The sequence below is a fragment of the Enoplosus armatus genome, chromosome 16, assembly GCF_043641665.1.
Source record: "Enoplosus armatus isolate fEnoArm2 chromosome 16, fEnoArm2.hap1, whole genome shotgun sequence".
Lineage (NCBI taxonomy): Eukaryota > Metazoa > Chordata > Actinopteri > Centrarchiformes > Enoplosidae > Enoplosus > Enoplosus armatus.
Window position 1 is genome coordinate 11,941,986 of NC_092195.1, and position 144,179 is coordinate 12,086,164.

Here is a 144,179-nt window from a genome sequence, read left to right on the forward strand (position 1 = left end):
CAGTGCAACATGAGTAGCTACTACATTTTTGTTGAATTTTCAGTAATGAAAATGTAAAAACCCATTTTTTTTTGTGAACATATCTTTTTTTTCCCTTTTCTTTAAAAAAGTAAAGCTAAACAAACAAAACTAGATTGGGGGGCAGTCGTTGGCTACTCAATATCTTCTTTCTTAGTGATATAAGCAGCACTTAAAATTTTTTTATACACGTTTACCAGAGCAACCCTGTAAGCGTCAAACTCACATGGATGAAGAAAGGGAAATGTAAGGCTTTTTCTTCATCAACCACTCTCCTCTGGAACTTTTTCTCTCTTCTCTATTCCTTCCTTTCTTTCTTTCTTCCTTAACCCCAGAAAAAGGCTCAAGTATTTAAAGAAATTTACAGGATTATGTACAAAAAAGTTGATGTTTTGTTTGTGTTGGACTTTTTCCTCTCTCTAAAAATCACGCATAATATATCTGGAAAAGGGAAAAAAAATGCGAAAAGCCAAAAAAAACAAAACAAAAAGGACAATAATAAAAAATTTAAAAAAAAAAACTCGGATTTGATATTTCACATTTTACACTCTTTGACTAGTGGCTCTACTTGAGATAACACATCAGATCAACAAAAGTAAAAAACACAAAATAATAATAATAATAATAATAATATAATATAATAATTAATGTTTACTGGTACAGATGAAACAAGAGGACTGGAAGAATGGAATGTTAACACGATTGCACATCTAGAACCAGAAAAGCCTGAAAGCCTTTCTGCCCTGTGGGGCGGGGGTGCGTGAACTAGCTGTTAGCCGATAGTAGGCGCAAACCCCCAGATTTTAAATTTTTGTGTTGTTATACAGTAATTATAACCAACAGCACCAATAAAATGGACCTCCTCGCTGAGTATCAGGCACCGTTTTCACTTGCTAGCGAAGGAAGGATCCCTCCATACTACCAGGAAGTGAGGTGAGGGGTGACCTTTCACAGGTCAAGCAGCTGTAGCTCTGCCCCCTCTCACATCCGTCAACGAACAGAAACATCCACAATGACAAAATAAAAATAAAATACACAGAAGACTTCTTGCAAAAAACCTAGCAAAAAACAAAGCTAAAATTCAAAATAGAGCTTGAAAAAACATAGCCAACCAACAATAAACCAACATCGTCTGTCTTTCAAGTTTTTACCTCGCGTCGCCAACCCCCCTTTTTAAAAATAAAAAAAAACAAAAAAACAATGCAGGAGCTGCATCAAGAAAGAATTAAAAAAGGACTCCTCTTCCTCAAACCAAGGATAGAGAGAAACTTTGGGTAACTACTTGATGTCATTTTCATTTCAGAAAACTGGGGAGAGAAAAAAAAAAGGCCGCCTTTTCATTTGTCCCATGTTCACAGTTGAGTGACGCATGATGAGAAGGGATGGGGGGGGGGGGGGGGGTTCCGTCTCAGGGACGAGGGCAGGAAAGAGTGATGCAAGACTATGGTAACAAATGTAACCCATTTTAGTGACGGGAGGGTGGGGGTGGAGGTAAAGGGTATAACTGTGCCCATCAAGTCTTCTTGTGAACGTTACACTTAATGCTTGTAATGTTGTAAAGGACGACTTAAAGAGGGACGTGGGGGATTCTAAAATCATCCAGAATAAAAACAAATTCTTCTTTCACACTAGTGCAAAAAAGACATCTTGCTTTTCTTTTTTTCCTTTTCTTTTTTTTTTTTATAAACAAGCCTGTCATACTAAGGGGGGAGGTGAGTATTTTTTTGGGGGGGCGGGGTGCTGAGGTCAGGTGAGGGGATTTTCAAAGCTCAAAAACAATCTTAGGAGGAGGGATTGATAGTGATCCTGCTTAATGTAAAGAAAAAAAACAACAGGTTTGGGAGGGCTCGGGGAGGGTCGGAGCAGGACGTGGGAACAGCACCGGGCGGTGGTGTCGAGGCGCCCCCCTCAGGACACAGCAGCGGCCTTGGGTATGTGGCTGGAGGACAGGCGTGCCAGGGACACCTCCACAGTGGCACGCTTCCGGGGGCCTCGCTTGGCCGGTGATGCTTTGGCTGGGCTTAAGCCGTGGCAGGGATCCCCTCCTCCGTTGACGACAACTCCACCTCCGCCTCCGTTCTTTAACATGGCCCGGCCACACACCTGGTTCACCAAACTGTTGATTTGCTCCTGATTGGAAGGCACAGAGAAAAAGTACAGATGAAAAACTGAACCTGAACTGAAGTTAAAGTTTTAATATTCTTTAATAAATATTCTTCTCTAAGATCATTTGTTCATATAACTTCACAAACACAGCAGGAGTTACAGCATTGACATAACAAAATACACTGTCATGCTGAATAATCTACTTCCTGGAGCAGTGTAAACCAAGCTGATGTCTCCCCCATCTGGACAGGGAGAGAACTGAACCACGGCAGAAACACACAGCGGCAGCTCACCTCATCGTATCGGTACATCATCTTAAGGCCTCTGCAGGACTTGTGCTTCTCCACATAGCGCAGGGCACACTCCAGACAAAAGACCACATTGTCAGTCTCCTGAACCACCTGCACAGAAACAGAGACATTAATGTAGAAACCAGACACTCAACACAGGATTCTCTTGTTACTGAGATGGTGGGAAAACTGATAAATCATTTAAATGTCTTCCTCTCCTACTGTATTATGCAGCTGGCAAGTTAGTAAGTTTGCATGTATTACAATATTATGGCATTGAATTTGATAACATTGTTATATCAAATTTCATCATTTGGGTTTATATTGAGCCATGAAAAGTTGTTGTAGTCTTGCCACTGTGCTAATAAATAAAATAAAATAAAATGAATGTTATGTATAGCAGGTAGCAAATAGTAAGTACAATATATAAGCTGTATGTTTCTGCAGGGAATAATGCAAAATTATACCTACAAACTGAAAGAATGATAACCACTCTTGCATGATTGATGATTTCATGAATAAATATTTCTGACTTCAAACTAGCACTGTAGCATTTTAGAAAATAAGTCCTCCATCTTATAACCAAGGTGTGTTCAACTCCTGTGCTCTCACCATGGACAGGTAGCAGAGATGCTGACAGATCTGGCAGCGTCTCTCTGAGGACTCCAGTGCCAGCCATTTCCCGCGGGGCTTCTTGCGTCCCTCACCGGGTCCCAGGCTGCTGTCATGGGTGCCGTAGCGGGCAGAGGAGAGCAAACCTGCCTTGTAAAGTTCCTGCCGTTGGCGCATCTCTATGTTCCTATTGGACAAGAACGCAGCTCATTAAGTTAAAGCCGGAAAACATTTACATCTGCTATCGTGTAAAAAGCTGTGCATAAACTGTGTCGTGGTGCATTAACTAAGTTTTTTATTGTTCTGGGAAAATACAGACAATCTTTATTTGCCCCTACCTGAGGTCTTTGAGTAGGGCGGAGATGGTGGTGAGGAGAAGGCCATTGTCCCTCTTGGATTCGGCTGTGGCGATCTGGTACAGTAGCTTCTCCATGGAGAAGGGTTTGGCTATACGACGACATTTCAGGTCCTGTACACAAATACGGAACAGATGATGTATTATGAATCTCATTAAATCAGTAACAAACTATTTTTTATGTGTTTCGTTGTCATTTTTTATGGTCTCAAAATCAAAAAAAGACAGCACTTCTTCCCCAACATCGGTCGTTTATTCAACCAGTTTTGTTTCCTTTTACACACATCCAAATACAGATATTTTAACTAGATGAAGAAAGAGTAAAGCAAGTTGACAGACATGCTCCAACAATGCTGATAATATCATGTATAAGAATGAAATTGTTTGCAGTGTAACCACAGACTGTACACAACATTAGTATGTAGTAAGTAAAAAATGTTCACCATTTGGAAGAAAATGTTTCAGGCAGTGCACCACAATACAGTACATTGTATGAATGCCATATTACCCTTGAGAGCAATCTTTGCTGTGGCTATGGATACGATGATATTGCTGAAGGTATACGCGGTTCCATCACCATAATGCCCATAATGATAGTAAGAAACATTTTCTTCTCTTCTATTACTGCTTTAATGAGATCCAATGGTCCGAAGGCTTGCTCATGATCACAAAAAAATCTAAATCCACCCTCCAGGGAGACTTACAGCTGCAATTACTCCTTAAAGTTCAGCACATTGGCTGATTAGAGAATCAAGCTCTAGGTTCTAAGTTCATTTATCCATTTGAGTTTCAATCAGCTCTACATAAATCAGAGCTTTAACTGCCACCGTCCACAGGGGGCCAGTGTTGTGAGGCGTTACAAAGCAGAAGCCAAATAAAAAAACATGTAAAATCTGGAATACACAGGCAAAATATTCATTCCAGCGACATTTTAGTTTTCATATTTATAGAAAACATTTTCATCCCTTATTGCACATTTTGTTTTCCACATATACACATGTGCCATTATTCATTTCACATGGCCCTTGTACTGATCTGCCCACCCAGATTCATATGCTGACCTTTGCGGCCTGATAACCCAGGTTCATCCAGTGCGGTGTGGCAAAGTGCACCGTCTCTGACACGCTGTAGCCACAGCACACCTTAGAGACAAAGGCTCCGGGGTAGCAGACCACAAACTGGCCGCTCCTCTGGACCGTACGGTAAACCTTGATGCCTTCACGGCAAAGCACCTCTGGAGAGATCTGGAAGATCAAGAACGAGGAGGGGGAGAGAAGGAAAAAGGGGTTACATTTCTGAAACTGTATATTTTCGGTAATGAACTGGCTTCACAAAGTATCATGACTGACCATGATGTTCTTCTCCAACATTTCTAGTCCTGGGGTGCCATTGGCCTGAAGCAGTGTATGGACCACCTTGTCCAGCTTAGCCTTCTCCTCAGCAGGGACAGAATACCTGTGGGAGGAACAGAGATATCAACACACATGGACATCAGTTGACTTTACCCCATTTGCAAACAGTCCACAGGGAGGAGACTATGCTCTCAGATTAGCTGTTTTTTTATTCATTGTTTCCTATTGGTTCTCCTCGCTGATTGCACATATGTTTAAACATTTACAAGGGAATTTGGGAGAGTGTTTTCAGTATGATCGTGTACACGTACGTGCATACTTACCAAATGCAATCAGCACCAGTGTGTAAGTAATCAATATATGGAAGGCGATTTTGGTCGCGAGACCAGCATGAGGTAGAAAAGACCATGCCAATGTTAAGCCAGGGAATTGTCACCCCTGGGGAGACAGAGGGGTTTAAAGAGAGAGAAACAAGAGTATAGGTTATTATTAACTGCACATTACGCAAACAATGACACATAATCTGTAGAGATACAGCAAAAAATTCATTAATGCTCTATATGTATGCATTTTCTGGAGCAATTTGCAATAATTGTGTTTCTTTGAGAGAACTGCCTTCACATGTACTTACCAGGCACAGCACCCAGATGCCTCAGAATGGATCCAGAGTTATTGGGGAGGACAGTGAGGTTCCATCCATGTCTGAAGAGAAGATGAGAGGAAATTGTCATTTCTGCATTTTCTTTCCAGGCATGCCAAAAAACACCAAGTGGTCTAGGCAGCTCAAGGGAGCCTCCATGGTCACTCTTGAGGAAGCAGACACTGCTACTCTTTGGGTTTCCCTGCCCAGATTCACCATCTGAGATTCATAACAGGGGCCATCCGGTCAACAGGTCAAGACAACAGTCTTGCAAAAGTGGCAGAATATTGTGTCCAAACTTTAAAGTGAGTGTGGTGTAAGCTCTATGAGCAACTTACTTTGAAAATGGCTCTGACTTTCCTGTGGGGAAACCACTGCCATGTGTACTGGTGTCCACCTTCCCACAATGCACCGCCACGTGGCTGTCTCTCTGCTCCACAATCCTCCAGTACTCTTGCTGCATGAGCGAAAAGGAATCAGTGGAAGAATGCATGAAACAGGGTACAAGTTTCAGGTGTGCTTCATAGTCAATTATGTCAGCTAACTGAAGAAATGCTGCTAGCTGAGGTCTGTGAGCAAACTCCCCTTTCAATGATTTTCTCATGGCTGAGGTTTTACATAAACATTTGATCAACAGCTCTAATGTTTCATCTGGCAGCGACAAAATGTTTCTTTCAGAAAAAAATAACAAATGTACTAAAAATAACGAGCCACTAGAAGCTATTGTAGACAATGCAGTTTACATTCAGTACAAGTTGTTTAATCAAGAGATGGCATGCTAACCTCAACGTCAGCAGCTCCTGGTTCCTTGTTAAAGCACATGGTCATGGTGTTCCGGGCTATCCTGAAGAAGTTAGTCAAAGACACCGATTTCCCCTGCAACAAAGAGGCATTAAACATGAGTCCCAGCATGCTAAAAGGAGTCTGAGGGGAACAAGAAAATATTTATGGTCTTCGGTCACGATAAAACAACTGTAGGGAATGTGAACCGAGATTGGAGCGAAAATAAAACATGAGCAAAGAAAATATTGCTGGATGTCAATGAACTGCAAGTTCTCCTCTTTCCCACCACAAGTTTGAGTCAAAAAGTCAACGGGAAAGGATTATGGTCAAAAGAATGCATGTAATGTATGTGCACAGATGTGTAAATGGGTTAGGTAAAATGTATCAATCTCTATAAGGTTGCAAGTCCCAGATACGTTTCCCCTGGACTTGACCCTGTCTCCCATGGACACTCCTGCTACAGAGAAGCTTTGAAGGTTACCATAAATCTGCTGGCCCCGGGCCTGGAGATGTATAGACCCTGCTGAAAGATGACCTTGCGGATTCCTTATGCTCACGGTGACAGTCTTTTTCTTTTTTCCCTCTTATTTGTCCATGTTTTCAAAAAGTGACGACCTTACAATCTCACTTCCTATTATTACAGTAGCTACAAGGTTGTGAAATAATGCAGTTACATAAAACAGCATAGTAGTGGCCTAGTAAGCACTGACAAGACGTTCTTTGGGCGAGTCGGTAGCAGCACTTATCCAAGCCTTTCCTGGTGTAATTAGAGTTAATTATACCCTTGACATGCACTTTGTTCTCTTGATAGAAAAAGTGAAATATAACCTCCTCCTGGGGGCCACTCGTGATGAAAAATGCATACAAATCTGAGCTGCAGAGAAAGTGATGGGTCATATTTAGACAAGCCTGTCCCGTCAGGATGGTGACAGCCATTCACATGTCACTACGTTGAATAGTACTTCCATAATTCAGAGGTCTATGGACTGGGCTGGGTCAAGTCTGTTGACAATATCTCAGTTCTTCACAGGGAGGTCATATAGAGGGGTTTAGAAGGGGGAAAAAAAATCAAATGGGATCCACATTTGAGATGGGCGGAGTATTACCCAGCATGAGAGTGAGTGTGAGAAAGAGGCAACACAGAACAAAGTTATCTTAATTACAGAAATAATTACTGCTTCATCACATCAAGATGCTGTGGCATGACAGAAAATGTGCACACAAGCTCTTGGAAAATAAATATTGTGTATCAACACAATAGTTTTTGTGAAAAACAAGTGTGGTTTTTTGTGTATGTGTGGAAATCCATATGTGGAAAACACAAAGAACTGCTAGCTGTTGCACTGATGTACGTGTTGGGGGTAGGGGGGCTTGGCAGAGGCACTGGCAAGAAGACCTGGCACGATAGAGAAAGAGAGGGTCGGCAAGAGGACTGCAGATTTGGGGAAATAGCTAAGAGCAAGGGCATGGGCTGAAGGAGAGAAGCTGTGGGGAGAGGGCTGGATTAAAGGAGTCGAGAGAGCTGGAGAAGGCGGGGTTTGAAGGGGGCGGGGCAGGGGTGAGGGGAAGGGCTGCTTTGGGGGCTGCCTTCTCTCTGACCTACATTTCAGCCAGCCAGAATCAACACAGCTGCCAGCAGGCTGGGGAGGTGGGAATACATCTAATGTGTGTGAATGCGCGCACACACACGCACACAAAAGCAAGACTACTGACCACCTTACACACACAGCTGAACAGAAATATTTAACAGAACCACAAGACGTGCAAGGCACAAAAACTGCTGCCCCTAGCTTGCACACTGAAACCCAGGTCTTCACAATACAGCCACATGACACATTCACATGTATTGCTGCATTTAAACAGGTGTATATCCTCTCATGTTTGCTTTGTGTCAGTTAACAGCGTGACAATGTTACCAAGAACACTGAATAACAATTTCAATATGCATTAACATCTTTGCAGTTCACACCACAGCAACATTCTCCCTGAAACAAACCCAGTCATAGAGTGTTGTGACAATTTATAGCACAGCTTAGCTCCATCTGAAGATAGGGTGCATGTTTCGCCACCTAAGAACTGACAGTGATATCGAAACGCTCAAATATTAGTGGTGATACTATGAAGGGTGTAGGCTGTTTACACCTCATGTGTGACATTAGTCTTGATTCAGATAGTAGTGAGATGGCAGACATCTGGCTGAGCAATAATGAGGCCTTTGAAGACTGCTCAGGCGAGCTACAAAAAGGTCTGACATTTTCCATATCAACAAGACAATGTGCATATCATTTTTTATTTTAATTAACACTGTGTTGATTGAAGGACTAAAACAAACTTGATTAAGGGGATTTGGTAGGTGTCTTCGTGTTGAGTAAAAAATGAAAACAAGGAAAACCACGATCAGGAGACGTGCTAGTTAGGAGACAACATCCAGAGATGTTTCTATGTTTTAGTGCTACTGCTGATGCAAAGATGTACTGTAAACTTCTCAGCAAACGCTGTAATGAACAACTGACCCTGAAACAGTAGTCAACAAGAGTTAACAGTTGTTAACAGCGCTTGATGAGCTCATGAAACCTCTTTTAGAAAGAAGAGAATAACTAAATGGAAAGATACACTTACATGCCTCCTGTCTGTATGCTTCAAATGTGTGGCATAAACAGCAAATGTCTTCTTCATCCTCACCTTGTTAATACATTTGTGCTGGTCACTGAGAACGCCCCTGTCCTCCTCGTCCTCCTGCTGCTGCTGCTGCTGCTGCTGCTGCTGCTGCTGCTGCTCCTCCCCGTGCTGCCTGTCCTCTTTGCCTTGTTTTTCCTGAGCGAAGAGCCGGCGCCGGCCCGCTTTGACCTGAGCCTCCAGCTCCTTCAGATGGTGATACACTCCATTGGTGCGGTGGTTCCCTGTCGCCCCTCCTACTATCCCACCTACTAGCCCATTCTTAGGCTCATAGCGTGGCAGCACCAGTGCACTAGGTGCTGAGGAGTCCGAGAGACCCTCCAGAGGGCCCCGGCGCGACTCCAGGTTCTTTTTCTCCTGCAGCACCTCGACCTGCAGTAGGAGGCGCTCCTCGGTGCTGAGTGAGTCATAGGAGAGAATGTACTGGAGGTAAGCCTCCTGCAGCTTGGCCAGCCGGTCCTGCGCTGACTTAGGGATGCGCAGAAGGTCGGCCAGCTTGGTCCACTTCTTCAGGTCCATCACCTGCTGCATGCCGCCCATGTCATTGATGAGCTGGAAAAAACGTGACAGGTCCACTTCACAGCCACCTGCGTGGAGCAGAGGGACAAAGAGAAGGTTAATTCAGAGAAATAATGAGGGGTGAGCTTAGTGTGGTTAAATATAAAAATGGTGACTCCATGTGTACATAAAGAAGTTGCCCGTTTTCACTTGTCACTTGTCTCAGGTTTTGAAAAAACACAGAAATCAGATCACAACAAGACGACTGCCATCTTGGAGCATCTGCTCCTTTGGCTGCCGTTTCGTCTAGCCCGGTTCATTTTATTTGAAACGGCCAATTGAGCCATCACCTTTTAAAATGATCTGAACCATCATTGTGCGAAACAGAGACACAAATTCTGTTAATGTAGAACTGATCTGCTGGGCACAGTAAAGGAAGTCATTTGGAACCAGGGTATCCTGGCTGGCTGAAGCCACTCCACTGTGGCTCACTGGCTGCCAGGTCTCTCTGGCTAACAGCCGCATACCAACTGTACTCACACTGGGCTAATCTGAATACAGCTGTATGCAAGAGCAAAAGAGCGTGCACAACACGAAATAGTCAAATACAATTCAATAACCATGTACTGTATGTGCATGCATGGGGTGAATACATACGCACATACAGAAAACTCACACACACAGTTTCTGTCTAAACTGGGTTGTTTAAAGGCTCATAAAATGCTGATGTCATTGTGAGAAATGGAAGGTGACGGGACAATCTGGGACAATATTGTTTTCGTGGCCCGTCAGGTCCCTCGCCAAGTTGTTCCACATTGTTATTGTCATCTATAAAACGGGAAGATAAAATCGGGCGAAATGCCACTGAAGCTTTCAGAGCACCACTGATACCAATGGAAATAGCAACATCTGTAATGCTTGCTTATTTGCTGCTTTTATCATGGCCTTACAAAAAAAACACAGCAGGACACTGAGAAGGTAAACGGCACTTTTTTGTACATTTCGTACATTATTTTCCATTAATGTACCGTATCTTGTTTATAACTTTCTTATATTTACATTCAACAGAAGCTGTGAAAGAAAAACAACCAAGTGTAGACAGGGCTGAGAGGAGGCCTCAGTTTGGAAGGGGGTGTTTGGGTTTAATTCACTCCTGTAAAATCGATGGCTCTGGTCCTCTGTAGCAGTGAGCAGGAAGAAACCTGTGGCCTATTGCTTGGTTAATTCAATCAATTCAGGAAGGAGTTTTGTAAACTAAATGGCCTTGTGTACAGTCACATACTCATAAATGTTGTTTGGCTCACTTACCAATGACAGGTGGCTCATCCATGGTAATGCCCTGAGATTTGAGGTGCTTGCGGATGCAGGCCAGCCGCTGCACGTTGGGGCCCCAGCGCCGGCCCAGCATGTGGACCCTCTGCACCTGTGTAACAAAACGCATCTCCTCGCTCAGCTTGCACTCTGGCCGCCAGTCTGGGGGCGGGACGACACGGCACATGCCAGCCTCCTCGGCCTGTTCCCTCACCGCATCCAAGTACACCAGAGGGTCCTGGAACTCCCTAGGCACTGGCCGAAAGACAGGGACTTCACCCAGCGCTGCCCAGCCCTCTGGCCTGCTCCGCTGGCGCTCCCACTCCTTCTCCTGCTCGCGTTCCTTCTGGCGCGCCATCTCTTTCTCATGCTCCCACTCCTTGTCACGGTCAGCGGTCCGCAATGCTGCTGGTTTGAGCTGTCCGGGGTTGTTGGTGGAAGTAAGCAGAGAGGAGGTGGTGGAGGAGGACACAGAGGTTTGTTGGGGGTCTGAGGTAGTGCTGGCACGACTGGGGTTCTGTGGGTGATTCTGGCCTGATGAGGGGGAGGAAGAGGAGGAGCTCCGACCATGAGACCTGCTCTGCTGCTGCTGTGCTTGTCGAATCAACATCAGCTTGCCAGCCGATGCTCGCTTGGGTCGCTGGTTCACCGGCTCTGCATTGGCTGCTGGTGTAGGAGGAGGGGTTTGTTGAGGAGAGGGAGTAGGAGGTGAAAGTGGGGTAACAGGTGGAGTTTGTTTAGGAGAAGGGGGTGTTTCTGATTCATGTCCATTAGAAAGTGGAGTGGTGGTCTGTGTGGCAGCTTTCTCTTGATTGGCCACCTTCTTGCTGCTGCTGCGTGTCTCCAGAGGCGTGGGTTGAAGCTTGGCCTTCTTGGCCTCAGTGCCAGTGGTTTTGGCTTTCTGCGCAACAACCCCTGTCCCCACTGAGTTGAGCACCACCTCCAGACGCCGCTTGGAGTTACGCAGTCCCTCTCGACCTTGGCACTCCCCCTGGCCCGGTTGGGACTGTCTCTGCTTGTCCTCCTTGGCCAGGGTGTTGTGCCGCTGCCCATTTAGCCTGCCGTTGAGGCGGGCGCCGGCAGCCACATTGTGCAGCCCATTGGATAGTAGCACCTGTTTGCGGGTTTTTGCATTGCTGTGGTGGGCTGGTGCCGCTGCTTTTCCTGAGTTGGCCAGCCCATTGCTGGCTGCTGGCTGGCTGTGCTGATTGTGATTGTTCGCTGACGATGGTGCCGAGGCGGCGCTGTTGTGTTTGTTGCTGCTGCTGAGTTTGGTTTTCTTGCCCAGTTCTTTCTGTTTGGCTTTGGTGTAGGTGACGTGGCCCTTGGACACGGTGGCTGTGTACTTCTTCACAGTTTTGGACGGCAGTCGGAAGTCGCGGCTCTTTTTGGCACCACCGACAGCTTGTGCCGAGCTCGCCCGCGTCAGCCCATTCACTTTAGAGACCTGAGATCATCAGAAAAAATAGATGGTACACATGAGATAAAAAGAATTGTATCACAATGCTGTTGATCAATCATGTAAATGAGGTAATAGGGGAATATCTTGAAAAGAGGGATCTTTGCTGGAAGGGAAAGGGGGTGGCATGCTGATAAAGCTTAAATCTCTGAAAGAATACTGTTTGATCACATCTCTGAATGTTGTACGCATGTATGTGAAAGTTAAAAATACCATTGCATCAAAGACAGCAAAAATGCAAAACATTTCCCCAAATGTACCCATAGAAATTCTTTGACCAGAAAGTACGACAAGACACATGCAGGGGCGTGGGCGCACCCACACTCCACAGTGAAGAGGCCACACATTCAGATGCTAGCACTGCAGTAACACATTTGGCCGGTCAGGCCAAAGCTATTTGTGGAAACCTACGCTATTCATTAGAGAAGCGATCAACTGTCTTGATTACTATACTTTCAAATGCAGTACACTTTTGTAAACTGCAGCTCAAACTGCTGTCAACACAAAGGCTGAGATTTAGAAAAGGATATGTGCAAACCAAAACCAAAACCACTACATCCCGAGATAAACAACAGTTTAGAATGGGTAGAAAAAAAAAAAGATGGTAGACATGAGAGGGAAAGCAGGGAAGGCTTCATGGTTTCTGCTAGCAGATGGCTGGACAGTATGAGGTAGGAGGTGGGGTCATTGGGATGGAATAAAAGCCCATCCGGGCACATAAAAACAGCCTTTTACTTGCTATGGGTTTCCTTAAACGCTATAATTCAATTTTTGTGCTATGAATAAAGGCCCTGCATGTGTGTTTATGTGAGAGAGATAGAGAAAGGGAGCGAGTGTGTATGTGCACATGAATGTGTGTGAAGTCTTTGAGGCACCCAGCTGTAGATCAGAGGTTTGGTACAGCGGTGTCTGGTTCCATGGCTGGCTCACTGGCTACAGCTGTGGGAGGAAACATGGTCACCCTGTCCCTCAGTGCAAAGTGCTTTACAGCTGGGCCAGTATGTTCAAATACATTGTGTAAAATTAAAGTGTCTATCGGACTCAGTCTAGCTATTTCCGTCTTTCACTCCATCATTTCATTCCCCTCATCTCCTTTCCTTTACTGTTTCCCCTGTACGCATTTCTAAGAATATCCTCTCTTCCTCGCCCGACCGTGTTAAGAGATCTTGCTAAGTTAAAGATCAGTATTTGGCAGCCAATATCTGAATAGACTGAGTCATGTTTCTGTAGTTGTATTAGCATAAAAGGGCTACTTTGTCCTGTTGTATTTGGTTACATTTTCTTTTATTTTCATACAGAGCAAACATGCTTTTCTTTACGTTTTTACTCTCAAATATCTAAACGATGCATGCAAAGTAGGGGTAGACATTGTCATTAGAAAACATAAAAATTAACATCTATAATCATGTCTCGCTGCCATCCATCTACAGTATCTGTGTCTCTCTGTCCAGACCAGCTGGAAGTGAACCATAGAAGAAAGAAAGGAGGAGAGATGGAGTTATCAATCACAGTCGGGGCGCCACAGGAGGGAGGTGACAGCCGGCCCATTGACAGGTTTGCCTTTGAAGGGCTCTTGTGTCACATTTGTGTGTGTATATGTGTGTGTGTGTGTGCGCATGTATTGTATTGTGTTCGTCTCAGGTGGCGGGGGGCCGACACAAAGACCAGGCCATTAAAAGATAAGGGGGGACTGAAACTTAACCCTGCCTCTGTCAATCACCCCCCCCCCCCCCCCCCCCCCCCAACACGCAGACATACACACACGCCTCCTTACAATGGAAAAACACAGGGTGACAAGGAGTGAGGGAGGAGAGAAGGGGTGTTGAGAAAGAGTGAGGAGAGGAAGGGAATGAAAGCAAGACTGAAAGAGAGAATTCAGCTACGATATGAGTGGATAAAAGAAGGCTGCACAGCAAGCACTGCGTAAAGAACACTACTGTTTTCACGTGATACATACTTCATGTCACATTATGAGCATTGTCACATTCATTGTGACTTTACTTGTTATTTAAGAATTGATTACAAATCTGACACATAATCTCACGAAGTTCAAACTGACTTATTTTTATTGTTATATTAGCAAACTCAGTACAAAGTTCAATGTGACAGTTTATTTAGTGTTACATTGATGCTGAAATAGTAACTAAGTTCTATATTTGTTCAGCCACAGTTTGCTGACAAAGCAGTGAATCTGAGAGACACACTGTCATGACAGCTTCCTGCCACAGGAGGGCTCAGCAGACCGGCTCACTTTCAGGGGGGGCTTGGCAAGTCTCCCTCACTTCTCTCTTTAATTATTTGGTCTGGTGGAAAAGGAGGATGGCAAGAGAGTGACGATGAGAGGAGAAAATACAAGCCAGGAGCTAGTACAGATACTTAGAAAGAAAGAAAAAAGAAAAGAGGTATGTAAAAAGGATATGGAAGTTCCCTCCTGCTAACAGCCACTGGCAGAGACATTTTGAACAGAAATGAGAAGGACGATGAGCAGAACAAGAAAGACAATGAAGCCAAAGGGAAAAAATAGCACACACACGCAGGCAGGCAGCCGGAGATTGTTCTGGAGTGTTCGGTCGCACATGAGCGGGGAAGGGGAGGGAAGGAGGAGGGAGAGGGAGGTGGGTCTAGATGACATCATGTGTTGCTATAGCCCAGCTGAGGCCTGGCAGGAAGATTTTTAACAGGCAACATCTGCAGGAGCCAGCCCTGGGAAGAAGGCGGGGGGGGAGACAGACAGCGAGAGAAGGCCAGCCAGAGGATGGAAGAAGACAGGAGAAAGTTTAACCCTTGAAAAACCCTGCTGACTAACAAAAGATGAGAGGAGATGTAGAAGAGGTTGGGCATGCAGCCCTATATGCAGGATTATTCTGTTCCTCAAACACTTTTACACACATTTTTAATCGCGTACGGTCAGATTTAAACTTATTTGTCAACCTGAGGTACCACTAGTGCTGAAAGGCACCTCCTTAAAAACTTAACTACACATCAGGGCAACAAAGATACCACGTGGGGACCACAAGAACTGTGTTTTGTCAGCTTTGGCTATTTTGTGTTTTCTCCAACATGAAATGACGACAAAAAGGGGCAAGTTGAGGAGATGCTCAGTAATGTTCTTTGTTTCCAGTGCAAACCTTCTCCTCACCATGATGGTCTCTTATGACCAGGAAATAATGTAAACACTATAACTTAAACTTATAATAGACGCAGCTTGATAGCATGCAACACATCCATCAAGTGTTACGGCGGTGCGATGACAATCAACGGGTTAAATCTTATGCTGAACTATAAATCAATTCCTATGCCGGAGTCATTTGCGGTGCGACTGCCGGAACACCTCGACGGCGAGGCATAAATCCGGCTTAAGCCTTCTTTCGCCTCTGCTGTCTTATTAGGGCGTGATGCGATGCGGCCCTGGGCAGGTTGACTTTTAAGCAGCTAGAGAAAGGTCACTACAGCCTGGCACTAATAACACACACAAAACCAAATCCCCTTTTATAACTAACAGGGAGAGATCTGCATGCAGCATCTTCAATGAGCATTTAATTCACATTGGTTTGTTGTCTAATGTTATTTTTCACGTTTTAGTATTATTAGGGGGGTTAATTGAGGAGGGCTGAGGACAAAGGACAAACAACTAAACAAGAAAGTGCAGAGTCCTTTTCAAATGATGCAGAGTTGGCTAAATGGTTTGGCCCTTGCACACCCCACCTGCGCTTGCTTCTGTGTGCAGCTGCTTTGCTGACATCCCCACTTTTGTTATTTAATTAAAATGGATAGAATCATATTGTTTTATAAAAAGGTCCTGTTACGGCGCATGTATTTTGTTGATACAAGCTGCTATTAAATTAGGGAGAACTGAATCATGGTGAATTGAATTATGATAATGCCTTTACCCTCCGGTTTTACACACACAACCCCTAGTTCGTTTTTACGGCTACATAATCACTTAACCTTTTATATGGCTTAGCCTGTATTTTCGCAGTTGGCCGTGTGTATAAATGTGCGTGCGTGTGTGTCTTGAACACACATGGTTAACGCACATACTGTTCATGCTAATTGAAGGGAGAGCGAGGAGGAGGGAAAAAAAAGCACTAATCCTTCCAAATGATTGGAGCCATGTTGTCAAGGGCAAGATCCGTCTGTTTGACACAGGAGCAGAGAGAGAGAGAGAGAGAGAGAGTGGAGTATGAAGAGAAAATGAGTGAAAGAGACTGAGAGAGCCGGAGATATAACGAGAGAAGAGAACAGGAGGAAAAACAAAACACACTGTATGAGAGGAGTCAAAAGAATAACACAGGGTGCCAACAGTGAATTGAGAAAGAAAGAGAGAGAGGAGGAAGAGAGAGAGGTGGAAAAGCCATACAGCAAAGACGAGTGAGTAAGGCTGAAGTTTGTCTTGGCAGGTGGTCACTCTCATTGCAATTAATTGTTGGTTTTACAATTCCAGCCACTTTAAAAAGAACCTTGAGCATATGCTCAAGTGTGCATCAGCAGCAGCAAAATATAAACAACAACAACAACAACAACTACAACACTGGATAGAGGTTGGCATTCAACAGGAAGGAACAGGCAGGGGAGGAAATGGAAAAGAAGAGAGAAAGGAAGCAAAGGGAGCAAAAGCAGGAGATATATCATAAGAGAGACAGAATGAAATGTGGTGCCTCAGCAGACAATTGCTTCTGACTAGCTGATGTGGTCATAAGAATGCCAGTTTCGTGACTAATGCCACCTCTACGCCATCTCTTCCGTCTACTTCTCCTCTTTCACTTCGTGGGGTTCCTTGAAACCTGCTTAGTGCCACAGAGAGAGAGGCAGGCTTTCACAGCCCCTAGCCAGCGCTACTAAATATAGCTACAGTCACGACAGGCCAAAACACAATCATTACTCTCCCAGACACAATGGATGAGAGGAGAGGAGAGGAGAGGAGAGAGGAAAGAGTAGAGGAGAGGACAGAGTAAAAGGAAGAGCAAGCAGAATGCAAGGCAACGGAGGAAAGCAGCAATAAAGAGAAAGTATAGAAGGGAGACAAGAAAGGCACAGGAGTAGTTAGGAGAAATCATTGACAGGAAGATAAAAAGAGGATGTGGCAGATGGGTAAATGAAAAGAAGAGCCAAGAGAGGGGAGGCTTTCAAATGGACATAATGGCCAAACAAGCATGCTGTACCTCGAGCCTGTTAATGCAGAATATTCCATCATATCTCCAGTTATAACATAGCTAATGCAAACCATTCACCTGCCATAGAAGTTTCCCTATAAGAGAATACTTTCCCTTCATGCTTCTGTCACATTTTCCAAGCTCTCCTGAGGAAGCTATAGAAATGCTTTCATCCTTTCCTTTTTCCTCTCTGTGTGATATTTAGCATGTAATGGTTTTTGTCATCCATTTGAAATTCTAACGCTGGGTGCTCCCGGCCATATAGTACCTGTTTGCGTAGCTCCTCAGCAGCTCTCCTCGGCGGCAGCCCGTTGGCGGAGCCTCGACCGCTGGCCATGGCCTGCTGCTCCCTCGCGTGCTCCCGTGCCTCCGCCCGCTCACTGCGCTCCCTCAGGAGGGGCGGAGGTGGAGGCGGAGGAGGTGGCAGTGGCGGGGCGGGCGCATCCCTGCCGTGAGTTCCCGCCTTGGGCCTCGGACTCTCCCTGGTCCCCGCTTTACCGTGGCTGTTGAACACTGGAGGGGAGAAAGAGAGCAATCAGATGTGCTGCTTTTGTGATTCTTAATTAATATGGGAGAGGAGGACATTAAACACAAGTTAAGATCTCTTATTAGCTTGAAGCGGCTACTCACATACATATACTTGTACAAGCTGTATCGTTGATTAAGCTAACTGATTTTAGTTGTCTGTCTGCTACCAGTATATGAAACTGGCATGTCTTCATATACTTTGTGAAGATCATGAAGAGACCTCTTAGTTTTAGGACTCTGAAGCAACAGGACAGACTCTGCAGTAACACTTCGCATGATTCACTGTTGAGATTTAGGAAGCTATATGGTTTATGTACACGTTATATGCTTTTCCAAGTTCTGCAACCTAGTAAACATTCCTAATGTGCACAAGAAGTAACAAGTAAATACATTTAAATAACCAATTAAGCCACTGTAAAGAAAACAAGACACTGTGGAAAGTTCCTATCAGTTAGCAAGTTATAAATACCCTTAGTAGGACATATGTTTTTTCAGGCTACAGTCTACCAATGTCAGTGCCAATATGTGGACATACTGAAAGTCTCAATACCCCCCCTGTAGTGCAGAATGGCATATAAACCCCTGGCACCAAACCACAAAATGGAAAAAGCCCACACAAACATTGGAGTGACAGGCTTTTGGCTGACATATAGGCCCCAATCAGTAAAATATGCATGATTTAAGGTGTGGATGAAGACGTCTTTATACTACATGTCAATGAACTTGTTCAAAATGGGCGTAGTACTACTACATCAACCTCTGGGGATGATGCTAAACGAGTCGAACAGGAACGGGGCAATTAACATACACTTTCAATAGCTCTCTCTTCAGCTTTTATGAGGCTCAATCTAAAGTTTCATGGTGTCTTAATATCAACAGGAAAAAGGCCATATGGAAAGAATGACAGGAGGGCCAAACACAAACACACAGAGCACTTACAGTACACATGCAACGCACAAAATACACAGCATGCTCTGAAAAGCAAGGAATGTGTTGTTAGACGATATGCATGCACGTTTTTGAGCATCAGCGCATCCTTCTGTCTGCAAAAGTGTGTACGTGTGTGTGTGTTGTACTGTATGTGTGTATCCACTCATAACCACAAAGTGAGCGTCTGCAGGTCTCTCGGGCCCCCGGCTCACTGAAAAATGAGAGAAATCCTGACATTTTGAGAAGTGAGCTAAGCAAGAAACTGAGCCCAATAAAAGTTGTTTAAATTAGCTATGTCAACATGGCACATGGCCGAGCCAGAGAGAGAAGTAGAGAGACGGAGCGCTGATGAATGGCCTACAATGTAGGGCCTTTCCTGTCTCTCTTTACCTCCCAGAATAAAATGTTTCTCTCTCCTTCATGAGTTCTATTTCTCCTTTTTCTCAGCTACACCCCCCCCCCCCCTCCTCCATCTCCTCCCCTCCTCCCCTCCCTCCCTCCCTCCCTAAGAGCCCATATAACCCGGCTCCTGCTGGAGAGTGGCCCAAGCGGCATATTAAAGTGTCACGTTTGACACCAATCTTAATACCGCAAAGTGTACTGAGGTGTGTGTGTGTGTGTGTGTGTGCCTGATACCCAACACAGCATAAACACTGTTTCAACACTGGAGCAATGACCCAGTCTTGACTGTGTGTGCACACCTATGTATGTAAACGTCTGTTTTGGTGTCCTTAACCCCCTCATCCCTATTGTCCCCTACAAAGTATATCTGCCTATTTCCCTCTTATCTATTTATTTAGCATATCACAGCGAAGGCGCCAAGCCTGCTTTGCAAACAGTGTTGGTATATGAGATAAGAAAGGAGACTAAGCTGTCCTCATGCACACAACAAGCCTGGATTTGTTCAAACAGGTTTCACTATCCTACTGTTTGTGCTCCTTCTACAGATATGAGCATATGTACAGTTCATGTTTCAAGCTGCAGCTACAGATGCTCCTGAAAGAATGAGAGCAAGGTATATGTATCCATGTTGGGGGGTAGACACTGTCAGTGAACTACACAAAGGCAGTGCACAGTTCTCCAAGAGTTCAGTGCAAGCAAATCTATGGACCTCTCTCCCTCTTTCTCTCTTAATCCCACCAGCCTCTCTCTCCTCCTCCACATCCCACTTGAGAGGATGACAGAGGAAAGAGCTGAGCAAAGCGTTCACCTTTTGAACCTTTCTGGCGGCAATTCTACAGACTAAAAGGGAGGGAGGGAGGGAGAGAGTCAGGGAGTGGGGCGAAAGGGAGGAACTATGAAATCCAGCCCTTGTTTCATGGGGAAACGCCTGGCCGGAAGGATTGTATGTCTCTGAAGTCTGCCAGGGAGGGAGGGCCTCCAGGTTAAAAGAAAGTCTGATTTTTCAAGTGAAAAAAATCTGCCTGTTCAGGAAGATTATTTGTTTCAAGGATTTTCTAGAATCAACTGTTATTTTTCTGGATAAAAAAAAAACACTTCACAAGACGAAGAGTTTTTGCATCATACTTGTTTTTACAGTCATCAGTGTTGGGATTGTGAGCAAGTCTGTTCTCATGGGCTCAACTGCATGCATGCAATTCCTAAATGTTGTGCACAAGTGTGTGTGTGTGTGTGTGTGTGTGTGTGTGTGTGTGTGTGTGTGTGTGTGTGTGTGTGTGTGTGTGTGTGTGAATTCATCCAAATGTCTATGTGCCCCAAGGGGTGTACGTATGCTGTCACTGCGTTGTGTGTGTGTGTGTGTGTGTGTGTGTGTGTGTGTGTGTCAAGGGCCCCGGCCAGCTGTTGCAGTGCATAAACACCTTGTTAGGGCTTAGCAAGCTAAGTGTTAATTGGGGTGGAAAGAGCCGATGTGCTGCTCTGCTATCCCATGTGACTTAGCCTGTCTCTGCAGAGGAACACAAGAGAGCAAACTTAGGAAATTGCTCACGTTCACACACAAACAGGGATACGCACACAAAACACACACAGAGAGACTCTGTCTTCTGTCCCATGACTCATTCTGTGCCCGTTTGGCCCAAATGTTTCTCTTTTGTCGTTGCATTTCACTGTCTCCCAGAAAAAATGGATCTTTCCATTCCTCTCTAGTTGTTCTGCTGGTGCATCATCCTTCACTAGCCTTCTTTCTCTCCCCTCACCTCTCACCCCCAGAGTGGCCCATCCTTTCCTCCTCTTCACTTGCTTTCATCCCCTACACACTCAGACAGTAAACACAGGATCTCTGTGACTCATAAAACCAATTGAAGACATTCTGTCTCTTCAAAGTGCCGCTATTCATGAGTGACTACATTTCCCATCAGGCTCTGGGAATATGTAGGAAAGGAGTTAACTCTATACTCTACGTCGGGGGGTGTGAAGACAAAAGAAGTGTGTTAGTAATGAAAACATGCTTATCCCCACGCTCTTACCATGCCCGTTGAGCGGCTGCCTGGTGGGGAGCTTGCCCTTGCGGGGTGTCGAGTGGCAGGAGGAGGAGGCTGAGGCTTGGCTGCTGCTTCCCCCACCATGAGAGTGGATCCCACCTCCGTTCCTCACCTCCTCCTCCTCCTCCTCATCCTCCTCCAGGTCCTCCTCCTCCTGAGAGCTTCCGAAGTAGGCCATGTTGCTGGGCAGGGCCGATGAACCTGAGTGCAGAGAGGTGGAGGAAAGGAGAAGAAAGGGACACGGAGAGGGAGATGAATAATAAAGAGGTAGGTTGGGGGAGGAGGGAAAGAAAGTAAAAGAGAAGGAGAAAAATTACTATTTGAAATAAGAAAAAGTCACTGGGGAAAAAAAACAATTTGGACACAATACACTTTTTTTGGAGACCACCAGCTGTCTGTGTGTGGAAAAAATGTCTTTTTTCATTCTAATATCTGACATTACAGATGAATCAACATCAATATGCAAGTGGTGAAATATTAATGTAAAAATAGAAGTTGCTCAAGCATTTGTGAAAAATGGTGATTGTGCTGCTGTTTTTTCATCTGTTATTATCCCAGTTGGTGGCCTATTGATGCTTTGTAAACTGCTCTGCACATAGCGGCTTCATTGTTACATTCACACACACACTCTCACACACACACACACACAAACATAATCAAGGACACACACACAGCACAATGTTCAAATGATTTGCAAAGCGATGACAGTTTTGCTTTACCAACATTTATACTGTGTCTGAATCAGACTAAACCTCTTCCAGATCACTTCTTAAATCTGACATCTGCATCTATGGATTTACTATTTATCTATAGACCTTGACCTTTGTTTCTGGAGTTTGTCCTGCAAATGTTTCTTTTTACAACGTTTTGCAAATGCCCGAGTAGTACTGGTGGTTGGAGCAATACAAATGGTATTACTATATGCAGTGCAGAAGGAACGGGAGGGGATGACTTGCAACATATAGTTGGAACTAAAGCCAGAGCACTGGGAGTATGTAACAGGCCCTCTTTCCACAGAGACTGTTGATGTTGACAGTTTTATTGAGACATATATACTGTACATGAGCTCAAATATCTAACTCTGTATAAGAGTTACTTTAGAAATCAAAAGAGTTGCCGCTGAGCTAATCCCAAATCTGTCGCTTTTACTCTTCCAAACAGGATTACTGTCAATCTCTCCCCCTACTGGAGAAGAAAAACTGATGCTCTCTCTCTTTCCTTCTTCTGTCACACTCAATCACTTTCATTGTCATCTCTGAGAAATCTAGCTCAATACGTGCTGGAAGGAGGTAAATGGTGTTTGGCAGTGGGTAGCCTATAATGTTACCTCAGTTAGCAGAATGTAGACACACACTCACTCTCATAAAAGGTCATAAAGCCCAAAGCTATGTTATTAAATCTCATAATGTTGCACTCGTAAATCAGTGTGCAAACAGCTGGTTCAGTCACACAGATGCAGGAATAAAAGCTAAGGCAGGCTTGTAGAGTGCTGCAGTAGTGACTGGCACTATAATGTTTGGACAGAAACATAAACATATATACAGAGGCACAGTTGTAAATCTTTTTTTTCCATTTTGCTGCATCATGCCTCCGTGTGTGCCCAGAAACATCATAAAAGATCTTTACAGCAATATGCTGATCTTTGCCACAAACAGACCTGTAGAACGCTTCATTGCTTGTGTGTGTGTTTGTTTGTTGGGATAGCTACTGGAGCCTTCCACCTCTCACCACCTTCTGTCCAAAGGCCTGCTCGACCTATGGAGGCCCTATCTATAACCTCAAGAGGACAACCAGCAAGACTGTTTGAGTCCATTTCTATTTGTACTGTTTGACTGTGTGTTTGTGATTGTTGATTTACAGTTAACAACATCCTCATAGCGTTGATTAAATGGCTGTTTATGAGTAGGAAACACTGAATTTTATGAATTTGTGTGTCCTTCATACATTGATTGCATAGCATGAGCTGTGGTTTTTATCACCCTTTTAAAAAGGGGCCACAGTGTTTAAAGGCATTAATGGGAAGCAATGTGTGATTATATATCAATTAAAATAATGTTAAGCCTCTGAAAAATGGACTGAATTTAACTAGCCTGCATTAGGCAATACATGGTCCTTAAAATCAGTGAATTAAGAATTAGCCAAGCCAATTATTTAATTAGCGCTCTTATTTTGGAGGGTGCTGCATATTTATCTTTGATTTTACACATTCAATACATTATTAAGTGGCTTAATAAAAAATATAGAGATGACACAAGCACGAGGACACCAAAATAATTCAATTTTCTAATAGACTTGCACAGGGGATATATCTTATACATATTAAAACAAGCCAGAAATTAGCAGCAAAACTTCACCACTACTTCACGAGGTCTCCAGTTGGACAGTTAATTAAAAGAGAGAGTTGATTAAAAGAGAATATGCTCAATCATTAGCTCATCAGTGAATAATGTAATGTAACCCTGCACTGAAGCTGCTATGGGCTGAATAGTTGTTTAGTAACCAGCCTTTTGTAACAGATTTAAAACTACAAGTGGACAATGGAGCACTAAACATTTGTGTGTAAGTGTGTATTTGAGAATACACCCTGACACCCTCACTAAGCCTGGGCTTTCCGAATGACAAATGAGAGGACATGGTATAAGGCTTAAGTGGTGCCCTGATACACTGCAGAATAAAATAAGAATAGAAGGTAAGAGTCCTTAAGGGAACCCTGTCCTTTCCCTACCAACAAACTGCCGTAAATCAACATCTTAAATTATGTTGATTTGATAAATTACTTCCTGCTTTTGTGATAAAAATAATAAGCACATTGAAATCATTATTCTAACTTTCCTTTCTTCGAACACAGATTAATTTTCATTTTGAAATGCACTAACAACTATTATTGGCCAGTTGGAGGGGGGGCTGTGGTTACCACATGTCACATCACATTTTGTTCGAAAGCTTAGTTTAAATTTCATACTCATATCAAAGCCTTTCCAAACCCTAAAAAAACAGAGCCTGGTAATAATAAGTCTTGTTGTGCCTTGGATCACACTTTTCACACAGCAGCTCTGCCAGTTTCTAATTATCTCCTCTGAGAGCTGGAGAGAAAATAAAATCTGTAGTGGCAGCAGATTCCCTAATCAGATAATATTGGAGTTTTACCTGCTCTCTTTAACTTCTAAAGGAGGTCTGTAGGGCAAAAAGTAGCTGCAACACCAGTGAAATGTGGCTTTTACGTAATCCACAGTGAACGACATGCTAAGGCCTGTGTCTTCTCACACCACGTCTGGTTAAAGATGCACTCATAACACATGCCTGGTGTGTTTATGTTGCGGTTTCTTGGCATAGAGGATCTGAAGTAGGATGCAGACAATTATATGTGGTTGAACCCATGTAGCAGTGCCACTTTGTAGCAAAGTACAATTTTCTGGCTTTTACCCAGTGGATCAGGCCTCTGAGGTTGGGTGACCGCAGCACACATACAAACCAGCAGATACAAAACGCCACACACATGCACCTAAAGACACACGCACACAAACACATCACACAGAGACCTCGTTTATCTTGGCCACAGAGCAAACGCTCCTCTCTCAGACCAAACAAACACGCCGAGGCAGCATACACACTGGCCCAATCAGCTTCTAATGACTTGCTTCATTAGCTAAATGGCTGTAATTTACTGCCCTGAACAGGGGTCAGAGGGCCAATGGCAAACAGACCAAAGGGGCAACCGGGGGAAGAAATGGAGGGAGGAGTGTGTGTTTGTTTGGGGGTGCAGGGAAGTGGAGACAAGTGAAAATGTTCAAATACATCAGAGGAAGTGTGTCTGTGTGTGTGTGTGTGTGTGTGTGTGTGTGTGTGTGTGTGTGTGCCTTTATAGGACTTATGGGAACCAGTTTAAGGTACCGTACAATAATTGTTGATATGGAGTAGAAACTGAAAGAGGAAGAGAGATGGAGCAAAGTGAGAAAGAAAACAAGAGACAGATGTATGTGTCGCCAGACGTCAGACCGATGTAACAATGGTACAACTGTATCCTCTAATATAATGTCCAAAATAAGACTTCAGTCTTTTTTGGATTTTGGAGTGAAGGAGACAGCCTGCCAAATGGATCTAGTGGTTCAACACTGACCAATGGCATCCTGACTACAGGAGCGGCTGCAATACCAGAGACCCCGAATCTCAGTTCCCAGAAATACACACATGAATACACAGACATACACACAAACATGGTGAAAAAACACAAGTCAGTCCTTCAAGATCTCCAACAGGGCTTGAGCCCAATCCCCCAATTACATCGGCTTTTCATCCACCTCATTCCGACCGCAGACAAATCATAATTAGGTCTGAACGAGTCTATTAGGATTGTCATTTTTAACGGGGCTCTTGGGCGGGGGGGGGGGGGGGGGGGGGCATAATTACAAACCCTCCTTTCTCTGTCTACCCTTCTTTTGTCCCCTTAACTGGAACTGAAACAATGAGGACAATTTAAATAGTCAATCAGGAGGGTTTAGCTGCCAGGGGGACATGTGGACGTGCTGACTTAAGACAAAGTGCCACATGTGTGCACAGGAAGTATGAGCGCTGTTTTTAAGGGAAGGTCAGAAAGGGAGACGAATCTAGGTTCTCTGGCAGGGAGAGGAAAAGTTATCTCCTACAGCTGGGCACTGCCAAAACTGTTCATCAGTCACTAGGGGAGAAACAGAGAGAGAGAGAAACTGAGAGGATTAGGGATTACGCCTCCAATTGACATTCCTTGATGTCAGCAAAACCATTAACCCCACAAACAGTGGCTCCGCTCTTGGAGGAGAATGCAGAATCAGTCGGTGTTGCAGCACTAACTTCTGCACAGCAACGTGAGTGACAAGAAAGTCACAACTGTACGCACACAGTTTCCAGGCTTTAATCAAATAGCAATCATACATTAGAGAGAGAGAAAAGTACCTCATCCCGGAGGGAAATTTAGTTGTCACAGCAGAAATGCACTTGAGAGACACACGAGTAGCTGTCGGACTTGAAATCTTATTCCCAGGAGTGAAAATGGGCTTCTAGTTAAGCAAGATTCTCAAACAATAAAAATATCATCAAACAAAATCAAATATAACTATCCAGCTACAAAGATAGAGGTCCCAAGCACATTTCCCAGGATTGGCAGTTTTTTCTTAAAAACCAGATGTGAAAAGTCCACGTTTGTCTCACGTGTAAATTGCATACTAGGAATCTGAGGTCTCTGGTTCACTAGGTCAGGGCTGGGAGGTTATGCAAGCAGAGCAGAGAAACTGCCCTCGCTGAACCTGAGAGTGAGAGAAGCACCACGCTGGGGCTGGCAGGCATGGAAGAAGGCCCAGAAGGCAAAGAGGTAAACACAGCAGTGGTGCACATATACACTGGCACACTGGAAAACTGGCACACAGACACATTACACACACACAAAAAAAATCACAGTCCTGGAAATGAGTCTTATGTAAGAGCCAAATTTCCAGGAGTGTGTATGCAAACGGTTATTAATTTACTCCCTTATCTATTCTTATCTCATCTATGTCAATGTGTATTCTCTACGTGTGTGTGTGTGTGTGTGTGTGTGTGTGTGTGTGTGTGTGTGTGTGTGTGTGTGTTTGTGCCCCACTGAGATCAAACTTCGGTGAATAACCTCTTTCCAAAAACAAAAGATTCCTGATATTTACGGTTTTTAAAGATGAATGTTTGCTCTAAAGGGTCAGAGAGCAACCAATACCACTCTTAAGTTGTGCAGTTTACATCCATGACAACAATCATTCCTGAAAGATTTATTATGTTATTTACTTAACTAGCGGGTATCTCAAGTTGAAATGAAACCCTTGGATGACTTGGTAAACCTGGAGCAGGCCAACATTGAGCACTTCGATCTGAATCTATTACACCACTTAATTCTACTCCTCTCAGTGCTGCCCCCACCCTGCCAACAGCAGCACTGCACCCTCTAGGTTACCAGAGGCAGACAGAGCCAGAGGCAGACTGTCTGGCTACCACCCAAATGGCTTTCTCCATGGATATAAACAGCCCAACTACAGGCCTGGACCACACATAAACACCATTCTGAGGACATAGGCAAGGACTGAGCACTCAGCTTGTGTGTGAGGGTGTGTGTGTGTGTGTGTGTGTGTGTGCGCATGTTTGCAGGAGAAAGAGATGAGCAATGAGATAAATACAGAATATAGGCCCTAGACAGTGTGGGTGGTGAGCATGCACGCTGTGCATCCTTCTATACAGTAGACAGAAATCTTGTTTTTCACTTCTCTGTCCGGTTACTCCCACGTTGCATCAGAATAATCGGGCACCCCTGCTCCCCCCTGGAGGAATTAAAAATAACTTTTCCTTGGATACAGCAACAACACCACCACCAGCAGCCAGCCAGTCATTATCATGGAGAAAAAAAAGCCCAAAAGAATAAGATGTCGTCAGTTACAAACTCTGATTGGATTCAAAGGTAACACGAGTAACATGCAGAATGATGGAAAACTTAGTTTGTGATTTCACAATAAGGAGCGACACAAGATCCCTGCTTTCACAATATTTGTTTCTTTTTGTGTTGCTCACTTTACAGCTTCAAATCCTTCATGTTTTAACTGCTTTTATGTAGCTGTCAGTTTGAGTGATGGATAGAAGCCTGTGGGGTGGATGTGTAATGTTTACCAGATAAGAAAAGCAAACACTGCAGTGGGTGTGTGGGGGTGTACAGGCGTGTGTTTACACATTGTGAACGTTTGACCCGGGACGAATCCCAGATATCACCACTGACAGGGTTTTAGGGTAGAAATGTTGCTAAATGCCCCCTCACAACTTCAAAAAGTAAGCCAAAATCAAATTGAAAAGATAGAGAATTAGGGAGATAATGGATATGAGATTTCCATAATAGAGCTAGAGATCCTGTCAGAGGCATTTTGGTGGCAGACATGAAGCAGCCTAATGTGTGTGGTGGTCAGATCACCAGAGAGACATGTATCAGAATCTTAAAGGGGATTGGGGGTTTCAGACAATATCAAAGAGTCCCTTTGAAAAGATTAACCAGGCTAACATGGTCGTCCTCGTGGGCTGTGTCTCGTCATATACCCTGGATGCTGCATGTGTGCAGATATACACACACACACAAACACGCACACACATGATGGCAGGGCACAAAGGAGATAAGCAGAACAGGCAACGTCAGTGGTGAGCATGGATTTGCACTCACACACACGCTTGAACACACACATCCCAACACAAACGCACAACCTCAAGGGCTCTGCTGACATTCTCCCATGTCCCTCTCTTGGTAAGGGTCCCTGCATATGGGTCATATGAGAGGCCAAGGGGAAAAACAGAGCAGAAGAAGCCCGCACAGGAAAATGTCATCCTTGCAGCATGGATACTAGACACACACACATACATACATACATACATACATACATACATACACATACACACACACACACACACACACACACACACAGAGAGAGAGCTAAACTGGGTCTATAAATACAGCGGTAAAGAAGGGAGCGGCAGAGTGGAAAAAGCCCAGTGGAAAACCATTCAATCGTTAGCTTAGCAGCCTAGCTCTAAAATTAGCCTCAGTAGCACAGTACAGCAGACCCTGCACACACACATACACACACAGAGACTAGAATTCGGCTTGCAAAGCACCATTCCTAACCTTAATTATAAAGAGAGAAAGCAGCACAACTGAGTCAGGACCAGCCACCTACACCTCATTAGTCTACCACTCAACATGTAAGGGTGGGGTTAGCTTAGCACCCAGAGCTCAGAATAATCTCAACTTCAAAGTATATGGGACATTATATCATTAGCCTATGTAACATCCTGGCCTATATATGCAAATCAAAGCCCCTCTCACCGAAGGCTTCAGTCAGTTTTAGCAACCTCCAATTATACGTTCTTGAATGAGCCCTGTGAGGTTAAAATGACATTCCATAATGGGAGTATTCTCGTCAGAATAGCAACGTATAGCCATCACGTCCCAACAGACTTGAATCTAAATTTGCCTCTCCTGAGTCTTTAGCCTACTTTGTGAGATGGGCAGAGGTTAATAATGATAACAGTAAATTAATCTGAGGAGAGGCATTTTGCCTTTCAAATGAGTTAAATCTGGTTGTGAGGACATGTTTAAGAAAAAGGTGAGTGGGATATTTAACAAAAAGGATAAAATCAAGATAGCAAAGAGAAGTCACGGCCAAGGTTGTTTGAGAAAATGGACTTAAAGTTTTTATTATTTAAGCTTTCAATGCATCACTCCTTCTCCTTTCATATTTCAAAAGAAAAAGGATGATTTAAGATGGACATGAATGTAAGGTAAAGCTTGTGATTTATTGAAGTGTGTAAGGGTCGTTGTCGTTGTCGGTCGTTGGGGGGGGGTTAGTTAACTTAAGTTACTGTGTACGGGTGTGTGATAGTGTCTTAGTGCTTGAGTTGAAACCAAATAGTTTTCCCTGTTAAGACACTCCCAATAAACAATGATGCTGTGTGAGGCACGGGAGAGCTGCAGACATACACACACACAAAAAAAAACCTCTGCTGCTAATTACTCTGCCATGGCTTTTATAGTTAATTTGACATCGAAGGTGCTAGTGTTTGTAGTGTAGGGCGTGTGACTGTGTGAATACTATATGCACTAACAGCTGCTGTGGTAGAAGGTGATGGGCAGGGTGTTAAAGAGACAGATACTTGTTGAAAGGTAGGAGGGGGGAGATGTGTAAGCTGATGAAACGCAGGATAATCTTAGCCCTGGGCGAGTACACAGTTATTTGTAGTATGGGTGTGTGGTTTTGAGTGTGTATGGAGTGGGTGGGGGGTGATCAGAACCTGACAAAACTTACTTTATGTGCTCTTGAATTGCTTAGGCATGCATCTTTATGTGCGTGTGCGTGTGTGTCTAAACTAAAGAGCAGAGCAAAGTGTTTAACCACAACTCAGGTTTCCCTTTAGACCTGTATATGAGACAATCCATCTCAGTCTGACAATACCAGCACTGAGCTGCACATACTCTATGACAGATCTTGGAAATGCTTGATCCTGATGTTTCGCAGTTATTGGGCGTGTTCATGAGTTTGCTATTAGAAGTGTACATAGTGCAGGCCTATCCAACGACAGCCAAACAGTAGAAAAATGTTATCCAGCCTCAGAAGTAATATGTAGTTTGGCTTTCTAGCAGAGACATGTGTCCTGGATATCCCGTATAAAAACCTCTAATATTGGAGCTAGACATATCTGCAGCTTTCTTGTTCAACAGCATCCCTCCACTTGTACCACTGGTTGTGGGTGTGCATGTAATTATGTCTCCATCTGCTCCACTCTGCTGTGTCTTACCTCTGAGGCAGAGGAAGGTGAGGAAGTCCTCTGTCTTGGGCTTGCGTCTGGACAGGTCCTGAATGGAGGAGGACAGGGATGAAGAGGAGAGTGATGAGAGGGACGAGGAGGGCACAGTGGCCAGGCTGGTGTTCAGGCTGCCTGGGTCGGCCACTTTGACGGGCGTGGTGCTGGGCGAGTTGGGCTGCGACTGGGCAAACTTCCTCTGGGCTTGGAGCCGAGGTCTGAGGGGGAGAAAACAAGAAGGAAACGAGAGAGTAAGTCACTGATATGTATTATTTAATTACAGTGGAGCACATCAGCGTCTTCTCCACAGCGACAAGGAGGCTGCCATGACTGCTTGAGATAATAGTTCATACAATTTATCAGATTTTATGTTCACATAGAAATAAGCACTACAGGACATTTATGCAAGACAAATCACATTCATTTCAAATATTAAAATATAATTATACATGCATAGAAAAAAAACATGAAAAACACATACACGTGCAAATGTAGTTACTGCAGACGGTTTGTTGTAAGAGGTATGTGGTGCTGATATCATTCATCTCTATACATCTCAGCAAAAGACAAAGCGGTCTGCAGCTGATTAAAATCACACTTTTGCTCTTTTGCATACATGCACAAACACATACACACTCTCTCATCTTTTGTATTACTATGGCCCGATGGCTATAGTCTCACTGTAGAGTGGATTGCTGAAACAATTACCCTGTAGTGAAGAATTGATCACCTTTGTGTGTGTGTGTGTGTGTGTGTGTGTGTGTGTGTGTGTGTGTGTGTGTGTGTGTGTGTGTGCGTGCGTGCGTGCGTGCGTGCGTGCGTATACGCACATTTGTTCAGTGAATGGGTGTGAGCCCATCATGATCACTTGGATGAGCAGGCACCCACACACACACTGATGTGGTCATTCAGTGAGTGTTGGGGTGCATGTAAATGTGTGTATTTACATGAGTACATTACACAAAATAATCTACATGTGTGTGGTCACAGCTACACACACACACACACACAAAGTAGTTCCTATTCAATTCCTGTTGAGAACTGAGTGAAAGATAATTAAGGCAGAACCAGTGGTGGCAGCTGATAATAACCAAATACACAGGAACCGTCTGCAAAAACAAGCACAAGCCGCCAGAGATCAACTTAAGTTTCTTCGTCTTTCTATCTTCCTCTTCCTTTTTTCTCTTTTACTTCTGTCTCTTTCTCACTTTCCACCATTTCATTTGCCCCCCCACCCCCTCTCAGTTGAGCTTACTTTCCTATGTGGTACACAAAACCTTTGAGATGTCTCTCTCATTTTTCTCTCTGCTTGTCTCTTTTCTCTCTTTATTTCTCAGTGTGTGTCAGTGGAGGCGAGGGAAGGAGGAGAATATTAAAGAAGTGGATGTCTGAGAGAAAGCGATGGACTTGTCACGCCGCCTCCCTCATACACAACACGCACACCCCTACACCTGGGTGTGGACACTCACACTCACACACTTAACATGTAGGCACATGCACACACACACAAACCATAAAAGTCCTAGACTGTCAGGGGCCACATGAACCAGCAAGTGGCCTCAATCGATTAGTGCTGCTGTGTGTGTGTGTGTGTGTGTGTGTGTGTGTGTGTGTGTGTGTGTGTGTGTGTGTGTGTTTGTGAGTGAGAGCGAGCTAGAAATGTTGAGGAGAAGTGATAGAAGCAATGTGATATCCTGGTATTATTTGTCAATTTGCTGCGGACCGGATTGAAGTAAGGGAAGATAGGATCATGTCTGGAGAACACCCACAATGCATTTGGCGCACTGAAAGGTGCAGGGTTCCGATTACACTTCAATCAGAGAACAGCGCGGCGTCAAAACGTGTCAATTTCCTGCCGTGACATGGGTGTAAGCTCAATATGTGAGAAATTGAGAGATGATTGCACGCGCATTGCCAAAGCGCTGCGTTTTGACGCAAAGGTGTGAGAAAACTAAACAAACAGCTGTTTGCACACGCCCAGTTCGTTTACAATCAAACACCAAGTAAACAAAAGCCTATGACTGTGATCGACTTGGCATTTTATAAGCTGGTATTCAATAGTACACAAAAGCGATCTGCATTTACACAAATCTAATTGGCTTTGATTCTGAATTTACAAAACGTCCATCATACTCATGAATTTAAGACATTTCCTCTCTGCACACCCAAAATGTCTCCAAACAAATGTGGCAGTGAAGAGTTTAATCACTAATTTTACTGAATACACTGTACTATAGAGCTGCCTTATTTCAACATTCAGCTAAAAGCTGGGTGCGTACAGGAGGTAATGTTTTCCCCTGGTATTACTGAACAAAGAACATGCCTATTCAATAGGCAAACAACACAATGGGGACAGGTGTCACTTCACACAAGGCTGTGATTTACTTGCAAAATAAGGAGAAAAAAAAGAGATAGGGCAAGAATGCGGCACATAGACGAAAGAATTGAGAAACTATCGAAGAAAGGAAGTGACAAAGAAAAAGAGAAAAAGATAAGGGAGGAGCTGAGTTTTCGCCAACCAGTTTAGATGTGATACAGTTGTATATGGTAGTAAATGAAGGAGAGAGGAAGGGACATAGACAAAGACAGACAAGTATATGGAGAAGGAAAAGGTCAGAAAAATGATCAAAAATTGAGGAAATGCAGTGAATGAATCAAAGAAAAAATCCAAACCATTCAAGGCCAGTTACAGAAGAAGAGTGTGATAAACAGCTCGAGAGAGTGTGAGAGGTAAAGCACAATCCTCTGTGTTTCACACATCCACATTGTGTCCGCTAGGCTGGTCTTCTGTTGCTGCCTGACTGGAGGGACTCAACGTGTACACACACACGCAAGGACACAAAAGACATGCTTATACCCTTGCCTACCCAACTTCAAGGTCTGCCCTCATGAAACATTTACCTGCTCAGCCTGCACACACACCAAAATAAAACTCTGCTTCGGTTGTGAGCACTAGGGATGGAGAGTGTGGGGCATACTGACAGAGACAAGTATGGAAAGAGATGAGGCCAAAGCCAGAGAGCGAGATGAAGTTATGGAGAGAGGGGAGAAAGGGCCGATGGGAGCGTGATGTGCAGAGGGAAGCTGGAAGCAGGGAGGTTTTTTCGACTGCTAGACTGGGTAAGATATAGTGTGAGAGAAGAAGACAAGTGAGGGAGAGGGGAAGGAAATGGAGAGAGAGAAGGGAAGACACAGTATACACAGAGATAATGCAATCATAGTTAGGTAACCTTAACCACAATCATGCCACTACATCCATTCTCTCACCCACCCTTCTCTTCTATTCAAAATTTGACTGAAGACAGAAAAGCTTGCAGAGTACATAGACTTAAATGGACCTTAAAGGACAACGGTTTGTTAAACACACAAAACTCCACACCACACTCTCCTTGTTCTTACCACACCTTCTTATCAATAGTCATTTTATATGCTTTCACATAGACGTTGCCATAGCCATGTGTGAACACCTGTATGTATGCATGGCTGTGTAACTGTTGCTGTGCTAATGCACGCTTCAAATGTGCAGCCACCCAAACCTGTCCCGCCATCCTATAAATTAAATCGTCTGCAGTCTAATATCGCAGAGGAGGGAGCTATGCAGACTAAGCTGTGCTATGAACACTTTCTAAATAGTAAGCGGAGGAGCAACTGAGCTCTCCATAAAAGCCTCTTTGGTAAGCTAAACCCTGGGTAGTTTTATAGCTGCAGCCTTAGATAAATAGGATTCTATTTAACTGTTTAAAAAGAGAGAGAGAGGGGGGAATAACTGACACACACACAAAGAAAAACAGGCAGTATGACAACAGAAATGAAGTACAGCAACTGTGCAAAAGAATGGGGACAGAGACAGATGAGCTAATAAAGCAATGTGCTTACTACATCCTGTCTAGACAGTCAACCAGAGGCTCTTTAGACGAGCCTCAGGTTTTCCTGGGACAATTCTCTGTTATCTGTTACCTATTAACTAACATGAGAGATAGGGAACCCCCCCTCCCCAACTTAAGTCTAACGATAACTGAAAGTACATTTCTGGTTACAGGTAATCTCTACTAATTGGACTAAATTCTCTTTAATGTACATTTCTCTATGCATTATCAGTTATCATCTTCTTTCTATTCTATTGGTATGCTGAAAGCAAAAGACACGGCTAATAAAAAGGTAATAAAACCCGATCTGCTTCACTGATGATGTGATAATGCATGGTTTGGCAGACAATCTACAGGCGGTGGAATGGATGAATAAAATCACCTTACACTACGAAAACTACAACTTCAGTAACAAGTAATTATTTCAAAGATGGCAGAAGGCTCTTGTCTTTGGAAGTAGTGCTCAGGTGGCAAAACAGAATTACTGTTATTATCACTATAAAAAAGTGTCCGGAAAATAGAGCATGAAAAAGTATTTATGGCAACAGTTATCTAACAAATTCATCCAGATTTCTCTGAAATTAAAGAATGTCCCCAAAGTTCTGCCTATATGTCAATGCCGAGCCACATCGCTTTAGGAGACAATGCATGAGGAAGGCTTTGGCGTAGCTGATACACACAGACACACAGACACACAGACACACACACTTTAGAGTCCCAAGGACCAGGTAAATATTGAGAAATCAGCATGGGAACAATTTGCAATGACATGACTGTTTTTGCAAGTGCAGCCACTGTGCTAACTGCCGAGTGGTAACATGAGCCTCTGATTTAGCCCTCAGTCTGCCCAGAGGAGGGCTGCCTGTGTGTGTGTGTGTGTGTGTGTGTGTGTGTGTGTGTGTGTGTGTGTGTGTGTGTGTATATGTGTGTGTGTGTGTGTGTGTGTGTGTGTGTGTGTGTGTGTGTGTGTGTGTGTGTGTGTGTGTGTGTGTGTGTAAGCCAGGGTACACTATGTTCCCAAGTGTGTTGAACTATAGAATACTCATTGGTACGGTGCCATGGTAGGTAAGTGAGGCTTACGTAAGTTAAAATTAGACTGATTGCCCTGATTGAAGGAGAGTGAGAGGAGAGACGCAGGGAGGGAAAAAGAGGAAACAGAGATCCAATAGCGGGAGAAAAAGCAAAGAGATTACAGCAGGATGTCCCCATTCATCCCTTTCTAATCCACCTTTCATCCATCCCTTCCTCTCTCCATCCCTTCCTGCTACCCCCCAGCCATCTACCCTTCAAAGGGCCGCTCTAATGTCTAATATTACACATGCCACCGTAGCTGCTGGAGCATTGATTATCTCTGAGAGAGACAGAGTGAGAAAATTCGACGATACTGTCAGCCAGCAATCCCGGGAAAGAAGACGAAACGGAGGAAGAAGAAAGGCAGAGGATAAAGGGGCATTTGTGATTTCCCTGTAACACATAAAATGAAGTAAGATGAAAAATGGGAAGGGAAGGAGGTGGTGATGAAGGGACAGAGGGACTGGGGTAAAGAGAAAGATGAGCTACAGCTAGTTTAATGTATTTTACTCTGCCAAAGCCAGACCACTGCGTGCTCAGGCAGCACAGCTGTGGACAGTTGACATAGATCCCACACATGCACATGGACCCTGTCAATCAAAGACAGCTCCACGTCTAGCTCTCTTCTTCAGTCTCCATCTTATCAACACCTTTCCAGTGATGGCCGTTTCCACGGGAACTGCTGCGACGGCAGGACTTTCTCAATGTGGTCATGTTGACTTCTGCTACGAGGGCGTTGGCAAGCGTCCACCCTGCTGAAGTGTCAGTGAGCAAGACACTGACTGCACTCCCCAACAGCTCCAGGGATGCTGATCAGTAACTGACCCTCATCTCAGATCTCTCCCAGCGGAGGGAAGCCAGCGAAAACAGAATTTGTCCTTCACACTCAATATCAATAACTCAATAACCCTCAGTGTATCACAAATAGAAACCTCCAACCCCAACTGGCCCCTTATACCAGTTTACTGTCAGCCAAAGCACATCGGCAGGGTGCAGAGTGCAAGAAACTAGATGACTAAGCACGTGTGTGTGTTTGTGTGTGTGTGTATAGAGCTGACAACAGCTGATTTATGAAACCGCATATCAACTCATTTGTGCAGAAAAGACTTATAATAGATGCATAGGAAAACACTTTAAATGCCAATTAGGCAGGATTGTTGAAAAATCTCCCATGCATGTTTGATTTATTGAATAAGATGTTGGCTCAGCATATCAGCATGTTTCAATTCTTAACGTATATCAAATATTGATGAATGGAGACCAATATGTTCAAGTACAAGAGAGGGACAAACAAAGAGATACAAACACTGTTGAGACTTGAACTTAGCAGCATGTGTTATGGATGACTCGGTTTTAATTGCTCAAGCTTGAAGAAACATTTTGTATATGGCATATGTGTTAATGGGTGAAATCTAGCTTGAAACGAGCAGCCAACACCAGATACCAAGCCTGTTTCTGATCCTGAAGTTAGACATGAGGCCTGATACTCAGGTTTCAACTGAATGTAAAGCCAATCCTCTGATTATACGGACATTTAAAGCCAGATTCTACTTTCAGTTAAAGGTTTTCAATTTTTCAGTAAATATAGACTCAGAAGTAAATCATTTAATTAATTAGTGGATAGATTGACTGAGCACCTTAAGGTGAGAGGGCATTTAATGACGTGTTAGTCTGCGGTCACGAGGTCACGTACTGTACACTGTGTCCCTTGTAGACGAGGCCTGGGTCCTCCACAGCGGACACTTGGCTGTTATGTGTGGCAGTCACTGTGTGGTTTGGTTTCAGACCTTTGCTGTACCACTGTAACCTGATATTTGGATAAGGCTGGCGAGTGGAACATGAGCCAGTGGTCCCTTGTGTTGATTTGTGCAAGTGTGTCAACCTCTGACTTTTAAAGCACTCCGCACTCTTAATACTCTGAAGTTCTTTGGATACCAGTATTCACCAGCAATGCCAGAAATGCTGTATTAATTGGAAAATAATTGTGTTATCTAAATTGCATCCATTTCAAAACTACACACAAAGCCATGGAAAGAGAATGAAGAAAGAAGAAAAAGAGAAAGGAAGACAAATAGCAAGAAAGAAAAGAGCAATTAAAAACAGCTAATCAATTAAGCTTTGCATTTAACTATCATATACCACTGAAATAAATTGCCAAAAGATACAACAGATAAAAACAAAGTATATATGATTGAATAATTGTATATTTGTATAATTTGAAAGTGTGTTCAGTAACCAGAACTGTTTCAGGAATTCAGTAAATACATCTATACCAGTGTAAGTAATCCTCGAGCTATGTTGGACATTCACAGTTCTCAGCCTTTGAATCAAGCAGACTCTTGAGCTCATCCACCGTGTGTCCAAAGGTTTGATAGATGTTGGCATGAGGCTGGGCTCGAGTCAGACTTTGTGTTCCCTCCCATGGTAAAGGTTATTGTGTGAGGAGGAGAGCACTGATCCAGAGTCTGTACCTTAGGGGCTGCATTAATTGGCTCCAGATGGCCCACATGGTCCTGATAAAAGACTACCTCGCTGCAGCTGGCTCTGTGAGAGTGTGCTCATGTGTGTGTGCGTGCTTGAGTCCATTTTGTACAAATCAGAGCCCACAAATGCACATGTTTATGTACATAAGAGTTTAAAGTGTATGAATGTTTATATGCAGGGATTAAGCTTCACAAAATGTGTATGTGTTTAAGCAATGTCTCTGCCCACTCCTCTATCTGTATTTATGTGTGTGTGTGTGTTATCTGGCAGTCTGTTCAGATTAAAATCCATCAGCAGATAAATTAGTGAAAAGAAATGTTGTGTATGCACAATGATCACACTGTAATTAACACCATGTGTATGTGTGAATATGAGCATTAAAGCAACGACAAAGCTTCAAGGCTACTGTGTTTCAGCATGGTTACCAAACTTTTCTTGTGTTGCATTTAACAGGCACCCCAACTGTTAACTGTCTGTATACCTTTTAGTTTGACACATTTTGAGCTCTAAGCCTAAATTAATCAGCTGGCCTTTACAGATGTTACTTCTTAGCCTGTAGGGAGCAACTACCAGGGTTGAAAGTGCATAATGATGTATTTATATGTAAAAGAAAAACACAAACCCTAACATGTGTGTGTGGTCAACGTAAACATTCGTAACTGAACACTCAGCTTGCTCAATGTGTTTATTGCTTTTCTGTCTCCATGTATTTTGGAGACGGATGGCACTGCAGTGGACTGACCCACTGACCTTGTGACCTTAACATATGCAAACAGCCCCTGTATAGACCCCAGTCACATACACACGGAGCATGTGCACACCAAAAACAAATGAACACCATCATTAGTCAATGAGCCAAGGCTGCTGAGAGGACAAATATGCACAAGGAAGTCCCCTTATTGCTCACTATATTGGACCGAAAAGTACACACAGTAGTCAGCTAGAACCGGCCTTAATAACCATGATAGTAGCGCATATACTATTTGAAAGTATTTCTGTATATTTTGTCATCAAGTGGTTTTAACGCTCAGCTGCTTTGCGTTGACATCAAGATAAATGTGAGTGTGTTTTTCCAGAGGTGTGATAGTGTGCGTGTGTGTGACAGCTACATGCTTCAAGCAGTCACAATAAGGCTAATATTCATTTGAGATTAAAGATATAGCAGGGCCTGTGTGCATATTTAAATATAACCTTGGCTTTTTACTCGCCCCTTTCCTTTTTTTTGGAATGAAACAATGAGACGGGAGATGGCCTGATAGGCAGATGTGGAAAGAAAAGACATCTTGACAATAGATCAAGCTTAGCTGTATCTCTGTGAATATATAAATGCTATATTAGGTCAGATGGAAGTCACCCATTGTCCCCTTTGTCACCTTAAAAATGCTAATGTACAAAAGTGGCACTACACTTTAGCTGAATGCCACTAAAATAACTTCAAAAACACCAATAGAGCTTCCCCCAGATGTAGCCAGAGGTTTTAAATTAGTTGTGAATTATATGGCAGAAAAAAAGGATTAAACAGTACTTCCTGCTCTGCTTCCTTTTCACTCAAGCCAGATATAAAAATAACAAATGCTGCACTTAAATCTAGCCTTTGTTAGCAGTCATGGTCCACTGCTCAGGGCTATTTGCTGAGCAGTGGACCCCCCCCCCCCCTTCATCCCTTCACAAGTCATGCTGAACTCAAACCCTATGACCTCTGACCTTGCAGTGCTCCATAAATCACCCCAGGGAGAGGCTGACCACAGCCAGGTTAGGTCAATAAACATCAGAGATGGTCCTGAATGTGCTTAGCAATCAGTCTAATTAAGCAAGAGCCCCGTATGTAGACCTTCAGAAAGCCTTGAATGGACTTGCGGCCTTGGGGCTAGAGACACATAAGTCTGTGGCTCAAACAAAAGATCAAGTACAAGTAGAGTACAAGTACAGCAGGGCTCGAATAAAATAAAATAAGTGCATAAACTGAACAGTAAACATTAATTGTCTTACCTTTTTCTATTTGGAATGCAAAATGATTTTACTGTTATTTTAATGTATCTAGGTATCCTGTGGTGCACCTATTAGAACTAAGCACAGATTTGAAAGAAACTAAAAGTACACATGTACACACATGCATGATGATCTAAGCGCTAAACACACACACACACACACATCGCGCCTAAGATTTTGTTGCATTATGCCACAAGAAGCACCATGCAAACCAGTTGTAACATGGTTAATCTGTGCTACAATCACGGCGCTAGCACTTGTATTTGACAGTGATTATGGGAGCGAGTTTGTGCGCTGAGTGACATTATGCGCTGCGGTGGATGGTTAATACTGCTTCACCCTGCCATTTCAGCGGAGCGGAAGGCTTTCATAAAGCTGCAGCGAGGCAGCGACAATGAGAGGAGAGTTTAGAGGAGATTTTGGAGACCGACATGCTGACATGCAGGGGTGAGTCACTGACAGACTGACAGAGAAAGAGGGAGGCAGAAAAACAAAGAGAGAGACGTTTAAACTGTACTGGAATAAGAACAGGCTGTAGTTAGTGGTTCCAAATCTCTGTGGGGGGGTTTTAAAAGGCAAACAAAGCCACCATTTGACTACAAAATCAAAAGATGCCATTCTAGTTGACTGGCTAAAGCACACTGACTGTCTGTCTAGCTTTCTAACAAGCTCAATGCATGCTTAGTCCACTATGTGTGAATATAACATCAGGGGCTAGTAGTTGGGTTAGGTGCACTGCACATAGGTTCCCTCACAATACCATCTAAAGTAAATCAATAGACACATTATGGCCCTCTATTAACACACACACACATTTGCAGTGTGTGCGTGCAGGCCTGCGCGCACATGCATGTAATCCTTCATAAATGGAAATGGTGATTATGCATTACTGACAAGAGTCATTGGTTACGCTAGACAAGACAAGTGTGTGTGTGTGTGTGTGTGTGGGTGTGAGTGCGTGCAACTCCGTGTGTGTACACACTTGGCATTCATTAAGTCGAAACAAAACAAGCGGCAGCAGCTGAGTGTGTGAGTGTGTGTCTTGGCTGAGACAACAGAGAGAACAGATTCAAAGAGAGCCAAAAGTGGGGTTCAGTGAAGACAGAGAGAGAAAGAAGAAAAAAAGAGAAGGAGAAAAAGAAAAGAGGAGCCGAGAAAGAGAGAACGCAAAGTTGAGAGGTCTGTTTAAGAAGGCCACTCCACTGCTGATCCACACACACACACACACACACACACACACACACACACACACACACACACACACACACACACACACACACACACACACACACACACACACACACACACACACACACACACACACACACACACTCTTATCCACACATTTGGAGTGCTTTATAAGTTTGTCTTCAGTTTTTTTAAACTCGCACACAATTGAACTAATAGCTGAGTCGCTGGGGGCAACGCCATTAAAACCTCTTGTAAGCATTAATCAGATGAGCTGAAACAAGATGCATCATTATCACATTTTTTCTGGTTTCTAAGATTATAAAAGTCTTAAATCACACAGCCAGATAAATAATTATAATAATTCAACACAAATGAATAACCAGAATTCTGTACCTACATGCTCCAAAGCACAGACAATGACGCCACAAAAATGTCCTGATCGTGAAAAAAGAAAACCACACTGGAGTCATGTTTAGATTGGACCCGGGAGAGCAGTAATACTGAATTGAAATACCAATGAATGATTTACTCATTTCACTTATGACTTTACAAGATTTACAAGATGGTGACTGAATGCCAAAATGATGACAGCGAATTGGAAAAGACATTTCTGTAACAGCAGCATGTTTTATGACTCAACTAAAGACTTCCTTCATGAGGCAACACAAAACAACTGAGGACAATTGCAAAATATTTCAAACCATACGTGCATAGAATAAGGCTACCTTGCCGTATTCTGCAAGCCAAGACAACAACTTCATGGTAAAGGCGGCTAAAAAGCCTGTTCTGGGACCTTTCCTGACACCTCAGAGACGGGTAAATACCTAAATCAAATGTGGGAGAGGAACAGAGGTGCAGCAATATAACTAGGTCAGTAAACCATGGCAGTGAAGATGAGACTGTGCTGAGTTGTGTAAGTTTATGTGTGTGTGTGTGTGTGAGCAGGACCCACTTTTGGCAAGGGAACCCCATTTGGAGAATATGGTCATGGTGGTAGGACAGGGCTACAATGAGCTGGCATGTAGGAGGGGATGTGCTGCCAGTCTCTCCACCAATCTCAGGAGCATGGGAAGGCAAACACAGAGTTGATCTCAAAGACTTCTAAAGGGGACCGCTTCCTGCCAAAAACCACTCGCACCTGTCCTTCTGTCTCTGCCTCCCTTCCTCTCTCTCTCTGCTGCTCCTCCCAGTCTTTCCCTCTCCATCTACGCTCTATCCCTTCATCCTCTCTCCACAGTGTGAAACTAAACTTTTTCTTCACTCAAAATTGGAAGCAGCCACGCCACCGCTCCTCCCCCTGTGTTTTGGCCAGCGCCAGGTGTAAAAGCTCCTGGCATCATCTCAGTTAGTCCTGTTCAGGAACAGTGCGGGGCCGGCCATGCCAGGGCACTGGAGTCATCCTTCACACATAAAGCGCACACACACACACACACACACACACACACACACACACACACACACACACACACACACACACACACACAACACACACACAAACACACACATATTAAGCTTTTTAAGAGGGCATGAGGCACTGCCAAGTACTGGCTAGGCTTGTGTTTCATTAGCATCAGATAGAGAGGCTTTCTTCACTCAGTCCTGCTGTGTGTGTGTGTGTGTGTGTGTATATATGTGTGTGTGTGTGTGGACTAATGAAAACCACAGCGCAGGCTGGCCTCTAACTGAACTCCACTCAACACACAGCACTACAGGCCATCAGAGCAAGAGAGAATAAAAGTGTGAGAGTGTCCTTGTTATACGTTATTCCTTCAGTGCTTTTCATCCTCACTTGGTAGAGAGCAGAGTGTTTATGCTTTGCTATAATATGAGCCGCAGGGTCATTTGGTTTCAATTCAACACTTCCTGTTGTTGTCAGTCAGGTACCCGCTACAATTATTCTCTCACTGTACGATCCAACCTCTTATCCTGTCTGACTCCAAGATCACCTGTTATTAGGATTTATTTCTACTGCTTGCAGAAAAAGCAAACATTTTCTTTCTTTCTTTTACACTTTTACCTTTGTGTCATAATCAAGGCTATACTATTTTTAGGAATTCAAAAATCTACAAGATCTCTAACTTTTACGTCTCTGTAACAGCCTCCTGCAAAACTTTAATTTCTTATCAGTTGCTCTGTTGTCAAAGCCAGGTAGATGAAAGCTAGTAATGACTGAGCTCAGATTTGGAGGTTACAGTATCGAATGACAGCTAGGAGGACTTAGGCAGGTGCCTGACACGCAGTGAATGGAGCCTGTATGGGTTGCTCATTACAGAAGGACATCTGCTGCTGTCCGGCCCCCAGACTCCGCCCCTAGCTTTACACTGATGCTTTGATGCCCTGTCAATGTGTGTGAGAGAGACCAGCGGCAGAACAAAAACAACACACGGGCATGCACCCACGCTCACACACACACACACACACACACACACACACACACACACACACACACACACACACACACACACACACACACACACACACACACACACACACACACACACACACACACACACACACACACACACACACACACACACACACACACACCTGCCACCTAAAGTAGCTAGAATAAAAAGTAGGGAGAATAAAAATATGAGAAAAGCTTTATGGCGGCTGGTTTGCGACACTAAAATATAAGCAAGAATGTAGTAGTGCATTGTGTTCTGTATTGTGTGTGTGCATGTGGTTTTGTGGCAGAGGAAAAAACATCACGCCAGCCGTTTTAATCTGCTGTACACTCTATAGAGCATGATTATTTGTAAATCATATTTTCCAGCTTCTGATTTCAAAACCTGCTTCATGCTGAATGCATTAGAAGCATCACATTTTCCAAAAGACCCTTTATTCCATTTTCCAAGAACATTTGTCTAAAAGAGAGCAGTGTTTTGTACCAATCTCTCTAAAAAATGTACTTTCTTTTCACAGACAAAATCCATTTCAATAATTAATTTGTGATATAAATGCCTTCTTTAAAAAAAATGATGCCGGCCAGAAATTAACATCTTATTGTGCTCTGCAACAACTCTCAATTTTTAAATGATTCGTTTGGAAATGCATGGCAACATTCCTTTAAGTGGCTAATTATAAATGACTGAAATGGCATTTGCGTTAAAAGACGAGGGGGTGTGCTCATTAAAAGACCTCGGCGCCCTTTACAAGGTGGTACTATTTACACTTCTCTGTTGACTGCCATCCTCTATTACAGAACTAATGGGCAACCTGCTCTTCTCCAAACATTTTAATGCACACACTTATGAGTGAGGGAAGAAGGGAGAGGAAAGTCAGAAGAGGGCCAAGAAAGAAATGACAAAGAGGGTGCAGGCACTACGTTTATAAATCAATGCAATGAACAAAGTGGCACTGAAACATTTTGAATTGATTTTGCTGGGGACTCTGTTAGAGAGGGTACATGGGGAGCACGGGGGAGAAAGAGAGAATGAATTACACAGAGAGAAAAAAAGAGGAAGAAGATAAAGTGTGAGAGTATGTGTAAAACAGTGGAGAGAACTTGAAAGCAGCTGGTATCATGTGGCAGCTTCTTAACCCTCATAGCTCAGGAAATTCATCACAACTAAGCAGCACTTACAGTCAGTAATGTGTGCAAAGTTTCGCATCACACTCACACCCTCACAGTAACAGTATCAGTATCAGCAGCAGCAGCAGCAGCCTTTGCTATGAACTGACAGACACCAACAGGCTCACAATTCTACACCAAAACAAGATTCACAGCTCTATAAAGCTCTTTGATGACCCAGTGACTCACAAACAGGATTAGGAACGTGACACACACATAAACACACACGCAGTCTCACCTCTTCTTTGCAGGACCGTCCTCACAGTACTTGCTGCTCCCATCCAGGCCCTGAGAGCGCCCATCTTCTTTGTGGCTGCCCTTTGACCCCGAGCCGTTCAGCTGCCCATTGGCTAGGGAACCTGAGGAGAAAAGCACCAAAAGGGTTAACCGCAAATATTTTACTGACCAATTGTGTGAAACCGTTCAACTTCTGGCACGGTCCTTTGTGGATATTTTATGATCCGTTGGCATATAAATATAGTCTTTGGGGAACAAACAATGTTTTCATCTGACAGTGTTAATAAAGCCTTCTGTTTTTGATTTGATGCAGCGGAGAGGGCTGAAGGCAGAGTAGATGCATTTCTTTTGATAAGATTATGGTAAGTCTGCGTTATCTGACAGTGTAGAGTGCTCAGAACATGGAAAACAGAAGAAAGACAGAGAGCACACAAATTATTCAAGCATCAAGACTGTACAAGTACACCGAGCCCCTGAGCTGAAAACAATGTAGAGATAGTGACACAATTGTCTATCCAGTGAATGCACTGAATGACAAACTCACACATGGCCCTTCACATCACGTATTGCCACATCTATTGCAGCATCATGGGGGCTAGTTTTGGAGTGAGGAGAGAGTTACTTATTCATTTTCCTGCCCACATTTTCCCTTGTCAAATGCAACTGCTGTTCTCTGCTGACGTACGTGATGTGTGCCCTTTGACAAAAGGATTAAAGAAGGGAAAAAAACAAGCCTGAGGCACTGAGAGAAGTGAACAGATATTGCTGGACTTGACATTCTTAGTGAGCCCGATTGACAGAGCCCTAATTAAATATTTAGCAAGCAACTCAGACAAACAAAATAAGCCCCCAGACAGATTCTCAAAAGAAACAACAGGCACTGAGAATTCAAATTAGGTCAAACAGAGGAGTGGAAGTCAATGGTAATTAAGGGAGACAACCAAATTAAATAGATATCACAAGGCTTGATTTCCTCATGGGCAGTTCTTGCTATTCTTAGAACGTGTCATACAGGCCTGCCTGACTCAACAATAGCTTGTGAATGAGCAAACTTATTGGGGAAGCAACTTGAAGTTCAAAGCTTTTCAGAGTTATTAAAAAAAGAAGAAGCAGCAAGCGGCAGCTGCCAAAGAGACTGTAACCGGCTGGAGACAGAGAGACTGTTGCATGTTTAAAACTGCACTGCTCTTGCCAGCTGAAATATCACTTTGCGGAGCTGAAAGCTCACGATTTACATCAGTGAGTGAGCAATGCAGCAATCAAACATTTGACACCGACAATAATTAATCACATTTTACCTGTTTTGACTGAGTATTCATGTCTGACTGGACTTTGGTATGGCAGGTTGTTAAATTATTCACGTTCATTTCGCAAAAATAAATGATGACTCACTGAACGTTCAAGCTCACATTGGTTTGTTTAACCAAGACCGCTGCGGTCATAAACCCTTTCATCCACCTTTCCACTAGTATGTCACTCTCTCATTGGCTGTTCATCGCCTTCGCTGCACACCCAGTGAAATTCCATTTGACTGATGCTTCGGTGGGATGTGTCACTCACCCTGCACCGCAAACTTCTAATAGTGGGTGTCAAAAGCAAAATAAATTAAGATAATAACAACAGTGGAGCACTGGTTAGGATAAGTGGCAACTTCAATGATATCCTGTTAGCGCGGAGGCTACTGTCAAACAAGCCCAGGCATTGTGTCATCCGACAACGATGGGACGGGGAGGGGAGTAGTAAGATCAAATGACAGGATGAAGATGAGCAATTGTGGAGCAGGTAAAGGAGTTTTTCAAACATATGATTTAAGTGAGATTTATAATGTGCTTTGGGCTGAACGAGTGCTCACACACACAGTCACACTTTATAATTATTGCATAGACACAGGCTGTTGGTTTTCCTAACACACGCAGGGCAGGTCGGTACCTGAAAGCGGAGGTACAGTCATCAGACACACATCGCTGCGGTCAGAAAGTTAAGCGTCGGCGTGATGAGTAACGCCATTGCACTGCTCGCAATGCTTTATGTTGGTATTGGAGAGTCTCTAAGTCTATAGGCCAGGGGTGAATCACCACCTTTCAATGTCATGGTTAGCACGAAGGCCCTACATCCATGTGCCTTTAATCTAAAAGGAGTTTCACTTAAAGTCCTTTTTTTTCCCCCTTTCAAGCAAATGTACCATTTCATAAAATGAAAAAATCTGTATTTGTGAGAGATTTTCTACACATTTTTAGGATAAATTCCAAAGATTGAGACAGATTAAGACATTTTTCAGTACTTAATTGGAAAAAAGATTTTTAATACAGAAGTTTGGGAGAACCGATTAAAAATGATAATTAGTTGAGGCACAACAAAGAGGAAATGGTGCAAAGAGTCTTATCATGGCTTCTGGACGATATATTTTGCCAGTGAAACTTGCACCAGAGCAAAAAAAAAACCCAAAACAATAGCTCATTAACTTTAATTGTGCTCAGAAAATGACTGACGCATGATGTCCCCACAGAACGCAAAGAAACAGGCAGAGGCCCATTTCACCGCCCCCTCTTCTTCTCCACTCCCCCCCCCCATTCCTCCAAAGAGTTGTTTGACATATGCTGGTTGCACATGAATGCCCATCTGAGGGGCAGAGCTGGAAATCTAGGGAAGGCAGAGGGCTGGAGATGGGCGAGTGTGGCAGGCAGGCAGGGAGCCAAAGGCAGGCGTCTAAACTCAAGCTCCTGGTGCCGGTGGAGGCCTACGACGAGAGGCTGGAGCAGTGGCAGAGGTTAAGACTGGAACAAGATGGGGCAGCGGAGGGAAATGCTAGTGTGCCGTCCCAATAGCTGCTCCTATGGGGAAATTCTAATCAGATTTATGCGTGCTTAACTAAGCCCATCGCCTCACTATGTTCACCTCAAAGTCTCGAGAGAGAGCTGGCGGGAGTGAGCAGAGGTACATAGCGTAACATGGCGTATCACAGGGCTGAGAGGAGCCTATTAGTGTGAGCTGCAGTAATAAGTGGAACTATAGCAGAGTAGTCATGCCAAAAGAAAGAATCACCGAGGGGGCAGAGACTGCCCTTATAGGTTCTTGATTACACTTACAAACAAAGGCTTTATGTGAAAATGGGTGCAATGTCATACCTAATGGACAGGGAACCACATGAAAGATACTCGTTTCTAGGTTAGCAGATATATGGTAGTAATCTGTCTTTTGATTTCATTCTCATAAACAAACAACTCTGTACAATTTGCAGTTGAAATTCTAATGTTATACAAGACTTTAATCTCCTTTTCCCTCTTGTAAACAAGGGCACTAAAAATTCTATTTCATGCCCTTTGTTCAAGTAATCCTCTGTGCCTGTATACAATTAAAACTGCGGGATAATATAAAAAGAAACAAAGGGTAGTTTTATTTTAGGGAAACTCCCCATAGTATCCATTCCCAGACGTTTTTTAGAGTAGAAGCAGATACTAAAATTGACTGCCTGGCGAGTAGATTTCAAACCGCCCCCAAATATACTGCTCTTCCTTCCAAAATTGGACGTAACAACATTGCATGACACTTACCACAAGCCAGAACAAAAGCATACAACAATGTGCAGTTCAGAAACATGGCATCTGCTTTGTGTAGTTCAAAGCTGTAAATCTAAGACATCAAAGGGAAAGATGGGATTCTGTAATGGCTTGAGCAGTTGTGTAAAAAGAGCATGTGAGGAAAAAATAGATGCAATCTCTTTCACTCACTTGATTCGATACCTAAACTCCTTCTTTCGGCTTCTGTGACTCTCTTATTCATCTCCTTTTCCCCCCACCTTCTATCCTTCCCTCTGCTGGTAATCCAGAGAGAGAATAGAGGGCCCACACAGTGTTTTAGCTGCCACGGCTGCCACTCTGGCCATGCAAGGGGCTGGCGGCATGGGAAATACAGACGGACAGCAGAGTGACAGCGGAGTGAGTGCTGAAGGAAATGGGACGATGTGCATAAAAACGGGTAGGAACGGCAGGTCCCGAGACGTGTAGACAGACAGGAAGAGAAAGACAGGGGACAGTCAGAGAAATGGGTAAACAGGGAGCCCTTCTCTTCAGCCTCTCCTGGTTTTTGGCCAGCAGCCAGCTCTTCCATCAATAGCACTCAGGGAAATGGAGAGGGGAGAATGGATGGCAGGGGGGAGGAGAGGTACACACGAGCGTGGCGGCGAGGTAAGGAGGTGCAGGAAGAAGATGCAGCTTCAACGATTCAGAGAACAGGAGAGGAAGGGTGGGAAACAGGACAGAGGGAAAGGAAGGGAGGGTGGCGACGGAGGAAGAATGGAAAAGAGGGAGGGAGGGTTTGTGACAGATACTGTAGATAGTTAAGACAGACAGGGCAGAGGACAGGAAGGACAAAGCGGAAAAGAGGGAGATGGTGAGAAAAGGGGAGACAGAGACGGATGGGGGGAGCAGGAGGGAGAAAGAGGCTGTGGTGAGGAGGGTGGGGGTGTGGAGATACATAATCGAGGAGATTGAGCAGCGGGAGGGAGAGAGGAGACAGGAGCTTGCGGAGAAGGCAGTAACCAGAGTCCTATTGATGTGTAATGAAACCCTGCATCCAGGGAGAGACAACCGGAAGGACGGGCGGATGGAGGGAGACAGGCACGTGAAGAGGAGAGGACGAGGAAGAATGTGGCTGTGATGGAGTGGGAGATGGGTGAGTGGGTGAACAAGCGGAAGCCGGGACGCAGAAGGGCATAATGTCATTTGTTAAATAATGCAGGCGGAGAGCGGGAGAAGCAGGAAGTGTGATGGACACAGAGATGGACGGCTGCCAACAGCGAGAGGTAAAGTGGCTGGGGAGATGGCATAATTGCTGGCTATGGGCAGGGAGAAGGCTGGGTGGGTGGGGAGATAGACTGACACACACACACGGACACACATGCAGCTGACTGACAGACTGCCACACCCCCTTTAAAACAGATAGCCACTGCTGCCACACAGTGACGGAGAGAGGAGGAGGAGAGGGGGGGAGTTTGGGGATGGATGGAGGTATGTAGGAAGGGAGAGACGGAGAGACGGATGCCTGGGGAAGAGGACAAATGCTGATATACGGAGGCTTACAGCCAGGCATGGCTGCAACCTCCTTCAGTCAGATTATACCTATTTCCCAAAATGGTGGATGCTTGTCTCGAAATTTACTGAAGCAGAGAGGACCTTGCCTTTATTTGGACACAGGTCCTGTGACAGACATTTTATTTCTATCAGAGCTGAAACGATTAGCAGATTAATCGATTAGTCGAATATAAAATTAGTCTGCAACTGTTTCAATATTCTTAGTCTACTATGATAGTAATGGGATTAATTGATGAGAAATCAGAAAATAATCATGAGAATAATCGATAACAAAAATAATCATTTTTCTATAAAAGAGTAAAAAATGTTATTACAAAATACTACAAAATGCCCATCGTAATTTCCTAGAGCCCAAGGGGATGTCTTGAAATTACTTAGTGTGCAACAAACAGTCCAAAACCCAAAAATATCTAATTTATAAATGATACCAAACAGAGAAATGCAATAAATCTGCACATTTGAGAAGCTGAAACCAGCAAATGCTGACATGACATTTTTGCTTAAGCAATTATACAATCTGAAATATAATTTCCCTTTATTAATTTTCTGCCAGTAAAGTAATCCAGGAACAGACTAATCATTTAGATATGACAGTAATCCGTCATCTTCTCCAACTTTACTGTGACATATTAATGGTCATGTACATACATGGTCTGGCTCTCCAAAATGGCTGATAGTTTCACAATAATGCCTGTGTGAGACTGAAAACTGTGGCACATGTCTGGCTCCAACATAAGCCCAGATTCTCTAACCCACAGTCCTCTAAAACAGCAGGGGCTGCCCATTCAGGATGTAGCGCACGCTGAGTGTGATCCTCCAAAATGGCTGACAGTTTCACCACAACGCCTATGCGAGACGGGAAACTGTGCCGCTCGTACAACCTCCAAAGCCTTGCTAACCCACGGTGCTCTAAAACAGCAGGGCCTGTCTATTCAGCCCGGCTCCCTTTTGTGTCAGCGCGGGCTGCTGTCGTTACCCCCGGCACGACGGGCCGCCGACGCTTTCTAATGAGTCATTTTTATTCAGGTGATAAGGTCAGCTACCCGCGGCGGCTTAAAAGGCCCTGAGGAGCTCTGGAGTGGCAGCTATGAGATGCCAGACAGACACACAGAGATACACTAGCTACAGGAAGGGGAGGGGGCACTCGGCACAGACAGAGAGAGAAGAAATGAAGGTGTGGAAAAATATATAATAAAGAAAAATGGGGAAGGAAAAAAAACGCTAGGTATAAAAGATAAGCTACATTTCAAAAGAGACTTCCCTCCTGTCTGTCTGCCTGTCTCCCTTCCTGCCTAGCTGGATGGCTGGATGACTTTCCTTTCTTTCAGTGTCTGGGTTGTGTTAATGTCAGCTGAGAATAGCTTCTGAGGCACGTGTGAAGTTCAAATCTCTGCTGTTGGCTGGCTGAGGGCTTTTTTTTTTGTATGGGAGCACCAGTGTCAAACAAAGACATGGTGGCAGCTTGGTTCAAAACAAGCTGTTCATCCCCCCTGTGCTCTCACTCGTCTTGTGTTGTTTCAGGTTTACACAGCACCACAGCAAAATCCCTCAACTGTTACTGTAGCAGGCCTCCACCTGGAATTGGATTTCTGTCTCACTAAGCAACTTCAAATATTAATTCATGTCAGGGTTTCCATTAGTGCATGTTTTAATGGACACAAGGGTGAGTGTAAATGCCCAAGCTGGAAAAGATTAACAACACTTCTACACATGTTTTTCTTGTGTGAGGCACAGTGGAAGACCTCATCAGAGTCCCTCTGTTTGATGCGTAAACAACTTTTAAAAACAAACTGGGAAAACTTTCAGTTCAATGGTTCCTTTGAGGATGTGACACTGAACCAGCAAAGTGAAAGGCTGCAGCTCGCTGCCCACTGACACACAACAAAAGGCAAATGAAAGTCCTTGATCATCGATTCTCATTGGATTCTCTCCATTTTAAGTCAAAGAAAACATGCCTAGTCTTTACATACAAACAGACTAATAAAACTGTCGCCTGCAATTAAAGGAATGAAGAGCGAGACTGAGAGGCTAATGTTAGGCAAGCCAGACAAAATAGGCAACTCTGGCATTTACTCTACAAAATGTTAGTGCAAGAGTTTTCTTTGATTCTTTCTTTTTGTCAAAACAAAGTGAAGGTTTTCAACATGTCAAATTGATACATTTCAAGATATCCTTTAATTGTTGCAGGACTGTTTACAGTATGCTGAGAAATGTGATTTTCATTTCATCTCATTTAAGTGTACCTCTTTGGAAACTCCTCATTTCAGCTAAATAAAGATTTCAAAGTGCAGGATGAGTGACAAATAGATACTTTATCGTACATTCAGTCTAATCTGATTGAACTTGTTCTTGGTACGGTTATGTTCAAACTTCTGGCTTCAGTCTTAACTTGTAGGATACGGCAGAATTTAACCTTTGTTACAATGATTGTATTCCAGTGATTTGAGCAAATCTGATATGAGGTCAGCTTGCTTCATTTCCTGCTATCCACTATGTGGCATTGAATACACAAAATGAACAATATATCGTACTGTAGTAAAGTGGGTAGCTACATTTACTCATCCGATATCGATATCAGCATCTATCCCAGTAAAAATACACAAGTGGGAGGATGGGACACACAGCGGTACAGGTCCCTTGCATTCAGGACATGGATGAACTTACCATTGGAGTTTGTGGTTCCGTCACCATCCAGCTGCCGTTTCTGTGCACTCCTAAACTCCTTTAGGGAGAGGTAAAGCACCTTTCGCATAACCCGCTCCTCAGACCACGGGATCCCATCACTGTCGTCCTGTGGAAACATCCAGAGAGAGAGAGAGAGAGAGAAGGGGTCAGTACAAACTATTAGATAGAAACTAGATAGAAACAGTGGGCATGTTTTCTTTGCAGTACATTTATGATAATTAGCCAAAAGACAGTTCTGAACTATCACATTATTGTTTGAAAAATCTAAGCTGGCAGGGAGACAACGAACAAACCATTAATATAGGCTGCAGTATTGCAAGTTTGTTTATGCTGAGCTTTTGCCTTTGTTTCTGTTGTCAGACAACAGCGTGCCCATGTGTGACTTACAGGCCAGTTGTGTTGAGATGTCCAAGACAAAACAAAACCTAACAAGCTAATGTCAGCACAGACTGTCCATGTTCGCCTTCTTCAGCCAATTAGGTGCAATAGAGTTACTATGCATCAAAAACAGCCTCGAAAAATATGTTTACATCAAGATAGTGATGAAGCTGCAGCCAGTTAGCATTTTAGTAGCCTGTGGAATAGATCTTTATCATATATATATTTGTCTATCAAATTAACAATAAAATACAGAAAACACAATGATATTGTGCTCTGTGTGGATATGCATGAAAAGTTATGACAGCTTTACAAAGTTTGGGTATAATGGGGAAACTCCTTGCATATTGTTCCGGTTGCCATTTCTCGCAATATCGTGACATTAGCATGACACCACATTAGCATAACATAGCATTGGGTTGCAGCAAGACACAGGGCAACATACATTAGCATAAGAATGCCACGAAGGACTGCATCTCGCCACAATGCCGTGATGGGAGAGTGTTATGGTGATGAATAGGTAGGAAGCAAATGAAAAAAGCATCATGGGACTGTGAGTTCATGTGTTGCTAATCTCTCCCAGGGAGACTGAGACAGAAGATGTTATTGTCGAAGAGGTCACCAGAAGTCACACACAACACATCCTTTTCCAAGACAAGGCCGTGCCCCCCCCCCCCCCCCCCCTTTCATTTTCAATGTGCACAACAAACACATGACAGCAGAATGTAAAGCGCATCAAAGCCACAATTTATTCAAAACACTATATTGCTCTTTTTGAGAATTTTAACAGCTTAATAGCAAAATACTCCACTGCAACAAGCATTGTTAAAAGGGTCTTTAGTGAGTGTCCAACAGCAATAACCCCCTCCCCCCCCCCCCCACACTCATTGCTCTGGCAGCTGTGTTTGATGTTGAACAACGCTAATGACTAAAGGAAATGAGATTAGGACATGAGAAACAACAAAGAGGTATTAATAAATAATGGAAACTGGAAATAGCTCTTCTCTAGTCAAGCCATGGGGCGAGTGGATTCCAGCTGTAAGGTTTGAGAAAAGAAAACACTTTCTAATGTATGCTAATTATTTGAATTAAAAACACATTTCTGATTCTGTCGGCTCATCCCAGCGAGCATGTTCCCTCTGTTTGAAAGTCACATGTAATGTAAGAGGCAGGAAAAGCAACGTGTGTGTGTGTGTGTGAGGAGGGGGGGGGGGGCGTTCTGATCACCCAGTTGACTCAGATCATTTCAGTTGGCTCGGCTAAGTGGCTGGCGGGCATCACAGTGACATCAGCGCAGGGTGTATTAAAAAACCTCCACCTCACACGAAAATAATTACTTCAAGATGTTTGATCGCTGCTGTAATAACAAGATAACAGTCACAGCATTCCATTAAGAACGAGTGCGCTCTCAAAACAGAAAAACTGGAGGAATTCAGATGACTGCGGCTGGCGTAATGCAGAAACTGAGTTTGTGTGTCAGCCTGTATTTCTGTCTGAGTGTGCGAAAGGGAGGAAGTTAATCTCATCCTAATATTATGCATGCTCCCACAGCCAGTGAATAAAAGGCTACTGAAATGACTACTGCTCATAAATGTCTTTCTTTCAGTGCCGCAACCCCAGGTCTAGTATACTCTATTCACACTCGTTCAAACACACAACACACCAGAGATGTTATGATGCATAAAATGTGCCTTCTGATCAGTGCAGACAACTCACTGCTAATTATAGCAGCATCACAACAGGGTGTGTGCAGATGAGTTCAGGACAAAGGCCTTAAACAAACATGACATTTCTGAACCGTTACAATACAAACATTTAAAATAAAGTCGCTATGTATATATGTATATTGAGTATAAACTCTACTTCATGCAACAGCTCCCTGGCTTTTCACTCACCACTACTATATAGCGTCTAATTCAACAGAAAGCCTACAATGGTAAATACAGTACTTCTTAGTGGATTACATAAAAGCCACAGGTGGTTCATGAGAGACGGGGTTGCAAGTGAAGAACTACCTGGAAGTTGGTGAATATGGATTCTTATCTCCATGTACTTCCTGTAATTAGAACAAAAATGATATGGCCTCATTCACTCACGTAACTCATTACACAGCCTCTTAATATTTTTTGACAATATTGACAAGACTGAAGAGTTTGCTTGTTTATCATAGCTTTTGTGGGTTTTTTCGTGTCTCTGCAGCAGATAAAAATAAGCTTTTGCAGAGTTCTGTTTTGATTTCCCAGGTCTGCTCAGGGGCCTTAGGGACGAGGCCTCAGCAGAGCTGAAGGGAGGGTGGGGGGCAAGATTAAAAGATGGGTGTCTGCACATGATGGAGCTGATGGGTGACAGCCACATCTCCCTGCATACAGTACGCATGCTGGCACACGCATGCACACACACACACCATTCAGTGCACCAATGGTTTGCAGCCTCTGACAGAGGTTGATAGGGTGTGTTTTGTGTGTAGCGTGCAGTCCCTCATTACACTGTCACAGGTGAGCGTGCGTGTACACACACACACACACACACACACACACACACACACACACACACACACACACACACACACACACTGGCGAGACAGGTAGTGCAAGTATTCAATTATGCCATTTTCTCCTGTAGTTAATGTCATCTAATCCATTCTGTGTGTGTGTGCATGTGTGCAAAAGCCTGCCAGGTAAGCACCAATTACCCAGACAGCTCACTGGCACTCTTTCCCCTCCTGGTGTGTCACAAGGCCAAATGTACACTGACACACACATAGCATAGACAGTATATCTCAGGCTTACAAGCACTCTCAAATATACAGCTTCTATGCTGTCCATATCTCTTCCTGACACGCACACAAACACAACACACAGCTGTACTGAGAGGAAAAAGAAATTCCTGCCTCCAAATATATTGACCTTAAAGTTCATCTGCATTTCTTTTTCTCTCACTTTCTCTTTGGTTTCCTCACAGTTTGTTGGCAGCGTGCCACAGATATTTCCTGCGCTGTGTACACATAGCAACAAGGTCTGGAGGGGGAAAAAAGGGGGGGATAAAATGCTGACTGACTTCTCATCAGCTGGGGGAGAAAAAAACATGTTAAAGCTCTGCTCTATTACAGCTGCTGTACCCTGAAACCTCACTAATAATTCTTCATAGCTTCAGATCATCGGCTAAATGTGTTTTCCACAACCTTTGCTCAATCGCAGGTTAACTATTTGTCTGACCTGAGAGGTAGTTTGCCATCTGTTTCAGGCCAAGGTTGTGTTGGATTTCCAGCTCCTGCCTGTGTCTGTGTGTTTTCCAGTTGTAAAATAAAGATGTGATGGACAGAAATAGCATGCAAAATCCCTCTGAAGGCATTCACACTGCCTGCCAGAGGGTGAGCGTAGCATGACAGAGAAAGGGAAACTCAAATAAGCAATAAAACCAAATTATGTTGCATCTCAGTTTCTCAGTCAGACTTTGCAGTGTGTGTGTGTGTGTGTGTGTGTGTGTGTGTGTGTGTGTGTGTGTTTTCTGAGGTATTGCCAGAGCTCTTTAGAGGCAGCTCTTACACAGAGCAATGCCAGCCGAGCGCTACCTGGCACTGACACACACATCTACACCCAGACCAGCTCCCATCAGGCTAGTGGAATTCCACTAATGAGCGCAGGGACCTTTTCTGTGCATGTGCGTGTGCGTGGGGGGGGGGGGCGAGTGGCGCATCAGGAACGTTGTGTGCCTACTGTCACCGGCAACCCCACCCCCATCTCCTTTGGAATACACAGGTAATCCGACCTGCAAAAAACACATTAATACACAGACAGACACCTTTTAAGCATCCATAGGGATACTGTGAAAAGTATGCCTCTTCCCTCTCTGTCTTTATCTTTGTCACACACACACACACGTGCCTTTCCCGCTGGGCTTCTTTAAACATTTTACCCCAATAAACTTCTCCAAAAGATTGAAACCAAGGGGAGAAAATATCACTGAACACACACCTGAGAAGCAGTTTCTAACATTTTAACTATTTTTCTGACATTATTCTGGAGCATAACCAGAACCATAATCCAAAATATAATGTAATATCCAGCTGGAGTTTGTGTTTATTACTTTCTTTTAAAAAAAATTGGAAGATTATATTGAAGATATATATATTTAAATTCACTAGAGCGAGAAAAGATCCAGTGAATAAATACCAAAAAACCATCTCCACTACACAGAGTTCAACAGAACAATCACAACCATCACAAGTGAATAAACTGAATTTTGAAAACTGTTCCAGGAATTGAGAAAACGTTAAAAAGCTTGCAGCGGCGTGCCAACGATAAGAAGTCTGAGAGGGATTAATCTATCGCTGCATCTGTATCGGTTCATCTAACTGGATGAAAAGTGGAGCCGGTTCCACTTCATAACCCCAGCTTTACTCAACAATCCTCTCTCCGCAGCAGGCAAATCCAATAACTCTGATAGTTGATGAGGAAACAAGTGGATTGCATTGGCTGCGTGTAATAGTGGATGCTGAAAGAAAGACCCTGGATGTAGCATTAGATACAAGGGAAGGAGGGAAGAAAGAGTGTGCTGGATATACATTTTAATGTGTGAAATTGCTTATTACACCATTCTCTGAAAAACACACTCTGTGCCTTTAAGAGGCATCACAGAGCCTCTGTGTTGTGCTCTGGGTCTCTATGTGCGAGTGTGAGAGAAAGCCAAGCCACGCTAACGTCAGCTCTGCAGCTTTGACGTGCCAGTGCTTACTGTACAGGAGAGACGGAAAGGTGATCAAATCCGTTTGCTAATATTTGGTTACAATCAGTCAAAATCAACATGACAACTGTATAAACAAACGCACATCGCCTTTTGTAAGTTAAACAAAACCTTCAAGCTCAAGCGTGTGTATACATCAACACACTCGGGAATCTGCGTATACGTACATTTCTGTGTGTGTGCGTTCTCAGTAGCTGTTCTAAAAATAGCGCTGTGCTGCTGCCGACTGTGTGGATGTCATGGCAGAGGAATGTGGGCCACGCGCCAGCTGCGATCTGCTCTACAAAACCGGCCCAAAAGCTGTTATTCTAACACACATTTCCCTTTAAAGGAGGGACGGAGAGATGGATGGGTGGATGGAGGAGAAATGTTATTTTAACAAAGCTTGGGTTATTGTATCCAGTAGTCGGGACAGTCTACTACTACCCTCTTTCTTCCTTTCTCCTCCTCCTTCCGCATCTTGATCTTTCTCACTCTTTCACCAACACATGGGCCCCAGATGACTGGCTGCGAGGATATGACTGCTCAGGGTTCACAAGTGGTGCAGATGACAGCGATAACAATTATCTAATTCCCAAACACATCCCTGTAACCTTTCTTGGGGTCATGACCAACCATTTGTGGATCAGAAACATGTACGGCATGTTGATTATGAGCCTGTGGAGAAACAAAGACAACTGCAAAGCATTAAAGAAAGCCTAGGCAATGCAGCAAGAGGTCCAAATTATGCCACCACAATAATGGAAGGCTCTTCAAAGCAATCTTGTGGGTGAAAGATGCAAATGCATACAAGAGCATCTAAGCAGCATGTGTGAGAAAAAGTGACTCGTTAGAAAACTCTGACTGGAAATTTGGAAATTGTGACAGTCCACATATTTTTGAGCCTACTGCCCACTCTTGATGTAAATGGTGGCTACTGTTTCCCAAAGAGCACCCCCAACACCTACTAACAAAATGTGATAAATGCTTTTTAGCAATTCTAAGATCAGCATGGTTTGCAAACAACCGAGCCAGGCTGACTTCCTCAACTACAAAGCACGTGTTTGCTAAAAAAAAAAAAACTCACATTCCAATCCTAACTACATCCTGGTCCCCGTGTCCCTTATGGCTTCCAAGTGGACCGGATGCTTAGCTCAGCTTGGAGCTCAGAGAATAGACAAATGGAACAAGGTTGTGGGGTTGCCGGGGACGAGAGGCCCTATATAATCGCCTCATTACACCACAAGCTCACTGCATTGGAATGTATGTGTGAGAGTGTGTGAGTGCAGCCATAGGGCCTTCCCTTTAAACTAGCCATGCTGGGATAGCCCCAACATTTAGAGTGGAGGGATCCTGAACATTTTCATCTGCAGGACAGGAGGGGAAATGAGAAAAATGCTACAAGGGCTGAAAATGGTAAATGATCTCACATATATAGTGCTTCACGGTTCCCAAAGTCTCATTCACCCATTCACTCCCACATTCACACACCAATGGCGACCGAGCTGCCATGCAAGGTGCTGTCCTCCATGAGGGTTCAGTGTCTTGCTCAAGGACACTTACACATTATGGCCGGAGCCGGGGTTCGACCCCCAACCCGCTCTACCTCCCATGCGACAGTGCTAACCACTGCGCCACCATGCCAGCCGTGTAAACCGCACTTCTCCAGTAAGCAGAAACACACATCGACCACATCTTCCTCGAGCAACAACACTGTAACAGAATATAAAAAAAATATATATCAACTGGAACCAGACAGATGTTTTTTGGATACTCAGTCTCAAAGAGCCATTTTTAAAAATAGTCCACATGCAAGAAATTGGGTGCGTGACCACACTCCCTCTGCACCTTTTCTGGCTGTACCTACATATGCCGCAGATGAAAGGTTTCTCCCTCAGAACAATGCCTTCTGTGTGCAGCCTGGCCCTGACGGTCTCTCCTGCTGAGCTCAGTGTCACACACACATGCACACACACAAACCTCCCGCGTCTCCACTGTCAATCATATCAGCTGTCGGCATTTGCACACACACATACACACACACACACACAGTCTGAATCTGTCTGAGCGTACATAAGTGACAGACTGCCAGCGCCATTCAGCCCTGTCGAGCATAAAACGCTATCAGGCTGGTAAAAAGTAGAGCAGAGAGAGGGAGAGAGCTTTTAAATACAGACTGTAACCAAGTTTATTTTGACTGAAAGAAATAAATGTCAGTGCTTTGAAGATCCTGTGAGTGTGTGTCTGTGAGTAGAAGAGGCCCAACTGGCTGCATAATAAGGGGTTTAAATTGACTGGGTTGTCCACCCACACTAGCTATGTGACCAACTGACCCCTCTTCTGACCCAACACACACACAGAGACAGAGACAGAGACAGAGAGAGAGACAGAGACAGAGACACAGAGAGAGAGAGAGAGAGAGAGAGAGAGCACCTGAGGCAAACCTTTACAAACACTGATCAATTCTCCACCCGTTGAAGCTGTATTTCATGTATTTGAACTTTCTACTCCCTCATGAATGCAACATACCACTTGTGGCTAAAAAGGCAATTGTTTGACTGCAAACATACCTGATCCACCCCATAACCAAAAATTGATTGAGGGCCATCTGTTCACCAGTTTTCAGCCAAATATTTTACCAACTTTGAGAGAGGTCTTTAAAACAGACAGACATTAATTTGTGGTGTTACAAATTAGACAACAAAGAATTATTAGAAAAATTGTAAAGCCCTTGCTAATCTGTACAACTGGTTTATTTATCACATTCCTGGAACACAGACTGTTACAGCAGTATTGACAGATTATCTAACAGTACGTGGAAGGAGTTTCTGAAGGTTGGGTTCTGGTCTCAGTGCACACATGGCACACAGCACCAGAGGAGCATTACCGTAAAGAGCCGGGGCTCATAGCAACTGTTTCCTGTGCATTCGGTGCCACAAAGCCAAGAAAGGATGGTGGAATTGTTGTTGTGGGAATCTTAAGTGTCTCTCATAAAGTGAAATGTTAAAGTAACTGCTGTAATATCAGCGTTGCTGCGGTGTCTCTGTCAGTTTCACAGCCTTGTTGCCATGGTTTTTAGGGCTCAGTTGAGGAAAATTCTTCATATTCTTAAGTTACATTTGGCAGGTTGAGAGTGCTGACTGTTCAGGCAGAGGACTGTGCTACATCTGGTCTTACAATAGGCTAACATGCACGTCTTGTGGTAGAAATGCGTGTTAAAATGTAGTATAAAGAAAACCCTTGTGTGTATGTGTGTGCCCTGACAGGTTGCATCACAAATGGCTCCCATTCAGAACAGCCTCATTCAACACTTACGCTCCAACTCTGTCACAATATCTTTTTCACTTTGGCTACTTGCCCCTGACCAGAGGTTTAACTCCCATGCGCTGCGAGCACATGCACACACACAAACACACACACAGGCTCACAAGCTGTGATCACGTGGACAGTGAGTTCTGATCGACGGCGCTCCCCAACATGCTGTCATTCATCATGGTAGCAGTGGCGATGGCTCCTGCGCCGCCCTGCTATTCCCTCGGGAGCCTTGAAGGACCCTGCTGCTGATCCCTCTTAACAGAGCTGTGTGTCTAACCTTCTCTCCTCCACACACCTGCTGTGCTGGTCTACACATAGAAACATGAGGTACAACTTCTAACATCAATAGCAATAGTTTATTTCTTTAGATTCATACAGCCAAAGGACTGTGCTCTTCATTGTCACCCAGGCTACATGACACCAGGCGCCGTGTGTCTCTGGAGATTATGAAAATCCTTCCACATAATAATTCCTATCGGACATTTATTTACTGAGATTGATGTCAAATTTTAATTCTACTTGTTCAAATGTATTAAGAGCTGTGCAAGAGGTCACAATATAGAAGAAATATCTGTCGCTAAGTTAATTTTTTTGCTACATGATGAATAAATACAATCTTGTCTAGCAAATTGCCTAAGGCTATGGCAGCCCTAACGGACAATTGGTGAAGAAATATTTTCTCGTTCTTTACAAGCAAGGTCACATTTCTGCTGTTGGACCTCTAAAAACACCACAAGGTCACAATTTTTCTGCAGCTGGACCTCGAAAGCACTGGGTAGAAGGAAATAAACAAAAACAAATTTTATTTTGCAAACTGAAAATACACTTTGATTCTTGTAATGGGTTTTGGGAGGATTTAATGCACTCTAGGGTCATAAAACTAAATGCTGTAGGCATGCTGAGAAGTATTTACTTGAATCAAAACTCAACTTGCTCCCTCAGTTTATTTCACAGAACAGCAGTGATATATTACCAGAAACTAGGCTATAGCTCTTCCGGCTGCCAGCCTGCCAGGTTTGGCCTTTAAATGTGGCAACACATTCTCTTATATTTGGAGGAGTGTTGTGTGTGTCTGCCCCGTCACATGACTGGAACATCTTAAAATACTACCAGACCCTAAATAGTGTAGCTAAATACTTACAGAAGTGTGGTGTGTGTGCATACATCCACAAAGCATATGCAAGTTACATTACAGTGTGTAGACATATCGTGCCACTGAGCTGAAGCCCTCCCACTCCCACAAACACAAGAAGGGGACAGGAAGGCAGAAACAGGAAACAGAGTAACCTCATTAGCCTCATGCGTTGTCTGACAGGAACAGCCTGCAGGCTAGCAGGCTTATACGAATATACAGAGAACCACGGGGCTCTGGTCAGTTATGCTCTGTCTGCTACTAGCGGAGGATGCCATTTGTATGGAAGCAAGCTGGTGTGAAGGCAACGCCTGAGGGGGACTTCTAGAAAGTCTCCCTGTTAGCCTTGGAGAGTCAGACTCATCAGAAAGACTGTAGGATTACATCTGGAATCCAGTTAGGTGAGGCTGTAAACAATCAGACAGGAAGAAGCACACAAGCACCATCATACACGTGCACAAGGGCACACAACAACAACAACAACTCATAGCCTGAGGCTTTAAACTCATTTACCCTTGCAGAACTTTGCACAAGCTCAGACAAGCTGCTTTGCTAGAAAGACTCATTAATTCCCCTTTCCACAACCAGGACATAAAAAGATATTGAGCATGTGAAAAAGGCCGCCGCTTGCCCACACAAGTGAAGAGCTAAATGACTGCGTATTGCAAGACACAAGTTAGATTACCGCAAATGAGTGCATTTGTGAAAAAAAGAAGCCACTTCAGAAGCACCTCCTGCTCTCCGTAGAGATGCCTAAAATGTTGTCACTGAGTATTTGAATCCTGCTTGCATCTCTGTTTAGATTCAACAAACGCAGAGGAAAAGAATAACAGATGGCCTCTGCACCTCCCTATCTCATCTCTCGAGCCCTCCTCGCACTGCTTTCAACCAAAAGAAGTTCAATCTCAGCACAATCGTTTTTAGATACACTGAACGGTGGTGTCTGTTGATGTGAGTGCGATTAAGTCTTTAGAAGATCGATAAGCACCCGTGTGTGTGTGTGTGTGTGTGTGTGTGTGCTCTAGTGGTAGCCTTGGCCAGGCCTCTGAATTGAGTTTCTTACTGTTTTTGTAGCCACAAAATAACCTCTTTCTTCATACCCCTAGCTCTCTCTCTCTCTCTCTCTCTCTCTCTCACACACACACACACAAACTTTCATACACACACCATTTTCCCCAATCTGATACCATTGTGGATTGTGCCTGCATTGTAACAATTTCCAAAGCAGTGGTTCATGTACTAGATCACTAGCAGTGGGTATGCAACATTTACTTCAAATGTTTACAAAGTTTTGTTTAGGGACCAGGCTTAATAATAGGCTCATAATAGGAAAATAATAAAATAAAACAGTATGTGACATTTTATCCAATAATTATGAACACCCTCCAACTTGACAAAAATTGTCGAATAAAATTAAAGAACCAAAAGGCAAAACAACACAGATTGTGCTATTTGTTCCCTATTTTGTATTTGTCATGTTGGGTGTTGGCCTAACCTCAGTGCTACATCCTTATCCGCTCAGTCTATCACACAGGACCACAGACAGTATGTGTTGATGAAATACTGGGTGTGTGTACATTGGTTCCTCTGCAACCCACTGAGTAATGTTTACCTTGAAACCCCCTGTCAGCATCCCTATGCAAAGACATTAACCTGTATTTTCGCAGAAGCATGTATCAGCCTTTACCCATGACAACAATTTCATGTTAGAAAAACAAAGACAGCCTTGATGAGACAGAGAGACACATTCTCAGGAAAGGTATAAGAAGCAACTGACCAAGCAAAAGACCAACAGCACCCCTGATGAGAAAGAAAATGGAAGGCCAGCCTTTCTGTAGCCCATAATGCACCACTCCATTACTGCGTCCTATGCCACCTCTTTGTCTCACACATGCATGCAGCCAATGCACTGTCCAGTGTTGTTCATTGAGATGGATGACCACCCTCGAATGGCCTGGATCCATGCATTCACACTGCTCAACATATGCATGCATGCATGCGCACACACACACACAGGCATTTTATATTTAAATTTCACTTTGAATTGAGGCAGAAAAAAGCAGTGTAAACAGGAAAAAACAGTGTCAAGAGAAGGAGAAGAGAAGCGCACAGTGGCTCCTGTGTGGCCACTCTGGGCCTGGTGCCGGTTGGCATCGGTCGGCATCACCCCCTCTGCAGCTGGTGGCAATATTAACCCGCCTGTTGGCAGACGGCGGGCGGGGGCACGCGGGCAACAACTAGCCAGGCCGGAGGTAGGGCAGCGCTCTGTGTGCGCGTGTGTGTAGGTGTGTGTGTCCTGAGATGCCCTCTGTTGGCCCAGATGTGTGTGCACACTTGTCAGTAAGTCTTGAGGGTAAGTCTGACTTTGTGTGTGTGTGCAACTGTGTGCACATGCCCTGGGAGGGGGTGTGGGTGTGTGCGTGTGCGTGTGTGTGTGTGTATGTATGTATGTAGGTATGAGTCGACATGCAGCTGCTTGCAGTGGTAGATGGCGTGAGGATCCAGACCATAAACAAACCAAACTGAGCCGAGATGAGAACATGACAAAACATTGGCTAGCACTCCTAAATCCCATTTGAAAACAGTGCAAAATCCAGGCCTGTGGATAACCTTGGACTGGAACAGATCAACTCCTAAGAGTTCAGCCTCTCGGCTCTACCTCCACTACAGAATATTACACGTTTTTTTCATAACTGAATAGACAGCGTTGCTTGGCTGAAGGCTGTGTATGGCTCTGTATCTGACAGGGCTGTGCAAATGCCTCTTTTTCAATGCAGATACAACTTCACAGCGGTATGCTGTCATTAACAAGATTCCTCCCGGGTAACTCAGCAGAAGTACACTTGTCTCTTTGATAGCTCTAACATTTGTAAAATAGGTAGAAAGTGAAATTAAAGTTTTGTATGTTAACATGACTCCTCTCTGTTCGATACTGATAACATCTTTTAGCCTGACATCCCACACCAATGATACAATTAAACTAATGCTACAAAAAAGAAAAAAATTGCTATGTTGGAACTGCTTTGCAAAGTAAAGAGACCCATTTTCCACTAGTGTGACTGGGGCAGATGACAGCAACAACAGAGTAGCTTGTACAGACCATGTAAGGTCAAGTCTCTCTCTGGCTGATAATCTCACTAACAAGCGCGTCACAACACAACTCTCTTTCTACAATGTACACACACATATACACATAGATACACAAGACCGTCTCTAAAGGACTTAAAAGCTCACACTATACAAGTGCTTGTCTGGTTCATTACTGGCAGACTGTGTACTGTTGTGTACACATACACACATAGTCGGGGGCCAAGAGGTGCATATCCATCCCTTCTCCCAGCAGCTGTTTCTGACGAGCAAGTCAATACTATCTGTGTGCCTTTGTGCACGTCTCAATGTGCGTGCACATGTACAATCGTGGGTTGCTAATTACATGCCTTCAAATGTAGCTTACATGCGAATCAAAGAAACCGCCTGGAAACGGTACCTACTCCTACACGTCATCCTTTTCGACTGCAACAAACAGGAACATATCTAAAATGTATCTCATCCACCAAGAAAGCTGCAACCAGGAAACTACTACAAAGTAAGCTCATTTGGAATATATGCCAACTATTTGTTGAAAAGAATGGGGACACAGCAGTTGAAATATTTTTGATAACATGCTATTAACAATACTCTGTGTGCAATTTTTCATGTAGCTCACCAGTCAAATAAGAACATTCCAACAAAGCAATAATTAGGTAACATAACTATTATTTCATAGACAACACCATTATTTTGCAGTCTCCCATTGCTTAACAGGGAGAAAAATGAATCAAACTGTTGTGAACAAGCCACAAATATCACTTGGGTGACAAGTTAATTACCCAATTTAACAAAGCAAATAATTACCCTCTGGCTCTGGGACTAGTGAACTATTTTCCTTATGGAAATGAGACTTCATGCGCACACAGAGGCTTGCGTCGCATGGTGGGGAGCTGACGTCAGCAGAGTTCTTCAGGAAAGAGCTATGAGGATGCTCTGGGGTGGGGTCAATAGTTAAGGCCTGTTATTATTTTGTTGCCTCTGCTGGTCATTGAGGTAATTCAATATCAAAGAGAGGAGAGGGCGGGAGTGTGTGAGCGTCGTAAAGCTCCTTTGTTTCATCTGGCTCACACTTTGAGGAATGTGAGGTGCATGCAGTGTTTCTCACCCTGTCTTAAATCTCCCAGTATGCACATGCCATTTATCTTGAATGGGCACATACATTCAAGTACATGCACACACAACTTAAGAGTGGTATTGGTTGCTCTCTGACCCTTTAGAGCAAACATTCATCTTTAAAAACCGTAAATATCAGGAATCTTTTGTTTTTGGAAAGAGGTTATTCACCGAAGTTTGATCTCAGTGGGGCACAAACACACACACACACACACACACACACACACACACACACACACACACACACACACACACACACACACACACACACACACACACACACACACACACACACACACACACACACCAGAAAAGTCCACCATTATAATCCCAAACCTACATGTGTTGGCATTAATCGAGAACAACAGGGGTCGCAGTAAACATATGTCAGACATGACGCACTTCTGCAGAGCTGAGGGGGTTTTCTGCTGGATGTACACGCGGTTACAACACTTCACCATGTAACCATGTATACACAGACACATGACCAAGTGTCTTGTCCAACAAAATGGTTGCTTTGAGGCCTCAGCAATCCCTGTTACCAGTGAGGTTTTCTCAGAAATTGGCAACAAAGACCAACTTATGCCTTCTCAGTTATACGCCTTATGGAAAAGGAAGCTGTGACTGGCGTACAAAATCTCAAATGAGTGGCAATATTCGGCGAGTGGGCAAAAGTGGACAGGAGCCAAAAAAAAAAATCAATATTGCCTAAATTACCAATCACAGCCAATAAACTGAAATGAAACTGCAAACTACAATGAATCTCTAATATGAACAGTGAGAGGTAGCAATACGTTAGCAGGCACACAGTCTATCTACATACACACGCAGATACACACAAACACCTAAAATGTTTTTATTTACTGCACCATTTAAAAGGCTAAGCTAGTCCACAAGCAAAGTGCTAGACAAGCACTCTGTAATAAATCTATAACCGTTCACGGGGGAATGGAAAAAGCAACCTTTACAGCGCAACCTCTTATTCACACACCCTCTTGCCGTTTCACTCTCTTTATTGCAGTCCAGATGAATTCTGTTTATTTACCCCGACACCGTGGCCCAATTTAGCCCGAATGAGGGAAATTAAATCAGGCCTTGTGAAATCGCTACACTTCCCAGCCCTCGTTTCGTCCATTAAATTGTCATTGTTGGCCAGCCATTTACGAGACGCAGCAAAACAAATGTATTGCTCAAGGAGCACAGCAGAAAGCCAGAGGACAAGGCGGAAATTGCGGCACACTAGGTGGGTGGGGAGGTGGGGGTACACGGGCTAAATGAGAAATCATTTGCTGAAACATTCAATGAGATGGTACAGAGTTTTAGCCGTAAAATGGGGTCACAGAGGTCTTTAGAGGGTATGCGAGGAAAGCACTATAGCTTTAAAGTGGACTGAGAGGGGAGGGGAGGAAATGGAAAACACAAGATTAATTATGTATCATACTATAAAATGGTCCGTGTGTATATATGGGAAAATACAGATAGACACATTCACATTACATTCGAAATAACCACCTAATTTCCTATCAAAGGCCACATACGGTTAAAGCGCTAAGTCGACTTGATGTCCTGGGCCTCTCCACTCAGAAGTCCAGCTAAAGGTCAAGGGTCAGGGGAAAGCAGGTGGCCAGAAGGGGTCAAAGTTGACCTCCCGGAGGGACGCATCAGTGGGCGGGCCTAAGGCACTCTGCTCAAAGGATCCGTCAATCACACTCACTTATTTATCATGCGTCGATCTCTGTTGGCCCCAGGGATCCAGCATGCTATTTCTCTCCAGCCTCTTTACCCCCAACCAGAGCCAGATAAGGGCCTCTTTACATGACAAAGTGCTGTGGAAGACCCGGGCAGAGAAAAGAAAGAGGTTCCTTTCAGTTGCCAGTGGGGAGCAAATCCTCTCCCCACAAGAGGTTATGGTCACATGGTTCTAATTTAAAACTCAAAGGTGAAATGGGAACTTTGGATTCCCTGGCCCAACATCATATCAAGTATCTTGCAAGAGCTTCATCTCAAATTAAAATTAAGCTGCCATGGCTATGATGTACTAGATCACTGCTTCAAATCTTTAAAGCTTTGAAAATAACGTCCTAAAAGCTACTCTTTTATTTCATTAGTTTCCAGCCAGTCACGACATAATAAGCATTCTTTTAAAGTCAGACTTTGTCATTGTAACAGCAAACATTCTGCACACTAGAAACCAATTAGACCGGGTTGCTCTGAACGCTAAAACTCTGAGCTACTCTGCAGCATGTGTTATAACTTTAGCTCGCAGTTGTAAGCTCACTCACCTCACTCTGAACCTCACCCTCACTAATGATGTGTTCGAAGTTATTGCTGCTAAAAAAGAGACAAGAAGACAGAAGCAAACCTTCTCCCTTTTTGTCTTCAAATGAACTTGGATTCATAGAGATGTTTTGGCAAGTGAAAGCGAACGAGAGAAAGAAGATGTGAAAAAGGGGAAGCCTGGTTTCCATGGTTTACAAAAACTGGCAGACAAACAAGGCGTCTGTTATGAGTAAAATCTGAAATATATATATATATATATATTAGTACAGGGAAGATGGTGGATTTGGGGTTTGATTTTGTTTTGAGTCTGGGCTGGAGAAAATCCCGATCAAGCCATCTGCCCGTGTGAAAAAAAATCAGAGGAGTCAGACAGTTTCTGCCAGCAAAGAAGAAAAGGGGAAAAGAAGGGGTGTCACAGGGGAGTTGGTAGGAGGAAGAGAGGGAGGGAGGACAGGTAGGCATTGTGTCTCGAGTTCCCCTTCCTATTCATTCACCCTGGTTCCTTTTTGGCCTCTTGGGGGGATGGTAACTAAAGAGGGTGTTAGAAATGTCTTGCTGCTCAGAGGCTGTCATCTGTGGACAGAAGGAAGTTTTGTAATGCGGTGCTCTGTAAAGGATGAAGGAATTCAATCAGCTGGCATCTGTAGAGGACAACAGAGCCCACTGAATATCAATAGCTGTAGGATTTTAAAAGAGACGTGTCACACATTTGCAGCTGAATGAATGTTGCCACAAGCTTCGAATGCTGCAAAGACAATGGCGTTACAGTGAAACTTTGATTAGCCTGTAGCTTGTTATGTGAATGAGAAACTAAAGGTATGAAATTAAGTAAGTCGATCTCTGAGTCACCGTAATAAAGCTGAATAGATAGAAGACTGAAAATAAAAAGGGCAATGAATTCCTCTACACATGCAGCATTCACACACTCAGCTGGTCGCTCTGACACAAATTTACGCCACAAGAAAAATAACTGTTTACAATCCTACGGAGTTATTAAAATGGTGATTTCTGAGTTACCGCTGCACTATGGGGGGCATTTAATTTGAGACCGGGTGAAGGTATGATGACAGGTCGTCCCATAGGCCCGCTGGTATTTCTCCTTGGGGAAGTTGATTTTAAAACAACCCCCTCCCCTTGCGCTCAACCATATTTCACACAGACTTCTCAAATGCGCGCAAATCTTCATCCATCACTGACAGCCAGGCAAAATAAACAATCATACAGTAGATCAATCACTGTCTGTTTAATGCCGCGCAGCGCAGAGGCTGCGAGGTGGGGAGGTTTAACATGGTGGCGCGATAGCATGTGTGCTCACATACATTCACAAGTGTGTTTGCGTGCAATATGCATATTGGTTTTTGAGTGTGTGCAAGAGGAGGCTAAACAACACAAAGCAGACATCTTTTCTCTCTGTGGATATAGAATCTCACCCAACAACCAGCGAAAACCACACACGAGGCTACACGAGTCAAAACTTTCCTTTTCACATCTGGTGATATTACACATTCATCTCACCTTCATCCCAACAGATTGTGTTTAGACTTCAGTCCACCACCTCTGAAAGCAGCAAACGAAAGACAACATTCAAATCTAGATTCTGCAGGATAAATAAATCTTTGACGTGCATTGATAGCCAGAGGTGAAGCATTAAATACTACTGTAAATATGGCCACAGAGAAGTGCATCCTGTGCTGATATCAGTGCTGCCAAGGACTGATCCTGTCTTTAATCTAAACCTTAGATCTGGGCACTCTATCACTGTGTCTGCTTCAGAACCAAAGTCTACTGGCCGTCATCACCTGGCCTTCCCTCCTCTCATCTAACACTTCATAAAGACCATTCATCCCACCATCCTTTCATCCGTCTATACCAGGGGCCTCGTTAATCCTCCTCTCCATCCTGACCCTGTACCACTCTACTGGACTGGGACAAACTTCAAAGAGGGAGAGAGAGAGAGATTGTGTGTGTGAGAGAGAGGGAGAGAGACAGATTGGGTGGGTGGGCAGCTGTGTTGTGCTTGGCCTACACCACAAAGCCTTTAGAGGACAAGGGCCCACACACACACACACACACACACACACACACACGTTGCTACTCAACATCCTCTCCGGTCCTGCAGTAGTTAATCTCTAATGAAAGTGAGAAACTAGGCATAGTAAAACCTGACCAATTTACCAAAAGCCAGCATAGTGCAGGGCAAAATAGTGCACAACTAATGCCTATTTTACGTGTATTCAGTCTCAGGTTACTTAAATTGAATCATAATGCACAACATATAATATATACACACATATAAAGCATAATGTTACAGTAGATCACTACCAGTCAGAGCTGTTAAGTGACAGGGACACATCATTTTCCCACAGGAAGATGCACTATTTAAACCAGCCAGAATGGAATTACAACATACCGCCCTGGTGAACTCTGATGAACAGCCATTAACTGGACTGGTACACAGCGTGCTAAGCTTATGCCTGGCCCCATATGGGCTCCCAGTGAGCCTAGGAAGGGGCACTAACCGAGAGAGGGCTTTGACAGACAAGCTCCTGCTAAAAGTGACAGTCTGTGTTGGAAATAGACTCACACACACACACATGCATCAAATAACCCCCACACACACACACACGACTGATGACAGCTAAGGGAGTCTGACATGCCTGCCATTGCCACTGGTGGATGTATGTTTATTTTATTAACCTGCCACAGACTTGGCGGGAGGGGGGGACTTAAGTGGGGAAAAGAAGGAGACAAAGCTAAATGTTTGTGTGCACGCTGACCTGTAAATGTACATAGAACTTAAAATACATCTATTTATCTGAGACATTTCAGGTTGTTTGCGAATATGTACTTTTAAAAAGGTTTTCCTCTTCAGAGCCTACGCCACTACATCTTGTGCATATTTTTCCCAGTGGGACGGTGTTTCAGACTGACATTTTACTTTGTGTCTGACTCTGACCTATTGTGTCCACATACAAACAACAAAAACTCCATATGTTACAACTGAGACAACAAAACAATAAAACCGGTGAAAATGATCAACAAATGGAGCACAACTGGGATTTATTTTGCTAACATGTTTCCATTGTGCCTTTCACATATGACAACCGTTGTAACAGTTTTGACGCATATTCTTGAAACTCCTGAAACACTGATAAAAAGGGTTTTCTCAGACATTTTCTGACAAAGAATGTTGTTAAAATGTTAACAGACCATGACTTCTCACAAGATAACAGCTTTATGTAGAAATGAGCCATTCCTGCATCACTTGTTCGTCTTGCCAAACCTCATCTATGAGACTCACAATATCGACCATAACTGCCTCACTTATAACTGGACAGGACGGTATCTGACACTCAACCATGCATGGCACACCCTGTCTTGATACTAGCCCGGCCCTGCTCTGCTTCCTGCTCTGCTTATTATCGATGTTGGCTCCTTTCCTGGCGAGATTCTACATAGGGGTAAAGAGTGTGCTTGTGCCCCACAGCACCTTGGCTCTTAATTGATTCATGTGCTTTAATAAAAAGCTCAAACACTACCCCGCCCGGAGGAATGCACCTGTCACATGAAATCAGCAGACGAAAAGTGAGAACAACGTGGGGCTTTAAAAAGGCCCCGTGCCACGGCTATCGAGACACAGACCCACAGCAAAAGAACAGCACAAAGTGTGCGGGTAGGAGGACAGACAGTTGCAGCTGATGCGGGTCTGCACGTGAAAAGTATGTCAGTAGAAAAGAGTGCTCCTCTCGAGCTGTGGTGAAGGAAAGAAAGAGAGTGTGTGTGTCGTGTCTTTGTGTGGGTCAGCTGTTGCTCTTGGCCCGGTTTACCCGCACAGCCTGGTGACTTCACGGCACAGTGACACTCTGTCCTCATGTCCCCATTTCTCTCTTTCTCTCACAAATGCAGCTTATGATATAATGGTCCATTCACCGTAACAACAGTAGAAACGCACTCGCGTTATGAGGCTCCTTTTAGCAACATGCTGAGTCAAAAAAAAATACTTCACTTCTGGCTGACTAGCTGAGACCATTAGGAGTGCTTTTCCATCCAGCACTAGCGCCTTTCCAAGAAATAAGGTGCCATCAGTATAAGTACCTTTAATTGTGCCCAACGTACCATTTAAACCAAAGCTTGTGTTTTTACATGTCTTGAGCTGAGCTGCGTGATTTACAGAGCTCTCATAAAATGTGCCATTTAATTTAAGCTGATGTTCTGTTAGAAAATGCTCACAATCGTTTTCCTGTATTAGCTCAGTGAGGAGCCCTCGACGGTTTTATTTCTTCTCTGTCATTTATAACTGTGGATTGGGAAAAGAAGAGGAGGGAGTGAGTAAGAGGGGTGCGCAGAGGAGAAGCAGAGGAAATACAAGGGCATAATTGCACGCTACTTGCAATCAACTTGAATTCTGCTTTTGTGCTGCTTAAAAAACAGAGAGAAAAAATGTGCTAAAGACATCAGAAATATGGAATCAAATCAACATGCTGCATTCAATTATTTCACCACCACTAGCACCCTTTTTTCTTTCTTTTGTTGGAGTAATTGCCAACTTATATTAAGGCAGGATTAAAAGAAGAGGTGAAAAGGTGGAGTGGTTAAAACAAAAAGAACATGTTTATTTAAAGGAAAAGATGGCGAGAAAAAAAACACATTTTAGTGTGGTGGTTTGGGCTATTATGGTTGAGTAATAGCAAAGCCTTATTCTGCACTTGGTCTCCGACACATTATCAATATCTAAAATTACAAAGACAGGCTCTGGCAGGCTCTCATTCAGGTACAACTCACTGCCCCCTCTCACCTCCGATTATTTCTGGAAAAACTTGACATGCTTGTTTCTGCAGTTCAATCAATGTCCAGCAGGAACTTTCCATATGAAAATGTTACATTCACATTTGTACAGACATTTTAAATCGACCCCTTATTGGCACAACTGACAATTTCTACACATGGACAAGAACATCAACTGTCAGTTACACTCAAATATTAAAGAATCCAAATTCAAAAAATTGCATATTTAAAAAGGGGCTATAAGTGTCACACTTTAATCAGCTATAAAACATTACCTCTGATCATTCAAAACACATTACAACCGCTGCTTGAATGTGGCCCAATTAGCAGAGTGTTAAAAACTACAACACGAGGGGCGTTCTCTGAGCCCAGACACGGCAGCCAGAGACTTGTTTGCCAAATAACAAATGCTTGTTCAATTACTCTCACCTGCCAAAAAATGGTCGTAAATATTGCTGTAGGCAGGCAAGGCTGGCTGGGGAACAGCCTGAAGCTCTTGGGCCAAATAGGCTGCTGGCCTTCACAGAGTCTGGTTGTTTCTCCTCACCCTTTCCACCCCCGAAACATGCCCTTCCCCAACTGACTGCACTCAGCTCTGCCCCTCTCCAACATGCCCTCTGGCAGACAAGAAAAGCATATACTCCATACTACCCGCTGTAAGAATGCATCAAAATGATCAAGACGTCAATTCAGAATGCAGCAAGAAATTTCCACCTCTTGCCAAACCCCTCTCTTTTGCCCCCTGGATTCAGGAGGCGCAGGGGGACTCCAGTTGCCCACAATTTCCTGTCCAAGTGGTCCAAGTATACATACAGTCTCACGCAGACACACACACACACACACACTCAAAGTCTGCCAGCCTGGCGCCTGCTGAGAAGTAGGAGCAAAGAAGCAGAGGAAAAGGGAGAAGAGGAGACACACAGAACATCCGGGAGGCGCCGCCACATAGGGTTCCTAAGTGAGGTCATCCTTTTCCCCTGGTTGTCATTTCTAACCATATCTCAGTCCACCTTCCTGTCTATTCCCACTCAGCACATCAAGATAATAGCAGCTAAATATAAGCTAAGATGATTCCTGATGAGGCTCTGCTTTAAAAAAAAACAAAAAAGCCTACTTGTCTCTCTCAAAGCTGGAAATACTACTACTACCACCACCACCACCACCCGTGGGGGGCCTCTGCTACTTAATGAGATTTGGGAATGCTGGAGGGAATGAATGAGCTGTGAAGCCAAAGTGCCCAACCATTTTGGTTTCAATAAACTGCTTTTGCTTTTGAAAATTTTAGCCTTGGGTTCTTGATAAATGAAGTGTCGAGCAGCCGCTGGTGGTATTTCCTGTGTGGCGGAAAAAAGAAATATTCAGCAAATTCAGAAATTAACCTTCTTCGGAGCAGGCTCTTGCTTGTGGATTTTTTTAAAGGTCACATCAACCACACAGCCAAATAGTGCTAGCAGTATAAGTTTTTGAGCCGTTTTCACAATGCCCTCGTAATTTCTGTCCTTGTCCAACATAACAAACTCTTCTCATCACATGAATTGACAGCAATCGTACCTTCAGACTGATATTCATCATATTTGTTGGTAAACAAAAGGTAATAGGGACTTGTGAAGCGACAACGCACCCACGCAAACACATAACACTGAGATAAAGAGCTCAGGGCCTCTAGCAGGTAAAGTGGCCGCTATGCTTCATTAAGCATGCTGCGATTCCCTTGGCCCTGCTACGTTTACCCAATTTAGACAGGAAACGACATTGTGTTAGCGTTATCGAGCAGAGGGAGGGGGGAGTGTTGAGGAGAGAGAAAGGGAGAGACCACAGGGGGAGAGAAAAGAACAGACTAGAAGTAGGCGAGATTAGATTAAGAACGTAAGGAATGGTCTACCATGAAGAGAGGGATTGGTAAAGTGAATTAGTGAATTAGCACACAGCAGAAGTGCACAGAAAAGAACCTCAGCATGGCATTACCTCAGCTGCAGCAGCAAAGAGAGGAAGACTGGTTGGATAGAAGGAGGAAAAAGTGAAAGACAGGCACAAAGACAAAGAAAACAGCATGCGGGAAGCAGGCACACAAGCCTAATCGCATTAACACCGACTGGAGGAAGGATGGAGGGAGGATGGAGGGAGCAGAGTGCTGTAAGACAAACCCATATTGGAAATCAAGTCTCGTTCTGCGAGCTAAAAGGTCAGCGTGGTCACAGCGTGCATGTGTGTGTGTCTGTGTACTTAACAGGTTGAGGCCACTGGAGAACCCAAGGTCTGCAAAGTAGGAAAGAGGTCGATAGTGCATTACTGAGACACACAGTGAGGCTGCTGTGTGTGTGTGTGTGTGTGTGTGCGTGTGTGCGTGTGTGTGTGTGCGTGCGTGTGTACGTACAAGGTCTTGTCTGTCCATTTGTACTCCACAGCAGTAGCAGAGTCAGTGTCTCCACTGGGAGTCAACACCCGCCTACATCAGACTATGTATGCACGGGTTTGACGAGAGCAGCTGAATGAATAGGCACGCTAGACACCACTCGCAAGGTGGCTTCGGGGAGATATTTATATCTACACCAACTTCCCCAAAATACCAGCTCAAGGAACAACAACAAAAAAAAAACACCCTTTAAGATACAGGCACGCAGCCTCACAGCTTTAGTGGGCTTGTCGTTGCTCTGGAAGACATTACATCATGAGGTGTGGCCTGAGAATGATCTGGGAACGATTCTCACATTCGTGTCCGGCCCTCGTCCAAATCTCAAATTCCCATCCTTTCACTTCGGCACAAACAACAACCCACATGGATTAAGCTGCGACTTGAAGTCGTGCTGATGAAGGCGAGATGGAGAATGTTGCAATTAAACCCTCATTTGCCTGTGTGGAAGACGTACTTCATTGATTTGATTAGGATATTAAAGACAGCGAAGGGACGGGTGGAAAAAAGGAAGTGAGGGAGGAGGAGGAATGGTGAGAAGGCAGAAGAGACGGAGATGTGTGGGAGTGTAGTCACAAAGTGACTGGCAGTCCCGCTGAGGGCTAGCAGGAGGTGCGTGCACACACACACACACTTATTCATGCAAACACGCTTGCACACATGCAGAGTGGGCCAAGGCATCTGTGCTGGAGACCTGTGTGAGTCAGGCTGACGAGATGACGAGCAGACAGACAGAGAGGAAGACAGAGGAATCGGGCCTGAGCGAGAGAGAGAAGTGATCTTGATGTGCAGCCAGTAAATGTGGCTTCATCACAACAGAGCTGAGCAAGTACATAACTTGTCAGACAGATACACTCGCTGAAACATACACACAAACAGAATGTAATAGCAGAAGGTCAAAACTCAAGCAGAAACAGATTCATCTTTTTGTCTGATAAAGTATTACTTTTTGCACTTGCACACCTCAGTGCAGCACACTTGGGACCATCTACCACACCGCCAGGCACAAATGTATGCAGAAACACAGAGATGGCTGCCTCTGAAAGTCTGTGCTTTATTGGTCGGTTTATTGCATGAGATCTTTTGGCAACACTATAAACAGCTTTATATCATGTGGTACAGAGTGTGTTACAGCTGTAAATTTGGGGAGCAGCTGCATGTTTGCAATTCTATTCACAGACAGTCTCTTTTTCTTTGTCATGGTCACATTCCCTGCTACACGATCTGTTTCTCCTAATAAACTGAGAAACAATCTTTTCTCATACGAAACTATTTTCAATTACTACCTGATAGGCACCCGTTTTTGGAGGACACCCCAAATTCCCCTGTAGATCGGAGTGAGGGCGATCCAAACATTTTACATTCCAAAGCCAACAAAAAGCTTTGAAATAATCCTCCCTCGCTGCACTCAAAGCTCCCCTGCCTGCTATAAATCCATATAAGACCATCAGCGTTTCCGCATCGTAGTGTAAACTGCATTCCAGTGTTGCCCTCAGAGTGTCCGTACTTTACAAAGACGGACAAGACACTCTGCTTCTGTTCACCTCCATTTACATTTTCTCCCCAATATGGAATCATTGCCAAGATATTAGATTAGATCAAACCCTGTAGACACAAATGCTTGCCCACAGACTCTTGCACATACACACAAAACAGACAACTTCCTCAACCAAACTCTGTGACCCTTTGTTTAATCATTGGCCATGTGCGGGGGGTGGGGGTAGGGTTTACTAGGCAGGATCAAAGCAAGCTCAAAGACAGACCAAAATGGTTGGGTGAGCGATATGTAAGTACTGGGGGGGGGGGGGGGGGGGGGGGGGGGGGGGGGGGAGTGAATAAGAGTAAGGAGAGAGAGCTTGAGACAGAGAGGCCAGCTCACTAGTTTAAACTCAAGGCTGTCTGCGTATTGTCATAAAAACACTTCATATGGCGTCCCAACCACATTAAACCTCAATTTATAGGCCGGCCACTTTATTAGGTCTCCAAAATGACTCCAGCCAAATGGGCTCTTAATGAAACATAGAAGTCCGGTGAGAGAGACCTATGCAATGTATGCAGTGTCACTGGGGAGTAAGATGAGGCCGGGCTTTGATATGGCTGAGAGAAACACCAGCCGGGGGAGAGGAGAGGTGGGGAGCTATGTCAAGTAACCCTATTGAAGTCTTTCCGAGAGTGATTAATAGTTGGTGGCATCGCTGTCTTTAAGTCTGACACAGTGTTGCTGTGACTCAGACAAGCTACAAGACACAGAAGCACTCTGAACCGCAAATGAGATTTTGATATTCACCACAGACCGAGCTGTAACAATCTGTTTAATATCACCAAAAATCCTTGGCTGTGTATCGTCCTTTCAGTGCAGTTCCATCCTGTTTTGTCCGTTGTGGTGCACCCAATGATAGGCCTTTTTCTGGCCATAATTACTGTCTGTCTGAAACTGTATACTCAAGAAGATGGGTCAAACCACAATGGCAAACCACAGAGCTAATAATAATGAAAACAGAAAACACATCTTAACCAAAGCCAGAGTTTCGTGTTTATCTCCAAAGAACTTTCTGTCTGGCCACGTCACAGCAGTTGCCATTCCGTCATCAGCCTGTGTCTGGGAAATACCTCCAGGGGTTTCCTCGCGTTTGTCTCAGGAAAATGACGCCACTGCAACAACCACAACAAAGCCTGAAGTCTTCATTGCGGATAAGCGGCACCGGAGCTGCTGTTCACATGCAGGAAATGACTTAGCTGACTCAAATGTGTGTCAGTGACATGGTGCAGTGACCCACTCCAGTTATAAAAATCACACACAGAAAATGACTTATGGTGATGCAAGTCCAGGGGAAGGGAGGGAGCGAGGAGGTGAATCCAGGTCTGAGTCAGAATCCCCTGAATCACTCTTTCATGTCAGCGTCATTATTTAATGAAACCCAGAGGAGGCTTCTCATGAGGAAACATTTGTGTGCAGTGGGAAAGCAAGGTATGCTGGGATCAGCAAAAAGAGACTAGAAAAGAACAGTTTCAAGTGTGCTTGGGGAAAAAGTTGTGCTAATGGTGGCTGTGTGGGCATGTTGTCACCAAGCTTTGAGAAATAGAGTTGACAGGTTTGTGTGCAGAAAAAAAAGACGTTCCATTGGTCATGCATGCTGCTGCCAGCTTTTCAAAGCTGCCCTGGTTGCTTCAACCTTAAAACAAAGCAAAACCCATGGTAGTCACAGTATGCTAATGAATTCTGTCAGATTTTGCTGCACTGTATGAGAGCATCTAGAGATCTCAGATGCAATCGAGTATTTCCATTCCAAATATATCTTGCCCTCCCCTAACATTAAGAAAAAAAAGATTGTTGTCCCCATGATTGTTCTTTCTTATCAGAGGAGGAAACTCTTGCCTCTCAGTCTTTCCTTATATCTTCTTCCTTGTTTTAGTCAAGACTATTTTCCTCTCTTCCTCTGTCTCTCTCTCACTCACACACACGCACACACACACCCCCACCCACAGAAGTTGGACAAGTGCCAGAGCAGGGTAGAGCACGTTCAGGGCTTCATACAATGACTTCGATCGATCTTCCACTCAAATGTCACTTTGCATTGGCCTCTACTTTAGATTGTTGTTCATAGATTTCACCCGAAAAAGGAGCCAAGAGCATGTAAAGACAATCAAATGTGCGCTTGTGTGCATTTCGGCATGTGTATCCTTATCTCGGCTGAGCAGGAGGAACAAGTTCAAAATGATTTGCTACGCATTTATCCTGCCCTAAAAGCTTACCACCCATATGCCCTGTGTGTACATGCTCGCTACTTCTTTTTTTTTGCCCTCGACAAAGGGTCACTGAAAGAAATCAATCATCAGTGTGGCACTGAAGAAAAATGTTCACATTCGTCTCTGCAAAAATAATCAATCTTCATCTATCGTGTCCCTTTCATTTCACATTGACAGAGGGAGTGGGAGGAAAACCAAATCAATAGGAGAGACATGTGTTGTGGTGACAATGACGTGGCTTTAGGTGTGTGTGCGTGTTTACGCAGAGATGTCGAGATCTACACTGACATTCCTGGGATTCCTGAGGCGTTTGGTTTAACCTGAGAAACCCGACAGTGGAAAAGAAGAAAAGAAGCAGAAAAGTATTTCACAAGATGGCAAGAAAAAAAAAAAAAAAAAAAGGTTATGATGGCACATTAACAAACTTGTTCTCACACACTGGCATCGGTATTGTAACGCTGAGCTCGGTGTAATGTTGCTAGACTGTGTATGAACTCTACACGGCCTCCGAGCTGGGGGGGGGGGTACTGTGACTCTGGCCCTCTAAAACCACAACTCCCAGGAGGCTCTGGGGATTTATTGACCACAGGGGCAGTCTGGGAGTCTGGAGCTACCATTGCCTCTAACCAGACCAACTGGGAGAAGAAGCAGAATTAGTACAGGGGAGGCCATAGGGGAGAGTGTGTGTGTGTGTGTGTGTGTGTGTGTGTGTGTGTGTGTGTGTGTGTGTGTGTGTGTGTGTGCGCGCGCGCACTGGAGACAGGTTAACTGCCAGTGTCTGCACACAGCAGAAGACGGGCCAGCGCGCTGCTGCCCCAAACATCCGTTATTTAGGGAACAGCCATTGATCTCTCTCTTTCTCCCTCCCCTCATCTCGTACTCCCCTTTTCTCTCTACATCTGTTCCCTCTCTCTCCCTGTCCCTCACACCTGCTCCCTCTCTCTCACCTCCTCCCCTCTGTCTCCCTTTGCTCACCACTTATTCTGCCTTCCTTCCCTCCCTCCCTTTCTCACTCGCCGCCTCTCCCCTCTCTCCTTGCCAAGCTATATCAGACAGCAGATCGACCACCAGGCAAAATCATTTACACTGAATTAAAAGTCCTGTTTTTTCCTTGCCTTCCCCCGTCCCCTTGTAAGCAGTGGGTCTGTGCAGAGGGGAAGCTAATTTGACTCAGGCTAGCCTGACAGCCTCGCAAGTCGCATGCACAACTTGAAAAGGGCCCTTGGATCTTTTTTCTACTTCCCAAGATTGTTTTCCCATACAATCAATCCCCTTGCGTTTCTGCAGAATGATGTGAATCGCAGGAGACCTGTGTTTTTTTGCCATACAACCACCAAGTGGGAGACTCAGGAATTTTGACGATTGTCAGGGTTTCCCCCCAGTTTGCGATCACTCCCTATTCGGGTGCTCTTTCCCACTAAAGCTGCAGAGTGTGGGGGAGGGATGGTATCCTGTCAGAGAGATCCAGGAATTCTCTGTGTGAGCTCTGAGTACAGTGAGTACTCAGTGAGGAGAGAGGCCGGTACACTGAAGCCATTGTAAGCCAGCCAGCCACCCACACGTGGTGCTGGGCTAGCAGATACAGATACACTCTCATGACTGGAGGGACAAGAGCTGTGTCCCACATCCACACTATAAACTATACACTGTATGAGCATGCTGTTTAGGCAGTTAGTATCCAAAGAAATTAATGCACCTCAATTAGACCTTAAATAGTCTTCTTTGAGTATACTGAATTTTGTCACTTTTCCTGTGAATGCACTACACACTCAACCCTTGCTTAGAACTAGTAGTCAAAGTAAGATGCCAAACTCTTTAGGTGTAGCAGTTGGGTGGTGTGTTCTGTCTGTGTTTAGCTCACACACACTCTCACACACACTCTCACACACACTCTCACACACACTCTCACACACACTCTCACACACACTCTCACACACACACACACTGGTGTGACTCTGAGCTTTTCATTATATCAGCACAGCTCATCACAATGGAGGAGTATGTGCGAGTGTGTGGCTTCGCATCATCTCAGCCTTGCTCATCACAATGGAGGAGTATGTGTCAGTGCATTTACGTGTGTACTCACTGCTCTCCCTCTTGTTCCCACACCTCCATTTACCACCTAGGTCACATCTGCCGCTTTCCTGGCAAAGGGAATGGCTCCTATGTCGATAGAAAGCCTATACAGTAAAAGCAAATATGGCCTGTCGTTTCAAACAAACGCTGCTCGTACACACCTACGCACGCTGTCACTCACTTTGTCGCGCATACACAAACAAGAGTTCTCTGAAATTACCATTTACACGGAATAATGATGTGGTTTGCTATATAGACACAGCATGGTGCCATTTCTCTTTTGTTATCCACGGATAAGTGGGATCAAAGACAGTAGCACCATACTGGGGCAAATGTCAGGTTCTGTTACTACTACTATAAAATAGTAACCATGTACAGCACTGTATGGTTAAAGTCACATTTTGTGAAAAGTTACATCTATTTCCTGGCAATCACACATAGCGCTGGAGAGCTGGGTAGACCAAACTCAAGAGGTCGTGGACGTGACTACTTTTTGGAAAACCAGTGGTGACGTAACAAAGATTTTCCCCTCTCTAAGGTCTTGATGTTTATTAGTGATGGAGGCTTTTCTTGCAAGTTGTGTCATAATGAAACCAATCTGAAATCAGGTTGTCTTCCTGTCAGTGCAGCCGAGGAGGAGGGTGTAAAGATGATGACTAAAATTAAAAAATGATCTGAAAATGATGTTTTGTACATTCGACTGAAGCTAAAGATACAGTAGCTCTTCCGTTCATCTTGGAAAACACAGGAGCAGATACACATTTAGAAAGCCAAATTTAAAATGTCTTCTGGTCTAAGGACATCGTACAACATTGATGTTTAAAGTAACTATTTTTTACCACAATTACCAACACGAACATTCAAAGTATTTTGCATGACCAAACCACAAGAGGCCGAGCAGGAGGCCCCTGCACTATCCCTGGGGAAACCCTGTGCATGTCTGCGTGCCAGGCATCTCTCCCGCTGGTTTGAATAATTAACTTGGGGCCTGTTTATCCTCTGGGCTTATTCAGAGTTGCTGGACCGTTGACTCACCCTTTTTAATTCCTTCAGGTTTTTGGCTAAAAGTGGGGAGACGGTGCTGGCTCTTATGGGACTGCGCTTTACACACACACACACACACACACACACACACACACACACACACACACACACACACACACACACACACACACACACTTTCTCCTCTTCAGGGTGTGAAAGTTTGCGGTTTGTGGCGGCCAAGTCATTTCAGAAAGAAAACAAAAGACAAAAGACTCCTTTGCAAGACAAGATGATGCACAGCTTCTCTGATCTGTTCCCAGTTACCCAAAACATGGGGATTTCTGCTACTTTTCTGTGTACGTGCTTTTGAGTCCGAGTGTAGGGTGTAGACACAGAGTACAATACAGACATGATGAGACATTTGTATGAACAGGAGTGACAGTAATAAAATACCTCATAGTTATGATAACAGTCACAACGTGAAGTAACACACTGTGTTTTTCCAAATTTTCTATACTTTTCCCTTTGAGATATGTTAAAATCTTACTAATGCTGACGAGAGTTTTGTCAGATACAACCTACACTGAAGGTTTCAGGGTAGCAGACAGTCCGGGTGAAAGTGAAAAACACTGCCTTGTCACTTCCCCCCCCCCCCATGCAGATTAGCAAAAACACACAATACAGATAACATATATTCAAAGTTTTCCTGAGCTGAAGTTACTAAGAAGAGGGGGTGGTAAAGAGCCTCAACAAAATGCCTGCGTTTCCGAATCAATGTTTTATTGACGTGACTGGTAGCGAGCAGCAGATTTTATTGTATTTGGCAGGGCATTGATTTGAACACGTGCTGATCTCTCTGCTCATCTATATTCATTTGGACGCTTAAGGCATCTTAAAGAGACCGAAGGAGTAAGGGCGCTAGTGGTCAGAGGTATGCACAGACACCACTCTAAAGAAAGAAAAGCACCGTTCTTAACATGTTGCTCGGACGAATACGGCATATGCACAGTATGTAAACACTTAACAGCATGTTGTTAACACGTAGCTTTACTGTGTGTGTGTTCAATCAACCAACACTTCTACAACCACAGAACATCAGTTAGCATCTAAAGAAAATGTGGGTTGAGACGGCCGCTTCTTGTGCATTTGAACCATATTTTTACACACACACACACACACACACACACACACACACACACACACACACACACACACACACACACACACACACACACACACACACACACACACACACACACTAACTTGCATTTGAAGTGTGTTTGCTTGCGTATGGACAAACTCCACTAAATATGCAAACATAGTTCAACAAAACGCAGCTCTTGTATAGTGTACAACATACCCAAGGACAAAGCTCAGCAGCCATTACGAAGCAATCTCCAGCTCTGGTTTCACTTCCCATTAGCCATTCAGAGCCATGACAATACCCAGGGGGAGACTGTGCAGCCCTGGCTTTTCCCCTCTGCCAAGGCCCTCACATTAGTCAGTTCTCTCTATATATTTATACCCCATCAACTCTTCCAGAAGTCCCATGTTTTGCAAGATGATTATATTTTTCAATAATTGTCTGACTAAAATTGTCCGCCTACTTTCTCTTCCTGTAGTAAGGGGAAAAGTGTGTGAGAAGAGGCAGTCAACCTCCAACCTTAGCAACCCTGGGGAGGCATCATCAAGGGCACAGAGGTCATGTTTGGAAATGGAAGTTACCATGCTGTGCATACAGTAATACATGTGCCATAGAGTTACATGTTGTGTGTACAGAGTGCTTAGTATCCCATTCCAAACATGACCAGAGTTACGTTTTACTTGCAGGTAAGTATTCATGACCGACTGACTGACCTGTTCGTACTCTTACAGAATGAAAAAAAATCCTAAAAAGAAATACGGAAATTCAATCTTGCACATTCGGAATAGTGTACTGTAACATGATTGCACTGCCATGATCTTATCCTTGCCCTGTATCCCTGTCCCAATGGCCAAGTCAGTCTTACCTTACCCGTGCCCTGAGCCCCCAACCCTCTTCCCCCACCTCCGGTCCCAGATTACCCATCAATCCCATTTTATTCCACTGGCTCAGGCAGCCCACCAATCAGACGACAGGATAGGGAGGAATATGATAGTGGATTGGCTTGTAAGAGGGTGGAGGGGGGTGGAGCAGCTCAGCCGTCCCCTAACAACAGCAGCGTGCTGTGAAATGAGTGAGTGAGCACGAGAGACAGAGAGAATTCACTCATCCAATTTCACCATCTTGTATTTATTTACTTCCTCTTTACTTCTTGACTTGGCCTTCGTGCCAGTGCCCTTCTGCCTTTCTCTGAATCTACCAAGCACACTTGCTCCGTCTCAAAAATAGTGCTTTCCCAGTCCAGCACCCCCCCGACTGCTCCCTCGGCTGTCAGTCTGCATATGACTGCTGACTCTGTTGCTCACAGTGACATTGAACAGAGCTCTGCCGGGGCTTCAGCCGTCCCCCACACACACACACACACACACACACACACACACACACACACACACACACACACACACACACACACACACACACACACACACACACACACACACACACACACACACACACACACACACACACACACACACACACACACACACACACACACACACACACACACACACACACACACACACACACACACACACACACACACACACACACGCCTGATGCTGTGGAAGCCGGGGGAGGTCAGGCTGGTTCCTGGCGGAAGGAAACAAATTACACACTGTGCTACACATGCCCACACACTCACACACAAGTGCATATGTGCTTGCACACATGTGTGCACTTGCGCACACGCACGGCTCAACTCGGGTTGAACGGGGTCTCTTCGCTGACCTACTTCTTTACTGTCACTCAGAGGCAAACACTAGGCACGCTCGCACTCAACATAAACTCTGCAATAAAGCTGTTTGCATGATGTGAGTGTTAAGGATCAAGAGGGGGCTCTAACCTCACAGCTCCCTCTCCCTATCTTTCCTGTGGTGAGGAGACAGCAACAAAAAGAGGCCCCCTTCTGTAGACTAGAGGTGTTAACAGCCAGCTACAGCCTCAAGCAGCCATCTTGTCTGTTTGTTTGTCTGTTTGTTTGTTTGTGTGCGTGAGAATAATAGAATGACAGTTAAAATGAGAAGCAGAAAAAGGTCTGGAAAGTGTGTGTTATTATCACACAGGGTCCTTTTATCCAGTGTGAATGTCATCATTTTTGATGTTTGTACAAACCACATCTTTACTTCTGTCCTACGATCCTCTTTCAACAGCGAGAGATCCTTTTTCATCACAGCTGTGGACAGCTCACCACATCTCCATACAGACTGCTTTCAGCCAAAAACGACCTTGACCTCTGCCGCCTTACTTAAAGTAATTCCTTTTAGAAATAGAAAACGTTTGTTCAAAACTGATAGAGAAGGCTGTAGCTCTGCCAAAGCCTCTTCTTTTCTGGAATGATATCAAGCACAAAAGTGCTTCAAGCATTATCAACCTTGTCTTGGCCTCTGTCTGGGCCACTTGTTGTTTGTTTGCAGGTTATTACTAACACCTGAAAAGTGAACTCTTAATTCTTGTGTTGTAAACGGTCTTTCAACACATAGTTCAGCTTTAAGTCAACTGCCATTCAGTCAAGATAAGCAACTCTTGGATTTCAGTCTATGAATACAGACCAAGTCACTGGTATACTCAGGAAAACTAGCACAAACATCCTGCTATTCAGATCCCTTATCATCATCACATAACCGTTTCCATACACTTCATTTTTGTTTATGAAGTCCTGGCTGGACACAAGTTCAAGAAAGTGCGAGTGCAAGAGTTTCACGCCCTAAAATTAAGAGATATTTGGGAGGACCTTCTGCATCAGAAGCTAGTTAAACACAGAGTTTCAGGTGGTTTCCAGATAGAACTTGACATAGATATGAAGTCTGGCTAAATCAATGCAGTGTAACATTACCATGCAGCTGTGGTGTATTTTTTTTGAACGACATTGTGGTTTGTCACAGTCATGGATTCATAGCTCGTTGATCTTAACTGTTTGTGCCATAACACCTGCAGCTAAAAACAGGTGAATATGAGAGAGGAAGAGAGGTGTTTCCCAGACACACAAAGGCCTTATCACAGGCCTCCAACCACTGCGCGCACACACACATACACACACACACACACACACAATGCAGGAAGCCCACAGAGGGGGGAAGCATGTGCCCATTGTCAGGGGGTCTCATGAGCCCCCCTGCTCTTTTAGCCCTGACAATAGCTGCATTGATAACACCTACCAGCCAGAGAGATACAAAAAGAGAGGGAGAAGGCACAGAAAAGGGACAAAGAGAAATAGAAGGAAAAAGGCATTGCAGCCTGTCAATGGATATCCAGTCACTTCCTTGCCATGCAGAACATTTTTCCCCATAAGGAAAGTGAAGTGAAGAGAGCAACTTTTCTCTCCTCTCATTAGACAAAAACAGTCCACTCCTGAAAAAAAAGCAGAGCTACAGTGAGATGAATGGAAAAAAAGAAAGCAGTGGAGGTGGATATAACTCGATAACACTGCATTGGTTATCAGTCAGCCAGTCAGTCAGCCGCTGATGGGTGAGGTTGGGCACACTCAGAATAAACTCCACCAGTGAGTGACAGCCGCCTTCATAAATCAATCCATTTGACAAGTTATTCATACATCAACACCCTCGTTTATGGAAATCATATGCAAACTCGCTGTCGAGCACTAGACGCATTTACAAGGGTCTTATCCAATTCCCCCACAAGATCATTTGGTGTTCTTGCAGTGTGGAAGAAAAGAGATATTTTTTATGGCAAGATTTTCACTGACGAGGGGAGTGAATGATAAACTGCACTAGCTTGGAGATCTGCAATTTAAACATTTCTTAGTAGAAAAGAAGGAAGATGGAATAAAAGCCAAAAGCAGCTGACATTAAGCAGCAGAGATTGGAGAAAAATACATATACACATCCTTATGATCTTGCAACCACAGGCAGAATTCTGGGGCTCATGTCAACACCTCACTCCAGGCCTGAAACAATAAATATCTAATCCGCGTCATGTTACAGGGCCCCTGTGCAGCTCTGGGCCCCCTAAATTGATCAGCAGCCCTCCCCCCGACCTGAGTAAAAAACGCTCACCTCAACAACCTCTTGTATTTTCCAGTAATGATACCACAATGAGGGTTCTGTGTTAAAAAACAAGCCCTTGACTTAACTCGTTTAACTATAATAATTCAATGCAATGAGGTACCAAACACTTCTCCAGTTCCAACAGCGCTGATCAGGAGAAATGGAATGTCATACAAGCCAAAGTCGACACAGAGATTAAAAATTCAATATAGGCCAAGTCACTCGATATCACAACAATCATATTTCAGCCGCGCTAATCAAATTCACAGGCATGACCTCTGGGGTATATTAAATGTGTATATAACATGTGTCATCTCTCAAATGTTTTGCAGGGGAGATATACATCTACACTGGTAAATACGGCGTTAAAAACGGTGAGCCAGCAGCAGTCGCAGTAGCTACAACAAATTTGCTCCCAATAAAAAGGAGCAGTGGGTAAATTTCAGCATGCAGCTTGCCAGAACCACGGGAGGGAGACTAAATGATTATGTTACAACAACATTGCTCCAGCTCTCCGAAAACAACAATCACGGTCTAGGTAGGATATTGCGGCCGAGTAAAATTAAAGGGGAGTGGGCACGAGCCAGACTGAAGGAAGGAGAGTGGGAGACAGATTTTATGGAGATCAGTGTGTCTATGACTGTGCTGCAGAGAAAGCAGAGTCAAGCAACTAGCGAGTAGCCAGCTTCGAAATTCATACATCCTCTTTATGAGTTGACAGAAGGAGGAGGCAAGAGAGAGTTAAGCTCCTTCTATGTCCAAGCAGCTATGACAGACTGATCCTGTGCAGAAAATGACCCGTCAGTCAAACTCTGTTTGTGCCTTTTCAACAAGCCAAAGTTTAAACCCCAAACGACAACACTGTGTTGCACCACTGGGGACGAAAAGAAAACTCTGCCTGCGCTGTGGCCTGTAAAGGGTTAAACGGCAGCAGGCTGAGCCTAATGCAGATTGTCAGGGAGATAAGATTACCAGTTAGTGTGGTGGTTAATGGAAGCCACCACAGCCCTCCGCTGATAGTTGACAGGAAAGGGAGGAACTGGGCCTGACCACGGTCACATAAGTACCCCATTCAGGCTATCACAGTGACGTGAGGTCAACCTGTATCCATGGTCAACACACATCATCCAAACTGGCTTCACAACCTCCCTCCGGACCTGGATTGAACACAAATTCTACCGCGCTTTAGTTAGATTAAAGTGAAACTTTAATGTTACACATGGTTGAATAACATAAGTGAACATAAGTGAGTTTCTTACTTGTGCAGCCTGTTGCAGATCAGTCTCTGAACCACAACGGCCAAAAACGAAACTGTGAAATAAGATCCTTTTAAAATGGGTTAAAGGTGCTGAGCACACATTCAGTAGACACACACATATTCTTATCTCCAGTGTGAAAATGGTACAAGACAGACAGAGGCTCTTTCAACTGAAGCAAAATGTGGCATTTCAGGTTATCTTCAGATATCTACATTTGAATCTAGTTTTATACAACCACATCCCATGTTTAACAGACCAAAACTATATTTAAAGAGGACCTATTATGCTATTTATACTAAACACTAAACATTTCCAAAGTTGCCATATAATGAGGTAAATGTATGTAAACGTAATCCCTGTGAGCCAAAAGCTCAGGCTGCAGACTGCTCTGAACGCTCCGTTTCAGTTTTTTCAACCTCTGTGTCTATCTGACATCAGATAGACACGGATGTCCTTACATGGTATCTCTGCTCCAGGCACAGACGAGATGTTTATGTTTATGTCAACGTTGCTTAGTAATGTTAGGTTTACAGTTTGCCTTTGCCAATCAGAAGAAAGTGGGCTTTTGGGGACGGGGGGGGGGGGGGGCTGCAGATAGTAAACTGCATGAAGTTGAACACAATATTTTTAATACAATGCAAAATATATGAGATGAAAAGCACAAAACAAAAGCAACAACAGCTCGAACTGTTCAAAAAAGGTTAGTCAGGATCCCAAACAATATTGAAAATTACTGTGCAGATTCCAATTGCTAAACAACATCTAACACGTACTGTGCTTCACACTCAATTTACAATGCAGCACAACTGCTCATTTACAACTCACCTAGACCTCATAGTGCTACATCCAAAGCCTATTTTCTCTGTATTCTGCTGTGTCCAACATCTTAAGCCTTTTAAAGCCTCAGTTTGTTTGTGTGTGTGTGTGTGTGTGTGTGTGTGTGTGTGTGTGTGTGTGTGTGTGTGTGTGTGTGTGTGTGTGTGTGTGTGTGTGTGTGTGTGTGTGTGTGTGTGCGTGTGTGCACGTGTATTGCTGTATGACTGCAGATTACACACAAAGTGTAGCCAGAGAACGTTATGAAACAAAGCCAGGGCTTAGGTAAGGGAGTTCCTCTGCTTAGGGAGTGCAGACCCAGGAGTCCATTCCCTGGCACAACCGCTGGCACAAAAAAAAGACAAGAGGCAATTAAGAAATGATTTTCACCTCACAGCTTGGGACAAAAAACCCTCGTACCTCACCCTACCCTCACCCTTGCTCCACTCACTATACTATCGCACACAAAGGCAAAGCCTCTGGGGCCTAAGGGGCCCAGAGAAAGGGGAGAGAAGACTGACCGAGTGTGTGTGTGGGGGGGGGGATAGTGACACAAGGTAAAGGAAAGATTGTGTGGAAAAGCAATGGAACAGGCAGTGTAGATAGAGGTGGAGTGGAAAGAGTGTGAGAAAGAGGTGAATAATGGCGTTGGTACAGTGGGGATGAAGAATGAAGGTGATGCATGAGAGGCGATTAGATGGCGTAGGTGTAGCTTGAAACCCACGGGGGGGCTCCCACACATGTATTGTAGACTATCACTGGTAATTGACCTTAAAGGGCACCTGGATGGAAAGTGAAAAAAAAATAATATAGGTCCAAACACAGAGAAGAAAGGAGGTAGCTCAACACATGTCACTTATACCAGCTCAAGCTCAAGACGCATGGGTCGAGCAGGGGTAGTTGCATCACGAATGCAAGAGATGTTTTGTCGGCGCACTTACATGTAGCAGTAGCAGGTTTGTTGTTGAGTCACTCGGCTAGCTGGTAGTCATCTACAAAATAAATAACTTAATTACCGGATATATTCTGTCTGACTGTCTTTCAAATACATCCATCAATGATGTTGTCAGCATAACAAACCCAGATAGATTGAGTTAGATATCGAGTTTCTCACGCTCACACTGCCCACCCTGGTTGTGACCAATGCTTCATATTACTGGCTGCGTCTTTTCCTGGAAAGACCAAATTTTTCCAGCCTGTATGAATATTATGGGCTGATTTGAAGTCTTGGTATAGAATATATTGTCATAACGACACACATGGTTTATCTCCTGACTACAGGCAGACTCATGTACTTAAAAGGGTTAAATCACCCAAAAGGTTTTGTTTTTTGTTTGTTTGTTTGTTTGTTTTTTACAAAAAAAAGCATATCACACACCTCTATAGTGGTATCTAGCCATACATGTAATTTTGGTTTAATGTGCTGAGGTTTTGAGCTGTTCGTCTGCCACCGCAATAAAAGGAGGTGAATGAAAAGATTTGTGCTACTCAAAGCACTGAAAATTTCAATCAGAAAACTCAACAGCAATGTGTATTTACAGAAACCATGTCCTTTTACTGCTGTGGACGGTTTATTGGGACTATTTCTTCAGTGGAAGGACACAGTCCCAATGAAACCTCAGCAGATAAAAGCGAAACTGTCTGCACAGCTGAAAACCACTAGGGGTGACTGAGAATTTTTAGTAATACAGGGTGAACTGACCCTTTATTATCATTTAGTTTCAAGTTGTTTGGTGCCAACTAACATCCACAAGACGTTCTGACTGCTGTTATAAATACAGCTACTTCATTAAGAATTACATTACAAACATTAAGAAAAACATCGCAGGGATCAGTTTTATGATGGAACGCACTACAGTGGCTTAAGTAGATCTATACCTGCTACTGCTCACTTCTTGTGTCATATTTGTTAGTGCCTTTGTATTCCAAGCATGAATAAGACGTATAATGAATTCATGTATCGCTTCTCCACCTCAGGAACACGACAGGAATTCAAAACCAGAATTAAAAACAACTGTCATATCTGACTGAATGGTATGAGTAATATGAAATTCCACTCTTGATTTCAGTGACTGAACGGCGGGGGTGTTTTTGTCAAAAAGAAAATGACTGTCGATAATGGTAAAATAACTGATCTACTGTCAGGAAATGGGCCAACATCATAAATTGTGAAAGCTTACCAGTTTCTTACGACTACTGAAATACTAAATAACGAACAGTATTAACAAAAACACAAATCTTGTATTTTCTGAAGGGGCTCTACATAGATTATGAATATATTATCAGTTTTACTGTGTGCTTAGAGGCAACACTTAAAAGTCTTAGAAGAAATTTAAGTCTTAAATTTGTAAAATTCTATTGCTAATTTTTTTTAAAGAAAAAACACAAATACAGCATAACAACTTTTGTACATAAAATGTCCCTTCTCAACTACATTTTCTGAGTTTCACAGCTACACACTTGATTTCTCTGACTCACATGATGGCAAGACAGATCTCGTAACTTCCCCAGCATGCAGCCAGGAACCAGATGCTCCAACAACAATCTAACTTTACTCTTCATCTAGGTCCACACCCTTGTGGGCTAGCTCTGAAACAAAGAGGAAGAGATGTTTGACTTGCTCTGAAACCTTGTCAGCCTGTCAGTTTCTATAGAAACCTGGGGGTGGGAGGTATAAGCCCCCCCCTCCAATCATACATGGCCATCCCACACACACGCACACACACACACACACACACACACACACACACACAACAGAGGCATAGAGAGAAGGGTAAAGAGGTTGGGGGTATACTCTCTAGTCACCATGGTAACTTCCTGCTAGTTGGCTTACAAATTATGTTTACTCAGAGTTTGTTTCGATTTTCTCTTAAGTGCTAACCAACACCTGCATTACTCGTTTCAAATGTGTGAAAGTGAATATGTACGACAGTCAGGCTTGGATTCAACCAGTAGTTATCTCATTTCCTTTCCACATTCTCAAACAATTAAATCTAAAAACAGTCAGCCTTTGTGATGTGCATGTGCTTTTTCAGGAGCTGCATTTTGTATAGAGAGTTATTTTTGACAGAGATCAGCGAACAGGCCTTGCCTTTACTGCCGTCACTGTGGATATTCCACTTGAGATGGTGCCTAATTTGATTATTTCTATCCTCATGGATTTCTTCTCCTTGACGATCACAGGTTGTGATTTCCAGGGTTGGCCCTCTCCCCCCCGGGCCTTGTGATGTTTGATCCAGGGCCAGGGGAGGCCGGCCAGACATTCAGCCCAGACTCTGGCGCCCTTCCCTCAGTGTACCATGCACTCTAGCTCCCTGCTGTGAGGCCTGGAGGAAATCACGCAGCCAGGAGAATTATAAAAGCCCTCATCTATTGAGCAGAGGTTAAAAACAGGGGGAACAATACCTTTGACTCACAGTCTGCGTCTCTCTGTGGAAAAACTTAAAAAGCACCTATTGCTCAAAAAAAAGAGAAAAAAATCAATAGGCAAAAAAACAAAAGAAAAATCAATATTCCTGTACTGACTCTTGTCAGTTCATACTGCTTTTCATTTATGGGAATAAGAACAACCCCAAGGACACCCCCGAAGTGCCTCACATAACAAGATTACAATAAATAAACTTTTAATGTCACAGCAGATATAAACAATTCACTATAAATAAAAATGTTAGTAACAGCACAAAATAGACATTGAAAACATCAAATTGTTTGCAAAGGCATTACAGCAAGGACAAGATTTACCAAGTGCAAAATGACAACCCCAGAGGGCCAGATTATGTGTGCGCGCATGTTAGTATGTTGGGGTGTGTGTGTCTGGCAGGGTGGTGTTAGTGGGGGTTAATACACACAGCTGTGTAAGATCAAACTGGAGAGGATTCCAAAGTTTCCTTTGGCAGACCAAATCAAAACAAAACGGATGGAAGAATGCGAGATGCCGACGGAGTGGGAGACCGAGAGAAGAGAGCTGCGAAACCGCCAACAACCTAATCATGTCGCTAAGCAGTCTGATCTTTCAAGCAAATGATTATCACATGCAAACACACATACTCAGTAAAATTAAAACTGAGTGCAATGACAAGGGAACAGATCCTGCCGATCGCACATAGGCTCCTCCTCTGCAACTGTGAGGCAATTCTGCAGCTATACGCCCGCTTCTTCCGTCCTCTCTCCAGCGCTATCCCACAGAAAGCTCCCAACGCTTCTTGCCTCTCTTTGTAGCTGCGCTGAGTAATAGAGCGAACGAGTTGAGAGGGAGGAGGTGAGATAGAGTGGAACAGAGGAAAAAAAATCCACTCAGTATTCTATTACAAGACAAGATGGGGGGGGAAGTAATGTGTTTCTCATGGCGGGTGGAGGATGGGGGTGTTGGGATAGACGCAAACTGAATGTTTATATATTGACCTGCGAATCAAATAAACCGTTTATTCTGCCTCTTACAGCCCTCAACCACCCACCACCGCTACCTCCTCATTCCTCCCGTTTTCTCACATGAGAGCTGACACGGGAACCAGCACATCCGACAATTCAGCAGCAGCAACGATACCCTTCCACCAATCACGTTGCAGCATTAAAATATGCTCTTGTCCATCCTCCAAATACAGTTTGGCGGGCGGAATTGATACCAGTGAGGGCCAGATGCAGTTACCACCTTTTCTGTAACCTGTCATTTTCCTCTAAATCAGTCAGAAACCACAAGATATAAAACTACTATTCTGCCTTGAATCTATACGCTTTGTAGAAAAGCTCTTTGCACCACGTCACCATCACCAGAAATTAGGCAGCAACAGTGGTCACCCAGCCACTTTGCTCCACTGGCTCATTACTCCCCTGGTTGGGGGGGGGGGGCCTGCCACCCTGAATTAAGGCCTCCCTCGCAAGGGGCCAAATGCTTGGTGAAAAGGGTTGCATTCGAGAGCGCTTTAACAGAAGGGAGGTCACCGTTCCACAACTAGTCATGCACGTTGGAGAGCCACAAATGACTGTCGTGAAAAAGTGGGACAATGATAGTCACATATAAAAAACAAAAATTAAAAAAAAGTTATCACAGGAAAATACCCTCTTGAGAGATTAAATGAGAGAGCAATTCATCGGCCAAGGCAGCGCTGTGCCAAAGAGGGCCTGAATAGAGTGGCCAGTGGCTTGTTGGCAGGAAGAAACAAACTGCTCCATCATAAAAAGAATGATTCATAGATTACTGCACTTGGTAGAAAGCTTGTGAGACCGTAACGCGTAGCAAGAACAGTTATGAATGTACACTGAGTGGTAAAACTGAATAGTGTTCCCGGACTGAAATCTGATGACACTGTACAGCCAGCTATCTTCACAGAAAACATGATAAGTCAGCATATAGCATTTTCTTAGCAAAACTTCAGGATTTCCTGATCTTAGCATCACAGTCAAGACATTTTATGATGTTGCCAACAGAGTCTTACTGGCATATGTTTGACAGTGAAACTGTGGTATTCCAGGCAGAAAGAGAGGGAGTAATGGAGAATCGATATACCAACTGAGCCTCTGCTCTGTTGCTTCATCCCCCGAGGCTTAATTCACTGGATGTGTAAAGACGACGATGTCACAATAGGGGATCAGATGGGATTGACCACAGGATGAAAATGTAAGGAGTGTTTATTAAACTGATGTAGCTGAGATGAAGAGAGGGGAGAGGGTGAGCAGAGATCGGTCAAGAGGTTGCTGGAGAGATGTACGTAATGGTCATTAAAAGCTAATGCCAGATTAAGCTACAATAGCTTGGTGATTCAAAAACGGATGAAAAACAACCTAATGCCTCCTATTTCAGCTTTACAGAGCTTAAAGGGAAGCCCAGGGCTAAGCTGAAATTTGAACTAGAAACAAAAGGCATCTGAAGATTTGATATTTTGTGTATTTGTCTGAAATAAATACATATTTGACTTGCAGAAAGATAAGGTAAATAAATTAAAAAAACTAAATAGTTTTCATTCTACTATTGCTAATTGTCCTTCATGGGCCCCCATAAAGCCTGCAAGGCCAAACCAAAGACAAAGCTAAAGTGTTGATTCAGCTTCATAAGGATCCTGAACGGATAAGCTGTGGCAACCACTCACTCATTCACACACACACACACACACACACGCATGAGTGAGCATGTGTGTTCACATACACACACAGCCTCTCAGGGCCTGACCAGCTGTCCCCCCCCACCCCCATCTCCATCCAAACCCACAGGAGCAGGAGGATATAAATCACTCGGCAGAACGAAGACGCGCACAGAGGGAACGCACGTGGTGTACGTGACACACACACGCCCCTGCTTGCATTGGCTGTCCACAACTGCACTGTGTCCAACCATGCCTTGTGTCCAACTACTGGAGCATATGCTGTAAAACACACCTATACAGGCCTACACACACATACTGTATAACAAAGACGGTCACACCCAGTTTTATGTAATTACTCCAGTAAAAATGCAGTTGATATTCACAAGACTCCTTGGAAGGTTGGCCTTAAAACCGGTTTATCTTACCTACTGACTGCAGGTGCACACCTAAAGACCTTTACCTGTGTGAGTGTGTGCGCTGGTGCCAGCAAAGAGCCGGAGATTGTGCTCAATGTCAACAGCTGATAAGAGAAAAGGTCATATTGCATAATAGGAGTTTGTGCCGTGTGTGTGTGTGTGACATAATGCTGTAGAAAACAAATGCAAGAGAAGAAGAGGGAGGCAGAAACTGTAAAGGGTAAACAGGGAGAGAGTCTGTATTTATGTCGGAGAAAAGAGCTGAGTGGTGATGCATTTGGCCGCCGAACATCCAAATTGAAGCCGGCAGCTCACAGAGCGCCTGTAATGATGCAGTAAACTCTCTGTTGGCATAGCAGACTTTATTTAAAGTGGGGGGAAAAAGGCTCCCTTCTCCTCATTTCGGCACAAACTTAATAAATACATAAATAAATAAGGCTGAATTAAAAAGGAGGCCCGGCTCGCCAAATTCACTCCCAGAAATTTTTCTGGCAGTGCTTGTCGAGTCGGCAGGCCCTGCGAGAGGAGAGATGAGGCCAAAGGGACATGAAGCTGCGCCTGCAGCGTGGGAAGGACTGCCTCTTCCCTGCTTTAATACATGAACTGAGGCAACGTTCACCTGACATCACCTGACAAATTTCGAAAAGAAAAGTTAGGCTGCAGAACACATCTGGTTATGTGTTGTGTATTTTTCTGTTTTAGAAATGTTGTGAAGTATATAATATGCTTTATGTCTTCAGTGCACAGTGTGAATGACACACAAACTCTCGGTTTGTTTCAGCTATTTTCCATTGTGTGTAAATTGCTGGCAATCTTCATAAGGACTTTTTATATTCTTGGCAGTTACTTTTATGCCATGCTGATACAGTTTGGCAACGTAATCAAAGTAGCCCTGCTTTGATTTTTTCCCCATTGGAGAGTTAAAAAAAAACAATAAAGCAGGGTTACTTTCAAATTAAGAAGTATTATCCTCTGTTGCCTTTTGTTTAAGACTATCCCTGCCACATCCTGCTGGTTTCAAACTTGAAACACTCATCACTTTACATTCTGCATGGGTATACATTCATAGAAAAACTGCCTTGTCTAAAGCGACGCTGACAAAATGAACAAGCACATATGGAAACCACTTTTATCTTTTCCCATAGTGCCTTTCACAGGTTCCACGTGGAACGTAACCATAGTGAGCGTGGTCAAATAAACAAGCAGTAAAACGTTGCTTTTGCCACAGTACACTTTGGTTTGCCCTGGTAGCCATAGTGACAAGGAGGTTGCAAAGTGAACCCTGCCATGTTGCACACGTGAGGAGAAGGGAGCTTATGAAAGAATAATTTGCATTGAAACATAAGGTTAAATGAAGCGCATTGAGGCTCAGGCACGGTGAAAAAACAACCCTGTGACCCTCTCTTCATGGTCCTACATGAGGCCCACATTTCATTTGGACAGCCCAAGAACGAGAGAGCGAGACAGAGAGACAGGGAGATAAAGAGAGGAAAAGGAGGAGATGAGGGGGAGAGTCTGTGCCTTTGCACTCCCCATTCTGCCCCAGCTCTCTATTTTTGTTTCCTCTTTTTGTGCACGCTCAACGCACACACTCACAGTGCAATGGATTTTCAACTTGGCCCTCATCAGTTGTGCGCCTGATGAAACAAACACTGACAGCCTCTTTACATTTGTAAAGGCCCCTGCAGCAGCTGTGCTTGTCCCACACACACCCCCACACACACACACCCCATGCGTGCACACAAACATGCTCTCCCACACACACACACACACACAACCTTTGAATCAGAGGCCTAGCCCCAGCTGGGGCCTACAGGAAGAGCCGACTCTGCACAAAATGGCCCTGGCTGCACTGAGCTGCGCTCTGCCGTGCTCTCCTGCTATTCTCGCTTACACACATTCACAAACACGCGCACACACACAGACAGACACAGTGTGTGCCATGTTTCGTTAGACAGAACAACACTGCCACACATTAGCGCTTACTACCTCAGTCATTACACAGCACATACCCTCATCCACTGGCTTGAAAGGCACCAAAATAAACCTACAAAAATGCTTTTTTTTCATCATTTTAATGGGAGCACAGAGAGAATGTGTTTGCTTGCTCCTGCAGCGTCACTCAACGTGACATTAGTGACGAAGCATCTTTGGGGAAAAAACTGACAGGGCAATTTGGCTTCTCTTTTTGGTTCCGTTCACATCGGCAGCCATCAATTCTAGTAGAAAATGGTAATTGCCTTGTTTGCTTTTATCAAGGACTCATCCCCCTTTTTCAATCATTTTATGACTGATGAATTTTAATATCATCCACAGATAGTGGCTGTTTGTTGAGTGCTGCGGGTGGGGGCGGAGGGGTAACAACTCACACTCGTGTTTCAGGGGAAATGGTTAAGCCAAGCATGTATAATTGTCTTACGCTAATTAAGGGGGGATAGGAGAGGGGGAGGGGGGATCAGTAGGGGCCAAGAGTCCTGTCTCAAAGCCTGGAGGGGGGCTTGGGGATCTGGACTTCTCCAGGTTGTTGTAGAAATGCACATTTGTGAGCCTTATTTGGTCCGGACCAGACTTTATGCATTAACTGCAGCTGCTGAAAACACATGACAGATGTGACACACATGCACACACACACACAGGACAGAAACATGCATCCTGCAGTCGGGCACACAGACAAACCATTTCCCCCAGCCCTGATGGTCTTATGAATAGACCAAATAAAAAAAGCCCATCCAATTTTAGAGTGTGTGACACTGTTGGCCACCGTAGTCTGGCTCAATTTTAAGTGGGGACTTTAGTTTCAGTTAGTCATCGATTCTATGGCACATCCTGTTTCCTCAATTCAGAGGGAGACTTACAAACAACTTCACAAAATCAAAAACAACCCACTGCAATTAAAGTATGGTTAAGTTAATGTTAAAGTAACTGAAACTACTTGGTCATTGGAAGCCGCTCTGACTATGACAAAAGACACTATGGTATGTTAAACATCTAGTACAAATGTTATACACAAGAGACTGGGATGCAAATCGCCATGTTAGATTCTGTGTTTTATGTCATTTTAAACATCTGTCTGTCTTCTTTGGGATGACTCACATGTGTGTTGCTTTCCAACAAATAAATGTTAAGGCCCATACATTTCAGATGTGTTGAGAAGAAATGTGTGTTGCCAATAGGAGGATATACAGATGTGTTAGAATGACATCATCTTATTTTTAAAAGAGGGGATTTTTTTCAATAAGACAACTTCTGGAGTGAAATTTTCTTGATGCTGTATCTATTTGTTCATACTTTTACCAGGACCAGTCCAGTTATGTGGCAGAAACCCCATGGATACTTGTAAAACTGAGAAAAATTCAGACTACTGTAAGCAGAAATACTCAACAATCCTTTATTTTACTGCACATGAAATACACTTAATTCCGTATACTTGAGGGAAAACCCCCCATTTGAATTAAGCTGCATGCAAGATTGCATGGAAACAATCATCTGTATTTAGTCTGCTTGCTCCTACAAACCTGTTGCTCAGTTTGGCCTTTTGCAATAATTCCCATCAGCACAAAAGAAATGTGACAAATTGTTCCGTTTTCGACTTATTCAGCAACCAAACTGCCAGCAGGAGTTAACACACTTTTTAAAAAGACACTCCACGTGTTGTTTGGACGGGAGTGGGGGCGGTTAGCTCTGAACCAGCTTCAGAGCATTAATAGACATGATATGCCGAGTGCAAATAAACGCAACACTGTGCCCATCAGGCGCGTGACTATAATTCACAACAACAATCTATAAATTAATCAAAAAGAAGTGCAACAAACTTTAAAGCCCAGACACAGAGGCCCGGCCGGCGTGTAGTCTTCATGAAAAACCATACATGACAACTTAGTCGAGCGATACGCCGAGTCATTCACTTTGCAAGATTAAAACTCTTTGTTTCATTCACGAGAAGACAAATAGGTGTTCGCCAGACCAAAGCCTAAACCGAGACTACAATTTACGCTGTTTTGTTTCACAGCCCCTTCACCATAAATTCACCAGTGCAGAAAGAAAATGGTTGCTTCTTGGTATCGCTTCATACATGAGCCTCTGCAATGCGACTGAACACAGCCTCTTAAAAAGATTGGCTCGTTCAGAAACATTGTGCTCAACCACACCGACCACGTAATGTGCAGCCTGGTGCGGATTCGGTAGCTGAGGACGAGACCCAAACGCTTGTAAGCTAATCCCCCGTAGTATTGCAAAAATGGAGTTATCCCTCAGCGGGCTGCTGCAATATCTGCTCGCTCACAGAGGTCACACGGAGACCTGCAAATGACTGAGACCCTGCCGGACTTCTCGTTTATAATAGGGCTCATGGCGAAGACAACCGCACAACAACAACGCCAAGAGTGTCCCCACACCGTTTCAAGTGTTGCAAATTGAACGAATTTGCTGAATTGCATGACCCCCTTTCCTCCTGCTCTCCCTCACTCTTTATGGAGAAAATTAAAGAGCCACAACAGTCCGCGAAACATGTCGGTTTGTCAGCGCTAAAGCAAAAAAAAAAAAAAACCCACACAGCGCCAGCAGACACAACGCTATCTTTAACATAAACTCTATACATGAGCTTCGGCATGATGAGGGTGGTTTTACATTCACGAGGTATAGCGCTCCGTTTAAAGCGGAGATAAAATGCTCAGCATGGGACGAAATGGAAGCCGAAATAGCTGAGCCATGGCCGACAGGCTTATGTTCACGGCTCTGAATAGGAAGAAATGGGGAGCGAACAAAAGCCCTTTTCTGAAAACAGTTTGCCAAGTCCTTTAATTTAAAACCTTTTATAGCTTTATCACGTAGCCAGGGCACACTGTGTATCCCCCCACCACGCGTTGAAACGAGTCAAAACGAGCGAAGCAATCCCCCAAAGCCCCCGATGTTCAAATAGCCTAAAACATGTCTGATGTCGAAGAAACGCTGCAACACAGACACTGAATAAACATTGCTGTCTCTTTAAATAAAAAAGCATGTAATTGTTAACACGCTGAGGCAACTTAAAGCCGTTGCCTTTTAAAGGATATTTGACCCAAATAGCACACAAGCTGCCCGATGGTAACCTTCACAGTCCGTGATGAAAGTTTATGCATTTTCATCGAGACGAGCAAGGCAAACTTGAATAGAGCGATTGCATTTGTGAGCAATTTAAGAAAAGATGTGGTTTTTACTTACATATTTCTTTTGAATGATATTCCTCTTAGGTCTTTCCTTGCTCATTATGCAATCCCAAAAAATGTTTGGCTATAGAGAGAATGGCCACATGAATTTCTTTTCTTTGACTCTCGCCTCTCCCGGAGCACCACCAAATGACGATTTAAATCCCCGGCTCTGTAGGAAAAGCTCGCTGGCTTTGCAGAATCCTCCTTCGGTGTTTCCCTTAAACTATTAGGATATAAATCCCCAAATTCAAGGGTCGACGACGGACAGAGACGGACCGAAGCCAAACTCACTCGGGGATAACATAGTCAAAACAAATGCACAACAATAAGTTCCATTCGCCAAAACAGCTCGGCTTCTCGTCTCTGCGCACTCGCTCCCGGCTCTTTTCAAATGCATGAATATACTTGAGGTGATGCCAACAAGTTACATCTTGTTCGAGGTGACGATACGACGTGAAATTAATAAATAAAAATTAAAAATAAAACGTTAGGTGTCACGTCTTTTTTTTTTTAGCTGGAGCCTGCGGTCGACGAGAGAGCTCTCCAGCGGCACTGCTGTACTGACTGAGAGCAGCTCCTTTCTTCCCCAGCCTCAGCCTCTCAGCCTATCACGTCCCTCACCATTCAGCGGCAACTTCAAAACCCCAGTGAGACAACCCTAAACACAAAACACTGCCAAATATCCCTATACCATAGTCTTTTACGGACTTATAGTGTGTTTGTGGACATTGCAATAGACACTTTATAATATTAATTCTGAGGCTTAGTGTTTATGTGGCATTTCAAGGAGACAAGGCTGGTTACAAGTAGGGTTATACTTCTCCTTTGGTGGTAGTATATTAAATACTACGTTATTATAATACTCCTATCGAGATAATGTGTATATAGCCTAAAATCAATGAGAAGTGACCTTAGATTGGTTTTTTTTGTTTCCCTTCATGATCTTATGAGGAACAATCACAAGTTTTTGATATACTGTATTCATGGTATCTGTGGTAGTTTTACTTTTGTTACATTTTAAGCTGCAGTAAGAAATCTCAGAAGGGGCTAGGGGACACAAAAAGTAGTGGATCCCAAATCTTTATGTTAATGGCCGCCCATAATGACCAACCCCCACTCTCCACACCACCCCCACAAAGTTAAACATTAGATTTTGTAAAATGCTGTGCTTTCAGGAACCTTTATCTGAGAAAACTTCAGTTGTTAGTAATACTTTAGCATGGAAAGCCTCAACTATCTGTGTGGTAGTAAACAGAGCAGGGTGTAGTCAATGTTCCAATGAGTACTTTTTACACATTTGTTTCCTGGGCTCATAGTAAAGTACATTAGTAATCTGATTAAGCTCTTCCCCCTGGAGCCCCGCAGGAGAACACCTGGGGGTGTCTGCACTCCACTTTGTGAATTACTGCTCTCAAATAAACAAGCCCTTATCTGTGATTCTCAGTTTTATATCAGAATCAGAAATACTTTATTGACTTTATTGATGCCCGGGGGGGAAATTAGACAATTATATGATGATCACCAAGCTCATCCACACACCTCCAACCCCCTTTGCTCCCATTGAACTGAACACCACGTCCAACAAGACAAAAAATGATTATTATAACACATTGTAGGCCTTATTTACTTTTACCTGCGTGCATAAAGTGGCTGCACATTTTTTCCCTCCAATTTGCATGCACCGATTTTCAAAGCTTACACCAAAATCTTTGAGAAAATGTGTGTGTATGTGGACTCATGCGTATTTGTTCAGGTAATATTCATACTTTTGCGTTATCCACTCTGCTATGACTGTTAACTGACTAGGTGTCCTCATCCCCCTCACTAGAAGTGGGCTCACTGTGTCATTATTCTAATATACTGAGTGGGACGGTTGCTCTGTATGAACCCAGGAGGTAGTTAAGAGTAATGTGTGTGTGTGTGTGTGTGTGTGTGTGTGTGTGTGTGGTGTTACAAAAAGACACAGATATAGATGTAGTCTCTAAGGTAGGACTTTGAAGAGAGCTCTCTGTGTAGAATAATGTTTCTCCATGAACTGCACACTAATTAATATTTTAACCCCTCGTTAGTCAGCTATGACCAGGATTGGTTAAGTCAAAACTGCACGAGGGCTCTCAGCTCGTCCACCACTTTGGTCCGGACTGAAATATCTCTACAACTATTGCATCTCACCAGAGTGGTCTCTAGAGTCCAGCTGAATTTGGTGAACCCCTTACTTTTTCTCTAATGCCACCAAGAGGTTGACATTTGTTATTTTTATTGAAACGCCTCCACAACTGTTGGATGGATTGCAATTTGGAACAGATATTCATGGCACCCAGAGGATAAATCCTGATGACTTTGGTAGTCCCATGAATTTTTCCTGTAGCGCCTCCAGCAGGTCACAGCTTTCACTTATTCTGTGAAATATAGCTACATCTACCAGATGGACAGGCACAACATTTTGTACAGTCAGTCATGGTTCCCAGAGAATGAATCTTGCTCACTTTGGTGATCCCTGGCTTCTCCTGTAGTGCCACCATGAGGTTCAAATTTTATTTTCAGTTAAATGTCTCGACCACCACTCGATGGATTGCCATTAAGTTTGATACAGACAGTCATGTTCCCCTCGGGATGAATTGGACTGATATGTCGAAAGTTTAATTTGTCCCATATTAGTTTATTAGTAATATTAGTTTGCAAAACTAACTAATTAGCAAACGTTAGCAAGCAAACACAGTAGACTAAGATGTTGACATGGTTAAGTTGCCAAATATCAGTGTGTTAGCATGCTAACTTTAGCATTCGCCCAAAGCACAGCACTTGCTGTTGTATGGGTGACCGAGGAGGGGGCGAGTCAGGCGATGAGCTGGTTGGGTTTGGACCTGTGTCGGAAGATTTCAGCATTTTCTCAAAGCATTACTTCAGTGTTACTGATAATTCAGCATTATCAAGGAAGACAATGCTCACTCAAGGTTGAGGGCATTGGAATGTGATTTCAGTAACACTGGTCGTGTTGTCTGCGAATGCTTTTCCTAAAGTTTTCAAGCGTCTGTGTCCGACATTCACACCTTCTTCACGCCGTGATTGGTGTGCAGAGGCAAGAAAAGGGGACATGGTTTGAACTTCTCTCTCTAGCTCTCTTTTTCATTTTTGGCACAACTATTTCACTCGGTTGCACACACTAGTGTAACACCATGAATGTCTTCTAGGAGAGACTGTCTGAAAATGTACTCCATTATCCCTGTATTTCAACGACATCACGTACCTCCCCACACACACACACACACACACACACACACACACACACTACGACGGCTGGCTTTTGTAAAATTTGCCCCCGGGGATCAATAAAGTATTTCTGATTCTGATTCTGATTCTGATTCACCGAGTGTAGCCGCTTAGAACAACTATAAACACTTTTGAGGTCAGACACCACGTCACAAGAGCTAGTTCTGATTGAGTATACTGCCCTAACACACACATTCACAACTGTAAGCAAGTCTGAGTTTCCAAGTCATTTTGCCTGCATGTCTTTACAGTGAGGGAGGAAACCAGTGTACAGGTATGATCAAGAAATGTTAAAAGCAGATTCAGCATCTCCCTGATCACCTCAAAGCTGGACTACAATCAATCACCGGCATCCGTGCAATCATGCTGATTTCATTATCATTCTTGTAACGAGGAAGAGCTATTGATTCCTCCTCTATGTTTGATGTAGATTTAGCACAACGCACCAAATGATCAAAGCACTGAACTTACCCATGAATGCATGAACAAAGACACCAAATCAATAGCTGACGGGTCAATAATTCTAAGCGAGGCTTGCGGATGACATGATATTTATGTAGCCCCCCATTAAGTCACGGTGTGTAATATATAAACAGAATATGAAAGAAATATTGAAGGATCTGTAAGAATCCAGAAATTATACAGTGTGGATAGACGCATGAGTGTGAGGATTTAGAGAAGGGATAATGGCATGTGATTTAAATAAATGCTGATCATAAGCATGTTCACTGCGTAGTAAAATGAATCCTAATCCTTTACTTTTTACTCTAAAGCCATGGAAAGTATTGTAAATCTATACAATACATTTATATCTGTGAACATAATATTCTTTTAGCCCCCAAATCAATGATGTCTTGTCCTTTGACAGCATCAGAGTCAAGCAGGCTATTTTGAGACAAGGCTGTGGAACACACTGCCTTTAGCCCCCATCACACTGCCCTCTCGGGGGGTTTACCAGGGTCCTCTGCCCTGCTGGTGCTGACATTTAGGCCCACATGAATCAATGAGACAATCTGCGGAGGGATGCCTGAATTTCACAGCAGTCCCCCACGTAGTTCACATTTAGCCCACGCCATGTAGAGGCAGAAGGGTTGCAGGGTCTTTTAGACATTTTTAGCCTGATTGGCAATAGTGGGACAAAATCTGTTTGCTTACAGAGTCCTTTAAAATTGTCACTATTTTCAAATTTATATTAAAAAGCTTTAGTGTAGGGTTAAAATGTGTCATCTGTAACTGTAGCTGTGTGGTAATGACACATGCATGTTGGAGACTGGAGCTGATGGAGTAGATTATTAAACTTATTCGATGTTGGTCAAATGCAGGAAAGGATTTATATGACTGGCCTTTTTTTATTCATCATATATGCAAGTAAAAACAAGAAGCTGAGTGTGTTTGTTTCTGTGTTTTTTGTGTGTGTCCTTGAAGGGACAGCAGCTTTCAAAAGTGCTGTTTGGACAGCTCTGCTCTCGTATAAATGGCCGAGACATTTACACCAATGGATTTAGGAGTGTGTGTGTGTGTGTGTGTGTGTTTGTGTGTGTCTCTATGTGTGTGATGGAGAAGGCCAAGGATTGATTAGAGCTTTCACTCTCAATGTGGTTAATTGCCCAGTGAGGCTTAGCAGACGGTGCTGGCTAGATTGATGTCCGATAGCCAAGAAGAGGGGGAGTCGGGTTGTGTTTGTGTGTGTGTGTGTGATGGAGAGAGGGTGGGTGGGGGGGTTGATTTACTGGGCAGCAGCATTGGGGGGGGGGAATGAATCCCAAATTAATGTTGAAAGATTGAATGGTTAAATATTGTACACTGTGGAAATAAACCCAAAGGAGTTTCCATCAAAAGAAAGAAAAAATCAAGCAATTGCAATCACATCTGCTAAAAATAAAAGTCGTCCATTGAAAAAAAATACTCAGCCATGTCACTTTTTCTTTCCTGGTAATTAAAACTTTTTGTTTTGTTTTTCACCTTTAGTTTTACGGAGAGCAATGCTTTCATTTCAGGAGCGCCTTGATCACATTCACACCACACAGTTTTTACAGCGAGTACTGCCTCCCCTTTTACAAGAAGCTTCCTTTGGGTTTAGTTCAACAATGACCTGATCAGACCTCATCAGTTCCCCTGACCTTACTCAATCTTTGAAAACAGTTGTTTCATTCTGGCCCTGAATCTTTACCAATCTGTCTCTGTGTGTAAGTAGACGTTAGCATGCTTTTGCCAGAATTACTATGACAGCTCGAAGAGAAGTAGCTTTTAATCTTGCAGTCAAATGTTCCTGGAAGTTTAAATGTTTCTATAAATGTTTGCATTGCAGTGGAATAAGATCTCAAATGAAGAAAAATGGCATTTGCAGGAGGAATAGTGTATGCCACTCGTGGTCTTTTATTCTTCTACAGGATCATAACATGAAGTTTATTGTTCAATAAGAGGGGAAGTATGTATGTGAGGGGAGGGTTGGAATTACCTCGCTGAGCCTGATACCACAGGACAGCAACAAGCGAGCCACAGTGTTGGCAGGGGGTTGGGTGGGTGAGGAAGCAGTAAAATCACGGCTCATACAATTCTCTCCTTTTCACACAGGCTGTTAAAACTCTAAGTAATTTGAGTGCCAGGGATATTGAATACTACATATTAAAAGAAAGAGAGGAAGAGAAGAAATGAAAAGATAGAGACATGGAAGTTTTACACTGCAAAAAGTGTGTCGAAGCCAAACAATCTTATGTTTAGATCTAAATACAAGGACGCACCAACAACAAGGTTATCACTTCAAAAATGATTGTCTTCTTACATGTCATTTTGTCTGCTTTTTACTCTTAAAACAACCAACTGCTGTTTCCATTAGAAAAAGACTTTTCAAGAATGATGAAGACAGAATATGGTTGCACGAGTATAAAAAAGTCTCTTGTTTCTGAAACCTTGTTACCTTTAGAGGAAGTGCATGAATGTTGGTGAAGGTCCTTGATGCCAGAGGAAGAGGAATTTAAATTTGTCTTTGTGGTTCTTTTCTGAATTATTAAAGACTGAACTGAGCAGAATGAAAAGAAAAGTAATCCAATGTTAACATTTAAGGTTAAATTGCTTGTATGAAGCTTTAGATGAACACATTTTCTAGTAGTTTTGCAGTTCAACTGAATTTTGTAGAGGCTGGATTTTCAATCTGGTAATTTTTGTTTAGGAGGGACATATTATTTGCAGTGTTATGTGTGTGTCCTAGTGCTGATGATGGTAGACAGACTGGAGGTCATGGTGGCTTTGAATTACTCCGCTGAAATTTGAATCCTATAAGAACTCTCATTAAAGTGAGGTTAACCTTCACCCCACCTCCCACCCACCTCTCCCTTTCCACTGTTCAGGGACTCGTTGAGATCACAAACACAATTTATTTTTCTACAACCCCCCCGACACACATACAGACGCACACCTCCCCTTCTGAGGGGACTTGAGAGTCCCCACTCTACTACCATGGATAATTGGACACCTTCAACATGCGAAATCCCCTGCAGAAACAAAACAGGCACCAGCGGCGTAGATGCATATCAGGTTTGTCAAATATAAGCACAACAGTGAGGATGAGACAGAGACAGAGGCTCAGTTGAACCTTAACTACAAGCTAGGTTTGGAAAAAAAAAAACATTGGCAGTGGATCTCTCTGATTCAATTCACACATTGAGTATCTGGCTTCCTGAGCTGTGGTGGCTGTGGTGTGGTGTGGCAGGATCAACAGGAGGAATATCCACACCCTCAGGCTCCAGAGTGAAGTTGTCCTCAGGGCACGTAACTAGGATCAGCACTGTGTCCTCTGTGCCCCAAGTTGACCCATCTGGAAGCTAAATGCAAAACTGCCTGAAGATCAGAGCCGAGGTATGACTTGCCCTTATTTTCTGCCCCCAAGGCTGTTGTTGTGTTTCACTAATGAGGCAGACCTCCCCAAGCTCACCTGGCAACCGCAAAACCAGATAAGTCTCTAACCTGGTAAACAGCAAAATGTGAGAACAAATAGATGGTCTGGATGTTATTGTACTTTTTAAAAATGCTTAAAAAAGTAGTGGCCAGGTTGCTCACCACATTTTTTATGTAAGTTTTTTATTGTCCTTGTCTTTATAAGCACCCATTATTGTAATGGCTGATTTCTCATTTGAAAAAACACATTTGACATGACCAAAAAACATATATTCCTTATTTTAATGGATGCTTCTGTTTTGTTTCACATGTGCAATGTTTTGAAATTCAATAACCATGTGTGCCCTCATTCATCTTTTTGACATTTTTATTTTACTCATCTATTCCACTGTAAGTCCAGTTTCCCCATTCAGTTTGACATCATTCAACACTCCTGTTCCCTTTTTCTCACCTCAAACCAGTCTGGACTGGAGTACGGCGTGGTAGCTAAGCATGAATCACTCATGAGGAACAAGCAGCGCCACAGCGTTGCCACGTCCCTTGTGTGTATCTAGCCACACAGAGAGTAATAGCGTTCAGCCACAAAGGTTCTATAGCCCAGGAGTGACTGGCTGACTCATGTGGGTCAAGACCTGCCACAGGTGGGGGATCCCAGGCTGAATAACCTCCCCCCCTGACAGTAGGCAGCCACAGCCTCTGCGCCCCTTTTCACCCACCCGGGACACCTGCACTGGACACAAAAGCCATCCCTCTCCGATTCTTTGAGGGCATGAGCAGAGAGAGGAAAAAGGACGTGGGGAAGAACGGAGCAAGGGAGAAAGAAATGGGGTTGGATGGGTCGCGGTGGGGGCTGCCTCAATCGTAGCCATGCGGAAACAAAGTAACACAAACTCGAGCCACAGCAGGGGAACAGCTGGAGCACACAGGGACGGCTGGCTGTCTGGGTGGTCTGAGAGCGAGAGAGAAAGAGAGGGTGTGAGCTTGCAAGAGAAATGAACGAGAATGAAAGACACAGAGAGGGTTAGAGATGTCGAAAATAGAGGCAATTAAAGAGAGGTAGTACGGAGAAAGAAAGTGACAAAAGGTAAAAACAACTGAGGAGAAGCTGCTACTTGTGGGTTACCCCTTTATCCCTGCAATTATGGCAAATCGATACACATCAATACCTAATTATTCAAAGAATCCCTTCCACCAATAGCCCCATTAGAAGCCGAGGTGTAATTCAAAGTGCAGCAGAAGCCACTTTTGTGCAGAAACAAATTACAGATCATTTGAAATCAGTTACAAATTTCTTCAACAACAGCTCAAGATGGGATGATAATTATGATAAGTATGACCTTTTTTTCATTTTGCTTGGTGAGAACAGAGGAATTGTTATTCCTACACACCACATGCTGCAGTACACTAAATAAAAAAGTCTGATAATCAAACAATTTCACAACCTCTCTCCACCTTTCACTGTTTAATCCTGCTGCTGTTATCAGAACAGTTTAATGAATCCTTTGGCATTCCCAAAGTTAGAGTGTTGGCTATTAGGAAAGCATTCGATAACTAACAAAAGAGAAGCATTCACTTGCGCACAGTGAGCCAGTATCCCTGTGCTTTTCCATACAAGGCTTATCACACCAACATGGTTTGCATGATAGAAAAAAAGAAGGTAAGTCATGCGGGAGGTCCTGCACATTTGCATATCCCCTGGGTGCACGGTGTAATTTAGCTACATATGTCCCTTCCCTAATAGGCTGGAGTTGGCTTAACGCGAGGCTTGTGTTTTTGGAAGCGACCTTGCTTGATTGTCTATTCGGATTCACAGCTCTGCTCTGATTTGCAATTGAAAGGCACGTAATTGTACTTGAACTAACAGAATAACTATAGGTTTTTTAAAGAGGGTACGTGAGGGAGAATGGTGTTTTTTTTGTACGCTGGATTCAAGCTTGTCATCCCTGAGTGCAATCTTCTTCATGGGATATCATTCACACAGCAGTAACTCTCCTTGTAAACGGTGGCGGCTGTTAAATATTGTGAAAAATAGTGCATGTGACTGGGAAGTTAGCCCAAATGCTTATATGTGCTAACTCTACCAATTCAGCCAGTATCACATTCCACTGAAATCATAATGGTACTAATCAGCCTCCATGTTTCCCATGGTAATACATAATATATCTGACTCAAACAAATGGAAATATATTCATGATATGCATTCGCTTATTCTGCACTAAGTTTGACATTCTCCTTTCGAGTCCACAGAGACTCAGACAGCATTAGTAAGGCACATAGATCACCAGAAGCCACCATAAATTGAGGACCTACTTTGTTCCTGGTCATAGCCCGCTGCTTATCTCCCACATTTGACTACCATAATTTGCCTCTCAAATGCTCTGCTGTATGATGTTACGGCTGCCTATATCTGAAAATGCATATTCCACTGATGCAGAGGAGTCTCATGTGTGTTAATCCCAACTTGTTATCCATGACATCAAACCCAATTTATCCAGATTTAACATCAATTTTCAGTTCGACGGAGAGGAAAAGCACCAGAATATGAATTACTGTTATTTTTGCAATCTTTCTAAATAATAACCCTGCCACTCCTGCAAAACACTTACCACTTTTCTTTCTCCCCGATATTAAACAAGATTAGGATAGCTAAAAGGTTAATGAGATTCCCTTCTTTGAACAAACTGTGCCTTATTTCTCCCTTTCAGAGGAAGCCATAAACATCCTCCCTGTAATAACGAAGGGTGATTATGCCGATGATATTAATTATCATTACTTTCAATTACTACACCCAGCCAGGCCCTGTCGGTTATGAGGGCAGCTCCCTGTGGAGGAGCCGCCACCCGCCGCTGTACATTCATTAGCTGAGCCGAGTGATTGTGTGACTCTCTGTCTCTCTCCTTCTGTCTTTCTTCTTCCTCTTTCTTCCTTCTCTCGTGGCCTTTGTTTCATCCTTTCTATTTTTCTCGGTCCAGCCACTGTCGGCTCCATGTACTGCCGACGGTAGGCCAATGAATGAATGAGGTGAGGTGGAAGTTAATTGTGGAGAGATCTGAGATGAGCTGTGAGGGAATCCATGGCACAGATTGTACAGATTCCTCAAGTCCCTTTCTCCTTCTCTCTGCCCACCCCTCCCCCTATTTTCTTCTTCTCCTCTTTCTCTTCCATCTCGTCTCTCTTTGCTTTAGCTCTTGTCACCGGTCCCTCGCTCAATCTTGTTGCTTTGTCTCTCTCCCCTTTCCCCGCTCCCTCACTCCTGACATGAAACATCCATTTCCGCCCCATGAAATATGGAGAGGGCCCTCATGAATTGTTTACAGGTTAGCAGCATGCATGCCAATGGCAGCAGGGGGACAGTCTCAGGTTTTCAGGCAGGCTGCAGTGGGCGAAGGGTGGTGACGGCAGGGGGACAGGCCCCACCAAATATGTCCATAAAACTGTAGGGCCTGATTATCCTGACCTGCAGCCTATTATGAGGCAGTTCAATACAGTTACAAATAAGTTGTCAAGAATGGTGTGTATATCTTACATCTAAAACTTCATACTGTCAAGTTTGTTAAATTATGATGCACACAAAAATCAATTTATATAGATGGTAACATCTTATGTCATCTTTTATCTGTAAACTTTAGTTCAACTGGCTTGTATGCTTTTACCTGAGCAAGATGAATCGTAGTCATCATGTAAGCCACATTTTTTACATGCCTGAGCACTGTTGCATGACCCTGAAGTGGAAATGTGAAAAATTCAGCAGCGTGCTGAAATGGATGCATTAAGTGGAAGGTGGGCAGCAGTTTACTCAAGTCTCAACATTTGCTTCCACCAAATCTCAAAGTTGACTTTATCTCCTCACTTTACCTGAAAGGAAATATTTTGACACTGAGGCGAATGTGCATATTTTGAAATTCTTTAAAAGAGGAGAAACACATTTGAACAGTCTAAGTCTAAATTCTGAGCCATAATGGTAGTACTGACTGACATCCAACATTCCTTGTAGATGCATTGCCAACTTTTGTGGTGCACTACTGACTGGAGCATGTCATAGCCCTGTATAGCCTATGAATGTTGATGCATTTTCTTCCCATTTTCCCCATGCAAATTGTGTATCCCTTCATAACATTCAACATTTGGGAGGACCCATCATACTCTTAAGTTTATATGTCACTCAGAAAGCAGAAGCTAGCAGGCTAGGATTACTAGACGGTACAGTAGCGAACCCCAGCCAGACAATGGTGAAGCGTACTGATGTTTCCAGAGGTCTTTATTTATGTTCAGCCATCAGCCATATTTTGAACACTAATTTACTTTCCTCTCCCTGACACCTTTTCCTCAGTTATCACTGTAAGAGCTACAGGACAAACAAATAACATAAAATGAGCTCTTACAAATATACAAACATTATCCATCTACTGTATCAACCATACATATGAGCATTATTCAAAATATTACTGCGTAATATAACCTTAGGAAAACGCATATTCTGTTGCTAGAGGGTACCAAAATAAAAGTCCCATAATATTATAAAGGAACTAACAAAATGAAAGCTTGTAGGAAGTGGTTACCTTATCAAAAGACCTTCCTAAGAGTCATTTACAGGTACTTTTTGTTCATTTTATTTCAACAGCTGTCAAATCATTGGACACCTCTGCACACTCAGTGCTGTGTTCGTCTTACATTATTCAAAGGAGGAGTCTAGCGAGCGTTAGCTGTCTCTGTTTCATGGGTCCAGTTGCGGTGACGGCCATGATAGCAAATGAGTCATTTCATAACTAAAATGAATTTAAGTTCAGTTCAACAGAATACATGACACTAATGTGGTACATTGAACTTAGCTGGCACTATAGGCTGTACAGCAAGGTAGATTGTTGAGATTGTACACTAGCTGCCACACTTAAATGTTCACGTCATAAATGTCCCAGAGGGATCAAGAAGAGAGTGAGAGGAAGTGGGCTGGGTGCTGTAATTTCATCGGTCAGATGGTTCAGGATATTTATTCGGTTGGTCTTGCTGGACGAAACATGGCCTGTTGAGTTGGTTAATTTCCTTCTGATGAACTTGTAGATCACGTCAGCTCTGCACCACAGGGATATGAAGGATGGATATGGAAGCATCAATTAAGATGTACTTCTGTGAGGGTTTTATCAGTTGTGGCTTTTTTCCTCAGGCCTAATAGCTTGTGATTGATAGCGATGAACTTGAGCACGAGGGGTGTGCATTTCAGATGGACAGATAGAGCATTTTGAGGGCTTGCTGCCTAAAGTGCTTTACTGCAGCTTGTGCACTTGTGGTTGTAATGGAGTGCTCGGGAGCCACACCACTTGAGAGATTGTGTGGATATATTATTAATCTGTTCCCTGTGCCATTGCTGTATAGCGCTGAACTGTGGGCCTGGCAGAGAGAATACTGCTGTGGTGCCATCATCCCCGTATCTGTCTCTTCCTCCCTGTCTCCTCCACTCTCTTTCAGCCTCTCTCCTCTCCCCTGTCTTTGTCACTCAACCTCTCCCTCTCTCCGAGGACTGTCTGAGGAAAGGAGCTGGAGCTAGAAGAAGGGAGGAAGAGATGATCAGATCAATATTCCTCTCAGGAAATAGGCTTCCTCTCTCTGACTCTCTGTCTCTCTCCTTCTGCCTCTGCCTTTCTTTTGTGTAGCCAGCTTGTCTGACCACATCACTGGAGCATCGTGGCCAATTTCACAAGCAAGCCAGATAAGCAGCCATACTCAACATGTCACAGAGTGTGTGACAGGCTTGACACGCAGTTCCCATATAATGGGTGGGGAGGGGAAGGAAGTGATAGAGATAAAGAAAGTAGGAGTTGTGGTTGAGAGAGAGGTTGACAGTGGACGTCTGTTTGTCAATGTCATGGCTAAGTCGCATGGTTATAGCTGGCAAACAAAACTTATGTCTTACGACATTTGACTCACAGTGGGAGTGATGCCTGATCAGGGTTTTTTTTTCACTAAATGATGACTTTGCTAGTTTGTGGAAATAACACTTTCCTTTGTATTCCAGATATTAAGAAAACATAATCAGCAGGCATTATAAAGACATATGTGTAATGTAAAAATATTTTGGTATGTGTTTTTAATCACAATATAGGCCACCTCCAAAAATGATCAGCTCTTGTAATTGCCATTAACTTTGGCTTACTTTTCTATGTTAGTGGGCTGTCATAGCTCCCTAAAGCATAAACCATGACTGATAATCTGACTTTTTGAGTGAACCAAACAACCAAAAAGACAACATTTTCCATGCAAGTGATTACTGCAAAAGGTAAACTTAATGATACACTTCAGTATATTTGAAGTTATTTCAGTGAATTGCCTGCTGGTCATGTTTTTCCAGGCTCTATAGCGGGTCGAAGTCAAACTTTCCAGAGATATATGAAATTATTTCAACATATGAAACACACATGACATTTTCTTAATCGTATTGTAATATGTAATGTAATTGCACACACTTTGTCAACCTTTCATAAAGGGAAAGGCTAGGTAATTCCTAATAGCAACAGTCATTTGCAGATGATGTATTTGTTAGGAGGAAAGTTTAAAAACAAGTGAATAAATTGATGCTGACATTTAGCAAATTTTCATAAAGTGGGCTTTTTTTTGCAGTTCAGAAGGACAGAGAAAAATTAAAGGAATTATTGAGAGGCGGAGCAGGACTGAAATCAAACATGGAAAAAACATGAACAAGATCAGACGAGACAGCTGAGGTACAGCGCTTTGGAGACACTGTGTTTATGTCCTACCAGACACATCACCTTAAACACAGCTCACTGGCTGAGACCATTGTTTGATTACAATTACTTTTTCCTCGTCACAGAGCGCTATGAATTCTCCCTCTGCTCTAAATCTTTCTCTTCTCGCTCGCTGCAGAGCCATTTCCACATTCCAAGGTAAGTAATAATTTACTGTCAAGAACTGTTCTGTGTTTTGACTGTTGAGGCGATGAAGCTGTAACCACAAATTGTGTCAGCTGGAACACAACGCGGATGTCAGGGCCGGTAATGGCTCATAAACTACATTAGGATTATATCATGGAAGCACGTCATTTGTCAGATGTTTGTGGTGTAAGGTCATTGGGAAATGACCAAAATGATCACAGGGAATCTATGTCGCAGATTATTTCCCACACTGGGTTGTTTCACACAGACTGTGTGGGCGTCTGTGTGTGTGTGTGTGTGCGTGTAAATGGAGTAGTGAGAGAAGAGGAAGAGATTGTGTGTAACAACAGGAAAGGTGGGTGGTGAAGAAGATACTGTATTTGTGTGTCTCTGTGTGTACAGATAGGGAAGTTTCCACTGCAAGCATGAACTGGCACTGTTGTGAGCGTACACACACCCACACACATACACACACACACACACACACACACACACACACACACACGCTGTCTTCTATCTTATGGACCTGCTACCTGGAGATTAGCTTCCCCACAAAGGGGTGTGGCTGTGTCGTTGACCACTGTCCAATCAGGCGTGACCTAGCAATGACAACCAGCCAACCAGCACACCCAGATCCTGCTGGTCTGCCAAGGGGGCGTCACATGATGGGACCAACTGTCACCACACATGGTCTCTTTCTCTCTAAAATCTGTCCATTTGTGTCTGAGAAACAATCCATCCATTTATCCTTGTTATCGGGGGGGGGGGGTCTCCTGAATTTCTTCTGTTTTTGGATTTCATTCAAACCGGCCTTTTCCTCCAGTTAGAAAGCAGATTTCAATGGGAGCCAAATCATCTTCTTCCTTTTGTATCCTGTAGGTTTTGTGCGTCTCACAGTGTTAAGGACACACATTGTGCTCGGATAGTTAAGTGGTTCAATCCGCTGCTTCTGGAGCTGCGCAAACTCCCCTGATGGCAATGAATCTTGCCAGAACTCTCCTGTGCCTTCCTCTCGACTTTCCAACAGTCTGGAAAAAAAACAAGATAAAAGTGAGAGGACTTCCCACTCTCAGAATTGAGAACACACTATGTTCCTCACAAAAGATTTTCCACAGGTGCACAAACATTATCACTTTCTTTGTAGCAGCCTACATTGACCCAACTGATGACTTGTTTATTTGTATCTATGGCACCTGGCCATTTTCAGCTTCATTTGACTCTAAATACAGAGATTCTGTTCTGGATATTCACAGTACATTAACTCTCCTAGGAACGACAAACACCGTGTTTGTTTTGGACATAAAGAAAAGGACATCTTGGCTTCAGTCGGATCACTTCAGATAAAATATCCCTATTCAAGGCAAACCTGCAACGCTTTGTTCCAAATCACACAGCCAGCTGTTTGCAACAATAAGGTCCTTTGCGGTTCCTTGAATGTAACCTCTCCTCATCTTTGTTTGCATGACTTACACGGGGTTAGACTGTAGTCCCTGAGGATTATGTTTATACCTTGCATCCTGCTCAGGTTCAATGTACACAAAACAAACCGAGGAAGGAGTTTATAATATGACTGAAAACACAGTGTTCATATTGTAAGTTGTACAGAGTGTGAAAGCACGGTTCTTTATATTCTCTTCATAGTGTCCTTCACATGTCTGTACTAGCAGGCTGGAATTTATTTTTTATATGCGCTTAATGTTTGATTTGCTCAAGGTACACTTGCAACTGAGGCTTTAGCTAAAACAAAAAAAAACTGTCTCTGTGTCTCTCGCTCTATGTCTCCCTCTGGAAATGATTAGGGCTGTTGCGGCAGCCTGGAACCATTACTGATGTACACTGATGAAGTCCCATTTGTTTGAAGTGCAAGCACTCTGTCTAAGCTCTCGTGTGTGTGTGTGTGTGTGTGTGTGTGTGTGTGTGTGTGTGTGTGCGTGAGCGAGCCTGCATACATCTGTCCGTCCCTGTGTGTGAAGTCTCCTTCCCTTTCTCCCTCAGCCAAGCAGCCCACACCACTAAAAACTCATTGCAGAGAGGAACTGGAAATAAACTGGTGAGGAAACCCGATCCCTTTGAAGTGTCAGGCTCATAGTTCAAACCGTTGTCGGTCATCAAATATATGTCATCAACCCCCAATTTACGTATAAAACGCTTCCCTTGGCAGCAGACACGTTTCGCCATTGTTGCGTGGCCCCCGTGCTTTGACAAGATAACACAACAGCTTTTTCCTGTCCTTGACATTATTTTAGCCGCAGAACGTCGGCCTAGACGGGCCAGGTTGCTGGTGCAGTGGAGAATTAGTTGGATGTCTCGACACATGTTGTAGGCTTTTGGACAAATGATCACAATCTGGAGCATATTGTTCAGGCGTTGATGTGATTCGGTGCAATTGTTCTTTCAAACAAAGGGCCATATACTGAAAATCTGTTTTAGGTTTTTGGCCAGTGGGTAAAAACTGAAGCTGGTCCTTTTCATTTGTAGTTAAAGACAGCTGTGTATTCTATGGTGATGTAAAACATTTGCCCTTGAACTGCAAATTTTCTGGATGTGTGAAAAGAAAAGAAATGCCCCATATAGAATATAACTCGGAACAGGGTTTCAACACTTAAAGGGCTCGAATTCTCCAACAAAAGATTAGCAATTACACAGAACTGTCCAACGCAATTACTATACTGGTGATTTTGCATATCTTAGCCAACTAACTTAAACTTAAAGTTACTTAAAGTTATAAATCAAACCCTGTTTTTATACTATTGAAGGTTGGCATTTTGTCAGTCTCACTGTTTACTGTTCACTCTGCTAACTAATTAACACGTTACATCTCGTTTGTCCAATCTGTACAAAAACCAAAGTGTGAAAACGTCACATCGTGGTTTTATGGGGGTAATGTGACTATTGACCATTTCTTGGCTGGGTGCAGTAACTTTCTGGAGTTTTTGGTGGTTGCCTGACAACCTCACGGCGACAACTAGGCTCCAGGAGGTCACTGTCCCGGGCCGACAAATTATCCAGCACATAACCGCCTGTTAAACCACAATGTGTCATTTTTACACAAGAAAGCAAATAATTCCGCATTTCATAAAATGTTGAATTATTCCTTTGAATTTTCCAAAGCATATTGTGAGTTTTTAGATTGATTTCCGACCGTCTTCGCAGCCATTTGCTTCCAATCATTCCACCAGAGTGTGAAAATCAAAATTGCTGAGAGGTGAAATTTGCTTGACTGTAAATAAGCTTTCACAACAAGTTATGTTATCATGGTGTGGTTCAGCAGTTGTGCATATAGGGGCTGTTTTGAAAACTCTGGCTGCATTCAAGTATGCACCAATACACACAGATTCAAAGCTGGCTGATAAAGAAGGACAGAAGAACAACTTTTATAATGCAGAAAATGAGCTAAATCTCATGATCATTTTTCAGAACATTCATTTTTCCTTATGTTTGTATTCTGGGTTTGATTCTCTAACATTGTCAGTCATGAATGGAATTATTTTACAGCTTTTCTTTGATTAAACAAAAAAGAAAGTAGCAGGTTTTTTACTGTAATAGTTAACTGTTACAGTGATCAACCTGCTACTTTCTGCTATTTTTTTTTCTCCATCTCAAGCAAGTTCCAAGTCAGTAATAATGTAAATTATAGGTGATTTGTTAGGAGCTAAAACATGTAAAATCCCGGGTGCAGCTCTTTAACTGTCAAAGCTTGGGCCTAAAGTTCCAAAGAGACTACTGTTTAATTCTGCCAGGCCAGGTTAATTATTTTTACGCAACCTAATACTAAGCGAGCAAAGTGGGGGGGAAAGAAGTCTGAATGAGGATTGTGATAATTTTCTCATTGTTGTCCTGTCATCGCCTAACAAAGCCAGAAAGGGAGAGAGCGCGGGTGAGACAGAGCAAAGGGTTATTTAAAGGAGACCTAAGGATGTCCTCACTAATGGATGATGCACTTTACTCACCAGTGCACAATACTGTACACTTCTATTTAAATTCAAATTACGCCATTTGAGGTGCAGTGTGTGTGTGTGTGTGTGTGTGTGTGTGTGTGTGTGTGTGTGTGTGTCAAGGGAGGGCCGTGGTAAGTCCCTTTTGTAGTGTTTATTGTGGACTCGACAATGAGGTTGAACCCCTCTTAAAATGCAAGACAAAGGCAGAGAGGTGCTAAGGGGCAGGAAACAGCTCGCCACTTCTCCTCCATTTCCTTCAGCATACACACACAAACACACCCAAACACACACACGCACACACACTGTGCTAATTACATGTGCTACCGCTATAGATGCAGTGCTCTAATTGTGGAACCACGAGTGGCTCTGGCTATAAATAGATTGACTTATTATGAAAGGAACATGGCAGCATTGGCGTCGACTTAGGTTAAACATTGTGAGGGGGAAAAGATATAGGTAGTGTTTGATGACGCAAGTCATGATGAGACTCTCTGCGTACTCCAACTGAGTTTGGGTTGCTTTAGTTAGTTATTGCTATAATATCCTGCAGGCACTGGGAAGGATTCTTTTCAACATGGAAATATCAACACTTGTGTTCTCTGGTGTTGTTTTGATAGCCAAGCCTAACCAGGAAACAGCACGATAATTACTGCACAATCAGGTCGGTGAGAAAGGCTTCGGCTGAAATCTACCAGCATTGCCCCCAGCATTGGGGGGGGGGGGGGGGGGGGGGGGGGCAGAGAATTAAGAGGAAATTATCCTACTTCTTAAATTAAATGAATAATTTAAAAATCCATTGGGTTGCCTGAAAAATGCATTGTCATAAAGTTGAAAACAACACTGTTTTTGAAGGAAAAATAGGCTTCATTTACCATTTCAAAATACCATAAAATTGCAAAGCATAACCTTTGTTAAACAACCCCAGCAGAGACGTGTAAGGATTGTTGCTGCTGTAAGAAGTTGGAACAAACTTTCACTGTACAAGCTGCTCTCCTCCAGCAGACTGCACCAGACTGGTGTATTATCAGTGTGTAGTGGCGGTGAGCCTGGTGAGTTCCTAATGATAGCTTTGCCCTTCGCCACAGACTAAATCAAGGCTTGCTGGGTAAACCAACTGAGAGCGACCACTTAACCCCCGTCTGCCCTCCTGCCGCCAACGCTAAAAATTTCTCCACATTTATATGCAAATCTGAGGGGACCACCTGACTGCCATGCATCCAGGCACTCTTCACTGCAGCCGTGTAGACAGCCGCAGCAAGTCTTCTCCAAAAATAACTTCCAGAGACTCTATTTCCTGTGCCAAAATAGTCTCAACGTCACACTAACTACTGACTTTACTGTATCAGACTAAAAGGTTTGTAAATTTAGCTTTCTGTTTGCGTCTCTCTCGCTGCTGCTCCACAACTCTCATTCCTCAGATTTTTAATCCCTTTCTCTGTCTTCAGTGTCTCTTTTTTTGCTCACTCTGTCATTTTTTTCGCTCCACATCGCCTTTGTTTTTTTTCTGTTGCACCTATAAAACATGGGGGAAAATCGTTTGGAGCTTTTTGTATCAGTTTCCTCATTTGTCATTCCTGCACGCTGTGAGCCAAGACTTCAGAGAATTCTCCAAAAAGTCTGAGATCCCATCCAGATGATCCTCTGAGTGTTTTGAAACATCCATCTACAACGTCTGGAGACGCACCAAACTCAGGGCCTCAATTTGTCTCCATAATGTGCAACTGTCAACACTTCACAACCCTGTAAAAGAGACACCAAAGAGGCTTGCCCCTTAACTCTGGGGCTTTCAGAGAGGCATTAGAGCAGGCTTGGGAATGTAGAGGGTTCGTGTGTGTGTGTGGGTGTGTGTGTGTGTGTGTGTGTGTACACCTGTGTGCACGTGGCGCCTCAGGGCTCCAGGTGTGTTCACCTGTCTGCCATTCACATCCCTTCAAGGAGAACGAAGCAGAGGCAAGGCACTCAAGATGTCCAAAGATCTAGTTACACTTCTCTCACTCTGTTTCTCATCATTCACACACACACACACACACATAAACACACACACACACGCACACACACACACAAACAGTGCATGGAAGTATGCAGGAGGTCCATGATCCATGAAATGGGGAGTAAGGGCTTGAGGCCAGTGTGAAAGCTGTGTAGAGGAAGGGAGCGGCGTGATTGATGGCGAGGATCAGGAAGTTCTGCAGGTAGAGTTACAGGTAGGACAGGGGAGGAGATGTGCACCACGACGTGTATATATGTGAGGAAATTAAAACTTGCATATGTGTATGAAAAGGAAAAGAGAGAAGCACACACAGAGAGCAAAAAGGAAAAGAGAGTAAAATATCGAGTGGTTTGTGGAGATTGCAGAATGGTGAGAGCTGGAGTGAAGAGTGAAACAGAGCAAACACATGACTGGATGTGAGCCACTTCTGACCACGGCGGTTGAAGCCTTTCATGGAAGCATAAAACTTGAGAGGATGAAAAATACGATGGCAAAGCTGAGCATTGGGTTTGAATCATGTTCTGCTGACAAATGTTAAGTTTGCATGAAAGCTTGAGCCTCTCGCGCCTCGCTGCAGCACCAGTCTGCTTATGTCTGTGTTTTTAACTTACTTAGAAGCAGAGTTAGCCAGATAACTTGGTTTCCTCTGCAAAGTTGCTGCTGTTGCTGTTAGATGCAGTAATCAAAGTCCCAACATTGCCCTTTAAAATCGGGTAGCAGTTAAACATGGGCTGATGTTATAATTACAACAGAGGTGTCAAAACAGCTGATCAGAAAATCAAGAAGAAAAATGGGAAAATCAAATAACAAAAGGAGGGTTGAGGTGGGGGGAGGGGTTCCTGTGTCAATGTGACCTAAGTATAAACATTGCATTTTCCAAGACCGCAATTTCCTGTTTTCCCATGCGATTAGAGTGAAATGTAAGCCTGGAGGAGTCACGGCACGGTCATGTTTCCTCCTGCGCTTTAAAGGGGCTGGAAGAAGAAAGCCGAGGAGGGCCGAACTGATCTGAGCCGAGCCAAAATTTACATGTGTGTTGCTTCTGAGTACATCCTGAGCACATTGTTTCACTTAACTCCCTCCACGTGTTGCATTGTGTGGGTGTGTGTGTTTGTTACGAAGCTGAACAGGCCTCAGCTTTGCAAGCTACCCCTATGTCAGACAAGAATATCCACTGTCTCATGAGCATTTAGGCAATGTGTGGATTTTGGACTTTGGACTGGACTTTGGTCACGTAAAAGTCTGGATTGACTTGGGAATCTTTGAGGATGAGGAAGCCATGCTGTCCAACACAACTGGCTCTCATGAGTCTACGTTCAGGAAAAACTGCACCCATACGCCCCCCTCCATCAACTGCCTCAAGTTGTCATGGTGATGTAACCTTTACCAAACTCAATCTGATCCCTTTGGAAGTCAGATCATTATCCGCACACGTTGAGGAAAATTACAGCACTCTCCACTAAAAGGATTAATTTGTTATTCAAATGAAATGTTTTTTTTTCTACTTTGGCAACCATCAGCTGCACATGGCACCAGCTGATGGTTGTGAAGATGTTCAGTTTAAGATTTGATTAGTTTGGATGACAGCGCTCCAGTCAGCATGTTTCCCACAGCACATTCCTGTTTCTTAGTCATTTTTTTTGCTGTTTTTGGTGAAATGTGGTAAAAATTCCTCAAAAGTGGGAAGTTTTAACTTGACAAAGTTCACAAGCCTGGGTCTATGCTTATATATGTGATCTATTAGACAATGTTAGACCAATTTTTATAAGTCATAGTGAGGTTGATATTGTCTCATGAGCTTTCTTACAATCTCCTTTTTCCCAAAAGTGTTGTAGGAATATTCTCTGATTTCTTTTTTTAAATAATGAGAAAGTGTTGCTTTCCATCCGCTTCCAGTGAACCAATAGTCTTTAAAACTGAACACTAGTGATATTAAAATGGTCTGTGACTAAATTAAAAAGTCTAGTATGCTTCACAAACAAGACTCACCGCGAAAACATTAATAAATTAATGGGCTTCTACAAGTGTGCCTCTTTCAGTTAGCTCTGAATCAGTCGTTATTCCCCATTGTTAAACCAACAATAAAGCAAAAAACATTTTACTGTAAACTAGGCTTTGAGTCATACATAATCTCCCATTCTGAAAGAACTCATCTCTATTCTTCTCCATTCAAACAGAGCTAAATGTGTCTTTCACGTTTGTAGGCGACATCTGGCACCCAACAAAGTAAACACCTGATACTGTGGGATAACCTGACTGGCAAACCAGCCCACAGGATGAGTCAGTAAGCCCTGAGTAAGTGTGTGGTTTTTACCCAGCAAATGTGTCACTCCTCTTTCCTTCGAGGCTTTTCAGCAGCTACAATACGCTGCCAGAGAGACACAATGAGACGTCGGAAGAAGAAACTTTAGTCACTCGGCGTGTTGGAGATGAGCCTCGATGAGTATTTTCTGATCCAATTTACAGTAATAACTCACTACTTGGTAAAGGCAGTAAATGATGGTGCGCTATCTCTGTCTGGTTTTTAATATCAGCATTTCTCGCCGAGATAAAAGGACATTTGGAAGTCCTCAGAGACGCTGCTATCTGATCTGTGCCTTTATTGGAGTTTCTCTGCTGCCTTCCCTGTCTCGTTTTGCCCCTCTTTATCTCTCTCATTTCATCTGTCTCCCTCTTTTCTCTCTATCTGTCTTTTCTTCTGCAGCGCTCGTGCTTCCTATCTCTGAAACGGCCTCTTTTATTCTTTCTCTCACTCTATTTCATCCATTGATCATGTCTTTTGTGGACTGTGTCTTAGTTTATTTTTGACATAATAAAGGTCTAAGAGTTTTCTATTTGTTTTTTTGCTTTCTACTCTTCTTTCAACTTCTGTAAAAAAACAAAACCTTGAAAGAGAACTGAGGAAGTAAAGACAGAGGAAAGGGAGAGAAAGTGAAAGTAGAGCTGTGGGGTTGCCTTGAAAGAGTGTGCCATGTTGCCCCTTTCACCTCCCTCTTCCCCCCTTCCGTCTCTCTCCTCAACCCTTGTCCCTCCGCCCCGTCTTGCCTCCCTGGTGTGTGTTTGTGCGCCTGTGTGTGTGCATGACTGTCTTTTTGTGTGTGTGTGTGTGTGTGTGTGTGTGTGTGTCCATGCACAAGGGATGGAAACCCCGAAAGTTGGCCCCATGACAAGTGACCCCCTTCTTCTCCCCAACTCCCCGTAGCAGAAACCATCAAGAAAAGCAGACAGCGCTGCACACACAAAAAAAGAGAAAAGAAAAAAAAGAAAGGGAGACGGAGAACAGAGCGGAGAAAGAGGGAGAGAGCAGGGAAAGAGGGCAAGCCCAGCTGTAAGCAGCACAATGCGAACGAGAGCTTGGCAGAGGCTCAAAGCTGCTCCGAACGAGTGCCTCTAACTAACCCCCCCGAACTCCTCCACCCCTCCCTGACAAATTAAAAGCGTTTGGTGCTGTAAAGCATGGGGGAGAGAGGGAGGGAAGACAGAGGAGGAGAAAGGAGAGGTGGGGGGGAACAAGGGAGGAGATGGGATAGGGAGAGGGGACACGGGAAGGATTAGGAATTAATGCGTTTCTGCACCGGCTTAATCCTAATGATTACACCAAAATAAATACAACTCAGTAGCATTTTTTTTTTGTTTTCCATTTGATGTTCGCGACAGATGCCAGGGGGCAGAGGTGGTAAGAGCAGGTCTCCAATCTGAATGGACCCCTGTTTTTTTTTTCCAAACACGTGCCAAAAAGTGTTTCTAATTATCTCATTGTGTAAATACAGTATGTTCCCTGTCTTTTTAATTTAAAGCTGGAGAGGAAAATCGAGCATGAAGGAATAAAAGAGTAGAGTGAAAAGAGAAAGGTGTGTGCCTGTGTGTGAGCGTTGTGTAGGATACAAAGACAGTGGGCATATCAAGATACAAAGGATCAACAGATACCAGTGAATCACAGTTTGGATACTTCACACACCCACAGCCAAACACATACAGACTTGCAAACACACACACGCATCTACGAGAGTCACGCCAAGCTGCTCGCACAGGAGGAAGCCTCGAGTTAAATGAACCACAGCTGAACCCAACCCCAACCTGGCACTCAACCTGACATCAGCGCTTCCATCTTCAAACCCGTAACCGTAAAACATGAAAACATACCATATTCAGAGAGGAAGGCATTGATCTTGTTAATGGCATTCCACATTTGGAGTCTATCCTTCGCTGTCAATACTTACACATCCTTCAAAAAACACATATGGGCTCACATCTGGGGGGCATCTTTCTGAAATCTTTAGCTGCACTTTCACTGTCCCGTGGCAGCAGCTGTGGCTGTGAAAACTGTGCGCATGTGTGTTTTAGAGATACTGAAGTTACTACAAAGAAGTTAGAAGTTGTCTGTTCCAGAAAAGACGGACAGATAAACTCAGCAAAGTAAACAAATTAAATCGTTTAGAAGCCACGTTTGTGAGATTTCTTTTTAGTTTTTTGGTTTTTTTTTACAACTTTTCATTCTCTCTTTGTAGTAAACCATTTAATCTGAAGACCTGCTTATTGTGTCTTGTGTTTCTAGGTTGAATAAATGGAATTTAATGTATTTTGTATTGCCTGCTGCAAAGTTCTTCAATTGACGTGGTTAATCATTACTGTAATCAGTTTGTTTTGGATTGCAAGAATGTTGCTTTCATTGTAGTTGACCACGTTTTAAACAGTTGTCTGGACTTGTCTGTTTGGGCTGAATTTCTCCAGTTAGATAACATATGATTAATCAGGTTTGACTATACTTGATTAGAGTTGAATGACCTGAGCTGGTTTTACTTTACTAAATCCACCAAAATAGATTTAAGTGAACATGTGCTTTTGGCTCTGATTGAGGCAGTCGGGAGGTTGTTCAGTAGTGTTACCTTGAGAAGGTTCAGCTTGTCTGGAGTTTCTAGGAATTGAAAATAGGCCACTGGAACGCAACGTCCACCCCTCAAACGTCTGAGAAAGAGGCCCAACTCCACCCAGCCCATCCCTCTCCTCCTGCCCTTCTTTTTCTTTTTACTAGAGTGTGAAAGGGAATACCCTGCCCCAGCGAGACGGCCCCACATTCCTTCATTACAGATGACAATCTGCCCCCCCCCCCCAACCCCCACCCCACCACCGCAAACACCGCAACCCTAAACCCAGGCCTGCCGACTCTGCAGCCTGCTGTTTCAAATGCCTCGGGTTTCACCCGGGGAAAATCCAACTTTGGCAGGGCATCAAATTCGACCCCCACCCCTCAAAGTCTGCGCATGCATTCAAGTGTATACCTGATTGCTTTGCCTGAGTCTTTCTCTGTCCCTCATCCCTTGTTGAAATCCTTCCAAAAACCCATCTGAGGTGTCGTGATTGATGGGAGTGAGTGTCCATCCCCAATTGCTCCAATTAGGTCAGTCGCTCCAGTGAGGCACAGCAACTCTCCATTAGTCCTGTCCAGTTTTTTTTTTTTGTCTTCTCAGAACAGGTGGTGAATGTTGTTGTTGGTTTAGCGAACTTTCTGTGTTTTGTCTGCAGAATTGTGGCACATTATGACTTCTTAACACGATGGGGGCGGGCACATGCAGTGCCGGCGGGGAGCTAAGGATCTACAGTCCAATCAATCAACATTGTCATGTTTAGTCTGTGCTTGTCTTTCACTGCAGGAGGGCTGTCTGCTACTGTTCTGGAGAGCGACGCGTACACCAGCTTTTTTTTTGGCGTCTGCAGAGAGTTCTGGATAAGTTATTCTAAGATTAACGGTGGAGATTGCCTCAACTCAGATAGTAAAGGGGAGAAAAAAGCTGCCTACATGTTCAGATTTAATACCCCCATGCATAAAACAATCATTTACATATGTGCAGCATGACTGTGGCTGTAAATAACTGTGAATCTATGGGGGCATGTAGTTTTTAGTTTATGTTCACAATCACAAATCAACTCTCACTGTGCGGCTTTTTCAGATAAAGATTGAAGATGATTAAAAGAAGAAAAGGAAAGGGAAGTAATGCTGCATCCTGATGGATCAGCTCGTATCATAGCCAAAGGCAATTTGGTTTCATGTGACTCTTTTATGATTACATGCAAGCACAATTACGGTAAAATTTGCACAAACAAACTACATGAAAGATGACAAAGCATCTAGTGGGAAGTTGTTGAACTTTTTAGTTTCTGTTATGCAGTGAAAATGTTCTCAACTGACCAAGTAACATGAATGCAAATACATCATTTACTGACGCGGTGAAATTAGACAGAACATATACTTTCAGTGCTTTTCTTTATTTGATTAATGCCTCAAATTGGGTTCCATCCAAACATGCGTTTTCCCATTGTTTTCTAAAAGCCTGAGTTCCAAAACAGTAACAAAATGGTAAAATAGCATTTTTCTCCCTCCCCTTTTGCAGTTGGCAAACAACAAATTTGACGATGATCTGATAAGAAGTGTGCTTAAATGGATACATTTTTTAAATCTTATCTTGTGCTGTTGCCTATCTTGGCAAGGCCTCCCTTGAAAAAAGAGATTCTTAATCTCTATGAGACCTATCCTTCTTAAATAAAGGTTAAGGTTAAACAATTTAAGCACAGTTCCAAAACTCTGCTGTAGGGTCCTTGAACAGGACACCAAATGTCTACCAGCTCACTTCAAAATGATCAGTAAAACATCCGTCAGTTTATTAATGCTGTGTCTTCTGTCACAAAACGAATGACCTTTCCCACACCCCATTGTCGTATGTTATGAGAGGACAAATATTTTCTTTCAGTGCTGAGGATTTAAACCTGACTCACAACCTTGACCACATGTCATCCTCTTTATCTCCCATCATCCTCGCCTCTCTCCACTGTACACAATGTAATAAGTAAGAAATGCCATAAAATTCCTCATCCATCTCTCGAGCGAGGAGTGGAACTCGCAGGTCGCCCGAGGACACATCCATTCATTAAGCCCCTCCACCCCAGAGGAGGAATTGGACCGCGGGCTCCCAAGTGCATCACCATGTCACCTTGAACAAATCCAGATGATTAAGTGACAAGCACTCCCATGTGAGGACGCTTTATTTCCCATGAAACCCCAACGCTTCCCCTCCTATCCAATTTTCAAGATGCAAATCTTGAAATGTTGTGCTGAGGAAAAAAAAACATGCCTCTCTCTCTCTCTCTCCCTCCATAGTTCTTTCCCCTGCCATGTAAGCAGTACTAATTGCCTTTCATAATTAGCCCGGTGACAATAATTGTTGAACTGATAAAGCTGAGTGCTGTGTGTGTGGTGAAGTCACACTTCCTGGCCCTCCTCATTCTTCCTCATGTGCCTCCTGATAAAGTGGGTCATCAATGAAATGCCCCATATTTAGATCACACAAGGACAATTCCTACGCACATTTCCTGGCAAGTTTTCACATTGTTTCTCTGCTCCCCCGCTTTTTTCCTCTGTGTGTGCACGCACCGAGGGAGAGCGAGGGAGTGGGGTGGGGTGGAGGGAGGGGGGGTTATTTTATAAGATGCATCCCACCGATGGAGCCTCTGCAACCTCACAGACAGAAGCTGGCATGTAAATTTGGGCAAAGCAAGACAAGGAAGAGTTTTAATTAGCCTGGTTAAGTAGGCGCTCGCGAAGCCGCCGGGGCTCACCAAGGGGATTACGACAGATTTATTTAGCCAAGGCTGCAGGAGACGCTGCGATATGATATATTCCAACAGCAACAATGGCTCTGTAATCACGCTCCAACCCCAGAACCCCGGCTAATCTATTCCCGTGTCTCGAAACGAGCACTCATTTTATTCCCTCTCATCTAGAAGTCAAGAGTTTTGTTTTTTCCTTTTTTTTTTCACTCCTTCTGCGCTCCCCCCCCCCCCCTCTCTCTCCTGCGTTCAACCCTTGTGGGCAATTTAGCGAGGCACTCAGACATGCTAACACAATCAACAATCAGGTCGTTTGCTCTCTCTAATAGGCACTCTGGTTTTCAGTAAAAGAAGCCGTATTGTTTATTTGATTGTGTTCACCGGGGAGAGTCCGCTGGGGAAGTATTTGTTACACGTGGAAGGCGGAGGTGGGGTTGCACCAGCACAGAATTGTTGCCTTTGTTTTGGAGAGACTACTACAGGAAGTCTGAACAGTGAGGCACAATGCAAAACCACAAAAGTTACTCTCAATTCAAAGCACTGTATTCAGAGCTTAGTGTCATTTTGGGATGCTTGTGGTCCACTTGTTGAGTGAGTATACAATTCAGCCTCCCTGACTTGAATGGCTTTTCAGTTTGTTATTTATTGTCAAAAACCTGCCTGCTGAAGTGTTGAGTTTTATTTAGATATGAAATTATAAAAGGACATTTCCAGTGTATTGACAGTATTAACAATGAATCAATTATTTTTCTAAATGATAATAGCTGCATCTTAGTAGCCTTGATGTAACGTTGTTTTCATTGCATGAAAAACAGTTGAGCTTTTGATTTACTGAATTAATGTTTAATTTGCATTGAGGCTATGAGAAGATGTTGACTTCTTTACATCTTCATGCACAGCAAAGTCAAACGTCACAGTGACACGCCAACAGAGGAAAAAAAAGACAGTGTGATGGTGAAGCCTCACTACTGAGAAATCAAATAGAAAGCCAAAAATGTTTAAGAGAATAAACTGGCTTGGATGAAAGATATAATCTACTTGCAAAAGCAGCCCATGAGGGAATTCAACAGGCCTGTTGGTTTTTTTTCAAGCTTTTGACATGTTGTCACCTGTCCAAATATCCATCGAAACCATATGGGACCACACACACGCACATAAACACACACACACACACACACACAGTCGTGAGAGGAAGAGCTATGCACAGTAATTATTGACAACACATAACACCTGTTTCTATTCCGCATGGGTAGAGCACTCAGAAAACCCAAATGAGACATGCTGTTTATCCTGAAAGGCTGTAGAAGACCAGGACACACACACACACACAACTAACGGCAACCTATGTAGCGTGTCAGTATAATGGTGTATGGCTCTGTTTTGGCTATTTGCTGAGATATTGTTAACTGAACTAGGATATTAATAAGTGTTGTTGTGTAGCTACTCAGGGATTTTAAAAGGTTAGAAGCAGCAACATTTGTCATGAATTTTATTCTAACAAATTGTTTCTCATTCTGTGACAGATTTGCCAAGTTCTGACATTGACAGTTTTTTGTGCTTTGTGTGTCTGTTTTTCACTATTTTGATCATAGTTCAGAGTTTGCAGTTTTCAGGACAGAAAAGCCATTAAATGCGACAAATGACGGTGCAGCAACTCGGCACCAGAACATGTTTATGGGCTATAGTGCAGCAATGGCTCTGGTCAGTGTGTGTTTAATAGTTTAATAGATGTAAAGTCCAATCAAAACCTGATTGATTGAGGAGATCCAACATACCAAGTGCTGTGTTGTTCTTTGGGCAGTTGGCCTGGTTCTGCTAGGGAAGGACATGAATCTGCATGTGTTTTGAACACCCAAGTAGGAAGCAGCTTTCACTGGAACAACTGAGCCACTATGTTTGGGCTCCTCTTCCCATGTATATTAATATACAAACAAACATGAGGATTAAATAACGCATCTTGTCCACTGACTGCTCTTCAAAGTTAACTAAGAACAGAGCACGACAGAATTGACACACTCCAAAGTACTGAAAAATCATTTGAAGTAATGTTTATATCCCGGTAAAAGCTACCATATTCACACACACACACACACACACACACACACATAAACACATATACATGGATGGCAGGCCACAACACAGACATGCTCCTGGGAGAACAGTGAAGCTCTGCAGGCAGACCTCACCCCCTTCAAACAAGCCACAAAGGAAAACTTGAGCTTAAAGTAAACAGGAGGCAGACAGAGAGAGGGGCGGGGGGGGTAATAAGACAACCGCAATTTAACTACACTGTGTCGCACCGTATGTGTGTGTGTGTTTCTCTGCACGTGTAAAGATCTGTCCATCTTTATCTCTCTGTTGTATGTTCCCACATACTGTACCTGAGTGTGTGCGTGTGTGTATGTGCATATAAAGGTGCATGTGGGCCTGCCCCCATATGAGTATGTGTGTGTGAGTGAGTCAGCTCACTGCAACCGCACACACGCACACACACCACCCTCGCACGTCGCTGATGATCGAGCGCCTTTAATAGACTTGTGTGTGCATGCGACTGTATTCAAATGAATGAAATGCAGAAAGTGAGAGAGAGGGAGAGAAAGAGGCCGCTGAGGAACGTGGTCTGCCTCTCCATCCTCGTCATGCTTTGTGGTTCAGCTGCCGCTGGTGATGTCAGCAAGAAAACGTGACCGTGGGCAGACTGATCCAACCCCCCCCCGCCCCTCCCACACACACACACACACACACACACACACACATGCTCTGATGCCTCATTTACTCACAGGCCTCATTTCATCACAGCTGCCCAAAAAAACTTTAATTTGTGCTTTTTATCCAACTTCAGCACCTCAAATTGCATGATAAATGATCCAACAGCCGGTCAAGGCTTGACCATATGAAGCACTTTCTTGATCTAAACAATTAATTTTCTCCACAGTTGCATATGCATACGCTGCAATTTTTGGTTTGAGAGTAGTGCACTGAGGTGATTTATCAAAATGATGAAGCTGGAGGAAAACAGCTGTTGTGTTTATGGAGATCCTGGCAGGTTTCACTACTTTCGAAATGTTGCATGTTATTAGCATTTCTGGGTTTTTTTTAAAGGAATGTCATAGATCAAGGCTCCTTTTGGGCTATTTGTGGAAATGGAGGGGAAAGCAGGGTAAAAGGCATATTTGACATGACAAAAAAAAATCGGGACAGACTGAACGTACTCAGAGGGAAACTTACAAATTAGCCTCCGCTGAGGATTCTGACGTGCCTTCCCAAAATGAAAGGCCATGACAATTAGCATGAACCTCCCGTCCCGGCTCAGCCGTCTGCCAAGCCAAGCTGAACTTGAGGGGGAAGCAGGCGTTTTTCTCACTGTTTTAACATTCTCCCTTTTCGTTTTAATTAACACCTCAGTTACTCGGGGTGTTTGGGTTTCCTCAGAGGGAGCGTGCAGGAGCCTGTTTTTTTTCCTCCTGGAAGATCGTCACACCTGTTCAGTCAGCAGGTGTTCCAGTCATCTCTGCTGAGGAGGACAAAAAAAGACAGAGAAAATTCCAGAAATAGGAAGCATAGGAATCTGAGACTGAAGTGATTTGATCAGAAAACGATAGAAATACATTGAATGTAAATACGCTGTACAAATCTTGTTTAATTTGCCAATTCTTCCACCATCTGAACAGTTTGATTTTGCCCTAAATTCAATCTTTTCCAAGCAGTTTTTACCCTTATTTGTGAGATTTTATTTCCTCTGTTGAAAACAGGCAACAAAACAAGTCAACACCATTGTCAGGTACATTAGCTATTCAGTTATTCTCTTTTTTCTTCCTCGCAGGATGCTTGAGTGTCTGCATTTGAATATCGACCAGGACTGTCACACAGCTTTCAGGTGAGCGCAGAAGCAGAAATATACAACCCAATAACAGTCCCTGGCAGCTGCTGTATTTTTCTTTTGTTTTCCAAAGTAGATATGAACACATATTTTCCAGCGTTAACTCTCGCATGGTATCATTGCATGTCAGAGGACTTGTATTGCGTTCATTAATCTACCCCACTTGACAGTTATTTGGTCCAGATTTGATTTGCGGCTGTTGGTTTTGATCGCAGCCATATTGGGAATGATTTGAAAGCATTACGGCCTCTCTTGAATCCATAATGAATTTATTGCACCTTTTATAGAATATTGCAGTGACGGGATATGTGTGCTTTAATATTCTGTCTACAGTCATATGCTGGGGAGGAGAGTGATGCAGATGTTAAAACCTTGGCTTTCCTACTTTCTTTTTTTCATTCTCTCTTTCCTTTTTTCTTCACTTTTTAATGTATTTCATGTCAGTTTGTTTTGTGTCTTCTGTCTATCCATCATATATCACGTATCTATCTATCATAATCACGTATCTATCCATCTATCCTTTTGTTTCTTGTCAGCCTATCTCTTAAAGTCTCTCCCCCTCCATTGCCTTAATCCTGTAAAACATCTCTCACTGTTCGGGCTCATCCTCCTCCCTCTCCCAATTAGACATATGAAATCATCCTCGGCGTATCAATTGGTGACTTTTACACCCATTAATTTGCCATAATTATTTCATTTCAGATTGATCTGACTGCGCCATCGCAGATGGTGTGCGCGCCAAAGCCTCGTTCCCTCTGCTGATCAAAGGGAGTCATTTTAATTGGAGCCTTTTCAACGCTAATTGTTCTCTCTGTTGTAAATCAGTGTCTGTTAGTCTCCCCAGGTCTTTGTTAGCAAATTGTCTTGGCAGTTTCCTTGTTTCATCTTGGATTGAGTTTCATTGCGTTGCATAACTGTGTGATTGACTGTGATGATTGCGATATGCAATCGGAGCATTGGAGGATTTAATCTCGCTACCTGTCAGTCATTTCTGCAGTGGTTTTAACAAAAATGATGGCATATAAGAGATATTTGCTGGTATATGGTGATATTGTTGATAGCTGTAATGAGTGAGCTTTGTGTGTGACCCATCTTCTAACTAAAGAAATATATCTCTTAAACTGGATCACAGCTAGTTTTCAAGACTGAAAGCTAAGAAACAAATAAATCAGGAAGAAAATTTATTGAAATGTGCCACTTGATGCTTCCCCAGACTCTGCAGTGCTTTGTAAGTACTACAGCTTTAAATCAGGGTGTAGCCTTTGGCTTTTTGTCCACAGCTCCAGCCAACAAAAACAGCACCTGCCTTTGCATGTCCATCAGTAGCCCATTAACTCATGTCTGGTGGAGCAGACTCTTTAAACTGACCAGAATGTGGCCGGCTCAAAGCCTCTCCTCTACCAGCCCTGTTGACGTATGGAGATAAATGGACTCTGGCCTGCATTGTCCTGCTGACACGCCCACATTCAGTTTCATTGGTCTTTGTGACAGGCAAATGGGGGAGATATGCAAATGAGATGAGCGCATTCAGTGGAGGGGAACCCCCAAATATTTTCATTTTTTCATTCATCAACCATGCTCATGAACTTATTTCTTTCAGTTTTTAGGTTGTCCTTTGGCAATAACAAACACATCAGAAAGGAAAGATGTCTTTAGTCCTAAAGGTGGTTGTTAAGCAGACACAAACTGTTCTTGTTTGTGTCTTGCATGAATGATTCCTGACCTGTGACCTTCCCTAAAGGGAGTGGGTGAGGCTTTTCAGGTTTGGGATTAGGTTGGGGGTTGGATGACCGCTGGGCCGAAGGCAGGAAGCGTAAGCCGATACACATCAGACCTCATTTAGATCTGAAGCGACGGCTTTTCATGCATGACCGCAATAAGAGCTCTGCACTTCATATACACTTGGCAAGGCCACGATGCATAGATCATTAAAGCAGAAATAATCCTGCAGTCTGACTTTTGAGCCTGTAAAACACGAGTAAAAATCCATCACTTCAGTACAGCTGTTCAAGTGTGCATTCGCCAGCTCCTCAGTTTGTCCTTTACAGATGTGTGTTCACAGCAAGTTTGCGTGTATGCATGTATCCGTGAACAAGTATAGGTGTTTGTGCATGTACATGTGTCTGGGAATATAAGACTTTCTCAGCTTTAATGCGTTAGCAGGAGAGAGTGTTTTTTGGAAATCCCAGTTGGCCAGTTGGTGTTTCTGTTACTATGAGAGGTCAAATAAGTGAAATCTAATAGGCTTTCTCTCCCAGAGGAATACTGAGCAGGACTCAACAGATTAAGACCTGTTGACTGATGGCAGCTTAAACTACAGTGCCATTACACTCCCAGCTTCTCTGGATAAGTGTTCCAAAATTATACCAGAGATCGGATAGAAAAGATAACGGAAGTAGTTGTAGTTGGCTCGTCCTCTTGAATTGTCTTGTATGTAAAAGTTCTGGCTTTGCATGCACACACAGTGATAGTGTCATTGAAACCAGCATGAAAAGCGTTTAAATATTTATTTCCACGTCCCATTGTCCAATCCCACATTCCCAGATCCCAAAATCAAAAACAGACTTTTATTTAAATTTAGACTTATTTAGGAACGACACATCAAGGGAAGTCTTTTGGGATATTTTAGGGTAATTTGCGTTGGTTTGCTGAGGCACACGGGAATTCCCATCCTGGTCATTTTCTTCTGAATATGGATGTTTCACAGACTCAAAAAAATAGAGAAATGCCTTCTATCAAAGTGGCAGCAGATTCCTGTCTTACCCCCTACAGTGGCCTAACTTTCCCTCAGGCCTGAGTTCCCTATATGGTCGGGCCTCTCTCTCTCTCTCTCTTTCTCTCTCTCTCTCTCTCTCTCTCTTTCTCTTTCTCTCTCTCTCTCTCTCTCTCTCTCGCTCTTTCTCTCTCTCTCTCTCTCTCTCTCTTTCTCTCTCTCTCTCTCTCTCGCGCTCTCATTTAAGCAGCATTCATCAATCCAGGCCGGGTCTGTTACTATAGAATGTGTAAGCACTCGGATATCGACCGTCTGAGATGTAGAAACACTGTGTTCTGCCAGCGGAGTGACAGAGAAAAGATGAAGTAGATGCTGTGAGTGTGTGTGTCAGTTTTCACGAGTGTGTGTATGTGCATATCTGTGCTGCATATTCCCCAGCACATAGTCATTACCCTTGCATGGTGTCGACTGCACTTTTATCAGTCTGCGAATGCTGCATGTTTCATACAGGCATGTTACAGGAAACCACGAGTCAATGATCATGCCATACATGGAAACCAATTGAGCTTCCATGACTCTACATCAAAGGCTACACTGACTCTTGTAATTTATTCCACATCTGGCCAAGCTTGCCGACTGTAAGAACAGATTTTCAACAGTCAGTAGTAACGGGAGATGGTGTAAGAGAGAGACAATCATTTACTGAAACAAAAAAGGGCCATTTAAACTATTGCACTATGTATGAAGCTCAAAGGGCACAGATTTTTAAGAATAAGAAATGAGGAAATAACCACATTGGAAAAGCCCTTACCAATCAAGACAATACACAGATCATTTATATAAAGACTAGTGTAATCTGAAGTTTAAATTAAATAATACAACAAAAACACAGAAAACAACAGAAAATACATTCAGATTAAGAAATAATTTCTGCAAATTGCCAAAATGATGTCATCAACAAGAGTCTTTGGATGCACAGCTATGAAAAAGGGAAAATTAGACGTGGACTCTTTATTGGACATATTGGCCCCCATCTTAACAAAAGTTTATCTATATGATGCTTCCTTCAAAGATCTCCAATTTGACACAACAACATTTTCTATGAATGAGTAAGATGTGTATGGGCAGGGACAAAGGAGGTATCCGTCTGGTGTAAAATATTTGGGAATTGGCTGGGTTCCACTCTGACTCAGGTTTGTCTCCTTGGCGGCAATGATACCGAATATAACAAATAACAAATTCAGTATTTTAAAAGTTGGTCTTATCACAGCTGCAAGACTTATACTGCAAAGTAGGAAGAACCGTAGCTAAATAAGAAATGAAAGAGGAGTGTATTTATTAATTTGCCAATTACATGCAAAATCCCAATTTAAAGAGAGATAGAACGTAGAAGTGATGGTAGCTATACAAAAGCTTCAGGGATTCAGAAGGAACCGTACAAGGACAGACTTTTTGTCCCTGTGGATGAAAGCTTTGAAAAATCTCTCCTTGAACGGATTGGAGCAGAAAGACCATTTTGAGAAGCCGGATTCTGTGTTTTGGCTTCATCAAGTGGCAACAAACGCCAAGATGTATGGATGAGAGGCCTTGCACAGGTGCCATGCCAATGCCCTAAATGGTTAAGTGCCCCAAGTGCCAGTTTGCCTGGCACCCAGACAACTGGCACAGTGAGGTGGTCCCCTGAATTACATTACTGTCAGTGAGGAAAAGTACAAACGCCTGACACAGAGACCATTTCCATTCAAATGAATGCTTTCATTTTGACAGTGCAGACAGAATAGACTGTTTTAACGGCCTTGATAAATCTGGCCTGGTCCCATTCTGCCAAATGTAGGGTTGTCACAATGCAAACAAAAGAGAGAAAATACAGAAATGTGTACAGACTGTTTTATTACACTTGAACATTTTAGCAAAACAGCTGTGGCAATTCTGTTGTTATATTCAGTATCATTGTGTTGACTTCATGGATACAGCTCCATCAAGCTTCAGTCTTATATCATGCAGCTGTCATGAATATAATTCTTAAACATAAATTAATGAAAAAAAATTTAAAGAATGGAATAATATACAATAACGTAAGATAAGAGGATAAGTCGGTCTTTGCCTCAGCTTCTACATCACTATGTTGCTGAGTCCCTGCTCTGCAGTAATGTACAGTAATGTAATTTAGGGGACCACCTCATCAGTCTCTGCACACCATGCTTGTGGAAACTTTAAAAAAGATCCAATTTATCCAGTTCAATTTACCAACATGTCCAATTTAACAGAGCTCGCCCATTTGTACGAGAAATTATATCCCTCACATGAATCTACACCAAAAGAGAAAGGATGGGACGCCAGTGAGGGACCATGTCCTTTGTGTGACTCCTACTGGTCGTGTTGGACACCTAGGCAGAGAGGGTTGGAGTAAATCTCTCCATGCATTTTATCTTTTAGGTGAAGCTCCTCACTGACAGGTGTAAGAAAGCAACTGGCATATCTATGTGACACATGGCTGTCCACACCTTCCACATGCCAATGGGAGTTTACACTGACAAGAACTGCAGTGCACAGGTAACCTGCCACTCCGAATTTGGGACAAAAAGGGGAGGGCTGTAAGTTGCCCAGGCACTGACTCTAATCAACCTAGCAAACAGGAGAACCAGGATTTATTTAGTTGTAACCATTACATAACACATAAAGTAGCAGTGAATAGATCATATCTTCTTGTTAGTCTAAATCTCAATTTATCAAAGAGACCTATGTTTGGCAGGTATGTTGCGGCCCTCATTAGCAGGGCTAACTGAAATGAAGTGGAAGAGAAGTTGCTCTCCTCCATGTCTTTGCTGTCACAGAGAGGCAGAGGCACAGATGGTGGAGTCGCACATCATTAGGCCTACGAAGCCCAGACTGCAAGCTTAGCTAAACCGAGCAGTCCACTCCAGCCCACAGCTGGACCCTGGTGCGTGCATGTTTTTTGTGTGTATAATCCACAGGTGCACAAGGCCTGCTCCGGACGGAAAAGAGCATTAGCCCGGGGGACCGGGGAGGTGGGGGGGGGGGGGGGGCAAGCAGAAAAAGGGGCAGGGCAAGGCTGTTTCAAATGCAAATAGCCTTCCCTGTTCCTCACAAAAACTATCTCCAGTGGCACAGCTTGTAAAATATAGCACCCTATAGCTTCATTCAAAAGATACACCCACTAACCAGGGACTGTAGAACCACATGGCCCCTGAAACCACTCAACCATATCACGAAGAAAAGTGAGCTCTTTTTCAATGATACTAGTCAATGAATACACTGCGGCGTATTAGCCGAGCAGTTAAGGTTTATTTAATGTTTTACCCTTTGGTAAAACCTGTATGTTGTAACAATGGACTATATAATGCATTGTCTCTCCTCTTGTGCTTATATTAGTATTTTATATTCTATTGATAAATTGACAATTCACTGAAAATTAAAAGTTATAAAAACAACTACAAAAAAGTAAAATACCAGAAACAAAAGTTTGTTTTCAGAAAGTTTGAAGTACCCTGATGGAACCAAGTGCAAAGCAAATGGCCATGATATGTCGTCTGCTTTCTGTGCCAAGGAGCAAGTGCTGGCAAGATCATTGTTCTCCTTAAACACCTCCTGATTATTAAAAGGAGATACCAGAAGACCTTGTCTGTGTCCTGCCAAGTACTTCCACGTCTGATTAACAGTTGTAGTTTGAAGATCATTAGAAAAACACTTTTTGTCAAGCAGGTAAACAAAATCATGACCTTGAGATATCACAAAATGATTTCTAATTCTGGAGGATATATAAACTTAGTTGCAGTAACCTCTCCCTTGGCTGACAGGTAATTTTTCATTCTGTGGATTAAAACATTTCCATACAGATTTGTTAGTGTTGCTTGCATTTAAATCAGGGACGTATTTTAATTACACTCTCGAGAGAAAAATCGCCTTTTTCCTAATGATCCTCTAATCTATTCCCCACTTTCCAAAACTTGCAAATGAAACTTTGTCTGCAAACTTTGTAGGTTCAGATGTTGTATCATTACTCACACGCTAGTGTGACTTCCCAACATTTAGCACTCAGTGGGAAGCCTGAGGAGTGTTTATACATCTGCTATGGCTATCATAGCAGCCTGATGGCCAACAGGCTTTTTGAAAACTGCCTTTGTTTTTAGGACTCCCTCGACATACCACTCACTGATACATAAACTAAGGGAAAATGTTGTGCTAGGCATGACTGAGATACAGCCAATGGCATACACAAACATGCCCTTGCATGCACATGCACACACACACACACTCACACACACACATGCAAACACATTTTATTTGATGCGCCCTGTGAGTTTCATCACATGATATGATACCATAAAATATTATTGTTCTAAGGAATTAATTTTGACGAGGTTGAATTTCTATGACTGACGCTTAAATATATATGTGTCTGTGTGTGTGTGTGTGTGTGTGGGTGTGTCTGTGTACAGACTATGAATTATGACCCACCACACTACAGAACTATAAAAGATACTCTCACCCACACACAAATACACACACACCACATACAAACTCTCTCACACACAAATACACTGGAGCCTTTGACAGCAGCGTTATGACTGCCATGAGACACAGAAGCCTGAGAATTGGTGAATTTTCCCAGCATGCAGTGAGAGAAGAGGCAGAGTAGACTAATGGAACAAACAGATGCTTCAAATCTATCTATCTATCTATCTATCTATCTATCTGACATATTATCCATTTTATTTGGCCCTCACCAAATAAAATATAAGATGACATTGCACTACTACTGTCAGAGAAAGGATCTTCCATATTTTAGAGAAATTGAATTATGGACTTAATACCTTTCTCCTGAAATGAACATTACGGAGCTTTATGCTTCACATTAGAGACATTTATCGAGGCACAACCTGTAAAATAGTCAGCTGTCAGGTTGTTTTAATGATAATTATGTGCATAGCATATATAAAAAAAAGGATAAACGAGTGCTTTTGTTGTGTGAGTGGAAACTTAAGAGCACAGTGAATTGTATGTAGGAGGAGTAGGAAGGCTGGAGGTCGGTGACTGAGTTATAGACTGAGGAGATGACATTTCAGTCTATGACAAATGAAGAAGAGCGAGTCTGCAGTCTGACTGAGGAGAAAGGGGCCTCATTATGTTAAGAGTGGCATAAATGTAGCATGCAGATAGGTCAGCAACACGTTTCAAGCTCAAGTTTGCTCTTGAGAAGCTTTGCCTGCGTATCTGCATGTAATATTATCGCCATTATTTTATTTCCTGCTCTAGGTACACTTTTTTAATTTGTTCACTTTAGAAGCTCCAATAAATACTTAAAGGGGTTTGATTTTACTGTATATTGGACAATGTGCATACTGTAAATGCCTTAAATAAGTGAGGGACAGGTAAAGTGGTAAAATGAGTAAAGTAACAAATGTTTTGAGGTACAATTTTAATTAAAATAACCTGGATTTAATTAGCAAATGTGGAAGATCTTGATCACTCCAATTAGACACCTGCAGCAGACGACATACTGTATATTTGTCTTACAACTGATGTCGACCGTCTTCATGTTTGACCTTTCCAGTACACCTGCCTTTAATGAGGCGCTAATTAAGAGTCCCATTAGGATCAGAGAGCTTGCAATTAATAGGTCCTTAAATACAGAGATTTAGGTCTCTGGTGGAACACTAAGACACTCAGCAGTCACCGTGGATGAAAATGTCAGCTCATAATAACAGAGAAAAGGCTCTGTAATGAAAACTGTATCAGTATCTTTGAGCGATTTTTCACAGCAGACGCTTTGACTTGTCATATTAGGAAAAACACAGGTTTTAATAATGATGCTAACAATGTCTCTGTTTTATAAATGTCTGGAAAGCCATGACAGTGAGCCAGCATGCACAATACCAGGACCCTGAAAATGAAGCAGCTAAATGTAATTCAGCCATCAATAATTTTAGGATCTACACCTGTGCTTTTACCATCTTGGCATGTGAGGAGAACCCATACGTTAAAAACATGTAGACGGTAGTTGAATATCTTCTGCATATATCAAGATCTAAGCTGTTTCCAAGTAGATCTAGGCCTAAAACCGATGTACTGAAAATGCTTAAACATGCAACAACTGCTCCAACTGTTATGGAGTAACATTATCATTCATTTGGAGTCTTGTTTCTCTCCAGCTGCTAAATGCTCCAATATGGTCACCAGTTAGTCACTAACTGTGACTGTCATTGCCATTTGGTGCTGCACAGGTACACTACGGTGGGTTTTTGGAGCATTTTAGTTCAAAACAGCTTCCTGCTGCAGCCAAAAAATATGGTATTTAGGTATGCTATATGCTATGAGAGCGATGACAGTAAAGTTACTTGCCAAACAGCTAAACAATGAGCTTGCTATTGCTAACTTGCTCAGTTAAAAGTGGGATAAAGACAAAGATCAAGTCAAAGATACATGAGGGCTAAAGAGGAATTAGGTGGAGTGATGGGAGTACAAAGCCTCATGTCACCGTGCTGTTCTGTCTGGAGTGGTGATACCATGCATGTGAAAACTTTAACATTATTAAGGGTGTAAACATTATATAATGGCTTAAATATTTGAGATGCTACAAGTAAGGGGGAGGAAGTGAGACAGAATGAGACTGAGTGCTTGGAGGGGCCTGTGTGTGTTTATGAACAGTTATGTTATGTACATGTTTCCTTAAGCCTGAATGCCTGAATACATCTCCGTATCTGATATTGACTTTTCTTGGGCTCACTGACCTCTGTCTGAATAAGGCACGGCATCCTTCCACCCAAACATCGGGTCAAACATTGACATTTTCGTCTTATGCTTGACTAGAAAAATCTGCACAGAAAAGTCTTCCTCCCAGCCATACCAGTCGAAAACAGAATAAGTTTTGTTCTCTCCCCCCCAATCATTAGCAGATAAAGCCCGTCTTTCTTGCCCTTTAATCAAACAGGCAATGGCTTGACATGGCTGGTTAGCTCCTCGATAGAGTGCTCATTGTGCCAGCACTGAAGAGCTATAGAGGGCTTGTCTGCGAGCAAATCATGGGATCACTGGATGTGCATTCCTCCCTCCCTCCCCCATCCCTGCCTCTCTCTCTCTCTCCATCTCTCATCCCCTTTGACAATAATCACGTTGAAGAGTTGCGTAGTTATTGCTAATTTGCGTTCAGGTACAAATGAGAACAAACATTGCTGAAAACAGGTTTATCTACTGATTGTGGATTCTTTTGAGACGAACGCAGTTTGTGCACCTTCACGCAGGTCAAACAAGTCTGATATGCCTCCTTTAAAGGTAATGTGCCCCTATAAAGCCTTTCGTCTTTCAGCCTCAGGTACACGGCAAGGCTGCCCTGTTCTCCCCACACACTTTTCCCCCCAAACAGGGTCGAGAACAATAGGTTTCAAGGCGAAGGCCCTTCCTGCTTGCTGTCTAGTTTGTGATGAACCCCCGGGGGCCGCTGCTCACGAGAATTATACTTTGTCGTTTTTTTCCCTCCTTTTTTTAAGGCAGCTCCTGAGGCAGATGTGCTCTGCTCAATTCAGACGCAGCTGCAGATGAAGAGGAAGAATATCGGGGGGCAAAGCCCGGCGAGATGGAGGAAGAATGAGAACCTAAGGGGAGGAAAGACAGCTTGTGAAGGAAATAAGAAAAAGCAGATGAGAGAGACAATGAAAACCGAGCTAGCGAGAGACAAAAATAACAAAGATGTGAGATACAGAACATATAGAGTCAAGTGAGGGAGTGTTTAAAGGTGAGTGAACAAAAGAGGTGGAATGTGTGAGAAGGAAAAAGATAAACAGAGAGGGAGGGACTGAGGCAGACGGAGATGAAGAGCGCTGTGATGGATCGAACGGCACACTTGTTTCCATGTTGCATGTGAGAGAAGAAGAGACGGTTGAGAAACAAGACATTGTGGTTTCCCTGATCTAAATATAAGTCTGTGGTCGGACCCACTAACTGCTGTGTGTCTTTATCAAGCGTGTTTTTTTTCTGTGCCTCATAAGTAGCCAAAATGCCACATTTACTTAAAAACCATGAACATTTAGTGAAACACTTTTTTACTTACCGGTATCTACTCTAAAATTCTGTCTAATGTTATGCCTTAACACCATGAATGAACTCAGATGTTTGTTTCTTTGTTCATTAAGCTTGACAAAGGCAAACATAAAATAAAGACTTGTTTTCAAAGAACAAAGAATTAGAATCTAAATATAACTGTGCAACACATTTGAATTCATTAAGTGGAAGAAAAAAAGGATTTCTAGTGAGGGCAAATACAAACATTTACATATTCTCATCTCCGGGATATCCCGCTCTGCTTCCTTATTAATCGTCATTTGTATGTTTTGTTGATTAAATGATCCTCCTCATAAATTCTTCATTGTTCCCTGTAAACAACATAGCAA

The 144,179-nt window shown here is 43.4% G+C and overlaps 1 protein-coding gene across 1 annotated transcript; it reads right to left on the reverse strand.

Moving 5' to 3' along the window:
- Positions 1-1,458: 1,458 nt before the first annotated feature.
- On the reverse strand, positions 1,459-101,890 carry jarid2b (jumonji and AT-rich interaction domain containing 2b). Its single transcript, XM_070921623.1, has 18 exons — positions 101,614-101,890; positions 52,649-52,775; positions 44,896-45,016; positions 30,477-30,700; positions 21,138-21,353; positions 17,522-17,766; positions 10,639-12,088; positions 8,839-9,419; positions 6,157-6,249; positions 5,712-5,830; positions 5,365-5,435; positions 5,057-5,171; positions 4,731-4,836; positions 4,443-4,625; positions 3,365-3,495; positions 3,027-3,213; positions 2,418-2,525; positions 1,459-2,148 (listed from the first exon to the last, which is right to left on the reverse strand). The coding sequence occupies exons 1-18, from the start codon at positions 101,656-101,658 to the stop codon at positions 1,927-1,929; spliced, it is 4,344 nt and encodes a 1,447-aa protein (XP_070777724.1). The 5' UTR covers positions 101,659-101,890; the 3' UTR covers positions 1,459-1,926.
- Positions 101,891-144,179: the final 42,289 nt, after the last annotated feature.

What these genes read in the sequence shown, in the direction of transcription:
- jarid2b (XM_070921623.1), bottom strand. Translation starts at nt 101,658, where the DNA reads ATGAGCAAGGAAAGACCTAAGAGGAATATCATTCAAAAGAAATAT. An exon ending in GACGGTCCTGCAAAGAAGAG is followed by an intron (nt 30,701 to 44,895) that starts GTGAGACTGCGT and finishes TCTCCCCCTCAG; the next exon opens with ACCTCGGCTCCAAGCCCAGA. An exon ending in TGTTGGAGAAGAACATCATG is followed by an intron (nt 4,626 to 4,730) that starts GTCAGTCATGAT and finishes TTGATCTTCCAG; the next exon opens with ATCTCTCCAGAGGTGCTTTG.